Source organism: Periophthalmus magnuspinnatus, chromosome 23 (assembly GCF_009829125.3).
Source record: "Periophthalmus magnuspinnatus isolate fPerMag1 chromosome 23, fPerMag1.2.pri, whole genome shotgun sequence".
Classification (NCBI taxonomy): Eukaryota; Metazoa; Chordata; class Actinopteri; order Gobiiformes; family Gobiidae; genus Periophthalmus; species Periophthalmus magnuspinnatus.
Window position 1 is genome coordinate 8,999,595 of NC_047148.1, and position 144,179 is coordinate 9,143,773.

The 144,179-nt window shown below is 38.9% G+C and overlaps 4 protein-coding genes across 8 annotated transcripts; 1 reads left to right on the forward strand and 3 right to left on the reverse strand.

Moving 5' to 3' along the window:
* Positions 1 to 28,613: 28,613 nt before the first annotated feature.
* LOC117391495 (zinc finger protein 70-like) lies at positions 28,614 to 32,473 on the reverse strand. 3 transcript variants are annotated; one of them, XM_055231459.1, is made up of 5 exons: positions 32,369 to 32,473; positions 31,804 to 32,288; positions 31,491 to 31,732; positions 31,355 to 31,413; positions 28,614 to 30,244 (listed from the first exon to the last, which is right to left on the reverse strand). In XM_055231459.1, exons 1-5 carry the CDS (start codon positions 32,452 to 32,454, stop codon positions 29,047 to 29,049), a joined length of 2,070 nt encoding a protein of 689 aa, XP_055087434.1. In that variant the 5' UTR covers positions 32,455 to 32,473; the 3' UTR covers positions 28,614 to 29,046. The 3 variants fall into 3 exon arrangements, with proteins under 3 accessions (XP_055087434.1, XP_055087433.1, XP_055087435.1); XM_055231458.1 differs by having other exon boundaries at positions 28,614 to 30,286; XM_055231460.1 differs by having other exon boundaries at positions 28,910 to 30,286; positions 31,804 to 32,283.
* A 599-nt stretch (positions 32,474 to 33,072) lies between these two features.
* Positions 33,073 to 33,641, reverse strand: lyrm5a (LYR motif containing 5a). Of its 2 annotated transcripts, XM_033989356.2 has the most exons (3): positions 33,567 to 33,641; positions 33,390 to 33,458; positions 33,073 to 33,322 (listed from the first exon to the last, which is right to left on the reverse strand). In XM_033989356.2, the coding sequence occupies exons 2-3, from the start codon at positions 33,432 to 33,434 to the stop codon at positions 33,110 to 33,112; spliced, it is 258 nt and encodes an 85-aa protein (XP_033845247.1). In that variant the 5' UTR covers positions 33,435 to 33,458; positions 33,567 to 33,641; the 3' UTR covers positions 33,073 to 33,109. The 2 variants fall into 2 exon arrangements, with proteins under 2 accessions (XP_033845247.1, XP_055087436.1); XM_055231461.1 differs by lacking the exon at positions 33,567 to 33,641 and having other exon boundaries at positions 33,390 to 33,464.
* A 139-nt stretch (positions 33,642 to 33,780) lies between these two features.
* Positions 33,781 to 39,049, forward strand: dnai7 (dynein axonemal intermediate chain 7). The gene is made up of 16 exons (XM_033989316.2): positions 33,781 to 33,816; positions 34,147 to 34,234; positions 34,365 to 34,453; positions 34,524 to 34,628; positions 34,696 to 34,833; positions 35,148 to 35,282; positions 35,373 to 35,476; positions 35,560 to 35,718; positions 35,902 to 36,043; positions 36,121 to 36,217; positions 36,613 to 36,788; positions 37,060 to 37,243; positions 37,333 to 37,547; positions 37,984 to 38,142; positions 38,339 to 38,452; positions 38,774 to 39,049. The coding sequence occupies exons 1-16, from the start codon at positions 33,781 to 33,783 to the stop codon at positions 39,047 to 39,049; spliced, it is 2,217 nt and encodes a 738-aa protein (XP_033845207.1).
* A 248-nt stretch (positions 39,050 to 39,297) lies between these two features.
* On the reverse strand, positions 39,298 to 68,333 carry lrmp (lymphoid-restricted membrane protein). 2 transcript variants are annotated; one of them, XM_033989317.2, is made up of 39 exons: positions 68,236 to 68,333; positions 66,545 to 67,269; positions 65,848 to 65,955; positions 64,843 to 65,023; positions 63,986 to 64,044; positions 63,293 to 63,368; positions 63,000 to 63,158; positions 62,751 to 62,868; positions 60,873 to 60,923; positions 60,697 to 60,774; positions 60,512 to 60,568; positions 60,019 to 60,078; positions 59,647 to 59,711; positions 59,437 to 59,539; positions 59,221 to 59,355; positions 59,050 to 59,151; positions 57,434 to 57,585; positions 55,876 to 55,987; positions 53,776 to 54,076; positions 51,283 to 51,335; positions 50,387 to 50,480; positions 49,803 to 49,941; positions 49,000 to 49,081; positions 47,532 to 47,572; positions 47,030 to 47,100; positions 46,728 to 46,834; positions 45,979 to 46,057; positions 45,567 to 45,621; positions 45,461 to 45,488; positions 44,865 to 45,005; positions 44,408 to 44,542; positions 43,958 to 44,105; positions 43,858 to 43,877; positions 43,740 to 43,787; positions 43,351 to 43,409; positions 43,092 to 43,187; positions 42,401 to 42,526; positions 39,999 to 40,150; positions 39,298 to 39,922 (listed from the first exon to the last, which is right to left on the reverse strand). In XM_033989317.2, exons 2-39 carry the CDS (start codon positions 67,212 to 67,214, stop codon positions 39,780 to 39,782), a joined length of 4,404 nt encoding a protein of 1,467 aa, XP_033845208.1. In that variant the 5' UTR covers positions 67,215 to 67,269; positions 68,236 to 68,333; the 3' UTR covers positions 39,298 to 39,779. The 2 variants fall into 2 exon arrangements, with proteins under 2 accessions (XP_033845208.1, XP_055087432.1); XM_055231457.1 differs by lacking the exons at positions 42,401 to 42,526; positions 43,092 to 43,187 and having other exon boundaries at positions 45,567 to 45,618.
* Between the last annotated feature and the right edge of the window lie 75,846 nt (positions 68,334 to 144,179).

A 144,179-nucleotide genomic window follows, 5' to 3' on the forward strand; every position in this document is an offset into this window, starting at 1 on the left:
AAATGAAACCCTGGAGTGAAAGTCACAACCTATAAGACTTATCAAACTTATCCATTTTCATTGTTAACAGACAAAGGTGCAAACATATTGATGTGAAATACCACTTCATAAGAGATATTTTTAATACTGGAAGAGTATTATTGGTATATTGTCCTACAGATCTAATGATTGCCGATATCTTAACAAAACCAGCCACAAAGCAGAAGCTAAAAGGTTTTGCACAGAAAATATTTGGTACTTAAAGAAATGAAATGGCATTAATTATGTGAAAATGTTATGATATTGTTCAGATATTGTAATTTTGTTTTACCCAATGAGTTAACAACGAGTGGGGGTGTTAAGTATTGTTCATAAAAGCAGCACTCTTACTCTGTGTAAAAGAGGCGTTTTATTTTGTAGACAGGAATGTCTGTTATGCGCACGCTCTCTTCTCTCCCTATGGCGCTCACATTGTGCGGCCGCTGTTGCGCCATGCAAATGTTGTATTAAATAAATATGTATTAAATAATAAATACTCAACCGGGTAAAGAATAATTTTTCCCAGTCATGAAGAGATACTTCTGTCCAAAACACCTTAACAAATATATTAGGGTTACATTCGTTTTATATCTAAAATCAAACCAACTTTACATTATATTACGCTGCATCATACTCATCCATTTCACTCAAACTGGCCCTGACACTAGCTCACTATTTGATTAAATTTACTGTCTAACTAACTAACTAACTAACTAACTAACTAACTAACTAACTAACGTCTAATCACCAGAAAGGTGACAGCTACTTCTCTCCATGGAGATGTCATTGCTTTGCCTGGAATGTTCCACAGTATAGCCTTAAACTTGTATGTTTTGTATTTATTCTGTTACAGATTTTTTTTTATTATTATTATTGCTGGATAATCTCTTTTAAACATGCATTATTACTGTGAGCAGGCTCACCTCTTCATAGATCTGAGATGTAACTTGGCCTGGTGCCATTAGCTGCTCGTCTCCATGGAGAGTCAGGTTTATTGCTATAGTGTGGAAGTCTGACCCATCTGTCTGCATGTAGGATTTCTGAAAATGAACAGAACCAGTGACAAAGAACCGATGCACTGGGCTGATATTCTTAATTCATTCAAGACAAAATACCAATAGTAATTGACAGATATTGCCAGATATAGCCGATATTGTGGAAATAATTTCTCAGTATTTTGTCAGTGAAAAATGTGTGTAAGTTATTTGGGATTCACTGTACACTGTTTGCAGCGTGTGGAGAAGAGCGACCTCCTGAGGACTCACGGAGAAGTGCTTCTCAAAGGTAGATACTGAACAGAGAAGCTTTGGTTGTCCTTGTCCATGATGTTTTGACCTATAGCACATACAAATAACATGACATAGGATGGAGCCACTCTGCTTTATTCACTCTCTGTGACAGACATATAGACACACGTTAATATGTCTTCACATTGACTCCCCTCTGCAGTCTCCAACATGCGAATGAGAGTTGAACAGCTAAATTATTTTGAATTTAAATGTGTGGTAGTGGAATAAATATTGTTAGAAACAAATGCACCAGTTACTATTTTACATACATAAAAAAATAAACTTAAATCAACCATACCTGTGACAGACATATAGGCACACGTTACATAATTTAGAATTAGCATTTCAAAATACATTAATTGTATGTGAAAATATTGTCTAATTAACATGTGTTCTTGTATTGCTGCTAACATTAAATTATTCTCATAAAATATATTATTTTCCACAGCAACAGAACTTACCCTCTGCAGTCTCCAACATGCGACTGAGAGGGGAAGGGAAGTTATCAAAATAAAATCCAAGGGAGCAATGCGCACTTCCGGTTTTTCAAAATAAAACGTCAAAATGATAAAATTCACATATAAAATCAAAAGAAACATAATACATAAATAAAAAATAATAATAAGTGCATTTTAACTCTGTTACACATACATAAAACAAATAAATACAAAAAAATATCATTCTCATCCTCCGCGGGTGGTCTCATCCCCTCTTTTTTCCACGGTCGTGACCTCTGCCAGAGGCCTGGGAGCTTGAGGGTTCTGCACAATCCAGTACATAACTGCAGGACGTAAGATGCTGCAGGCAAAGCATACATGGAGCGGCATAAACAAGTGGCAGACATAGTGTACAGAAACATCTGTGCAGAGTACGGACTGGAAACCCCATAAATCAAGGTGGAAAACACCTCCAAAGCTAGTGGAGAATGATTGAGCCAAGATCTTATGGGACTTCCAGATACAGACTGACAGAATGGTGATGGCGAAGCAACCGGACATTGTGGTGGAGGATAAACAACAGAGCAAAGCCGTTGTGGTGGACATCGCAGAACCAAGTGATGGGAACATGAAGAAAAAGGAACATGAGAAACTAGAGAAATACCAGGGGCTCAAAGAAGAGCTGGAGAAGGCCTGGAAGGTGAGGGCATCAGGCGTGGAGCACTCAGGGCAATGACCTCGAAACTGTAGGAGTGGCTACAACAGATCCCAGGAAAAACACCAGAAATCTCAGTCCACAAAAGTACAGTACATTACTAGGAACAGCAAAGATACTGCACAGAACCTTCAAGCTCCCAGGCCTCTGGTAGAGGTCCCGAGCATGGAAAAGAGGGGATGAGACCACCCGCGGAGGGTGAGGAGGACATTCTTTTTAATATATATATAATTGCATCTAATTATGAAAGCCTAATTTGACTAGCAGAGCTGAGCAGACTCTCCAATTTGCATCACAGCTTCACACCCCCAGGGAATGTTGATGACATCAGCTGCAAAGTACCAATATATGTGTGTGTGCGTGTGTGTGCAGGTGGTGTGTGGCTGTGCCCCTCTCCCTGCTCTGGGCCTTCTATCCTCAGGTTGGAGCTCTCAGTGGGAGCCTGTCAAAAATCCACCTCTTCTTAATGGACAAACTAATGGTCAAACTGAGCCAGGACGGGTCTGGTCTGCTCCTCCAAACACGTACAGAGGCTTAGGTTGTATTGAGCTCAGTCACACGGAGGAGCAGTGGCGTAATATTGTCCTGTTGGTCATTCGCCCTCATCATGAGCACCCATTAAGGAAATATGACTCTTGACATGGACAGTAATTAACATTTTACTTTTTAGTCATTGTTCAGTTAACTCTCTAATTTATCATTTTTGCAAAGATATAGCCAGTGTTCACCTAATGGACCACATCAACCTTTGTATGACATAAAACCTGTGTGATAATCTGAACATGTGCTTCCAGATGAAGAGGTATATGAGGGAGACCTGGAGGACAGTGGCTACACAGAAGTGGAACAAAAGCAAAGTGTGAGCCCTAAACTTTTGAAAAACTGGGGGGAAGACTGAGCCCCAGGAAAATATAATGTACCATACAGAACAAATCGGACCTGTGTAAAACTGATAAGAGTTTATTATAAATATTTAAATAAACATTAAATATTGCATGTGTAAATTTTTTATGTAAAAATTCTACACGAGTGTCCATGCCTATATATACCTAGTATACCTACCAAGAGTACCTAAAGTATCTAGAGTACCTGCCAGCATCTCTGGAGGAGAGCATGTCCATGCCCTGCTGCTTACACTGGTGACACACAGTCACCATGGAGACCAGGGAGTTGAGGATGTCCAGGCCCCTCCAAATAGCACTGCTCCTCTGGACACACTGGGTACAAGGATTCACTGAACCCTTCAAACAAGTGTTTGTGATATTAATAATATTCATACTCTGGATCATAACGCAAAAATATACACTGAATACACCAATACGTGTACAACCCAGACATCTAACAATGGCCTAGAATATAACCTACATTTAAGCCTACATTAAAACACAAATAAATGTCCATAAGTGTGATTTTCCAAAGTTTATAAAAAAGATGTTCTTTGGCAGTGTGAACATCTCCCATGTCTTCACAGAACTCACTCATCTTCTCCAAAGCCCTTGGCCTGCAGTCCCTGAGCACATCAGGAGAGCAAAAGCATGGCTTCAGTGTCCTACACAGGCCTACTTCAGTACTGTCGCTTCAGCAGAGTCTACTGGAGGGAGCTCTCACTGCTGAATGATAAGAGGCAGGCCTACGGTACAGTGTACAGTCATCAGAGGGTTTGGAGGACTTTCTGCAGCAACCCACAGAAGCAAGTTCTTTGTGAATTTTGTTCGATGGCAATGGCAATACATCTTTTTATGATTCTGAGTTAAACTGTGGCTGGTGCTATGGGATTGAGAAAGCAGGCTGTGAACGCTATCTGGATAAAACAACAACATGTATACCAGTCTCCGATCTTTTACTTATTACTTATTATAACCAATAGTATTCATATTCATGGTTTAAAACTAAGGCAACGTCTTCCGTTGTCATAGCAATTAAGCAAATCAAATAAAAAAATCTGGCAAAGGGACACCACCTGCTAGCTTCTACATCCCCAAATGCATGCCACGTAAAAAAAAACATAATTTATAAGGTAAGTTTAGTGATATACAGTGTAGCTTTCCAGTAGACAACCATGTAGCGGACTCCCTACCAGAAAAGTAAATTGTACTAAAAATATTTACATTCGTATAATTCTTAAAAAAAAAAAAAACAAATTCCAAAAGACAATTCCAAAAAAATTCCCTTTTATTGACAGATTTCCAGACACTCTTTCAGGGTCAGCTCCATCTTGTCCTTCATTTACTGGAGACATGTTTTTTCTCATCAGCTTCATCAAATCACAGGATCACAGCTGGCCCCTCCAAACCGGTCACCATGGAAAAACAGAAAGAGACAATTTTAAGACACTGAGTAAACATTCAGAAGCAAACTTTTATGGAATTATTATTATTATTTTCTTACGTTTTTTTTGTCGTCAGCTTCATCAGATCACAGGACCAAAGCTGACCCCTCCAAACCAGTCGCCATGGAAAAACAGAAAGACAATGTTAAGACACTGAGTAAACATTCAGAAGCAAACTTTTATGGAATTATTATTATTTTCTTACTTTTTTCATCAGCTTCATCAGATCACAGGATCACAGCTGACCCCTCCAAACCAGTCACCATGGAAAAACAGAAAGACAATGTTAAGACACTGAGTAAACATTCAGAAGCAACATCTATGGAATTATTAATATTATTTTCTTACTTTTTTTTCATCAGCTTCATCAGATCACAGGATCACAGCTGGCCCCTCCAAACCAGTCACCATGGAAAAACAGAAAGAGACAATGTTAAGACACTGAGTAAACATTCAGAAGCAAACTTTTATGGAATTATTATTTTCTTACTTTTTTCATCAGCTTCATCAGATCACAGGATCACAGCTGGCCCCTCCAAACCAGTCGCCATGGAAAAACAGAAAGACAATGTTAAGACACTGAGAAAACATTCAGAAGCAACATCTATGGAATTATTAATATTATTTTCTTACTTTTTTTCATCAGCTTCATCAGATCACAGGATCACAGCTGACCCCTCCAAACCAGTCACCATGGAAAAACAGAAAGAGACAATGTTAAGACACTGAGTAAACATTCAGAAGCAAACTTTTATGGAATTATTATTTTCTTACTTTTTTCATCAGCTTCATCAGATCACAGGACCACAGCTGGCCCCTCCAAATCGGTCACCATGGAAAAACAGAAAGAGACAATGTTAAGACACTGAGTAAACATTCAGAAGCAAACTTCTATGGAATTATTATTTTCTTACTTTTTTCATCAGCTTCATCAGATCACAGGATCACAGCTGGCCCCTCCAAACCAGTCACCATGGAAAAACAGAAAGAGAGAGACAGTGTTAAGACAGTAAACATTCAAAATCAGCTTGGAATTATTCATATTATTTTCTTACTTTTTTGTTGTCATCTTCATCAGATCACAGGATCAAGGCTGGCCCCTCCAAACCGGTCACCATGGAAAAACAGAAAGAGACCATGTTAAGACACTGAGAAAACATTCAGAAGCAACATCTATGGAATTATTAATATTATTTTCTTACTTTTTTCATCAGCTTCATCAGATCATAGGACCACAGCTGACCCCTCCAAATCGGTCACCATGGAAAAACAGAAAGAGAGAGACAGTGTTAAGACAGTAAACATTCAAAATCAGCTTCTATGGAATTATTATTATTATTTTCTTACGTTTTTTTGTCGTCAGCTTCATCAGATGACAGGATCACAGCTGGCCCCTCCAAACCGGTCACTATGGAAAAACAGAAAGAGACAATGTTAAGACACTGAGAAAACATTCAGCAGCAACATCTATGGAATTATTAATATTATTTTCTTACTTTTTTTCATCAGCTTCATCAGATCATAGGACGACAGCTGACCCCTCCAAATCGGTCACCATGGAAAAACAGAAAGAGAGAGACAGTGTTAAGACAGTAAACATTCAAAATCAGCTTCTATGGAATTATTATTATTATTTTCTTACGTTTTTTTTGTCGTCAGCTTCATCAGATCACAGGATCACAGCTGGTGCCTCCAAACCGGTCACCATGGAAAAACAGAAAGAGACAATATTAAGACACTGACTAAACATTCAGAAGCAACATCTATGGAATCATTATTATTATTTTCTTACTTTTTTGTTGTCATCTTCATCAGATCACAGGATCACCGCTGACTCCTCCAAATCGGTCACCATGGAAAAACAGAAAGAGACAATGTTAAGACACTGAGTACCGTAATCATTCATAAGTAACTTTTATGGAATTATTATTTTTTACCTCATGTTTATGATCAGGTCTTGTTCCTAATTTTCTGGAGACATGGTTCTTCTCGTCAGCTTCAGCAGATCACAGGACCACAACTGGCCCCTCCAAACCAGTCACCATTTAAAGACACAGAAAGAGAGACATACACGTGTTAAGACATACACATCCAAAAGCAGCTTCTGTTTCACTATGTGACCATCATGTAAATAATAAATAAATCAATAACAAGAGAAGCAGGGAGTGTCCCACTGACCGGTGAGTCAGTGAACAAACCCATATCTCCAGATACAATCATTCAGAACAATCAAAGTCACTATTTTTGAACAGTCTACAATCAGACTGTTTACAAAGGCTTAAAATTAACCATTAAAAAAACAAAAAAAAACACAGCAACAAAAAGAGGAGAAGCAGGGAGTGTCCCACTGACCGGTGAGTCAGTGAACAAACCCATATCTCCAGATACAATCATTTAAAACAATTAAATTCACTGTTTCTGAACAGTCTACAATCAGACTGTTTACAAAGGCTTAAAATTAACCATTAAAAAAACAAAAAAAAAACACAGCAACAAAAAGAGGAGAAGCAGGGAGTGTCCCACTGACCGGTGAGTCAGTGAACAAACCCATATCTCCAGATACAATCATTTAAAACAATTAAATTCACTGTTTCTGAACAGTCTACAATCAGACTGTTTACAAAGGCTTAAAATTAACCATTAAAAAAACAAAAGAAAAACAGCAACAAAAAGAGGAGAAGCAGGGAGTGTCCCACTGACCGGTGAGTCAGTGAACAAACCCATATCTCCAGATACAATCATTTAAAACAATTAAATTCACTATTTTTGAACAGTCTACAATCAGACTGTTTACAAAGGCTTAAAATTAACCATTAAAAAAACAAAAAAATACAGCAACAAAAAGACGAGAAGCAGGGAGTGTCCCACTGACCGGTGAGTCACTGAACAAACCCATATCTCCAGATACAATCATTTAAAACAATTAAATTCACTGTTTCTGAACAGTCTACAATCAGACTGTTTACAAAGGCTTAAAATTAACCATTAAAAAAACAAAAAAAACACAGCAACAAAAAGACGAGAAGCAGGGAGTGTCCCACTGACCGGTGAGTCAGTGAACAAACCCACATCTCCAGATTCAATCATTCATCGCAGTACAAGTCAGTATATGTACAATCTCCAAAGAGACGGTTTACAAAGGCTTACAGTAAAATGCCTATTGTATTTGAAATGGCACGTTACCATCAGACAGTGCAATTTGAACACAATGTAAACGGGGAGAAAATTAGTGAACAGAGTCACATCTCTATATATTATTATTATTCACTCAGTTATTATGCAAGATATTTGTCGAGAATATGGCCTCACTGCCTGTGTTTGAGCAGAATTAGCTTCAGTCCATCAGAAGGGGGCGCTGCATTAGCCGTGGTAGCTGTTGGTTAAAGGTCAGTATTGCACTGGGCTGGTGGGGTCTAAAGCAGGGTCAGAATACCCCAAAGCCAGTCACGCTCTGGACTCTTCAAAATAACTGCTGCATTGGTAATATAATTTAATGTAATCTGACTACTACTACTGCAGCATTTTTTTTGGTCTTTTTTGTGTCACACAAATACTAATTAGTCATAAGTAGTTGTACTACTAAGTACTATAAAACACACTGTCACCTCTAAACCTCCTATGCCCAGAAAAGCAAAGTAAATGCAAGGTGTATTATGCAGGACTTTCTGACAAACTTTAACACTAAAAATATTTTTGTGTATCAATTAGAACTCCCTGTTTCAGGGCAAAGTAACCTGAGGTCCAGTAACATAATACATGTATTATATTATTGTGTGGCCATGGGCTCCAGCCATATGGTTAAGATGACAATGACAAAACTTAACATTTTTTCATCAAGGTTTCTAAAGTTTTCATGAAATCCTATATAATAATCCTTGCATTTTTTTTACCACTTAAAAACTAACGTTTCACCTCCTATGCCCAGAAAGTACAAGGCTTACTATGCAGGAGTTTCAGTAAAACTGCAATACTAAGATTCAGTTCAGAATGGTTATTACACTAAACTCAATAATTAAAGGTGTCTGTTGTTTGATGAAATCCTACATAATATTCCTTAACTTCAATCTACTCCTTGTTTAAATCAATCAAGAAATCAATGGGATGGTGGGCGTGGGTGAAAGTGGTAAATGTCGCCGCATTAGGCCAAGCTCTAAGTCTCAGAGGCTGAGTTCAGTCCTCGTCCGACTCAGAGTCTTGGACCCTTGAAGCTAAACTAAAACCACTCTCACCTCTGACCCTCCTATGCCCAGAAAGTACAAGGCGTACTATGCAGGAATTTTGGAAAAACTGCAATACTCAGATTCAATTCAGAATAGTAATTACAGTAAACTCAAGAAGTAAAAGTTATGTTTTTATCATTAACGTTTGTTGTTTTATGAAATCCTGCATAGTATTCCTTAACTTCAATTTACTTTTTTTTTTTTTTTTTTTTTTTTTTTAAATCAATCAATCATAAAATCACTGAAAAATCAATCAAGAAATCAATGGGATGGTGGGCGTGGTTGAAGGTGGTAAATATCGCCCCAGTGGACCAATCTCTAAGTCTCAGAGGCTGAGTTCAGTCCTCGTTTGACTCAGAGTCTTGGACCCTTGAAGCTAAACTAAAACCACTCTCACCTCTGACCCTCCTATGCCCAGAAAGTACAAGGCGTACTATGCAGGAATTTCTGTAAAACTGTAATACTCAAATTCAATTCAGAATAGTAATTACAGTAAAGTCAATAAGTAAAAGTTATGTTTTTATCATTAATTTATGTTGTTTTATGAAATCCTGCATAATATTCCTTAACTTCAATCTACTCCTTTTTTTTTTTTTTTTTTAAATCAATCAATCAATAAATCAATCAATAAATAATTGGGTGGGGGGCGTGCTGAAGGTGATAAAGTGACGCCCCAGTGAACCAAGCTCTAAGTCTCGGAGGCTGAGTTCAGTCCTCGTCCGACTCAGAGTCTTGGAGGTGGTGGAAGAAGGCCCTGGACGTACCAGCAGAGGTGGAGGGGCCAGGATCAGGGGAGGAGCGGCGCGGCCTCTTGGAGGTGGGATCTTCATCCTCTTCATCCCTGTCGCGCTTGGGTCTGCTGAGGGGAATAAAGTCCAGAGCAGGACCCACAGGACGAGGAGGGCAAGAAGCAGGCCGAGAGCAGGATGCAGCACAGAGGAGAGCTCTGAGGGCCACAGAAGGTCTCGCCGCTCGCTGCTGAGGAGAGGAGTGGCCTGGGTCGGAGGAGGAGAGGCACGGCCGCTTGGAGCTGGGTTGGAGGTCTCCATCCTCTTCATCTCGCTCGCGCTTGCTGCTGGGGGTTGGGAGATGTCCAGAAGGCGGCAAAATGGGAAACTGGATGACATCCCGCAACTCTTCGGCCTCCTCCTCCTCGTCACTCCCTTCGGAGAAACTCATGGCCCGCCAGTCCACTTCATCAGCCGACCAAGCTCCTTCGCTCCAATTCTCTTCATCAGAAGACGAAGCGCCATCGCTCCAGTCCTCCTCATTCAACCAATCAGGCCTAAAACCCCATTCCCAAAACTCACCTCTGTCGTCTTCATCGAGAAGAACCACAGGGTCTGCAGGCTCTGCAACAGGTTTGACAATGTTAAACACCCTTTAAATTGTAGAAAGAGCAAATCAACTACCGTGAGCTCTATTACTACTACTATTATTTTTACTCACAGCTACTTAAATAACATATCGAAGTTGTTGTTGTACATAATTGTAGTTTTTGAAAATAACCTAACATTAAGCTACACTAAATTTTGCTTGGTTCATGTAGGCCTATTTGATGCCTACATTAATTAATAATTATGAATATAGTAATGAATGATTAAATGGACCCAAGCCCGTTTTTATAGGCTAATTAAGTGGTTCCCAAATGTGGTACCCCCGGGGTATGTGAAGTGTCGTAGGGGCTATGACATGTGGGGCCTGATCTCCTGAGGGTGCACAGTGGCTGTGGCCATGTCGCATTATGTCTGCATTTTATATCTGCGTTAATGTTTATATTGTTTGTCTATTTTTTGTCCTGTGTGAAAATGAGGCCCTGAGCACAGCAGGTGCACACGACTCTAGGCTGCTCTATGAAACTTATTACATCTAATATTGCACGTCTAAAATGTCCTTGCATATATTTCCACACATTTATCCTCTTCAAAACACTGTACTGTAATGGCCTTTATGTGTGCAGAGTCAACACAAGCGTGTGGCAGTACCAGACACGTGACTCTCAGGGGTTCACCACTACAGAAAGTGTGGAACCACTTGGAACCACTGGGCTAGTTTATAGTTTATAGGCTCACAGTCAGCTACATAGACATTTATACTCTTTAACTCATGTTTATGGTGTTAAACCATCTAAACCTCAAATGAAAGGCTCAAACTACAGCAATACAACAGCGTTGCTATAGAGATCAGAAGGCATTTTTTAAACTTTCCAATTTAGAAGGGCTGGCCAGGCGCCATCTTGTTTCACAAAATACCACTCAAGCCTTGATGAATTTAGACCAGAAAACAAACCACATTTCCCATAAATGTGATGTTAACTTTTGACTTTGCACTCATGCTGATATATTTAGACCAGTTTCACCAACTACACCATTATTCGAAATGAAACCCTGGAGTGAAAGTCACAACCAAAATGATCAAACTTATCCATTTTCATAAACCTGAAAACTCGGCCGTAGAATGTGGACAAAACTTTTCTTAAGTATGTGGGCTATATTATTCATATTTATCATCATTTATTACAACTGAATGAGATTTGATAGATTTTACCTTCAGCGACGGCGACGACGAGGTGGTGCAGGTTGTCGGGGAGCGGGCGGGGGATGTCGCGACCCATCGTGTTCACTGTTCAGTCTTTTCAAACTTCAAAAAAGTGATAAAAGAGAGTTACAAAGTGTTGTGATTATGTTTTAAAACCCGCCAGGGCTTAATGAGAGATGAATACCAATGTTACGTACAGCGGTCAACTCAGCGATCAAGTGAAAAGTGAGTAACTGACGCAGCGGGCTGATTATATAGTGCTCAGGACGTTCTGTTGCTATGGCACGACGCACAGACGCACCGTGCGTCAATATTTGTGTAACCTTTTGAGTTATATTATTTTATCTGTTAACTTTTATTTGGATAATTGGTATTTTTGTATTACTTTGTACTTATTTTATTAACATTTTATATTATGTTTTGATAAATTACATTTACTTTAATAATAATATTGGTTCCTATTATTGTTACGGTACAGCGCATTTACGCACTGATAAATGTAAAAAAGTGCAAACGCGCACAGAGCGCGCGGAGTTGAGTTGTTGAATAAAGAGAGGAGCTGTACACTGTCCTGCCTGTTGTCTATTTAAGCAAGGAAGAGAGCAAGAAAATACATTATACTAAATCTAACTGTAACCCACCATGCCCACTCCCTTAAGGGACTGTGAGAACAATATTGTTAAGTATTGTTCATAAAAGCAACGCTCTTACTCTGTGTAAAAGAGGCGTTTTATTTTGTAGACAGGATGTGATGTCTATTGCGCTCTCTCTTCTCCCCCTATGCCGCGCTGTTGCGCCATGCAAATATTGTATTAAAGAGTGTGTTTGGGGACATGAGCACTTCGAGCGCAACGTCGTCAAAACAGACGAGCTCATGCACTCATCGTTGCAGAAGCAATAGACGCTACGTCCTGTATGAATGTGATGTGTGAATGTTGGAGTCAGTCAAAGGAGCTGATGGTGCAAATTGGCAGCCTCACTTTCGTGGATTTATCTCAGGGCAGCCGTGGCTATGGAAGTGTCAAGTATGAAGTGCATGAATAATAAAATGTAAAACACTTTGGGTGATTTGAAAGATGCTATAAAAATCCAATGTTTTATAAAACTACACTAATATCAGGGTTCAAAATTAATGAGTCTGTGAAATAATGAAATTAGTTAACATATTCTGAGATCAACAAATTTAATGTCAACATATTTATGGCAACATGCTTGGTCCCTTTTAAAAGTATACAGTGCAAAGGCAGCATTTCCCTATACAAAAGTCACATGATAATAGATAGTAGATCTATGCAAAAAAGTCAGACCAAAGTTAAACCAACTTCCCCTAAACTAAAATAAATATAAATATAATATACTTGAGAAAATAGCTTGTAATAAACAGTGCATTAAAATGGCATTACAGTGATAAAAAAGTACATCTTTGTGTTAAATGTGGCTCCCTCTAGTGCTTGTTTAGTTGCATTTCTCTCATCTAAAAGAAGAAAAAGGCTAATATAGCTCAACAGTTTTTTTAAGCAGACCTATTCTGCAAAATGGACTTTTTAGAGCTTTTAGCCATGTTACAGTTGTTTGCCCTCACCATTTACCCCCTCAAAGTTGTATTTGAAGTGATTCATGCATGTTTGAGCAATCTTTAATGACTTATTTTCAAGACGCCATATTGTCGACCAGTCCCCGTTTTCCCCACCACTGGCATAAGCCACTGCTCTGTACTTACTTCATTCTCCAATTTTAAACTTTTATTTGGTGATATGCAGCAATGCTGCATTGTCATTTTGGTACCAAAATAAATAAATAAATGTGCTAGTGTGATCTGCAGCTGTCCATAGGAGGCGCCCACTCTTTGTTGTGATGAGGTTTACAGAGACGTCACCTCCTATTATTGGCCACCGCAGTTTTCTAAAGTGAATGTCAATGGACTTGCCTCTTTTACTAAGTCATTTTAGATTAATATCGTGATTTAAAATGTGCAAATGATAACATAATGATCCGAGGGTGTCATGGATTATAACTATAGAGCAGATACAAGCACATTAGGTTTGCTTTAAAGGAACTGGATGCAGCCTGTTTGTAAAAGGTACTACAATCACAACTAAACCTGGATTGCTGGTTAGAGGACACATACCATTCTCAGTATATACCGGAAGTTCTTTTAGGTTTAAATCGACTAGATTTCAGCATTGAAAGTGGCAACCCAAATGAGAGACTCAAGTGAGGCTTATTCTGATTTCTGATTGGACAATCATCATGAACCAAAACACCAAAATACAACATCATTTTGTAATTAAGAATAAATTAGCATTAGAATTGTTATCAGTAAAAGCTATATTTGATTTGAACATGACATTTAAAATGTAAATCGTACATACAGTTACTTTATCAGAAATGCTAAATGTAAACAATAGACACTTTTATGCAATAATACACGATCTGTGCTGAGGAATGACAAGATTTGGTTCCACATCCAGCAAAGATGTCAGGATTTCTCTCATGTTTCTACGGGACAAACCTTTCCACTGTAGAAGGGCAAATGGCATAGACGTATCCACTGTAAGACTGAAAACAAACAAAGATCAGGAGTTTAATCCACAGTCCACTGTGCCACATAGTTCTTACCCATTCTCTTTGTATCTGTTCAACAAGTCCCCACTCGATATTTTGATGGAGTTTATGTCTTCTGTCTTTAACAAATCACTGATGAAATACAATGGAAAGTTCCAGTTTTCCACTCCAGGGCACTAAGAACAGATGTAAACTTTAAATGCCAGCACAAAAGACTAAATTTACATTATAAAAAAGGTATAGTGTGACGATATAAAAGTTGAGAAGCCAAGTAAAAACATATTACTGTGTGAAACGTGTTACAGCATTCAGTACATGACATAGACTTATACAACAACACATGTCAACAACAATGACACAGGATGAGCAATAAGCACAGAGCCACAGGCAGCACAAAAGCAGCACAAAGAAAAGACATTATTCATTATAGAATGGCATGGTCTACTACTGTTTCTATTGATAATGCCATTTGATTTTAATCCAAGTGAAGTTACCTTATATCATCTGTCTATATAATTGTCCCTTGAAAATCTAATATCAAAAGTGTGGACTCGTAAATGGTCTTAACATGCATACGGCCAGGTTGTTTTACCAGGTTGGAGATGATTTCGTGAATGCACCGAGCGTCTTCAAACACAGACGACTCCACGTTTTCACTCCACTTCTTCCTGAGTCTGTCCAGTTTATGGCTGCTCACATGTTTGACATAAAGGCTCACTATCAGTTTGTAGCATTCATCTAGCGTACCCTGAACAGAGAGGTAGACAAGTAGACAACATTAGGTTCATCTAAGACCACAGGTGAGAAACACACAGGTCACGTCACTGAGCTTCAGGTACATTGTCCCTGCAGGGCAGTGATTCCTAACCAAGGGGTTGGGACCTCAAAGCTTCACAGGGGATAATCGCAACATTCTATAACATCTTTATTAGACATAAAACTATTCAATATTTGGTTGAAGACAGGTGTTGAAAACGCAGCTTTACTTCCACAGTATTATGTCTGAGCTTTCCTCCAAAATCCCTCCAGGGGATTTTGACAAGAAAACACAAAGAGTCTTCCTCATCACTGAAATATCAACAATGGAGAATAAACTGGGAAATTACATTGACTTATTTTGAATAGCACTTTTCATGGTTTCTAAAATTAGTCCTACAGGGCTGCATCTGAATTAAGCTACAGTACTTCAGAACCAAGCGCTGCTGTTGGGGGCTGTGCAAATCGGGAATCTAGATACTCAGAGAGGTTGCCAGAGGGGACAATTTCATCACTTTTCCAAAACCTGGAAAGCCCTGTTTTTCTGTAGTTTTTACCAATAGCTGTTAGCATTAGCCTGCAAAAAACACTAATCAGGAACAGTCCAGAGGGTCGACTAATCCATCAACCACATTTATGTGAGGTCAAAGCCTCGCTAAAAGTTACTGTTGAGTGTGTAAATCTTTAGGTGTTTTATTTTAGATCATAATTTGCCTGAAACAAGCATCTGAGCTAATGGCTAACAATTGACAGGTGAGGAGAAATATCAAGAAATAAACATTTGAGAAACTCTATTATGGAGAATGACTTTAACAATCATTTGTATGTGAGCCCTAGTCACGCATCCACTGACACGACTCAAAATGACATTTGCCACTATCCATCCCTGAATAAACCTTTATTTTCATTGCAAGACATACCCTTCACCTCATGTCACATTTTTACTTTGTCTGTGACATTCTGGCCATTGCTTGAGTTATAGCAGAAGATAATTAGCAGGATTACTAATAAACAAAGCTCCTGGTACATCCTCCTCAGACTCTAGACCGCTGCCTCGTCACAAACAGCAGGACTGTGGGCAACGTACATGGACAGTGGTTCATATGGGGTTGGATATTTCTTTATTTTACAACCTTCATAAGTTTACAAGCAAATGAGGTTTTGGAACTCTGTGTACCGCTGCTCCTGATGTGTATGAGTCGACCGTGAGATTGAACGCAGTGATAAACATTTTATACACTGCAGCTTGTAGCTACAATATGACATTGTTCCACTGCGGCCTCTTAAACACTGAATGTGATGAGAATATTTTGTCTGTCATGGAGAACTGAAATGTGACACACACATTCTCTAAATCATACAACAAGAAAGCTACAAGGACCTGGCTCTAAAGGAAGTAAATAGGGACTACAGAGAAACTAAAAAGTTGGAAATAGAAATGAGTAGTACCTGAGTACTACTCATTTCTATTTGTGTCTTTTCACCCTCTGTGATGTATTTAGTGTAGCTACTGTTAGCTACTAGCTAAATAAACCAACCTTGTGTTTCTTCAGACACAGCCACAGCTCTGGTCTGAACAGCCTCTCCAAGTCTGTCATTGGGGAATAGCATCTGATTCCTTTGCAATAGCATCTGATTCCTTTTGAAGTATTTTTTAAAACCATTCTGGGAAAAGCCGTGATAATCAATAGCTGAAACATAAAATCATGAATTGAATGAACCTTCTGTACCTTGGCAAACACCTCCACAGTGTTCAGTATAACTGTTTGGGTAAATGTTTCAGTTTCCGTGAGTAAAGCCTCCACCTCTTCAGAGATGTCCTGGACCTCCTGGGCACATCCTCTGAACTTGGTCTTTGTGAGGTACTCCCTGTGACAAAACATCATTTCAACGTTTAGTTTATTTGTTTTTACAACAGATTCAACTAAAGCTATTTTCCATCTGCAATCCCCGGGCAGGTTAACAAATACAATTAAAATACATCCAAATATCCATCCATAGTCAAAGCAGTCATTTTCCCACTCTTTTAAAAAAAAAAAAAAACATCACACTGACTCTACATTTAACATTTAAAATGACTCAAGTAGTACATCAGAAATGGCCATAGCCTTACAATACAATTCACCATCAGAGCATCAGAAGACAGTGAAATATTTATAAATGAAGTCATGTTGTTCTCACTTGAGTTCTTTGCAGATTTGCAGGGTCCTGAAAAACTGCAGCATTTGTTCTTCAGCCATTTTCTTCTTTTGCAGCATTTCTAACCACTTGAACCACTGCTATTTGTAACTGCAAAGAAAAGCACTCAAAGATAATGCTGCTACTATAAAAATACAAAAATAAAAATATAATATATATTATGGTGTGTCACTGAGACATTTTAAGCTTTGGACTCAGTTCTTTTTAGTGCTATTTTTAGGGGGGGGGAAATATCTAGGCCTTAGAACAAAATTGCAGCAGAGTAATAGATGCCACCAAGCCACAGGTAAGATCTTTGGAGAATGCTTGTTTTTTTATTATTTGTTTTATTGTTGTGTTTTTCATTTGCAAGACCCATAAATAATAAACTGTAGATAAGTTGAATTCAAACTGTGAAACACCAGGCAATGCAATAACATCTACATGGAGTCAAGCAGGTGGCAGACCACCCACCGGAAATGTTACACAGTGCACCTTTAAGTTCACTCTTCTAATCAGAATCACAATTATGTGAGCACAACTCAAATATATATTTGTATGAAGAAAAACAATGCGACGTGATTGAAGGCTTAGAAAGGTCATTTTTGCAGAATATTAGGTATTTAAATATAGAATAAGATTTACCTTTTTGTGAATGGGAGCAGCTGTTGCAGACAAAGATGAGACAGTTTCAGAGAGAGAGAGAGGAACTGAAAGCCTTAACTGCAGAGGGAGTGGCATCAATGCACTGGACACATCATAATACAGTCCACATATAGACTGGGTTATTATAAACCCATACAGTATACAGACAGACCATTACATATTTATACAAAAACAAACAAACAATAATGTTGATAGGTCTTAAAATGAGCAAAAAAGCTTGAGGTTCAAAACAACCTGGTTGTACCTGGATCACGTCCACATAGGTCCTGACAAACTGCTCTTCAGTGTTACAAAGCTGATGATCTGTCTCTAGATTTAAGATCTGACGCAACTGAGGGGAAACTTCTTCCTGAAACAAATCCAGCCTTAAAATGTACCTGTGCTACTCCTTTCACAAACAGGATCTGACGGCAGACGTACGGTACCTTTAGGAACTGCAGAAGTTTGTCTTGAGCCTGTTGGATCCAGTCCCTCAGCAGAACCAGGTCTATGTGCTGTATCAAGTCTGAGCTCTGGAGGTCCGGGTGCAGGAGCAGCTCCTGACTGAGACACGTCACAAACATGAAGGAGTCAATAACACAATAGACTAAAATAGCTTCTTTAACTCCCCTCTCAAACCATTCCTTTTAGGAAAGAAGCTGTTTTTGTTAGGAAAGACAATCCCTCCTTACACAGGAATGGGGGTGTTGTGGAAAAAAATGACAATTCTAGATCTAGAAATCCATTTGTGAAGCCCGGTGAGTTTTGAAAGACAGAAAAAAGTGTATTCTTTGTAACAGCCGATACAGACAGGACAGGGCCCTGGCCTTTTCCCGTCAGTCAAGTTTTTGTCAAGATGAATCTCACATGAACATCTTTTTTTAAGATGTGGAAATTACCGTGCTTTTTACTGTGCTAAACACCTTAAAGGTTTATTTGATTGTGTTTTATTAATAATCACGGGTCAGACTGTGATTAAACAGCACTTTCTGAATTGTGATGTGTCCATTTAAAGACCTGATGTTCTGCTGTTATTTTTACAACTCTTGTAATGCATTATGGTCTATATTGACTCGTCCAGTGACCATCGCTGGACACCAATGTTCCCTCTAATTTTTCATGAGTCTGAGCAAACACACAAACTCCCTGAGTGGTCCCATGGACCACTGTGAGCAACATCAGACGTGCGCACTGTGGTCATGCTGCATCGTTAAATGGTTTATTAAAAGAATCAAATTGCCACATTTATATTTCTGTTATAAGACTTTTAATTACCGGTAAGTGCTTTAGCCACTTATACAATGAAAATGACAAAAATCTTGTTCATGACCTGTGTAGTGTGTTAATCTATTGGAAGTATAAATATTTCATTTTAACTATGGCAAAACATTCCAACCAAACTTCCAACCAAAACCAAGCCAACTGTAAACTCCAATGTTGAAAACACACTTAACATTTTTATTATAAAGCTCTGACTTGTATTATGAGTATAAGCCATTGTGAGAAGCTTTTGCTGTGACTGAGTGAGATTGTCCTACTGTGTCTGGGACACAGTCCGGTAACTCTTTTTCAGTATATGACACGATCATTTGATTTTCACAACTCATAAACTAGTGACAGTTTTCAATGACCAATATACACTGAGAGGAATCTGTATCTGCACACCCAGCTGCTCTATTACTGTACATTTACATATCATAACAAAACACAATATATAATGTGTATTTGTATATACAATATATTGTATATTCAAAATAAGTGGTATATATTTACAAACCACACACTACAAACAGTGAACAAACACACACACTTCAAAATGTAAACAAACACACACTGGAAACTAATAATACACTGTACATGTGACAGTGTGACAGTCATTCTGTGACAGGGGTTGGTGGCTCGAGTCCCGCTCGGACCAACTTCTCTCATTGTGTCCTTAGGCAAGACACTTCGCCCAAGTGGTGTGTGCGTGATGATCGGTGGTGGTCGGGGGGCGCAGATTGGCATTAGCTAATACTAATGATTACACACAATACACAGTTGACCCACAATTAAGTCAATAGCAGAATAAACCACACTTACCGATCAGGAACAGCATCCAGTCCATCAAAACATAAGGTCCTCTGCTCCTGAGTCCATCATGAGGTCTTCACTTGGTTCCACGATGCCTCTAGTTTAACTTGTACAAACATCCACAGTGTCCTCGGTCGTGTACTTCCTTTCTTTTGTCCGTTTCGTCATGTTTAAAACGCAAAACTGCTGCAAAACAGTGCGTAAAATTACGCAATTACGCGTGCGTGATTTTACGCGTGCGTGATTTTACGCGTGCGTGATTTTACGCGTGCGTGATTTTACGCGTGCGTGATTTTACGCGTGCGTGATTTTACGCGTGCGTGATTTTACGCGTGCGTGATTTTACGCGCGGATCTTTGCCCGAGGGCGGGCCGTCGGAACGTTAAGGGGTTAAACGGCACTTAGAATCATTAGCGAGTCTTCACTCCACATCGGTCACATCGGCTAAAACACTGGGAACAGGACATGAGGACGCCTGTCAATGACGTTGATGAACTGCGCAAATACGTGTGTGAATCACATAATTGGCTGGAGCAGCTCGTCCCCGGTCACACTCACTGACTCATATTGAAAAATAGCGCAGAATGAATGAATGCAATTGCGCACGCGCGCAGCTTAGAGGGAACAGTGCCCCCGGGGTATGTGAAGTGTCGTAGGGGGTACAACATGTGGGGCCTGATCTCTTGAGGGTGCACAGTGGCTGTGGCCATGTTGCATTATGTCTGCATTTTATATCTGCATGAATGTTTATATTGTTTGTCTTTTTTTTGTCCTGTGTGAAAAAGAGGCCCTGAGCACAGCAGGTGCACACGACTCTAGGCTGCTCTATGAAACTTATTACATCTAATATTGCACGTCTAAAATGTCCTTGCATGTATTTCCACACATGTATCCCCTTCAAAACACTGTACTGTAATGGCCTTTATGTGTGCAGAGTCAATCTACTACTGTGTCTAGTGGCGGCCCTCACCTGCAGTGGGGATTTCCTGCCCACCCACCAACGGGGAAACTGGGAGAGGTTTAGTGGCATCTCCACCACGGAAGTCATATGTTTACTGTTCATATTTGGCTTCCTAATGTTTTTTTATATTGTTCTTGTTTTCTGGGAGCACACGATTTTTTCCAAAGCTGAAGACATGTATAATTTAAATATTGTTTCATTGAATGTGAATGGGTTAACTACCTCCAGAAAGAGAGGGAAGGTACTACTAAAACTGAAAAAAGAAAAAATACATTTTAAGGAGGAAATTTTGAAAGCCATACATTTGTTAAAAATGGCAAATCGCCAGGTAGTGATGGTTTTCCAGCCGAATGGTACAAGATATATAAGACTGAATTAGCAACAATTCTATGTAAATCCTTAAACTGGACTCTGAAAGAAAATAAAATGCCAGCTTCCTGGTCCGAAGCAATAAAATCTGTAATTCCTAAACCAGGCAAAAACAGGGAATGCTGTGCCAATTATAGACCCATTTCTGTACTGAATATTGATTACAAAATATACACATCAATAATTTCTAAAAGACTAAAAACATTCATATCAGACTTAATCGATGAAGACAAGACGGGGTTTATGAGTGGACGCCAGACACATGATAATATTAGGAAAACTCTACATATAATTGAAAGGGCACAGAGGGAAAAGAGAAGTACAGTTTTGTTAAGTATTGATGCCAAAAAAGCATTTGACTCCATGGATTGGGATTTTTTGTACCAAGTTTTGGGGAAAATGGGCTTTAATGAGAAATTTGTACAAATCATCAAAATATTATACATTAGCCAACTGCCAGAATAAAAATAAATGGCAATCTTACAGATAAAATTATTTTACAAAGATCAACTAGACAGGGATGTAGCCTCTCGCCCACGCTCTTCTCAATCTTTATCGAACCTCTAGCACAGGCGGCAAAATCGAGAAATTAAAGGAGTTAAGATAAATGGAGTAGATCATAAGATTGGACTTTTCGCGGATGATGTAATTGCATATCTGGAAGAACCAAATACATCTTTGCCTGAATTTATGAAGCTTTTGGAAACATTTGAATATTTATCTGGATATAAAATAAATATTTCAAAGACACAACTTTTAAAATTCAAGATATTAAAAAATCCTACAAATTTAACTGGAACATGGAGTACAAAAAGATATTGAAAGATAGAATACATTAACATTAGATCTCAGTTCCAGGATCGAAATTGTAAAAATGAATATCTTACTCAGGTTTCTGTTTTTATTCCATGCACTACCAGTAGAGGTCACCCAAATTCAATTAACAGCATGGGACAGAAACATATCAAGGTTTGTATGGGAGAGTAAGAGACCCAGGGTGATATATGGGACTCTCCAGCTTCCCAAAGAGAAAGGAGGGATGGCACTACCAAAGATGAAGGAATATTATCAAGCAGCACAACTGAAATACATTTATTGCTGGTGTAATCCATATTATAGTGGTAAAAGTGGAAAATAGAAATCGGAAACTTGAAAATGCCTATTCAACACCGTCTCGGAGATAAAGATGCGTATGAAAAAAATACAAGCCAGCTTGACCAGATAACCAAACACACATTTGAAGTTTGGTTTAAATAGCTCCGGACAAGTAAAATTCAAAACCATGCAAAAGAATTAAAATGGATAACATATGACGACAAATTCAAGCCAGCTAAATTTGATCAAAGTTTTAAAAATTGGACAATCAAAGGAATTACAGCTTGGTGTGTTTTGGAAAACAATGGGAAGCTGGAGAGTTTCCAAGGTTTGACACAAAAATATCAACTTACAAAATATGGCTTTTTTCGCCATCTACAGATGAGGGAATACTATAAGAAGGAAATACAGGTGGAACCCTCCATGGGAGAGAGCAACGTGATCCAAATAATGACTAAAGCTTACAGGGATAGCAATATTAGAATAATCTCAGTAATATATAAAGCCATGCTAAGTGAAGATAAGCATGCAACCCAAAAAGTAAAGTTAAAATGGGAAAAAGAGTTTAATATAGAAATTGGGGATGAAAATTGGCTAAACATGTGGAGAGCCCACCATACAACTACCAGCTCTCGGGCATGGAGGGAGTTTGCCTGGAAAAATTGGATTTGATTTTTTCTTACACCTCAGCTCAAAAGTAAACCATTACAGGTACCTCAGAAATGTTAGAGAATGCAGGGAAATTAATGTTGACCATTCACATATTTTGGAAATGCTCAACACTTTTGGAATTTTGGAAAAATGTGTGTACAGTGATAAGTGAAGTACTGGGATACACAATATTATGGAAACCAGAAATTCTGTACCTATGTAACTTTCGGGATGACAGTGTTATTGAATGTGATAAATGCCTTGTAAAAGTGATGTTCATAGCAGCCAAAAAATGTATGACGAGGAAATGGGGGAATACATAATATTCCTTAACTTCAATGTACGTCGTAACGGGTGGGGTTGGGAGGACCAAAGACGTGCAGGACTCGGGACAGGTTTACAGCGTTTTATTTACAGGTAGTGAAAGTTCAGTCTTAATAGTTCATGTAAGACACACGCAGGGAGCAGGGAGCAGGAGGCGAACCAGACGAGAGTGGTGCCGAGCAGGGACAGGAAACCAGGACCGAGACGAGGACAGGATTAGGATGAGACCAGAGCAAGCCAGGCAGAGATGTCCAGAGCGGGCACGAAGACAGCCAGGGCCGGAGCACGACGGGATCAGGAACAGGGCCAGGGAAGACCCAGCAGGGATAATCCAGAGAGCGGGAGACAGGGCCGGAGACGGGAAGCAAGCCGGAGGCCGAGACGGGACAGGAGGAAAGGCAGTGAGGAGGACTGTATCGGAGCTGGAGCGCAGAGGCAGGAGCAGGGACGAGTGAGAGCAGGAATCTGGAAGGTAGCAGAAATCCGGTAAGTAACGGGCAGACAGGCAACATAAATACAACGCTAGTGTGACGCCCACGAGGTGTGGTCACATAGTTTTTATTTAATGTAATTTTATAAATGAGTATTAGTGGTGTTTTTATTTTTGATAACTGAACAATTGTAATTCTGATTGCCACCACTTGATGGCAGCACGCGCAGCGTGACGGTTTGCGAGAGGTCAGGCTTCTGCTTCCTGTTAGCGGCAGTAGCAGCGAGCCAAGACAGCATGAAATTAATGTGTCCGTCTCAATTTGTTTATTCCAGGTTGGTACAGTTCCACCAAACACGAAAACTGACTCATATGAAGTCCTAATGATATAACTTTTGTTGTAAGATTTGCTAGTCTAAAGCTAGACGTTTACTATTTGATGCATTTTATTTAGATATATGATTAGCTCTTTATGCTAACTCCCGCGCTAGCGCTTAGCCTAGACCTTGCTGCTTCTCCGTTGGCTCCACATGCTGTAATATAAAATTGTTCTCTTCCACCACATTTGGATTGTTTATACGTTAATGCAATGTGCTTGTGTAAAAATAAAGTTAGCGGCAGTAGCAGCGAGCCAAGGCAGCACGAAATTAATGTGTCCGTCTCACTTTTATTCCAGCAACCAACTCTCCCCTACAAATAATATTTTAAACTAGTAGCGGTGGTTGTACCGGCCCAATACCTGCCACAGTTTCTTGGTGGCCCGTACGGGGAGAGTATTGGTCAACAATGATGAGCCCAGCAGTAACCAGAGGGATGAATCCAGATGGTGCCAGCTGCTGCTTACTGATGAAGATTCAACACTACTACACCTGTGGTGCTGAGTAAAGAGTACAGCTACAGTGTACAAGAAAAACGCCTGTCAAGGACAAAGACTGAATAAAGCCAACTTCAGTGTGGACCAGGTGAAAGGACAATGGAGACAGCTATGGTCAGAAGGTGAGAGGGAAGATTTGGTGTGGAGCATCAAGAGAAGCCTGCTCACCCTCTCAGCTAATGAACTGTTTCAGCTTGCCAAGTCACTGGGGACCATGCCTGGAGTGGACGAGTCACATCTTAGGTCAGGGGACGAGGAGAGTTGTTTCCAGTATCAGTGATGTTATGTGCAGTAAAGCTTTAATAGAATCTGAGGACCAGGAGATGTCACATCTACTACAGCTGCAGACGGTCTGGCACCGAGTGTCTTCTCCCCGCTCCTCTTATCCACGGCAGGTGGTGATGATTACCCTCATGGGACACAGGTGCGCGCGGGAGGAGCTGAGAGTTCCGCCCCGCTCCAGGTTCAGGCAGATGAGGGAGGGGGGAGAGCACACAGGGAGGCAGAACAGGAGCGGAGATACATGCCTCATGACAATGTACTCCTTTTTTAAATCAATCAATCAAGAAATCAATGGGATGGTGGGCGTGGTTGAAGGTGGTAAAGTCGCCGCATTAAGCCAAGTTCTAAGTCTCAGAGGCTGAGTTCAGTCCTCGTCCGACTCAGAGTCTTGGAGGTGGTGGTAGAAGCCCCCGGACATCCCAGCAGAGGTGGAGGGGCCAGGGTCAGGGGAGGAGTGGCGCGGCCTTTTGGAGGTGGGGTCTTCATCCTCTTCATCCCTGTCGCGCTTGGGTCTGCTGAGGGGAATAAAGTCCAAAGCAGGACCCACAGGAGGAGGAGGGCGAGAAGCAGGCCGAGAGCAGGATGCAGCACAGAAGAGAGCTCTGAGGCCAACAGAAGGCCTCGCTGCTGAGGAGAGGAGTGGCCTGGGTCAGAGGAGGAGAGGCACGGCCGCTTGGAGCTGGGTTGGAGGTCTTCATCCTCTTCATCTCGCTCGCGCTTGCAGCTGCTGGGGGTTGGGAGACGTCCAGAAGGTGGAAAAATCGGAAACCGGATGACATCCCACAACTGTTCGGCCTCCTCCTCTTCACTCTCTTCGGAGAAACTCACGTCTATGCCCAGCCAGTCCACTTCATCAGCCGATCAAGCGCCTTCGCTTCAATTTTCTTCATCAGAAGACGAAGCGCCATCGCTCCAGTCCTCTTCATCCGACCAATCAGGCCTAAAACCCCATTCCCAAAACTCACCTCTGTCGTCTTCATCGGGAAGAACCACAGGGTCTGCAACAGGTTTGACAATGTTAAACACCCTTTAAATTGTAGAAAGAGCAAATCAACTACCGTGAGCTCTATTACTACTACTACTACTTTTACTCACAGCTACTTAAATAACATATCGAAGTTGTTGTTTTTGAAAATAACCTAACATTAAGCTACACTAAATTTTGCTTGGTTCATGTAGGCCTATTTGATGCCTACATTAATTAATAATTGGCTGTGGCCATGTCGCATTATGTCTGCATTTTATATCTGCGTTAATGTTTATATTGTTTGTCTATTTTTTGTCCTGTGTGAAAATGAGGCCCTGAGCACAGCAGGTGCACACGACTCTAGGCTGCTCTATGAAACTTATTACATCTAATATTGCACGTCTAAAATGTCCTTGCATGTATTTCCACACATTTATCCCCTTCAAAACACTGTACTGTAATGGCCTTTATGTGTGCAGAGTCAACACAAGCGTGTGGCAGTACCAGACACGTGACTCTCAGGGGTTCACCACTACAGAAAGTGTGGAACCACTTGGAACCACTGGGCTAGTTTATAGTTTATAGGCTCACAGTCAGCTACATAGACATTTATACTCTTTAACTCATGTTTATGGTGTTAAACCATCTAAACCTCAAATGAAAGGCTCAAACTACAGCAATACAACAGCGTTGCTATAGAGATCAGAACGTACTTTCAGGGCATTTTTTAAACTTTCCAATTTAGAAGGGCTGGTCTGGTGCCATCTTTTTTCACAAAATACCACTCAAGCCTTGATGAATTTAGACCAGAAAACAAACCACATTTCCCATAAATGTGATGTTAAATATTGATTTTGCACTCGTGCTGATATATTTAGACCGGTTTCACCAACTACACCATTATTCGAAATGAAACCCTGGAGTGAAAGTCACAACCAAAATGATCAAACTTATCCATTTTCATTGTTAACAAACAAAGGTGCAAACATATTGATGTGAAATACCACTTCATAAGAGATATTTTTAATACTGGAAGAGTATTATTGGTATATTGTCCTACAGATCTAATGATTGCCGATATCTTAACAAAACCAGCCACAAAGCAGAAGCTAAAAGGTTTTGCACAGAAAATATTTGGTACTTAAAGAAATGAAATGGCATTAATTATGTGAAAATTTTATGATATTGTTCAGATATTGTAATTTTGTTTTACCCAATGAGTTAACAACGAGTGGGGGTGTTAAGTATTGTTCATAAAAGCAGCACTCTTACTCTGTGTAAAAGAGGCGTTTTATTTTGTAGACAGGAATGTCTGTTATGCGCACGCTCTCTTCTCTCCCTATGGCGCTCACATTGTGCGGCCGCTGTTGCGCCATGCAAATGTTGTATTAAATAAATATGTATTAAATAATAAATACTCAACCGGGTAAAGAATAATTTTTCCCAGTCATGAAGAGATACTTCTGTCCAAAACACCTTAACAAATATATTAGGGTTACATTCATTTTATATCTAAAATCAAACCAACTTTACATTATATTACGCTGCATCATACTCATCCATTTCACTCAAACTGGACCTGACACTAGCTCACTATTTGATTAAATGACTAACTAACTAACTAACTAACTAACTAACTAACGTCTAATCACCAGAAAGGTGACAGCTACTTGTCTCCATGGAGATGTCATTGCTTTGCCTGGAATGTTCCACAGTATAGCCTTAAACTGGTATGTTTTGTATTTATTCTGTTACAGATTTTTTTTTTTATTATTATTGCTGGATAATCTCTTTTAAACATGCATTATTACTGTGAGCAGGCTCACCTCTTCATAGATCTGAGGTGTAACTTGGCCTGGTGCCATCAGTTGCTCGTCTCCATGGAGAGCCAGGTTTATAGTGTGGAAGTATGACCCATCTGTCTGCATGTAGGATTTCTGAAAATGAACAGAACCAGTGACAAAGAACCGATGTACTGGGCTGATATTCTTAATTCATTCAGACAAAAATACCAATAGTAATTGACAGATATTGCCAAATATAGCCGATTTTGTGGAAATAATTTCTCAGTATTTTCAGTGAAAAATGTGTGTAAGTTATTTGGGATTCACTGTACACTGTTTGCAGCGTGTGGAGAAGAGCGACCTCCTGAGGACTCACGGAGAAGTGCAGGTGATGGAGAGTCAAATGGCAACTGTGCTTCTCAAAGGTAGATACTGAACAGAGAAGCTTTGGTTGTCCTTGTCCATGATTTTTATATGTGTGTGTATACATGTATATATACATACATGTTACATATATGTATATATAACAGATTAAATGATGATTTGATTCCACTTGTCATTACGTTTTATCGGGCTCAAGTATTTTAATTGAGTCGCGCCCTCTTGTGGTGACAGTGATAAGTGCCCCTGGCATCGCGAGCACGTTGCCAGTTGATGAGAGTCGGGCACGAGGTGGGTCACTGACTTTAGTACGACGGAGTGTAAGGGTCAGTTAAATAAAATTAATTTTGCGGGTGCTACGAGAATAAAGTCGTAGCATTTCTACATTAAACAGGTAATTTATTCATTTAAACTTTGCCCTTATTTGTATTTATTCAGTGTGTTTATGTTGCACTTTTTCACCGAATCAAGTTCCTAGTTTGTGAACTGTTCAGACTATGGCAATAAAAGTATTCTGATTCTGATTAACGAGAATAAATTCGAAGCCTGAAAAAGTCATTTTACGAGAATATAGTCATAATTTAGTCGGAGGTACCATACAGATTTGTATATATATATATATATATATATATATATATATAAAATCTTGATTTTTTTTTTTTGTGTAGAATCTACCATAAAAAAGACAGTACGATTTTCTTGTAATCTTGTCGTGTTTTTTTATTTTTATTTGTGAATACAATGTTCTTCCATATAAACTAAATAAAACTGAAGTAAATTTGACCAATATCAATGTTCCCATTCAAAGTGAATGCAGAAGAGCCAAAATGCCAAAGAATGGTGCTTGGACGAGTTCAAAGCTTACACATACAAACCTACAATAAATGCCAGAATTTGTATTGTTGGCCTTTTAAAAAGGTCACAAACAGTTGAAACATATTGTCTCACAGTTGTAAAGTTTAACATAAAAATATATTGTACCATCACTAGATTTAAGTTATAATGCATTTATTTTATTTTTAGGAGCGTTTTAGTTAATTGTATTTTATTTTAGTTTTCTATTGTATTTCTTTTGAAAGTTAGCTACAAGTCTGTAGTGAAAAGAACTTTCCCCCTGGGGATGAATAAAACAAATTTGGATTCTGATTACTTTTACTTCATGCTTTCAAGCCAAGGCATCAACAGCAGCCTGGTGGCTTTTCATGTGGGTTTTTAAACAGTGTGCTTGTGTATAGGCCTTATCACACAGTGTGCACTTGTATGGCTTGTGCCCAGTGTGAGTCCTCATGTGCATCTCCAAGTGCGCTTTACGTGATGTTTTGCATCCACACACTGTACAGGTAAAAGGTTTGATGCCAAGATGAGAGTTCATGTGGTTTCTAAGATGATTGCGTAATCTAAACTTCACACCACATAGTTTACAGGTGTAAGGCTTTTCTCCAGTATGAATCCTCATGTGTTCCTGTAACTCTCCTTTTAATAACTTGCCACAAACAGGACATTTAATGATGTGTGATTCATCATGTATTTTCTGGTGCGAGATTAACAAGGAGTTTGTATAAAATGTTTTGCTGCAAATGTCACACAAGAAGTTTCTTTCTCTGTCTAAATGAATTATCTCATGCTTATTCAGAAAATATTTACTATAAAAGAATTTTCCACAATGTGTACAACTGTGCTTCTTCTCACCAGAGTGAATTAGTTTGTGCCGGTGCAAGTTTGAATAATTTGAGAAACATTTACCACATACATCACAAGAATATGGCTTCCCGTCTGTGTGTATCTTCTTGTGAATGTAAAGCTGTGTTTTAATTCTAAAAATCTGAGGGCAGTAGTCACATTTGTAACTAGGCTTTTCTTTTTGATGTACATTAATTTTTTTCCACATGTTGCCATCAGCTGCGGCGGTTTCACCTAACTCACAGGTAATTTTATGTTTTTGAAAAACAATGAAGGTCAAAAAATATCGTCCACATTTGTCACATTGATGAAGTTTCTGGTGAGTGTCCAGATGACTCTTGAGCTCCTCTGATGACTCCAGTTCTTGTCCACATACTCCACAGATGCTTTTTGGATTATCCAGATGACATAGAGCATGTTTGGTAAGGATTTTGATGGATTGGAATGTAAGCCCACACACTTTACATGAATCTAGGCTCAGCTGTGTAACTCTTTTCTTTCTGATCTTTTTAATCTTTGAAGAAGTGCTGTGTTCTTCATTTTGTTCGTTTTGTGCTGGATTCCAGTCATCATCATCATCTTCACCCTCTTCACTCTGAGCTGCAGATGCAATGAAGGACAGGCCATCTTGCTCATCTGACAATTTACTGGGACCCTGCGTTTCTGACTGTTCTTGAAGACCGCTGTGGGAAAAGGGAGGGGCTGCCGTCATACGGTCTTGGACGCTTAAAACAACAATAATAATTATAACAATATTATTATCATAACAATAATATGAGAATAAAGTCATAGTCAATATAAAAATGCAATTTAACCAAGATTTAAGGACTGACATTAATGTTCCAAATCAAACCAAGCTCAGAAGAGCAATTCACTTTTGTAACCACAACCAGGATGTAAAACAATGACGCTTGGATGAGTTAAAAGCTTACACATTAGTGTAATTATACATTAGCTTACAAGCCTACTATAGACAGCAAACTTCATACTGATGGCTATTAAAAGGTCACAACTGTTGAACCATTTCGCCCATGAAGTGATCCCATGTGTTGCTGGGAAATGATTTCTGTAAAATAGAGGCTAAAGTTACTACACTTCACAAGCCCCTAACTGGGAGCCATGCCAAAATAGGCACATATAAATTGTGATTGTGTGCAAAGTGCCAATGTTTAGAACAGTAGAGAAACTACTGGAGTATGGGAGAAGATCACACAGAGATTCTTTCACCTAAAGCAGCTGTGGCTTGAGCACAATGAACCTTGGATAGAGAGAGCCAAGCTCTGTAGGCTTTTTCCAAAGCTCTCTCCGGTAACTCGATGAGGAAAGTGCAGCCTTCATGATTCTAAGATGTGGAACAGCTAAACTGCAATAACCTGGCTGCACATACACGTCAGGTGTTCATTTAAAGGCCAGAATTATAAAGTTTGACATCCATTCATGTATACATGTATAAATATATACACAGACATTATACATATACACATATATATAGGTGTATTGTGTGTTATATATATATATATATATATATACACACACACACACATTATTCCCATACATACACTTTACTTGTGACTTTGTCCCAAAAGTTTACACATTGTCATAATGTCAAAAATGTCTTACTTCAATGACTTTATTCTCATACCAACTGCATACTGCAGAGGCGATAGCTTTGTTTAACAACATTGTTTTTGGCTAACAGTGTCACTATGATGTCAAGTCTATGTCTTGGAATAGCGGAAAATTTCCCTTTTGACAAGCGTAAAGTCACATGTATTTCTCTGTGCAACTCTTACCTTGTACTGGGCTTGTGACCATGTGATGATGTTGCTGTGTCACAAGTGTCTTCAAGCTCCTTCAAAAAGTAAATAATTATTAGCCACAATGCTTAATTAAGTTACAACGCTTAATTAAAGAATTCAATTATGTTACCTTTGGCTGTATGTAAAAGGCAAGGTGTTTCTGTGCATTTCTGAAGGCTCTGTAGAGCTCACTCTGTGTCACCCTACTTACTGGATGAGAAACTGATGTTTTGTTTCTTTCAAGCAAAACAGCCTCAAGGGGTTCGTCTTCTCCAAGCTCAGGAAAGGTGGACCTCAGATGGTTGAAGAAATCAGGCTCGCTCAAGTTTTGTTGACACAATATTGTTTGAACTGGACCTTTAAGCATGAAAGCTTACACAAACGGCAGCTATTATTACTAAATATGTATAAAGTCTGCTAAATTAAATTTCTAAATATCTTACCATTGTTTGATAAAGCTGTATCAGGGCACTTCTCCATCAAACCAATTCTAAGTTTAATCAAATGCTTTTTTTTCAAAGATCGCTGCCCTTTGCTTTGGTCGGGTTTAATTTGTGTTTCTTCTTTCTTCTCACTGGCGGGGCTCTGCAACAGTTCATGACCAACTTTAATCAAACGCTGTTTCTTTCCAGTTGAAGAGCGCTGTGTTATTTTCTGGTTGGGTTTCCATTCTTTTTCTTCTTTTTTCTCACGGTCAGAGTCTGTCTCATCGTCGTTTGATCTGTATCGCTTCGGAAGCCGTCTTTTTCTTTTGACCTTTGTTTTTTGCACATCATCTATTGTTTCATCGCAGATATACTTCTCTACTCTTGCCAGGCAGGACACAGAGGGGTCACTGGCCAGATCTACAAAAGCACAATCGCTTTCTTCGTAGTCCAGCAATGTTTCTTCAAGATAGGGCTCACTGATAATACCATGCCCCCCTGTACTGCAAAAACACACAATTATGTTACCAGCACCTTTTAAAATAGGAAAAATGTATTATATGCCTTAATTTAATTTTCAAACCTTTTTCTTGATGCCCCATTGTCCTCGTCTTCTGTGATCTTCTGCACGTGCCTCACTTCAACTTCGCCTGAAGATGCACAGGACATGTCTAAGGTTCCATCATTCAAATCTGGTAGAACAAAGTTAAACATCTAAGTAAGGAGCCTGCACCCACCACTACCATTAATAATAACTAACGTTTCTTCGTACCCATCCGGCTCAGATATACTCGAGGTTGCAGGATCGCGTCCAGTTGCCCCTTCTTATCACTCAACTCCCGCTTCAACAACAAAACTTCATTTTCGTATCCAGCTACTGTAGTCTCCACCACCGCTAACACTTCCCGTACGGCTATGGTCATTTTCTCAGTGATTAGCCCCCTCAATATTTCGACTTTTGAAATTTCGCTCTCAGATGAGCCAACTACATAAACTCCAACAGCCTCCATCTCTCAACAAATGCACGAGGAGGAGGACTTCCGGTTTCGAAAAGTGTGCACCCGTAAATCTAGTCCGGGTGTTTAAACAATGGATGGTTTAAAACGTAAGATTATTTCGAAGATCACTTTTAATCACTTTTTCTCTATCTCCAACATCAAGACATAATTTTATTTTAAAATATTAACAACAAGAAAAAAAAAACAACAACAACAAAATTTACTAGATGTAATTTTCTACACAATACAATCACCATGCAAAACCACGCAATATGAAAATCGAAAAGACACTAAACGTATTGGCAACTAGATGACTTTAAATCATCTTATTTTTCTGGGTCATAGTATCTTTTCTTCAGTGTCCTGTACTTCCTCAAGTAATACATCGCCTCCAGTTCTTTGATAACAAAATCCCCCTTTGCCACCAGTTTCTTGATTTTCTCTGGGTCCGTCACATCTTTATTTTTCATGAAAGATGCCTTTAGTCGCTCTCGAAAATAAGTTGATCCCTGTGGATACTCTCGACCAAGATAAAGAAGCTATGGGCACAATAACGCAAAGTAAGAATACATTCAGAATGATGGAACACGTGATTGTTATACTTACATTTCTGTACAGTCTAACAACCTCTCTTCTTAAAGGATTTGCCATATTATAAGGGGAGGAATTGGACGTCTGCATAAAGGGAATGAAGAAACCCATGAGGTCTAGTAAAAACATATGTAACGGAAGCTCTCGGTCACTGAGCGGTAAGTGCGTTAACCGCTAAATAGAGGAACTTACCGATTAGTTCACACCATGTATTGCAAACATTAAAGTCTTGTGTTTTTCAGTTATCCGGCGCATTTAAATAAGTTGCCCTTCCTTCGTTTCTCCTGTGATGGAGGACAGAAACATAATCGTATGTCGACTTCCTGTCGCAAATGTAAACAAACTCGTACAGAACTAACACGCATGCGTAGTTGTTATGGTTACAGGACGCTGAAAATTCACAAAAATGGTGAGTTTTGTTAGACTACAAGCAGGTATTAAGGTATCAAAGCAATATAATACAGTCCATTAATAATGGCTTAGTAGAACAAATATATGGTTGTTCCTTTTGCTATACACTTTGTGATTAGTTTGGAAATGTAGGTCTTTGTCTTGTTCTTACTATTCTTGAATGTTTTGTAATGCATGCCATCCTGTAACTTTCCATCTGCTTTTCCCTACAAATATATATAGCCTCCCAAGACAGTAAAGGTATGACATAGAAAGTATTTATCTATGTATCTATCTATTTATTTATTCAAATTCATAAAGTACCGTAAATAAAGGAATAGCATTTGCTACACACTAAACATATTTAATTTTATTTTACCAGGCATCTAAAAAGGGCAAGGTTAAACTTACCAAGGCTGACAAGGCAAGGTTACAAAAAGAGGAAGAGGACAGGAGGTTAAAAGAAGAAGGTAAATAAATTGACAGATACTAATAATTCAAATTCTGATGTACATTAGCAATGAGATAATAAAAAAAATATGGTTAAGGCCTGGTATAAGCAAATGCTGTTACGGTAACACATTGTTTTATGTTTTGTAGAGGAAGCCAGATTACAAGCAGAAAGAGATGAACAGGAAAGACTGGAAAGAGAAAAAAAGGATAAAGTTCTGCCAGAACTTGAGTTGAAGGTACTTCACTTGTCAATTTTTACTTGGTTCTACTTACCTCATACAAAAAAGTAAAAATATTTTCTAAAAGGATTTTGCGAGAAGAGAAAATGAGCTGGATGAACTGCGTCACCTGCTGGAAGACAACCACAATTCAGTGGTTACTTGGAAAAATGAGGAGGCAGAAAAAGCCAAGGTAAACACTGAGATTAGAATTTCATCAAAAGCTTTTTGGTAACTATAGCTGGTGCACTGTGTTTCAGTGGGAGAGCTACATGTGTTGTGATGGTACTCCGGACCCCTCTGTTCAACAGGAAATCAACACATATATGAGTCTATGGAAAGAGGACCCTGAAGTCAATGTGACAAAAGTACTGAAGCAGTGTATTGGGGCTTTACGGGTACTGCATGTCATTTCTTACTTTGGAACATGCTTCAATCACACCACTATTAACCAATCAGCATCATATGATGTTGGGTGTACTGGCTTTATATAAATACCACTTTTTATACAATTCAAGTGGTATCAATATAAAGTGGGGAAAAGGACAGGGACCTAAATGGTTGTGCGTGACAACCAAAAGAGGGACAGGTGGTCACCCCTAGTTTAAATTGTTCATCATTATTACAAAAATGATGTAATAATTGTTCATTTCATCATTATTACAACTGTTATTATTACTGTATGCTACATGTAAATATTTGTCCCCAGCAGCTGATAGAGAAACTTGAAGATCTACTAAAAGAAACCTCCAATTTGTTGGACATTCAGAAGTACCAGGAAGCCATTGCAAATTTACAAGAGCTTATTCACCTTAAACATAATCTTGCCACTGAAGAGATTCTTAAGGTCCTGTCACACTTCTGAATTATGTCTCATTTATAACACCTTTATAAACTATGTAAAAATGTATATAGATTTGTCTTTTATATTCTCCAGGAAGCCACTGCAAATATTGATACTCAGACCGGCAACATGCAGACTGTAGTCAAAGATGAGCATGTAACTCTCTGTCTCTGGGCCAACCTAAAAAAGAATCCAAGGTTAAATAAATGAAACTCAATACTAAAATTTTTGCAGATATTATGACATTATCTGTTTTATGTACGATGAATGTTTAATCCAGGTTTAAAGGCCTGAACTTTGAGGAGGTCGGTCTTGGTTTTGAGATTCCCAAACAGCTTGCAGTCAGTAACATTGCAGTAAGGATTCTCCATACGCGATACGACCACCTCTCCCTTCTGGCTCGCATGACTCACACTAGAATGCACACACCAAGCTCCAGGTATATATCTTACAAAGTACTCAATACATGATCACAATCTAGATCAATACACAATTAGAACCTAAAATAAATATTTGAACATCTTGGCACAAGTATTAGAAACATTTGGAAACAGTTATGATTTCAAGCTAAAAGTAAATATCTCACACTAGATAAGCAAACTTTTTATTCTTTCTACCTTAGGTCTCTTGCAGGTGGTGAAAATTTTTTAACAGAGCAAGGGGAGATTAATGCAACAAGGGAGGAGGTGAAGACGCACGACTCTGAACAACAAATATCTGTGGAAGAGGAGGATCAATCTGGCTCTAAATCTGCTGATGGAAAGGTACAATATTGATAATTTAGTAATGGTTCTAAACATGATATTGTGGTTTAGTATTTTTCTGTTTTGGTGTCTTGCAGAGTGTCAGTCAAACTAGTCTCCACTCTGCAAGAATCAGTGTCCACTCAGCAGAGAGCGGACAGAGCCAAATAAAAACAAAGATTGAGGGTTTGAATGGTGAGACCACAAGCCAGTACATTGAACACTTACAAAAAATCTTACAAAAAATCTCATAATATTTAAAATAATGCTGTCTTTTTAGACTCTCCAAACCTAAAATGCCTACTTTTTCTGACTCAACGTTTAAAATTGTGTGGAAGAAATTTTATTGTAAATCAATGCATGTCTATAAATAGAAAAAACAAACAAACAAAAAACTAAAAGAATGTAGTGAATAAAAAAATACATCTCAAATCTTAGAGACTTAAGTAGAAAAATTTAAAAATAGAACAGCTAATCTGAACAAGTAATATTTGTATAACTTATTAACCATTTCACAGTTTTGTTCTGTGTTTTAAGGAATGTTAGGCCCTCCATACTGCTTCATTGATCTCTATACATTTTTATTGTAGGTTCTGTGGACGGGGACTTGTCCTCATCTCTCTCACACCTCAATACATCCGAGACGTGTTTCAGAGTTCAAGTTGTGGACATGATGCAGTATTCTCCCCTGGGCGGAGTCTTCTACTATAATGTGTTTCACTTGCCCCCTCAGGCACACCACGTCAATGGCTGGACCATCAGACAAGTCAGTTTTCAATTAGCTCTTTAGTAACAGAACTGAAGAAAAAAATACAGAAAAGGAGCTACAATTCTGATTATGTCTGAAGTTGACAGTCCCAAGCATGGTGAAAAGAAAATTAGCCAAAATATTCTTAATTCATGGGTTTCAGCTGCCTGTCATATGCAACATTTTAGGGACATTCAAATGATATATTACGTTTTAAATTGTTAATCACTATAGCAACGGTCCTAATTTATCATTCTGAAACCCATACAAGCCTATGCACTTTTCCTAGATATTGGACACAGGTTTAGAAGTGTTCCCCTATCCACAAAAGGGGCTCCAGATGAATGAATCACTCATCAGCAAATTAGATGATGTTGAAAGCATTGGCAGCCCTCCTGTTGGTGTGTCTGTTACCATACCTGACAATGTTATGTTCTTGGAAAATCCCCAAGTAGCTCGATGGGATGCTACAGGTAAAACCAATGGCATTTTTGTATATTTTGCTCAAATTATATTTACCAACCTTTTCATATTATAATATTGTTTTTGTTACTTACTCAAGGAAAGCAGTGGAGAATGGATGGTGTCACTGAGGTCATGTACAGTGAAGAAGAATCCAAAATCTCCTTCAAAATGGACTCTTTCCAGCCGTTTGTTTTGATACAGGACACATATGCCAACTTCCCCTTCCAGAGCTGGGAACTGAAGCCCCTGGGACAAGACTCAGCACTTTACACAATTAAAGGAGCCCTCATTAACGTCAGCATCACTGTTCAGGTTAGACATTAGATAGTGCTGGGTTTCAGAATGAATCATATCATTCTATTGACTAATATTATTTAATTAATATAAATGAGGGTCAGCTAAAATTAATATTGTTAAAATGTAGATTTCTGTTGTTATACAGTAGTTTCTTGGATCTAGTCACTAACAGAAATCATCAGGATTCAACATTAGTGAATTTACCTTGTGGATATTTTATGGTAAAGTACAGTGCAGTTGACAGAAAATACTGGCTTCTGCCCCCCATCTGGAATTATGACATCATCATCACATTCCAAGATCTGAAAACCACCAATTGAACATGTTTAGCATAGTCTACAATATATCTGAACAAAAAATGACATTAGCCTACAAAAAAGTCAGGCTAGCAGGACCAGTGGGGCAGTTATATTTATGTATTATATTTGATGCATCTTTTTTTCCTTCACAGGGTCATCAGTGCATGCTGCAGACACAAGAGCAGAAATGTCTGTCTCATTTCACGGGGAAGTGGATGAACAGCACAGCTCTGCAAAGAGCCATGCAGGATAGTGGGATTAATATCTTTGTAAATGAGTTTACAGAGAAATATGTGACAACATATGGCAAGGTCAGTGTATAATAGTGAGCAAATTAGAAGTGTTTTTTTGATGGAGTCACACATGACTTTGGCTGTGCGAAGCAGCCAGATTATCCATACTTTCAGATATGATCTGTTCCAATACTAAGAACTTCTAGTTTTAGTCTTCAGACACAATATGATGGTGTTCTAAGGTAATTTCTCCTCTGGTGTTGTACTGCTGTAGGATCCACTGACTGAACATTCAGCTTATGAGCAGATGGCCCTCTTCTCCTCAGCTTGTGCCTTCACCTGGAGCAGGTGGAATGCCCAGTGTGGCCCTGAGCACCTTGTCATGCAGGTATCCTCTTCCTCATCATGGTGCAATCTTGTTCTAAGTTTCTCCTCTTTATTCCTGCTTTTTTCAACCTGGTGAATGTTTGCTTCAACACGTTTCCTCACTCTCACATCTTGTTTAAACCTCTTCGGATGTGGCATGTGACACTTTAATTAGGGAATAAAATAGAAATAGACAATGGAACTTGCCATTTAAATGGTTGCAAACTGAAATAAGAATTTACAAAAGGAAAGTAAAGGAGACAGTTCATCCAATAAAAACTGAGGTGACAATTTCACCTTGTTTTGGAACTTATTTGGATTTTTGTTCCGTTTCCCTTTTGAGGTCTGTGAGCACTTTGCCACTGGACCGGTGCCTAAAGACCGCTGGTGCTTGTACCTGTTGGGGGCGCAGAGGAGTCAGATGCTGGGTATCTCTGAGAGCAGTGAAGCCTTCAGTCCAGACCACTGTCTCGGGACAGAGTTCCACTCCACTTTCATCCACATGCTGCAGGACCACATGAGCGCAGAGGGCATCGCTCGAACCAGAACCTCAGACAATCTGTTTGTGGACACTGTCCAGAGCTTACTGTGTGCTACCAGACCTTTGCTCTATGCATGAGCTACAAATGCAAGGAATCATCTTTATATTCTGGTTTGTAGAGTTGGCTACTTTATTTGTGCAAAGGTCACTCATCAGTTCACTGCTTTAGAACATATAAAAGAGCATGAATTTAAAACAGTGATGGACCACAGCAAAAATCCTGCAAAAATAATAAAAAACAAACCCTTTGGTGTTGAACCTGGACATAATTTAACAAAAATAAACATTTACATACCCCACTCAAAACTAACGTGTATATTTAAAAACACATTTCAAACAATGTTTTATTACCAGTGATTAAAGATTATAAATGATAAAATATGCTCTGCATTTAACAAGAAAATAAAAAGGACTCCTTCCTGCATCTTTACAAATGTTTCCTGATTGTCAAGTGCATGAATTGTGTTGGCACACTTATGCCACTGTTCATGATGCCTATCAGTGGAAACAATGTGTACATTCAGTCCTGTCTGGATTGGTCCAATCAGTCTATTTACAGATTGCACTGTGATGATACAAAAACATGATAAAATTGTGTTCACTTCACACAGCTTCATTTAAAAACAAATGCACACTCTGACTAATAAGTTAGCAAACGTGATGCATAAAATCCTCCAGTGGATTGACCGACCCCTGAGGACTGCTGTAGTTTTCAGGCACCAGTAAAAGTTCAAGTCTCTATGGAGTTGAGTCTCTGTGCTTAGAGTCTGTATATAGTCCGTATAGAGAGTGGAGGGCAGTGGTGAGCTCACACAGGGGGCTGGCCGTTGTGCCGTAGACCGGTGTAGGGCCAGAGCAGCTGCTGGATGGTCATCCAGGAGTCCCCCGTTCCGACCGGAGCAGCGTCTACAGCAGGCTGCATAACCAGACTAGCCAACAGGGCCAGAAGACCTGAATACAGACGTTTACAAGAATAAAAACACCATTTTAAATCTACTAAATTCTGTCAGATGAGTGAAGTACTTACCTGCCAACAGCACGAACATTGCCAACCAGAGCCACACGGTGCGGCTGCCCCGGGCCACGGCTGCTGCAGAAGCTCTGGAGGAGCCCAGGCCCCGGGGCAGAGCATGGGTCACTCCTGGGTCAGAGGAAGTCGGGCTGGAGGAAGGGCTTGGACTAGAGGAGACAAAAATCATATAGTCGTTGGTAACACTTTAAAATACGGTCCGGGACTTACGGTGGTAGTTAGTAGATACTTGACTGGTAGTTACGGTGGTACTTACAGTGGTAGTTTGTGGTACTTACAGTGGTACTTATAGTGGTACCAGAAGTGATACTTAGACTAATAACTACTGGTACTAGTACTGGTACTTACTGCAAAATCATATGAAGTGAATGGTATTAAAGAATATGGTGTTATTAGGCATATGAATCTTTGATTTCATTATACGTTCATAGAAAATACACAAGACAAAACACTGTGAAAACACAAACACTTTATTATGACAAATTTCACATTAATACGACAATCAGATTTAAAAGAAATTTCCAATAATGACAATAACAAATAAATGACACGTTTTAAATGAACATGACAGTGATACATACTGTAAAATATCAATACTTTAACTGCTATTTTAAAGCGAGACATTATGGTACTTGCACTATTAATTACTGGTACTTACTGTAGTTTATACTGGTAATTACTAGTACTTTCCGTGGTACTTACTGCTGTATGTACTGGTAATTACCATAATAGTTACTATGGTAATTACCAGTACATACAGCAGTAAGTACCACGGAAAGTACTAGTAATACTATTTATACTGGTAATTACTAGTACTTTCCGTGGTACTTACTGCTGTATGTACTGGTAATTACCATAATAGTTACTATGGTAATTACCAGAACATACAGCAGTAAGTACCACGGAAAGTACTAGTAATTACCAGTATAAACTACAGTAAGTACCAGTAATTAATAGTGCAAGTACCATAATGTCTCGCTTTAAAATAGCAGTTAAAGTATTGATATTTTACAGTATGTATCACTGTCATGTTCATTTAAAACGTGTCATTTATTTGTTATTGTCATTATTGGAAATTTCTTTTAAATCTGATTGTCGTATTAATGTGAAATTTGTCATAATAAAGTGTTTGTGTTTTCACAGTGTTTTGTCTTGTGTATTTTCTATGAACGTATAATGAAATCAAAGATTCATATGCCTAATAACACCATATTCTTTAATACCATTCACTTCATATGATTTTGCAGTAAGTACCAGTACTAGTACCAGTAGTTATTAGTCTAAGTATCACTTCTGGTACCACTATAAGTACCACTGTAAGTACCACTGTAAGTACCACTATAAGTACCGCTGTAAGTACCACAAACTACCACTGTAAGTACCACTGTAAGTACCACTGTAAGTACCACTGTAGGTACCACTGTAAGTACCACAAACTACCACTGTAAGTACCACCGTAACTACCAGTCAAGTATCTACTAACTACCACCGTAAGTACTGGTAAGTCCCGGACCGTATTTTAAAGTGTTACCTAGTCACTTTATCAATATTTGAGGCAGAAGTGAGTTTACGGAAAGTCAAGGCCAACAGATAAAAGATTATAGATGCTGCAAAAATGGCCCTATTTGAGCCACATTATTACTTTTGATCATTTATCTAAAGTAACCGTGTCACAGTAAGGCCATTTGTGATAACTCATGCTGAAAGTTTATTGGCTGGAGCATTCATTAGAGTAATTTGTGAAGAAGCACATTTCAGCAGAACAATGCAAAAGTGTGATGAAAAACCTCCCTGCACTTACAGCATGACAAAGAGCTCATCCTGAGTCCTGAGCCATATGGAGGGAGGGAGAGAAGAGACCAGGTTTAGAAAAAAGACACAAGTACAGTGAGGCAGAGATCATAATGAGGGCTTTGTACAAAATTTGAACATGGAGACTATGGACAGCTTGGTTAGTTTGTTGTGCAACAATCATGTTGGATTCATGCTTTCAAGACAACAGTCCTCTGGAGTAGATATACACCATTGAGATATATCACTTTCACAATGGCCTGTATCATACCAGAGCCAAGAGGAAGTGACAAAAAGCCATGTAATCAGAGCTTCACCATTTAGGAGGTTTCAACGCTGCACAACATTCACTGAAACAAGGGCAATGCCAAATAAACGGAATGAGCCTTAAGAAATAAATAAAATCACAAGCCTCCAATGCTCTTAAGTGTAACCTATGAATTTCTGAACAAAACATTGTAATCTACAAAATGAGCATCTTCACGTTGTCATCAACTCTGAAACCTCATGATCTAAATGGTGAATTCCCATTGCAGCGCTGCGTTAGTGTTAGAGAGCTGTGCTGGTGATCAGACTGGAGCTGGTTTACTGTATGTGCTTAAACTGACGTCTTGTTAGGCAGAAGGAGAGAAGTGAGTTTGTTTCCCAGTTCACTGAGACTGGACCTCCTCCTCTTGGTCTGTGCCTCCTCCTTGGGCTCGCCGTTTAATTGGCTGTCCGTGCTGTAGCCGCTCCTGTGCGTGTCAGGCATCCACAAACAATGGTCAGATACTGCATGCACACAGCCACAGTCCATGCATGTGTAGGCAAACCAAACACAACCAAATCATTGATTTTACCTGTTATAGAGAAAGGTGGGATTTTCGGAAAAATCCCTGACAAAATATTTTTCAAAATTAACCAATTTACCATAATCAAAATATGCTGCATTATTACTAAAACCAACTGCAAGAAACATAGCTTTTTAGTTGCAGACCATTCATTCCTCAAGCAAGTGAAATCTACATGCATTATAAATGTGATAGGCATTTGAACTGAAGCTATGAGGCTATAGGCCTATAGGCCTTTGGTTGCTAAAAAAGCAAATAATATGTAACATGTTATGCCTTCTTTTAATTGACTAGACGAAAGAAAATCTAATATTACAATGAAAAACTTGTTAATTCACTGCAATAAAATATGCTCACATAATTAGCCTTAATAATCAAATACAATTACAATCTTTCAATGCATGTAGGTCTATTATGTATGTACCAGTATAAAGATATTCTCCCCAATGGCTTTACTCAAAAGTCTTACCCCTTCATCATGTCACAGGGGTCCTCAGAGTCAACCCATGGTGCCGAGCTAACAAAGCGCTTTAGAGGAGGGCGTGCCATGTTCCTCCCTGCACTCCTGAAAACCACCAGCATCAACAACGCCAAAAACACAGCAACCAATCTCAGAACAACATAATGTAGCTTCAGTCATTTGTGGTTGACCATCTCATCCTTCGCATACCAACGAAACATGAATAGTTCCTTGCATATGCACACACAGACTGTAAATGGGCACCTACCAGGGGGATCGCCGAGTCAGTCTCTCATTGTCCACCTCTGACATGTCCTGGGGTTTTCTCTGAAAGACAAAAACAGTTGACAATAACGTCAGGCTTTTCTGCCCACAGGTAGTTATGCGAAGTAATTTATTGCCAATTAACTTTTAAAAAGTTTTAAATACACTGTATAATATGAATTATAAACCCTCTGTTACCAATAATCAATTTTAGGAATACATGAAGAATTGAAGCAAAAAAATAATTAAAAATACAGTTTGAACACAATGTTTATCTTTCATATGATCAGACAAATTTATTTAGGCATCATTTTAAGATTATATTTTACAAATTTTTTAATTCACAAACGTAGGCATTATGCTCGTAAATGATCTGTAAAAATAGAAGACTACCATATTAATTGGGTGGATCGGTGGAAGGCTGACGCGCCGACCTTGTGCCTGTAAATAGTAAAATATTAACCATCAACACTGCTATTGTAAAGAAAAGAAATGAAGACAAGATTCTCACCTTCTTGCCCTGGAAATCATCTGTAACAAACACATTTTTAGAGTTAGACAAAAAAATACAAATTACAGATCATTTAGATATGTCAAACAAAATGGTGCACCTTTTTTGGTCTGTGATCCAAAGGACCTCTCGTTCTGCATCAGAGTCTCCCTCAGCTCCAGCAGTTCAGCATGTTCCTTTGTGTACATGCGCCGCAGGTTTTCTACATGCTGAATCATCACCTCCACTGCTTTACCAATACGGTTCTCCTGACAGGGACAAGAGCACAGGTTAAGTTTACAGTAATAGGATATTTAGGTATTTTAATGACAATTGATCTTTTGAAAAAATAAATAAATCAAAATGTTCCTTGGAAAATGCCTAGCTTTGTTTGAAATTGGGGTTTTGTGACTATTACCAATGTTGATACTGTGGAATAATAGGCTCAATACTTGAAAATGGCTGTTTAATGTCTAAAAACAGAGCATGCTTTCGTATAATTGTTGTATCAAAATAAAATAATAGTACTTTTCTTTTTCTTAAAAAAATTTTGTCCTTGAACCATGCTGACCTGGTGGATTGCTCCAAGCATCTCCGAGCGGCTTGACACTCGGGTCATGGACTGGATGAGGATCTCCAGGTTTTTCTGAAGCCTCAAGATGATCTCCATGGACTGGTTATCATCCTCACACAGAGGAATCAAGGCCTGCAACAAACCATAGAGAATATCTTATTGCAGCATACACAATTCTAACACTTTTACTATTCTATGCTCCGGAAATATGTTGGATTCTTAAGGGCCAGTGAAAGTGGACAAGCTAACACTAAAATTCACACATGAAAAACAAATTTCAAATTCAAGGTTAAGGATCCGCCCTTTCTGCATGAAGTCTGGGTGGGTATCCATGGGTGCTGCTGTGAGGCAAGAGTCCCACTCAGCCAGCATGTGCCTATGCAAATTTTTTTTTTTGCCCTGTAATTCTTAGATTGTTTTTATTGGTCTAACTTGCCCCTCTTCACCCTCTCACCTGTAGTAGGCCCTGGCAGCTGGACACCTCTCGTCGCACGTTTTCTTCGGCCAGGTCTCGAGAGCGCTCCTCCAGACGCAATCTCTTCTCCAGGGTGAACATGTCGCACTTGAAGCCCAATGCCAGACGCTGGAACTCAGCCTGAAGAAAGCAAGAGGGACCAGCACTGACTTAACAGAAAACAACACAATTTTTTGCTTTCATTTTATATGAACTTCGAAGTCACTGAAGTGTCATATTTGAAATCGAACCTGACTGTATAACTAAAAAAACAAAACAAAAACATTTGCCTCCTCAGATTTCATGTAACAAGATTTTGTCATTGTACCATTACATGTTGTAACAAAAACTATGTACCGGGAGATGCCAAATGTGTCTATATTTTTGGCAGATCAACATTAGATAAAATATGCTACTTGACACGGTCTCAAAAGCTTTATGTGGATGAAATATTGTCTGTTTTTTTGCTAGAAAAAGTAATATTTCACTTTTGACAGCCATGGGGTTTTAAAAGGTTTATAATTAAAGGCTAGAGCAAAACATAATGCATAGTCCATTAATGGAAAAATGGAAATGGATGTCACTTGCTTACATACCTCAACTTCCTTGTCAGTTGGAGTCATGCTAGAAGGCAAGTAATAAGATTATTATACAAGCCTTTGTGACCATAGAGGTTTCAAAATGTCTATATATGAGCCTTACCCATTCTTGTCCTCTTTGTAGGAGTCGTTTACATCCGAATGTTGGTATACCTCTGCTGAAAAATAAAATTACAATTAGGAGTTGTATTGTTTGTTACATAATTTAAAATGTAATTAGAATGGTGCACATTAAATAAGATAATTTTGTGGGAATGCTTTCTAACATGGGGAAGCATTGCCATAGACAATAACTTTAGCTCATATTTTGCCATATAAAAAAGGTACACATTTCCAAAAAGAAGTTCAAATACCAAAACACAGACAGTATACTTAAGTTACATTTCAGTTAAGTACATTAAAGTTGCTTCACTAACCAAAAATGCATGTGTGGAATTTGTCCGATTTAATATTTATACCTTTTAAAATACATTCAATCTGATCCTGTCCTATGTAAATATATGAAGCAAACGTACTGTCATTGTCGCTGGTGGTCTGACCCCGGTCCTCTTTAGTACCGGGCTGGTCCACGGTCTCGATCCCTCGTGACAACTCCTGCAAAGTTTGCACAAAAAACAGAGACATTTCTTTGTCATTTTCAAATTGTAACTCTGCTTTATCCACATTTTGAAAGTTCTCCTCTTCCATTTTATATAATTTCCTCTCCCTCTTCTTCAGTCTAAAATAGTCCCGATGTTGAAGGTAAAATGATATGAGTCAGAGCGGCTCAGAGGTTTAGCTTTTTGAATGATAACATCCTAAAGTGAAGCTAAAATGAGACTCTCCTCCTCCTTCGCCCTGTGTCAACATAAGGACGCACGCTCATGTTGCGGCTTGGCTGGAAAGACCACATTTTTGTTGTAATGATCAAGTTATCAACAGCAGATTATAAGCATGTTTATTTAAAATCACTTAATCTAGAGGAAAATGCGTTAAGCGGGAAACAGGTCAGTGAATACCGCTTTTCCCTCAATAGTAAGCATTTTTTACTGGACCATACAAATAACTTACAAGGAAACAATTACTTAAAATACACAACCTGTCCATGATTTGAGGCTACCATTATGAGCTGCTTTATCTTAAATTTGACATAGTAGGTCAGACTGAGGCGTGGAGGTGTAGAGAAGCACACAGACAAAATTCAAAATATATTCAAATAAGAAATGAATACAATAATCTCCCCTTCTGCCCTAAGCTCTGAACATAAATGAGCTGTGGGTCTTACCAGTTCTTTTTTGCCTTGAAGTTGTTCTTTTTTTGGAGAAACAGTGTTAGCCATGGCACCTGTGCTGCCTCTGGACTGATGAGAGCTGCTAGGGTGACGCTCGCTTGCTGGAACAAAACAGTATGTAGAAGGCATTTTAGTTCAAGGAAACGGCAACAGAAAGAGCAAAAAACAGACAAGCAGTACTGGGTCGTATAGGAGGCCTTATTTTCCCCATTACTGCCATTATGACAGTACAAAGTGAATAGCGGTGTATATTAGACAAATGGTAATAATGTTCTGTTGGCTGTGTGAAGTCCTACCTGGTACAGATGCTGTTGCAGTGGAAGCCTCAGTCTCCTCCTCCTCCACCAGCACAGGGAGCAAACTGGAGCTGAAACACAAACATTTATCTAATTTATGAACTGAATAATTACAACTGGGATGAGCGATATGCCAAAAAATAAAAAATGAAATAATAATATCTATCTCTCAATCTCTCTATCATTTATTTTCTTTTTTTTTTTTAAGCCTGGATCATCATAGAGCCAACTGCAGTCATCTTCTTCTTTTGAAAGTTCACACTTCTCTGATTTACTGAGTGACAGGTGGATTTAACCAGAGCATGAATGGATTACCACAGGATAAAATGACAATTCAAATTTTATTGCCATATTGTCCAGCCCAAGATTGCAAAACAAATATTTCCTTTTATAAATTGAACTGGATGACATGAATTGAATACTGTTACTACTACTCACTATCTTGTTCTACTTCGGCCTCAATTTAAGAATACACATAAGAGTTTGGTGCACGATCACTCACCTGTCTTCTGCTGTTCGGTCTGCTTTGTCCTGGCCCAGACTCTACAGATTAAGAGAGGAAAAGCATTAGACAGTCAGTAAAGCATATTTGTATTAAAGATATTTACCTGCCCCATGGCTTGTTCGATCTGAGAGAGAACACTGTACTGAATCTTATATAATGTGGAGCCTGGAGGAGAGTTTTAGTGGTGCTGCTCATAGACACATTAACACAGAGTGAAGCTGTGGAGGCGGCAGCAGCTCAACAGTCACAATGAGGCGAGGTGAGCACTCGGGACCAACGCAACGGGATGTTGTGTAATACAAGAGCATCATATCAGTTTGTGCATTTTGGACAGGCTCTAGTCCAAGTTTAGGTCCAGCTAGTCCAGATTACATTTTTTTTGGTTTGATTTGGTTTGACGTTGTCTAACAGGGACTTTGACCAAGGGTGTGTTTATTGCATTTTATTCTAACTGTGACCAACAATAATAAGCTGGGGGCTTTTAAATAAAGAGGTCCAAAGTCAATCCTTTGTATTTATTGCTTCTGAAATCTGTTTCCTCCAAAGCACATGCTTTTATACAATTTTGTGTTTAAATGGCTTTGAGTAAAAGTCTGTCTTGTCAATATGTATGAAATTAAATTTAAGATGGTTTTAAGTTTTTATGATTTTAATAAAGAAAAATGACGAGGGGAAAAACAAATCCCGATTGCCCTTTTCCTCCATCATATCGCTCAGACCTAAGCTAATAAGCTAACAATGTAAAAGGTGCTACTTGGTATAAAACATAATTACAGAATTATAAAGAAATGAGGGATGTTGAAGGATATTTACATGCTGTCTGACTTGAGAAGGAAAGCCTCCTCCTCCTTGTGTGGTGTATGTAAATGATGTACAGCACATGTAAAGAAACATCTGAGACAGACTGCACTTTGGTTTTTCACAAGTCACAAATGAAACAAAATACTAACACCAAGAGCCATTTCCTGTGTAGCTCACACTCTTAACATTTATATGAAACAACATTTTGGGTTCTAATAATTATTACTTCATTGTCTAAAACTATTAATTCAAATTCTACTTAAGCATATGTATTACATAAAGATTTTGTCAAGCCTTTACTTAATATTTGCAATAATGCTTACATGGTATACATAGTACAGCATAGTAACATAAGATTGCCACAGTTGTAAAACAAAAACCCCAAAACCAAACACTACTGTATTTCTATAGAAGAGGCTGCAATAGAGCACCCTCTAAAAACATTATTCCATAGTAAATGAAAGCATAAAATTACCATGATGCTCAATTAAAATTAGGCAATGTGACTTCAAGCATTTAAATCCACAACCTGCAACCAGTATTCTGAATCTATGTAGTTGAGCAGAAACCGCGAATGAGAATGTGACAAAGTGAAAAAAGAGGAAGGGCAGCTGCAGAAACAGGGGAAGCTGAGCCCATGTGAACAAAGCCGTTTAACACCGACCTTACGACTCATTTCTGACGCCTGCTCGCCGCTCTGCTCGATGGTTTCTCCTTTTTGATCCTCGTCTGGTGCTGAAGTCGAGCTGGGTGCAAGCCAAGGGTCAGTAGGTCAAATTTTACCCATCCATAGAAAAAAATAAATTACATGATACACTATTTTTGTAATTATATTCTTGTAATCTGGTCAGAAAATATAATGAGGAACACTTGACTGGTTGGCCATCAATGCAAAGTATGGCAGCAGAGAAATTAACCCCGACACTCCTCCCACAACAAGGAAAACATCCATTTGACTTGCAAATTTACACAAGTCCAAGGGAAATGACAACTCTGCATTGTATCTGAGGTCCCTATATTACAGAGTAATGCATTATCCAACAGGCTTACAGGTATGGGACAGAATAAAGATGCTGTGATTATTAGACAAGAGCATTAGGTAGAAATGCAACAATCTATAATTTTACAATACAATGTGCTGTGAAATTTAGCTGGCAACAAAACCAGTAAGAATACTAAAATGTTGTGATACTGACTTGTGCATGGTGAACTATTGGTAGTTAAATTCAGCCACGCTTGTCCACACAAATTATATTTTCAGAGTGTTTCAAATTAAACTACACATTTCAGGGGGCACACATCATGAATGTTATTACTGATTGTATTAGCAACAGCAAAAATAAATTGGACTTTGTTGGCCTCTAGTGGTTAAAATGAAACACTTGTGTTGAGCTGTATGACTGGCAAATGTTCCTCATTTTCTTGCAATACTTTGTTAAATTATGATCTAGTCTTTATGAGCTGTACCTGAGCTTATGATTCACTGTGTTGTCATTTGGGGCCTCTGTCTCTGTGAATGTGTGAGGGCTCAGACCAGACGATGGTTCTGTGTCTGTAGAGTTGTTTTGAGGTAAATCACAGACATGGGCTTCACTCTCCTCTGCACCTGAAGGTCAAAATGTGAACACATAAACAGTTTACTGCCATCTAGAAACATTTTGAAATAACATGCTCAAATTAAATTTATCATATTTAATATATAATTGGTACAACAGCTTTATATATAAAACTATCACTTTGGAATGTGTGAATCTATCCTTAAATCATTTTGTGAAGTTTTCTTGTTTTGGTGGCTGAGTAGCAATAGTGAGCTCATTACACAGGGACCTCCAATATCACCAAGGACCAAAACAAATGAACACTCCAAATAAACAGATTAAGTTTTTTTTTTTCCTAACAAATGTGCAAAGATTTGACTTTTCACTATTTTCCTTTCTAATAATGAGCACAACAGTGACTCTGAGAATGACTCATTGTTTGCTGAGGTAAAACACTTTGAAACAGAATAGATACAACTAAAACAGTGGTCTTGAGAAAGGCATTGGTCTTACTGTAGTTGTTCAAGTGGGCGGAACCAGGGTCCGCCTCGGGGTGTCCAGCACTAACAGCCTGTGAGTGGGCGCTCGGTGGCAACGCACCCTCTTCCTAAACACATATACAGCATTCATATTAAGACAAGGTGAAAAGATCAATTGCTCACATGCTAAAGATGTACTGGCTGTGTGATAATCACGGAGCTGTGTGTTTTTACAGTCCATCTTGTTTAACCAGCTTTCAGATCTAGTAATCATCTCTAGGCACATTTGTAAACAGTTTTGCTACTGATACATTTAAAAAGATGTTCATCCGTCCAGAATTTTTTAGTCCAGCACAGCTCAAAATGACTCAAGGACAAAACGTAATCAGAACTAAAGACTAGTTAACCACCATCTGCCACCACCAAACGAATCCACTATTTCGATAAACTTAAAATGGGCGGTCTTAAAGCACTGCACATGAATCGTCTGGTCTTACCCCTTAGCGTGATTAATTATACACCTTTATTGAGTATAAAGAAACATGAGAAATCTGTCCAGTGCTGAGTCTGCTGACTAACCAGAATTATAATCCGCAGAGACATATTTAGTAAGCAAATGACCAGGTGGAGTAAGGTAAAGGAGAATGAGATGCTAAGGCATGAGAAATGAACTGTTAAAGCCTATATGAAGCTGATGCATTCAAGGACATTCTCATTTATTGACGCACAAAACACCTGGTGCAAAGAACAGTTATTTAGTTAACTTAGTTTACCATGCATTTTGGCTTTTGTAATTGCCTTCCTTGTCAGGATACATACATATTATACCCAAGAACTACATACAGTTTGATCTTAGTTTCTCAGTGCGATTTTGAAGGTGTGTTGTTAACAATCATAAATGGCCAATATAACATAATGAGTCGGGTTTACCTGCACAGACTTATGGTTCACGACTAGTTGAGGTTCAGTGCAGGCTTCAGAATCTGAAACAAATACCAATGGTCACGATTAACATCAGTGAAAAAAGGGTTCAGAGTTATGGCATCCCTGCAGGGACATGCTGGAATTAAAAAGGAACATTATTCACTATATAATTTGGTTTCCGTGTGTATCAAACCTTATGCAATTATCAAAATTTACTGACAATTGGAATTCTTACATAATTATGAATACTGAAACAATCTATTTTATAATGCTACTGCATCAGAAATATGCTACATATGTCATTTTTAAAGAAAATCGCATGCACAACCATCAGAAATGTATTCAACCCATGCCCCCTTGTTTTGTGAGGTTTCAGTTTCCCATAGGTCCCGTCTCTTTCCATAAATGGTGAAAATGAGAATTATACAATGTTTTCAGTGGGAGGTGGGGCTGCATGCATGGCTGAGATGGCGTTAATGACCACAGCTCTCTGTTTGTGGATGTGATTTATGTCTTTTTTGTCTTTTTTGCCTGAGCTCTTCACAGACTTGGAGGAGCAGGGATTAGAGCCTCCGAGCCCCAGAGCAGACTGACATCTGGCCTTAGAAGGACCTCGAGAAGAAGAGGATTTCACACAACGTTCACAAATCCACTACACCACCTCCTTAATAGGCTCTGGAGCTCAAGACCAAGTGTGCTCTCCCTGTAACATATTTTTGGAATACGATTTCGCGTGAGATAAAAAAAAAAAAATGCAAAAAGGGGTACCAATTAATGCAGAAAATTTAAAAAGTAAAATAAAACTAGATTCACACTACAAAGCACAGTTTCTGATCTGCTAATAATAGTAAGGATACAGTGTTCAGACCAGGATTCAAACCCAAATATCTTTTAGTCAAGGGGTGATTGAACCCTTATTGTAATTGTAGACAATTTTAGACATACAGGCCAAAAATGCTAATAAAATGCACTGACAAAAACATTTAAGCAATTAAAGCCCTATAGGTTTTTACTTTTGAGTCCATGTCTAAGCACTGTGTTTTCACAAATGTGCACAAAAACATTGCCTTAGCTGTGGTCAGTTTCCAGTTTCATAAAACATTTTGTTTGTGTCTGCTCTATAGTTAGAATCTATGACACCTGTGGATTATTATGCTATACTCTGCACGTTTTAAATCCCAACATTCATCTAAAACAGCTTAATAAAATAAAAAAGTCATCTGACTCCCACGTTGTCAGCACCTCCGATGGATAGCTGCAGATCACACTAGAGGGTATGACAATTTTTTTCCCCCAGTTGTACCAAAATGACTATGCGACACTGCTGAATCCTACGCGTATCACCGATTTAGAAAATAAAATTGGAGAACGAAGTAAGTACAGAGCAGTGGGCGCATGCCGGTGGCGGGAGTTGATCGACAAAATGGCTCAAACATGCGTGAATCCCGCCAAATATAACTGGTGAGTAAATGGTGAGGGGAAGCAACTATAACATGATTTTGATTAATAGGTCTGCTTTAAAACCTGCCTCAAGGAGATGCATAACAGTGCATCTTTGTGTGTCCTGTGAATATGTGCTGTATGTGTGTGATATGAGCTGCAGTCGTCAGTGGCCTGTGACATGGATTACAGAGGGATGAGCTCATCACTGAATGACAAAAAAAACACCTGTAATCTGCTTTTAACACAGAATTGTGTGCAGTGGTACTATTCTCACAGCACATACAGGGAAGACAATGTACAATGGTGTCAGTTAGCTGCAGAAATAAATGCATCTGAATATAGCTTGGCACTTTCAATTAACAAAACATGTTTATAAATAAAAATTTGACAGATAAATTTCAACGCTCTCCTATTCAGTCAATTGTACAAATCTCATCAAATACCATGTTATATTTTATAACAATAAAACAGATAAAAGCAGAGTAATGTAGCTGGTAGAGGTGGGCAATATATAAATAAAAAGAATAGAAAATAAATATTTTTAATGCTATGCAAAGTTGGAATACTGAGTAGATATGTGTGAAAATCACACAATTGTGCAATACAAATGTTTAAACAACAGTGTACTGTAAAGTAATATTTCTGTACTTACAAGTTAACAGATCATTGAGACTTCTTGAACCTCAACACATGCATTAACAGGCATGTTGTAGCACATTTTTGATAGATTTTGCTTAACTATCATGTGACTACATCATCATACACTACTGTAGTGTACATATAAAATAAAGACTTAAAGACCTATTTTCCTGGATGGTCATTCTTACCATGGCACCAGGCTGGTGAGCTCATTTTCAGGCAGTATAAGCCAAGGCTTACAGTCCATTGATCTATGAGAGATCCAGGGCTAAAACGGTACAAGTGCCTGTCAAGCATCTTCAACATTTAGCTCATTTAGCCATATTTGGTGGAGTGAGTCTTGAGCATCACCAAATCAAATGGGATACAGTGGTTTTGTCCAATTATAGATAATAGTTAAAGTTTTTCCTTTCTTACCATGATTGGCCTCCACGGATTCCTGTCTACTCTGTGTTTCCATATACACATTGATGTACAGGGTGGATTTCTCCTTCTCCTTCACATCTCCAGCTGCATCCAGTGTCCACTTGTCTCCTTCCTCGTTCCCTTCCTTGTTCCCTTCCTCGTCTCCTTTCTCTCTCCTCTCGTCTGCCGTCTCCTCACTCTGGGGACCCTCTGGGGGCCCCACATCCACACTGCAGTAGTTGTTGGTTACCTCCTCATTATTCAAGTAATCTTGAATGGCAAACTCTTCATCCCAATCCAATTCCTGTCCGGGCTGAAGAAAACACAAACTTAGCACAAAAACAAAATTGCACCAATGTGTTAGAATAGTACAGCAATATACAGCCTTCATAGAGTTCTGCAAAAGGGTCTGGCTAGGCTAACATGGCGTGAATTTAGAATTGGATCTTGATTTGACATTTTAATTAGATTTGACATTTTGAATGAATAATACATTTTTATTTCTCCTTTACATCGTTTTAGGTAGGTTTTAAGTAAAAAAAAAAACAAAAACATATTTTTTTCTCACATTAAATGGAATATGACGTTCCATTGGTCACTTCCTCCCCTTGTCAAAATATACTCAAATCAATTATTTTCAAAATCTCTTGTTAAAATTTGGTCAGTGTAATAAGATTTAAATTCATCCACATATACGATACAAATAATATGTACTATGCAGCACTAATTATCTTCAACTACAAGCTTTCAGGCCACATATTAGCAAGTAATTTCCACCACTAGGACAAATTAACTGTATGCCGGCTTCATTATTATGTTTAACTCACATCTAAACAAGATAAAAATGGTTAAAAACCACCCACATTCACAGATAAAGAGTGATAGCGCCCTGTGTACGTGAGAGAATAAACACTAATGTAAATCTAGCAGTCTTAAGTGTATCTGATGATGGTAAAGTGCAGTGTGTGGGCGAATATTTATCACATTTTGTGGATTAAACTTTGTATACACTCTCAATTCACGAGGACCTGCATTATGGGGATAAAATCAGGTCCCCATAACAAAAATTCTTTAAACCATGTTGTTGAGCTAATACTAAAAGACATGGTTTAAAATAGGTTAGGGTTAAGGTTAGGTATAAGTAAGTACCGGTAAGTCAGCCAATGTAATGTCCCCAAAAAGCATGGAAACCCAAAGATGTGTGTGGTCCAGCGGTCGCAGCAATGCGTGTGTGTGCATGTGTATGTTGTGCAGTGGCAGGAGCAGTGTATGTGCGTGTAGTGCAGAGGTAGGAGTAATGTGTGTTTGCGTGTGTGTGTAGTGGTAGGAGCAGAATGTGTGGGCGTGTGGCGCTGGGCTCGTTGTGTGAAGGAGCACCACTTGAGCCGCCAACTCTCTGCTCCATCTGCCTCACTGCACTCATGCCACTCACAAAGCAACTATTTTACATATAATTTTGTAACATAAAATACATTCAAAAGTGCAATTTATAATAATGCAAGTCCAATGATTATAGTTATGGTAACTGCAAATAAGAAACAAATGAGATTACAAATACATCTAAAATGTAATTAGTGTGTCAGTCCGTGTGTAAAAGCATCATCAAATTAAATTGAAGGTGGTTCTGGTATGTTAAAACCACATCACTGCATTTACATATAGAGGTGAAAAGAAGTCCTCGAAATAATTACAAGTGACTGCCGTGCACAAATGGCTGTTTTTTTGGAAAATAAATATTTTACAAAAACTTCACTGGAGGAGTTGAAAGCTTTGAAGGACAGGGAACCTTTTTGTCCTTACGCAGATTACAAATATGACACTGTATTTGAAACATTTGGTTGTTTGTGCATCTTTCTTAATAAGAATAATTAATATTAAAAGGTAAGTACAGTGGTTTGCTTAAGATAAGATTTTGCAATTGGTAAGTCTGTGGTGATTTTGTACCACACTACATCAACTCTACCACTATAACCAAATTTAGAGTGGCAGTGGCAGTGTCACAACAGACAACAGTTGAGATATTAGTCATTATGCACTTTGGAGTTGACTAAACTATATTTCAAACAACCGATGCAGACATAAGTCAATAATATCCAATTGATGGGCACTTACCTCGTCCTCGGGCACGGGGGTCTGGCATGAAGCTTCTCTGCTATCTCGGGGGGTTCGCAGCTGCTCTAGCTCGTCGCACAGCTGCCTCTTCTGGTTCTCCTGCTCCTGCACCCTGCACCACGGACAACACAAAAATATTCAATAACTCACCCAACTCCAAAAAGGGATGTGAGGTATTTTTAACCATCTACAAAAGGTGGAAGGACTAAGAAGGAGAGGACATTGGACATGCAATACCCAATCCGCAGGCCCATGCAGTGTCCCATTCTGTTGCCCAGGATGACCAATAACAGCTTGTCCAGTGGCCTTTTACAACTTTAAAATCACTTTCTTAAATCCAAGATACACAAGAAAAATGGCTACAGAACCAGGTCCATCTCTTCACCATAGTACACTTCTTCCAGGCCACAAAATGTCTCTAATTGTTTTTTGCACATACAGAAAGTCGTGCTACACTTTTAACAAGCCTTCTTGCCTTTTCTTTCTGCTAAATACTGCTTCACCCTGGCAACAGAGGTTCACTAAGCCCTCACCAGACTGATTCATTCTCCTGTTATAATATATCGAGCAGAATTTTATACTCAGAACCAAAGGGGCATGGGCAGCTCCAAACCAGGGCAAACCTTCAGACTTTACCCAGGATTGGCCCAAAGCCCACACTGTGAGGCGGGATCTCCAAAGGTCATGAGGTTAGAGAGGGACTTAAGGGAGACTGCATAAAAGTGACCAATTAAGGTAAAACTATATACATCAGAGTTCAGAGAGACATTTGTTACTAAAAATATTACTGGTACTTTTTAGTCTTTAGTGCTGTTTCAGGTTTTTTTTTTTTCTTCAAATCACTTGCCTCCTTCATTTAATCTGCTTTTAAATGTGGCTTGGTTTTAGCCCTTGGCACGATGAAAAAAACAAAAAAACAAAACTGAACAGCAATTTTGAATTTTCTTTTTCATTCGATTTTTTTTTAATTAGATTTTATTTTGTCTTTTCAAAAACAAATAAAAATTACTTTCAACATCCACAACATGTTTCTGTGGTTACTGAGGGCACTTTCTGATGCTAGTGCTAATTTCAGTCAAATTAGAATTAAAAAAAAAAAAGCAAGCAAATAACAAGGGGCACATGACAAGAAAACAAATCACTTTTCATTGACCAACACCTTTACAAAACAAAACAACCCAGTATGTTATGTTATCAAATTTATCAAACAAAAGGCACATTTTTCATAATTTCACAATTGTCTCAGCCCCTCCTGTCTTGTATACGTACAAATGTCCTATTATTTCACAAACAGCATTCTTCAACATGTCAGTTCCTTCGTGCTGAAACTCCTTTTACTTCAGTGTCTTCTAGCTAAAACACAATCCAAACTATCTAAACATGAACTTCTGACTCCACCCACTATTTCATTCACCCAATGACAGCCTCATGCCTCCTTAGAACGTCCAAATTACGCAAAATGTCTCAGAATAGCAAAACGAATGCACCTCCTTCACTCCAGGTGCTATACATAAACACACAAGCATCTGACAGCCCACACGTTTTCTCAAACACTCACCTGACGGAAAGGTGAAGTATCTCCGTACGGGACCTCCTCATGTTACTGGCCATTTTGATCAGCTCCTTCTCCAGTGAGTCCGTGTACTGGGCCAGCTGGTCCAGGCTGTGGGCCCAGTCTGCCCTCCTGGTGTCCAGCTCGGCCCGGAAAGCCTGCCAAAAAGAGGCTGAAAAGGTCAAAATTTCAATAGGCCCCCCAACATTCAGAGAGTCATCAAAGGCGTCAAAATGATGCAACTTCCATCATTGCAAAAAGTGAAAAGGAATGCTACTGCTGCATTTGCTGTTTAGAGCCAAACGTGTGTAATGAATGCACACAGTAGCAACAATGAGGAGCGAGGGGAAGCAAAAGAGAGAGAGATAGAGAATCAAAGTGCCGGAGGAGGAGGGGAGTACAACACACGGACTACAGCACAGCGAGGATGGGGCCTGGTGGACAGTTATGTAAGTGCGAGATCTCCACAGAAAAATGAAAATGTGGGTGGGAAGATACAGAGAAAAAGCAAATAGGCAGCAGTAGAGTTATGCAGAGGGAGAGAAGGCAACAGGTGTGAGTCGCTGTGGGAGACGGGTTACATAAAGCTGGATTCAGGGTTTCCACTTTTGTTTTTGAAGGACGTGTCATTGATTTTTTTTTTTTCTTTACAAAACAACACACTGCCATACTTCTACAATTCAGATTTACAGATTTAAATCTTTATTCTGAAAACAATTGTATGTTAGTTTTGCATAATTCCCCCGTTCTTATCTAAGCATATGAGAACTAAGTATTTCCCTGACTATTTTCCTCGAGAACTGACTACGGTATATTGCGGACAAGTCGCTCTGGAGTACAATAAGTTGCACCAGCCAAAAAATCCATAATAATGAGGGAAAAAAACATGTATAAGTCACACAGGACTATAAGTTGCATTTTTTGTGGAAATTTATTTTACAAAATCCGGCCAAGAACAGACATTTTATCTTTAAAGGCGAGTTATAATAATAAAATAGAGACTAGGCTGAATAGCACCACAGTGCACTAACGTAACACATTTATATTTATTCAGTTACATGAAGCATGACAGCGACTGAATACGTGTGGCATGTTGACGTAAGTTATTAACAGTTAATCAGATAACTAAAGCATAAAAAACAAGCTAACAAGTTTATTCTTGATTTCACTCCAAATCACTAAATCCAGTGAATTCTTCTTCCTCTGAACAACTCCACCAACTCTGGAGGAAGTTCTGCTTTCTGCTTCCTCTACTGTGTGGCTGTCATCAGACTTAGCAGAATACAATTTTCTTTCAGGGGGCATGGACAAAAGTTCAGTCTTTCTCAGATGCCTTTTAAATTACTGTAATGTTGAAATTTTCAATGGTACAGGAGTAGTAGATACTGGTACACAAGCCTAGAGAGCCCTTGCACAGTTTTCAGTGCAGATGTGAAATTATATATGACTTATATTACACAAGTCGCACCCCCGGTCAAACTATGAAAAAAAGTGCGGCTTATAGTCCGGAAAAAAACGTACATGAAACTGTCTGTATGGTGCTTAAGAATCAACTTGTATAATAAAATGGTATTTATTTGTAGGTTATAAAAATGCAGTACGTGTATGAATGTGTGTCTGACCTGAAGTGAATCATCTGTGTTGAATCCAAGTTTTGTGTGGACATCCAGCAACCTTTGCACTGTGCACAGCACTGAGTCTGTTTCTTCTCTTAAATTACGTTTCTATAAAATGTCAAAAGAGTCAACAATAGAACATGATTTGAACAGAAATGACCAACATGAGACACTGACCAGTTTGTTGAGTGTGTTCTTGAACTCCTGGGACATGTGCTCTGGACTGGGCCCCTGCATCATCAGAAGCACCTCTTTGTCCAGAGTCTCATCAAGGGCAGTGGTGGGGCTCAGAGTGTCTGGCCCTGCCACAGGCTGCAGCAAAACAACCAGTTACAACATGTACTTATATACTATACTGTGAATTCAATGAGAGCAGACTGGAGGAGTACAGACCAGGCAGGTACAATCCAGAGGGGACTGAGCCAAAGCCAGCTCAGACTGTAAAGATCCAGCGATGCTCTGGTTTAACCTGTAGGCCACAGACAAGGAAAGGCCTCTGAAAAACAACAAATAGTAGACATGTTGAAAAAGCACCATCTATAAACACATCACACCATATTTTACTGAAGTGAGCACTAGGGCACATGTGACCCCCTCACGTACCCGACCAGGTCTGGATGCAACATCTGCATTTGGTTTTCTAGTTTGCTCTTGTCTGCTCTTAACAGCTGAATGGACAGAAGTAACAATAAAAATAAATATCATGTTTAAATTGTAAAAAATTATCAAACACAATTCAACAGTCCAGAGTCATTCACTTCCTGTCCCGAGTCACACTTAAGTACTATGATAACCTAACAGTGCATCACTTTGTGTTAAACAGGCACATGGCTGTATTTAAAAGTCTGTGTGACTCAGAGCTGTACTTGCAGATCCTGCAGGTTACCAGGTGACAAGCTTCCCACACAATTGCCTCATCATTCAAACACATGACCAGTGCCTAAAATGCTTTGTGAAATTTAGAAAAAAAAACACCTCTGTGATGGACGAGTACTCTTCTATTGTAGCCTTCAGCTCATTTATTTGTCGCATTTTCTGTAAAATACAAACAAACATCATTTACATTAACTAATCATTTCCATTTTGGCAAAGTACAAAGCTGAAATCGAAGAGAATGTTCTGTAGCCTACTCACTGCTCCCACAATAACTACTGGTGCTGTCAAATAGAACATGCATGACTAAAACTCAAAAACACGTCGTTTTATACTAAAATAACCATTGTAACAAACCAAAATAAGCTAAAAATGAACACTTATCTATGAATATTCACTTAATACATCCATGTCCCTCAAGATTTTTTTGAAATACAAAATTACACTGAATTCTTCTGAGTAATACCAGGATAAAGTGACATTTCAACACCGCTCCAAATTTCCAATAGCAATGCGCAAATATGAACCCATGACTGAGGCTGGCAGAAACAGAGCAATAAGAATGGAGTAAACATTAATCAAAACTGTCCCTGACCTCTTGCAGCTCTGTATCCTTTTCAATCAAGATTCCGTCAATAGAATGAATCTGCATCTGCAAAACATGTAAAGACACAGTTTCAAATTTTCTTATTTAAAAAGGAAGGAACTAAATCAGGTGAGGTGTGGGCAAAACAGAAATAGAATATTATAACAAAATGGCAGAGAGTTTGTCTGAGGCACCTGAAGGTCAGTGTTCATGTCACACAGCTCTGAGATCCGCTTTTGAAGCTCGTCCGTCTCCATGGTGACCTTAAAGTTCTGCAGAGACAGCATCAGTTTAGGCTTGTCACCAGGTTAATGTTTGAGCTGCACAAGAGAGTGTTACTGCAACTTATGAGATCTGAAGTGAGTCCTACCTCCTCCTGTAGGGAAGCGATCTTAGCAATGAGACTCTGGTTCTCTCTTTCCTATAACAAAACACACAGAAATTAGAAGTAACATTTGAAAGTAAGTCTGTATTATTATTATTATTATTATTCATACTGATCATGCTTAAAAAAGGTACAATATCCAACTTTTAAGATAAGATATGCCTTTATTAGTCCCACAGTGGGGAAATTCCAGTATTGCACCACATAGTTCAAGAACAGCAGGAAAATGGTACATGCAATAAAACAAGATAATAGATAATAGCTTAAATAATTTAAAAATAGACATAAAAATAAACTAAAATAGACTATTATGTACAATAAGAGTGACAGTGCAGCATATGAACAGAATAAATCTCAGTAAAGTGACTTCAGTAGATTTACATGGTTTTCTGGGCAATAGTTGGGGTTCACCAACATAGACAGTTCTCCTGAAATGTTATGGTATTAAAGTTATGTAAAATGTATTTATTTAATTACAGGGAATTAAATCATTTAATTATTTTTTAATAAAAAATATCTTCAGCGATATGACCTGTAATTTGGCTTTGTGCTGTCTCCTGCTTGTCTCTGTGGAGATACAGTGGGGCAAAAAAGTATTTAGACAGTCACTAATTGTGCAAGTTCTCCCAATTAAAAAGATGAGATGCCTGTAATTTTCATCATAGGTTCACCTCAACTATGAGAGACAGAATGGGGGGAAAGAATCCAGAAAATCACATTCACAGAAAATCACAGAATTTATTTGCAAATTATGGTGGAAAATAAGTATTTGGTCAATAACAATAACAAAAATTCATCTCAGTACTTTGTTATATACCCTTTGTTGGCAATGACAGAGGTCAAATGTTTTCTGTAAGTCTCTACAAGGTTTTCACACACTGGTGCTGGCTGTTTGGCCCATCCCTCCATGCAGATCTCCACTAGAGCAGTGAAGTTTTGGGGCTGTCGCTGGGCAACACGGACTTTCAACTTCCTCCAAAGATTTTCTATGGGATTGAGATCTGGAGACTGGCTAGGCCACTCCAAGACCTTGAAATCACTGTCATGCAGACCCAGCCATGTTTCATCTTCAATGCCCTTGCGGATGGAAGGAGGATTTTTGCTCACCGTTCTTGTGATCATTTTGACCCCACAGGGTCAGATCTTGTGTGGAGCCCCAGATCAAGGGAGATCATCACTGGTCTTGTATGTCTTTCATTTTCTAATAATTGCTCCCACAGTTGATTTCTTCACACCAAACTGTTTACCTAATGCAGATTCAGTCTTCCCAGCCTACGGTTTTGTTTCTGGTGTCCTGTGACAGCTCTTTGGTCTTGGCCATAGTGGAGTTTGGAGTCTGACTGTTTGAACTCGTTATCAGTATAAAAGACACCCCCGCCTCCCCTCCTCCCCCCTCATAGTTGTAGTGTTCCTGTGATGAAAATTACAGGCCTCTCTCATCTTTTTAAGTGGGAGAACTTGCACAATTGGTGGCTGACTAAATACTGTTTTGCCCCACTGTAGATAAATGTAATGCCATACTGTAAAACATTCCAGGCAAAACAATAATATTAGTTGTGAACTCTATTATCCTCATATTTCAAATTATTTTTTCACTGCACAACAACAACAACAACACACAACAGCAGCTAATTCTGATATTGGAATGTAATAGCAGAGGGGTTTTCACGTAGATGCCCAAAATCTTTGGCTGTAATACAAGAACGGTTGCAAAATAATCAGTGTTTATAATCTTAATTTCAGTACGGAAGCTTTAGATTAACTTTCATTTAAGGCTCAGGTTTACATAATGAGTATTTAATTTATCTAATGTCCCATACACGCACTGCAGATTATCAAAAGATTACCTCTCTCTGGACCCACCATGCGTTTGCTGTGAGCAGAGGCACGAGCCCGACCCTCCTCTGTGTTACTGAGTGTAGCCTTCATCTCCTCCACTTCATCCTTCAACATCTTCTCTTTCTGAGCCAACTGCTGATTTCTACACAAAGAAAGATGAAGTTTAATAAATACAATCATGAAATGACAGCAAAAGCAAAGTCTCTGTCACCCAAAGATGCTTTAGATGAGAAATCTTGAAAATTGCAAGTATTATGTATTTTAACTTCTTACGTCTTTGCCTGGTTCCGCAGTTCTTCATTTTCTTCAACTAATTTTTGATTTGCGTCCTCCATACTCTCCACCACCTGCTTCAGCTTTTTCACCTCGTCTTGCAGTTTTTGGTTATTCATTTGGAGATCGGTTACGCAGTACACAAGCTCTGATGTCTCACTAGAAAAGCCGATAGATATAAAGAGGAATACAATACAACCATTAGTGCCTCTAGCCCACAAGTGGGTGAGAAAAACATTGCCTTTTGTTACTCTATAAGCAGAATGTGTGCTGATTTGTTCTAAATGACTTACAATTCCACCCTAGAAACCTCTCCTCCAAAGGCCTCCAAGCTCCCAGAGGTCATATTGAGCAGCATGGATCTTCTCGCTAAAGTGAAAATACAGAAAACCATAAAAATGATATAAGATGAGCAGACTATAAAACATAAGCATGAAATGCTTAACACTAGATATAAATTAAAAAAATAGGAAGAATTGTTCTAAAAAGGTAACCATCACCACTTTGACAGATGCTAAACAATTCTAACAAAAAACAAAAGAAATTGAGCTGGCAATTATTGAACACATCTAGATCAATGGTTCTTAAGCTGTTCACATCAAATACTACCTAAGAGAAGATTTGGCTTTCCGATTACCACCAGATCTCAGAAATGAGCCATTCTAAAATTGAACTACATTGCTACATCATTACTACAGTAGTTCTAACCTAGATATTACCTAAAGGAGGACCAAAATATGGATACAATGGAATACAGTATTATAGTAAATATTATAGCAATAATATCTATTATTATATTATATACATTTCTGACCACCAGTAGGAGCTTAACTGATAATGAGATATTTGGTAAACATACCACAGTTTGAAAACACGAATGATTCATAATGATATAGAGCAGTAGTGTTTTTCTATACACTGCTTGTACTGACTTCAGGGTATAGACTGTAAAGACTAGTAGAGTCATTATACAGAAGACAAATCACCTGATATGCCATCCCTCATTTTAACAGAGTCTTGTGTCACCTCCTCTGCAGTCTCCTCCCTGTGCAAAGAGAAAAATAAAGTATACTTACTAATTATAGAATACTATAATTTATATAACGTTTTCTAGCATATACAGGAGACATCGTGAGCTCTACAGGGTTATGTAATCAGTGGACAGTCATTAAGTCATCAACATTTAAAATATAAAAATGTATGAAAAAAGTTTGAATGGTACATTCTGAATTATTTTTATACACTCTAAAAATATGTATAATTGTTCAAACTTTCAACAGTTTGATTATAAAACATACTGCTGAGAAAAATACCAAATATTTCCATATAAACTTGCTCAACAGTGAGTCAAAAAGAGAACAGCTGCTTTTAGGTTGAAGTATAAAACTGATGTTTAAGAGGGAATTTTAAATGCCAAATATATACAGGTTCAGAAAGTACAGATGCCAAATGTTTTAAACATAAGCATGCACAATATATCACAAGTTAATCAAAATATTCAATAGTAGAATGAAATCCATTCAAAACCAGTTGTACCCATTTGATAGTTTACTGTACACTGTATGTTCTGATATTGATGGGATTCTTGTATTAGTTTATCAGTTCATATTTCAGTCTTCTCTCAAATGTTAATGCTCCTGAGGTTGGCTTACATTGTGCACTCTAAACAGAATACTTCTTTTTAAACAAAAGTTTATCACAGAAAAATAAAAAATATATATTTTTCTAAAATCATGCAGCCCCAAAGCAAATATTTCTATGCAGTATTGCTCTTTATTTATGTTTAACATGCCTAAAATGTGAACCAAAACACATAAGCTTAAGTCTGAACTGTTGTGTTTACCCGTTGTTGCGGCAGTCGTCGATCCACTCCCTCATGACAGCGTGGTATGTGTCCAGGTCGATGGACACGTCTTTGTGCTCGGGGTCCAACATGTTACACAACTCCTCCAGACCACTGTCCTCTGAGGAGCGGCTCGTTGTGTGCCGCAAGTAGTCCACGATATGGGACACGTAAACTTTACCTGAGATTACAACCTCATTATATGAAATAATGTATATACATAATACAATACAATACAATATGACTCTTACATAATATACATATACAATAGGAGTCTTTTTCTTAATCTAAACCATGAACAATAGGCATGATTCTGTAGCAATGAAGGCCAAAAGAACTGTATTTATTGTTATGTTTCCCACAAATTTATATCGAGACTGTAGTGGCACAAGCAATCTTTTTACAATATGCGACTATAAATTTGTTATACTGATAAAACAAACGGAAAAACACTGTTTACAGATTAAACATAGTTACTTTTATTATACTATGAGGGGCCACCATAGTCTCCTGAATTAATGGACTAATTCAGGAGACACTATATTGATAAATAGGTTGGTATAGTAATTGACAGGCCTACTTTCACAGAAAGTATTAAAAAACCTACATTCCTCTTTACACTGCAAACAATAACTGTAACATACCTAAGAAAATCCATGCAATTAGTCGCCGGAAATTTGTTTCTCTAAAAAGTAGCGATGAAGACAAAAAAAAACCCAAAACTATTCCAGAGTTGCTGAAAACGTCTTATTTGAAATTCTCTCACATCTTCTTCTGAATGAACAAACTCTCAAACTGCTCTTTATGCCACCGATGCCACAGGCGGGAAAACACAAACACACGCCGGTCACACTAGAATGTGACTGCTTCAATAGACAGAGCTTCACTAGATTCAAAGAAACTACATATACAGTTACCGTCAATTAGCATCTTGCTATATTAAGCAGCAGGACCACATGTGACCCAAACATGGATAATTGTACATTATATAAGTGCTGTGTATACCTCTCCGTTGAGTGTCGCAGGCATGGAAGATGGTATCAAGCAGGTTCTCTTCACAAATGAGGCTAATTTCTGCCATAGCCCCTCTTTTTCCATCTGTTGTGGACATTCCTAAAATCACATCAAACAATAAGAGTTGTGTAAGAAAAAACAACACATTATACAGAGGCCTGGAGGCACAGCAAGTCACTATGGACCATCAGACAGATCGGAAGCATCAACAACATCTCAAGGCTATAGCTTTTATGACTTGGTCACGATGTATGTTGTTTACAGATTTTCCTTTTCATTCATATATAGTGGGCTTAGGGTCAGGGTAAGGACGGTTACAAAAAAAGTGGAACAAGAGACACTGTGAGAGAAGAGGAGGCAGTTGAAAAATGTGGGAAATTTTATAGGAACCGCACAAACTTAATTTTGATTTCTTTCAGACCTACATTTTTATTATAAACAATATGTCATAACTGTAACCCTAACTATATATCTATACCAAGAGGGAATGATCCCAAAAACTGCAGAATAGAGTATCTAAATAAAATAAAATAAATAAATTCAACATACTCACTCACAGTACTCATCTCTAAAAGCAAACAGCTACAGAATTAATGAAACAACATGTCCTTAAAGAGCTGCATAAAAATAACCCATGCCCTCCTAAACTAGAACCTCACTTTTCAGTACTAACCTTTAAAATCCTTACCTGTATCTCCCATAGACAACCTCTTCACCACCAGTGCTGGATAGGGCATCTCACACTCCATAGTATTTGTTGCATCGGCTGAGCTAAAGTTCAAGTTATATGACGTGGTTGTATGAAACGGTGTGAAGGTGCATGACATGGGTGGGCTCCTGTTTGGTCTCTCACTGTCTGGCTGCACGGACTGTGGCCCTCGTGTAAACGTGAAGTATGGAGAATCAGTTGTGTTGCTTGTGGGCGTCGAACAATACCTTTGCCACATTTTAACATTCTTCAAATCACTTCCATCTGCTGCTTTCCTCTCTCCAAGCGTGCTAGTTATAGTATAGGTCACATTGGATGGCGTAGGTTTGTAATTGGGAGTAGCCGGAGTAGCCATTGGAGTAGAAGAGCCCATGCTGGTTCTCTTGGAGGCTGCAGAGCTGGGCATTCCCATAGCTTTGTCCTTCTCCCTGTCTATACGTTCCCTGTACAGTGCCCCCTTCTTGAGCAAAGCCTCCAGGTTGGTCCTGAGGCCACACTGGGGGCTGTCGTAGCTGCTGGAGGAGAATTTGGGGATCTGAAAGGGTGAGTTGGGTTCCCGTTCGCCACGCCACTGGATGGTTTGAAGCTTCTTACAGATACTGTCCACGGGATTGTGGCGCCTGGTGGGCTGGGGCGTACAGTACTCCATGGTGCAGAAGGAAGAGGTCAAATGATGGGTTCCTCACAACAGGAGAGGGCAAATTCTAGAGAAAAAAGAGGGACAAAATATATTTTCTGAACCCAATTACAAATACAAATACATTAGAAATTATGTAGAATGCTAAACATGTTTGCACTTTCAGTTTAAGGTGCACTGCTTAACTTTTCTGGTGGAGATGTTTGCTTGAACATTCATGCCTTAAATGTTTAAAACCTATTATCTCCTTGGAGACAAGTAGGCGATCACCAAGTTAGAGGTCAGACCTGTGGAGTGTCAGCCCACTCACAGTGAGAATGCATGTTTTTTTCAAGGCATGTAAAAACACCTATAATTGAAGAAATGTAAGACAGATACATTTCATGCTTTACTGTAGAAGATTCAAAAGCAATACCATCTCTATGGACACAAGCAGGTGCTGGACCCCGTTGAGAAACGTGACATACTGCATCCTTGTTAGAGGATTAATGTTCATTCTTAAAATTTGACTCTTAATCACAAACTTTTTAAATAGTTCTGATCTTGAAATTAGATGCTGCCAGAATTACCTTGAAAGACTGCTGTAGAATCCAAGTAATAGAAAACACATCAGATATCACAACAGATGTTGATTATGAATAACTTCAAACCAGCTCCAAACACACCATATGAACACCCAAGATCCACAGGTGTGCCCACTGGACGGTTAAAATTGACCTCACAAACTACAGCTGTAAATAATATTAAAACAAATTCAAATACTGATTATATTGTTTTGCGTATGAAAAATACGAATAACAAAGCAAGTTTTACTCAACCAAAAAAAAAAAAAAAAAAAAAAAAAAAAAAAAAAAAAAAAAAAAAAAAAGTACCTGCGCCAGAACATAGCACGTTGACGACAGAAACCAATTCATAAATACAACATATTAATATGGTTGGCAATCATTTATCTAATATGCTTTCTTTGCTCTTAAGTTCTCCACTACTGGCACTTGCACACGCATGCTATGTAATATTTAGGATCAGATGTTACCTCGAAAAGCGGTGTGCGAAAAGTCTGCGGCCAAATGTTTGTGGAAACCGAGCACGCGCACAGGTAGCATGCGGCAGAGTGACTGAACAGTTAAACCCACGCGCGGCGCTCACGAGTCTACAATGACAGACCTGTACTCCCGCCTAGTGGCAAATACAGGCCATAGCAGCTCCAGAAAGATCATTTTGCCTGTATCTACAGATGTAATAACTCCAGTTCAGTTAGTGATTAGTGAGCATACTGGGAGTCACAAGCCTAATGAGGCCTTTTATTATGGATGGGAAATTAAAAAATATGGCAGACCCCATCATACCAAGTTTAGCAATAAAACAATAATTTATTGGAATTTAAAATTTTAATTATATTTTGTTCATCAGCACATTCGAAAAATAAGTTTGCATACGTGTGTGTGTGTGTGTGTGTGTGTGTGTGTATATATATATAAAACAAACACTACATCTTCATTTGATGTATTCAGCCTTACTTACCCTCAACAGCTGCTTGTCCTCAAACATCTTCATGATTTCTTGTATCCCACGTTCAAAACTCTCCACTGTATTGTCGCATATACACTGTGGTGGCCGTCCTATGTGTCTTCATGTTGGCATAGCAGCACCAAAAAACCTCGGACTAGTTCAATAATTTCCTTCTATAATAAACTGGACCAAGTCTTTCAGTGTCTTCAAGGTAGGATTAAGGCATCTGAGATATCTCCTTTTGAAAATGATTGGTTATAAAATCCACTGTGGCAGCCAGTGTCCTCTCCTGTAGCTATGCTTACCTAAGTGCATGGCAGGATCCTTCTTAAGTCTGAGGGCTTTGCTTGTTTAACCCTTGGTGTGGCCAACGGCTCAACAGAGATTAAGATGGACATGTGCAGAGCCATGGATGCTTTCACTTCTGACTTTGGACTGAACATCACAAAACTGACATTTTGTTTACAATGACAAAATTGCAAAATTGCCCTCAAAGTAATTTATACTGTACTTTACAAAAGCTTGTTTACTGTCCAGTAACTTTGGTCTTCATATCCTAACATATTGCTCAGTTCTTTGTTACTTGGCCCAATACCCATTCTGTAAATGTTATATTTACTGTTACTGTTAGTTATCTGTTATATATATCTCATCACTATAGCCAACATCAAACTGAAAAATGAACTTTGCTACATATATTGCATTTTCCACATGTGCCAGAATGGTGTGTACCAAAATATTTTATAATCTTAGGTGTTGCACCTTTGTGTACACAATTTCATCAAACTGTCTTTTGTACTATCTGAGTCAAAAGGCCAGATACATGCAATGAGAGGATTGCACAGACATGCACAGACTGCCCCATTCATATTTATAGCTGCTTAATCCAGAGTCGTGAGAGAGTCGAGGGATTATGGCACTGTCCAGGTACAAAGACACACCTCAATTTCCCTCTCACAGATTACTATACTATGTCATTTTGAGTGGAGACCTGTAGGCCAGAGTGCAAAGAGACATTATGCATTGTATAGGATTACATTTAAATAGTAAAAAACAAATGTGTGGGAACACTTCAAGCACCTGTAGCACAAAACCTATGTTCAATCATTTGCACCACAGTAAAACAATCAAGCCTTTATTGTCTCTGGACAAGACAAAGGCAAGTGTAGTTTAGGACAATTAGAAAAAAAGTCCAAATGAAGCAGTCCTATGAGGATGTGAACTGGTGTTGCTGCTTCAATGAACCAATACATCCCTGAGCCAGGAACTATGAATCTGCACTTTTACCCTTGAATGTTATTTTATGATGGTTATTTGCTTATTTGCAATTATTTATCTTTTGATTTGTTGTATTGTGATTTCTTTTTCTGTAAAGCTCTTTGAATTACCTTGAGTAGGAATTGTGCTGTACAACTAAACGTGCCTTGCCGTTGCTCTCACAGCATTTCAGTGTTGAGATATGCCAATGTCTTGTCTTCTCCTTATATTCACAAAATAAGCAACATCTTTACAAGCCTGACGTCTACTGGCCAACTGAATATTACACCATTTCACTTGGACAGAGGAGAAACTTCCCACTATCCACCATTAAACAGGATTATGAATATAAATGATTATCAAAGTATAAGAAAGCAAAAAGATGTCGTCTCTAGAACACACCATCCTTCGCGGTTGTGTGAATCTGCCCTTGAAAAGAGTGCTCAGTTGTGATACCTAAACATCTAGCCTAGATATTTTTTTGAACAGTAAAATTCCCACAGTTTTACTTAGGACCCAAAAACAGCAGACAGTTGGTACGTACTTCAACTGTTTATTGTCCAGGATAGTAATCAGATAAGGCTTGGGGGTCCAAAAAGTATTCGACAAGCAGACGGGCGAGCAGGCAGGAACGCAGACAGGAACACAGACAGGAACGCAGACAGGAACGCAGACAGGAACGCAGACAGGAGCGCAGACAGAAGAGCAGACAGGAACGCAGACAGGAACGCAGACAGGAACGCAGACAGGAGCGCAGACGGGCGAGCAGACAGGAACGCAGACAGGAACGCAGACAGAAGAGCAGACAGGAACGCAGACAGGCAAGCAGGCAGTTTTCAATAATAATGACAGAGGAACCTGGACATAGAACAAAGCCATAGCAGTATAAAACCTCTGAAGAAAAAAATTTTAAAAGTGAACTTGTCTTGTGGCACCAAACACACCTGGGGCAGTGTCAACGACGAACTGGCGAGGAATGGATGAAAAACCAGACTTCTTATACTGCAGGTAATGACGGAAATTGGATCTAGGTGTGCCAGCTGCCAGATCAGGTAAGCCGACGCCCAGGTGGGAAGAGAGACAAACAACACAGAAGGGAGGGAGAGACAACAGGGAAAACAGTAGAAGGGAGGATCCTGACAAAAATAACTTGTAATTGAATACATTTTAGTTTCAATGTACTTTTAATGCCATACTGCAGAACATTCCTGGCAAAGCAATAAAATCTTCATTGAGAGAAGAATAGGATGCGACTCGACCTGGCCATCTTCTGCATAAAGGACTCACAGTTGTCTTCACAATTACTAAAGGCTCTCTCGGATACACAGGTGGGTGGATTCACACACATTCACACATGTTTCTCCTCCAGATGTTTTCATTAACTCCACAACATCTGTACAGCCATCTGCGCTTTTCACACCTCTGTCACCCTGGTTTTTGTGTTTGGAAGTTCATTTGTTGTGCGCAAACATCCAAAAAAAGAACAACTTGGAAAAGCAGTAATTACAAGAGGTGTCAAAGGAATGTATAGATTAACATATTGCTCAGTGCTTTGTTAAGTAAATACCCATTCTGTAAATAGTCATAATTATCTCATCACTGTAGCCAACATTAAAAGAGCAACGTAAAAGTGTAGATGTTTCTTATGTGGAGGAATACTTTAGGCAAGGCAAGTTTATTTGTATTGCACAATTCGTACACAAAGTAAATCAAAGTGCTTTACAGTATAAGAAAGACATTGAAATGCCAACACAAACAAGTCAAAAGATGAATAATCACAGATAATTAATTAACATTAAAAGAGAAGAGTGCAGAATTAAAACATTTCAGTCATACGCACAGCTAAATAGAACCGTTTTGAGCCTGGATTTAAACATTGTCAAAGTAGAGGCCTGTCTCACCAAGACTGTTCCAGATTTTAGCTGCAGAAAACTGAAACACTGATTCTCCATGTTTCGTCCTGACTCGGGCACCAGCAGGAGGCCTGACCCTGAAGTCCTCAGGTTACATGGTTCAGATGGCACTAACTAGACAAATACTTTCATATAAATACATATGATGTGATTCTGAAAGTACATCAAAATTGGCAGAGTAATGTTGCTTCAAATAATATTACCATAGTAGAAGTATAAAGTAAAAATCAAACAAAATATAATAGGAGTAAAAAGTATTTGAGGAAACTTTTACTCAAGTAAGAGTAATTGTAAGAGTAGTGACCCCTTTTTATAAACTGTAAGGAAACAAAACCTGAAATAATGCCAAGAATCTAATATTAGATGATAAAAAGGAGAAAAACTAAAACAAATCTGAAGGACGGTGCAAGAAAAATAAATGCTCATCATTATTATCAACGTAAACTGTAATTGTGAAGGAAGAGATGGCAGACCAGCTACAAGATTTGTCCAGTTGACAGATTTAACTTCGTTGTTTGCTGCGGAAGACCAGGTAGACAGTTGAAAGAAGTTTATCTGATCAGATGAATGAAGTTACAGACAGCAGGCACATGCATTGTGTTTCAAAAGCATTTTTCCAGTACGCATAGCTCGAGAAAGGTACTATCTATAGAAGGCAGGTCCTATAAGGACTAAACTCATTTTACAAAGCTGTTTACTGTTAGTTGTTTACAGTGAGGTAGAATGCGTCACTAAAAAGATGCTTGCAGTCACCGTAAAGATGTATTACAAGGCCTCTCGTCAACCTGAAAATGAAGAGCCGTATCATGTAACCGAAGAAGGAAGTTCCAGTGTAGACGTCTTAAAATAAGCTTGTGTCGCTTTCTTGATGAGAAACAAGTTCACCTCAATGTTTAAGACACACAGTATTCAACACAAGGTTTAAGAGTAAAGTAATAAAGCAAAAATCATACTTTCATAAAGCTTTATCATAAAAGACAGTAGGAAGAGTAAACTCAACAACAACTTAAACTCAACAACAACTTAAACTCAACAAACAACTTTTTACTCGAGTACTGTCACAGCATTACTCAAGTAGGAGTAAAAGTAGGCAGTTTAAAAATGCCCAAGTACAATTTTGAAGAAAACGTACCCACCTCTGAGTAATACTACCCTTTCTACTTCTAAATGCATTTTAGTCATTTGAGTCCCTTCTTATGATTTCTTTTCATCATTATGTAGCTAATTTCCACCTCTGTGTTACATAACCCAGAGTGATGTGGCTAGCAATTACTTCTGCTCACACAAACCCCAGTGGTTCATGTTTATTATTCACCTGTAGCGTGCATTTTCTAGCCTGTTAATACATAATAAGCCCAATGTCTTATTAGGCAAAGAGCTTTGGTGAGATAGGAGATATCTAAAGCACTGCAGGTTGAAGCAGCAGATTCATATAATGTTTTTTGCTCAGGGCCTAATTGGTCTCGTGTTATTGTGCCTGCGTAATGAGCCTATTATCAAGAGGCATATGGGGATAGGCCTTATCACTTTTGAATGTGTATTTAGTGACTAGAAGATTATCCTGCAAACTAAAGCCAAAACAATGGTATTCCCCTTATTTTAGTTAATTGATTTGCTTAAACATATGATAACAAACTTTGGGCCTTAGGCGAGTTCAGCTCATTTGTTTACATTTCTGATAGCAGATATGGGAAACTGTACTATAGGCTTGTTAAATATTTACACATTTCAGATTTGACAATAAATGTGTTACTGTAGAAACATGGGGACATTCGCTATAACAAAAGATGAAATAATAGTTCACGTGTTTTATTTCTTTTTGGGTGCAATTTGTAATGTTTCTGATGGAGCATTTGCCACCTGTCTCCATGGGGATGTGTTTGTTGGAAAGTTCCACAGTATGGCCAAATTAAAGGTCCCATCAGTGGAACACACCTACGGTAAGAGTGCACGTTTTTAAATGCTTTCTTGAGCCATAAAACAAATATAATTAAATAAATGCAGGACATACTTTTGATGCTTTATTGTGAAACATTCAAAGCAAAACATTAACAACTCCATGGGGTCAAGTATGTGGTGGACCTAAAGCGAAAAGTGAAGACCATCCTCCAAAAGGTTAACTTCACACAAAAGTATGGCACCATTTGAACTTTTAGTATCCTCCAAAAGCAACTCTGTGCAGCCTATACACACAGCAAGTCTTGGGGTAATGTAATTTGCATGTCTCGTCATCATATTCTGTCTCTACAACTATTATATTTGTAGTTATATTTCATGAAAACACTGACCACTTGTTTATGTGCGATACCATCTCTTTCCTTTAGCTGCTTTAGAGACTGAGCCGATGAGGAAGAGCGTCTAATGGTTGCAGTGTGGGGACTTCGAGATAGGGGCAAGACAAACTTCTTTCCTTGCTCTCTCATTAACTTGTAATTGCACAAACCCAATTATTGCCTCAGCCTTTTGTGATCTTCAAAGGCAAGATGCTGCAAAATGACGCCTCCAACAAGTAGGAAGGAGATTTGGGGGCTGGGGCTTAATGAACAATAAAATCGACAAAACGCTCGGAAAAACTGCTGTACGCTCCGTTTAAATCTGTTGACATTTCATTTGGAGGCGCGCAACACAAGACAACATTGTGCAACAAACAAATGAATGGTCCGAGGCGCCAGATGAAAGATGGGTTTACTAAGTCGCCCCGCTGTTCCTCTTTCAAGTTAATTAGAAATCGCATCCTTTTGTTTCCGATTCGCGGGCGTTTATTTACTCGCTCACTTCGACCATTAGAACAAATTTGCAACATGAGACACGAGTAATTGGATTTGTCTCCGTGCCTGTCACAGATTCGGGAACATTTAGTTGTGATTTTTATTATTCCTTTATGCTCTTGTGTTGCTGGAGTTTGGGAGATTTGCTGGTGGATATTTGATTTCATTTCTGGGTTTGTGTTTTGCGCACAATTAGTAGGGAAGTGAAGTTTACGGCTAAGTTTGTGGCCTCTAAGGAGGACGAAATTATTTTGCAACCTGTTAATAACCTCTCTCTCCACCATATGGCCGCACCAACAGTGACTGGAGCTTCGTAGTTTAGAAGAGCCCAAAAGACCTGTCAGCATGGAAGCTACGCAATAAGCAAAAACAAATGTGCAATGAATGTACCACAACTGCAATATGTACTTCAAACGTTATGTGACAGATTGTACCTTCAAGAAACGGTGCATATAAGTACAAATGCTTGATTCTGTTAGCAAATAAGACCATGCAAGAATTACCAACAACTGACTAAAACTTGGGCAACTTTCACAATTCTTAATCCAAAATATAATATGCTCCCCATCTAATTCAGAGGTATTCAGTTGTTTGTGTCATAAAGACTGACTGAGGGACCAAAGATACAGTTCAACAGAGTTTATTTGCAGATACAGGAATGTAACTGAAGGTAGACAGAGCGGACAGTTGGGAGCGGTGTCGTATGAAGTAGTCTTGGGTCGCAGGGTCAGAGGCTGAAGTGTTTGTACTGGTCGAGGTGAGCTGGATCTGAGGCTGAGGTGTTCGTACCAGTCGTGGAAAGCTGGGTCGGAGACGGAGGTGCACAGCGGTTTCAGGGAGCGGGATCACGGTGGCTACGCGAGCAAATAAATCAGAGCATGACATGAAGAAAAAACAGAAGATGACAAGATGATCTAGCCCTGAGTGTCGAATCCTCAGTCCTTTTATCCTCACAGGTGCAGCTTGATTGATAATGGTTTGCAAGTGTCTGTGGGAGGAGCCAGAATCTCCACCCTGCTCCACACAAAAAAACCCTAACCCTGACAATCTGACACCAAGCACTACCTCCATCTAACCATTTTTTCCACTACCACGCCACGCCAGCCGAGAGACAGCATGTCCTGGGAGCAGCACCTCTACTCTGAGCTCATTTCATGTGACTGAGCTCCTTACCTTATCTCTTAGGCACTATCTACAATTTTTCACCCTGGTATAGACCAACTGCAGCATCCCTCATAGGTTTTTGTGGTGTGAAATGGGGTTGGGGGAGCGACAAATTTTGACTCATTCTTGCCAATCTACATGTAGCACTTCAGCTTGCTAGTCAGTATGTCACCCATTAACAGGTATCTTACCGAAGACATTTCCTGCTCATGTCATAATGTTTTGGCTCATCGGTTTTGTCTGTTAAATATAAACTCAAGGGATTTACATTTGTGCCTCATTACCTCGGATCTGTGCAGTTAACCCTCTCTCTTGAAAGCCCGTGTGTGGAGTGGTCCAGACAGGGGAGCCTGGATGGTTTTTGGCTCTTTGCGCTGATGGCTCATTTTGGCAGTGGTTCCTCCTTGTGCACAGAGGCACAGCTGGTGAGCGGTGCATGCACATTCACAGTATACCCATAACTCATAAATGCCAGAGTCTTTCAGGGCGGTGTAATCTAGGCCACAGCTGAAGTGACCACAACAGACTCCTTGTTGTTTTAGAGAACATAGTTGTGTTTAACCATCTTTGGCATATTGTAAACTAAAATTGTTATCTTTTTGACCCATTTTACTTTGCAGTGATTTGTATATTTACCTTGCTTTACATCAATAAACCATTCCCCCACTTGCACACCAGTGGCAGTATTATTTGCACTGTATTGGCACTCAAAAGCAGTTTAAAGCTTCTGTTCGCATGTATATTTGATATTTTTCTACCAGTACCCCATCCTCTCACCTGCTCTTTGTTCAGACTTACCTGTGTTTTCTGGTCTTCTTCATACAAAAACTTGCCACACCATCAGACTGCAGCATAGTGGTGTTATGTGAGAGTATAACAAGGGTGGACCGGCTTTAAGAAAGAGCTAGAAATAATAACAACGGCATATTTCATTCAAAAAAGTGAATAATGTTGAGAACATTTATGTGCCACTAGTGTCTGTTGCGCACTCACAAATATTTGCATTAAGGAAGCACTGACCCATTCAAAACCAATGATGTCCGTGCTACCAACTGGGATCCTCAACAAGACGAAATGTTATAAATCTATCAACGCTTTCTCTTCTTCATAACCCCCGTCTCTCTGTCTCTTAAACAAATCCATTCGATCCCAAGTCGGTGCAGATGATGTTTTAATTGTCACATCAGGTTTAAACCAGGGGGACAGAGGAGTCACAGTTGGTGTAATTTAGGATTATAGAAAGAGGGTAAACAAGAGAGAGACAGAAAGAACGAGCAGAAAGAAAAGGAGAAATGGATGTGTAGAGAAAACGAGGAGGAGGGAGGAAATGAGAGAAAAATGAAGAGACAGAGAAAGGTAAGAGAGTAAGAGAGAAGGGAAACGATGAAATGGAAAGGGGGAGGTAGAAAATAAAGAGGGAGAGGGAGGTTTAGACAAAAATGGAAAACAGAGAAAATGAGGAGAGCGAGAAATAAAAAGAAAAGGAGTGAGGGGGGTTGAGAAGAAAAGGGTGAGAGAAATGGAGAGACACAGAGAGAGAGAGAGGGACAGAAAGAAGGCAGAGGGGTGGGGGGAAGAGAAAGAAAAGAAGAGACAGAGGTAGGTAAGAAGATGGAGATAGGGGTGGATAGAGAGAGAAGTCGTGGCAGCCGTTCAGCATGGTAGAGTGGTATTTGGCTCTGAGCTGCAGCTCTCGCCCCGCCGGGCCATGATATGATTTGACAAGCGCGCCGCTGTCATCTTGAGTTTGTCCAATTTGAAATTCTAATTAATGAACTCGACGCCACTTTGGGTTTTTGCCGCTTGTGTTGTTGTTATCTTCATCCTTGTCTTAGGCCACTTTGTTTTCTGTTTGTCTTCTCTGTAACTGTAATAAAGCTGTAATAAATATGTAATTGGAAAAACCCATATATTTTTCAATTAAAATAATGTTCATGCTAAAAAACGTATGCACTGTAAACAAAACAAAACAAAACCAAAGCTCAAATCTATTAAGTACAGCCAACTTATTAAACCATATAATACACATTTATTAAATTAAACTGAAATTATGTGACAACTCTGTTCAAAAGTATGAATATCTATGGGTCACAGGGCTTATATTTGACATGTTTTGGGAGCAAAATGTGTCTGATTACAGTCTTTAATCTACATGCTAGTGAAATACATAAGGCAATATTTTAAAACTTAAAAATATAAAGTAGCGCTCAGGTGATGGTACCAGTAGGAATAGACTGTATTTTGAAAAATAACGTTGTGGTCTCTGAGGTAGAAGCCTATTATAGTTTTGTCTTGTTTTGTCAAGTCCATTTTTTTTTTTTTTTTTTTTACAACAGGAAGAAGTTACACTCCACTAAATCTGAAATTTCCAAGCACCACTGACCCATGTTAAGGCCACACACAAGTCCCCAACATGTGTGAATTATATGTTTTGGTTGTAAAATGTTGAAAAAGATAAACAGTGCAAACCTGGTTCCCTATAGAGCCTTTTTTTCTTTTTTTTTTTTACAACTGTGGTAGTGACACTTGCATTTTTTATGGGAAGTTAAACAAAATATTCATACTTATTATTATTGCAAACCATTTTAAAAGTTTTTCTATGAATACAAGGCACTTACATTTTTTAATCCTGTTTTTTTTCTTTTTCCTGCAGATAAAGTTTACCTAAAATAAACACTAACTAAAACTTCACCTGCTCTACCTAGTCATACTTGTACTCACCAGCAGGGGGTGCAAGCAGCCTACAAACCTGTCCCTCTCCTCCACGGCGTGTGAGCCTTCAGCGCTGAGCCTGAGGAGGGACTGGGACCGCGTGGAGTGAGTTTTGGAGCGCGGCCAATCCCCACCAACAAACCACTGCAGAACTAATCTATTTCCACGGGACGTCCTATAATCCAGCCATCATTTAATCACAGAATCATGGCTACATCCACCACTGTTACTCTATCACCCCTTCCCCTCCAAAAGCTTTAATAAAAATGTATTTGGTAAATATGAGCTTGTGATTAAAGGCAGATTAGTGCAAAAGGACAGAGCAGATGATAATTTTGTTAACACTGGTGTCAACATTTTGCCCCTCTTTGATATTATGGCTTATGCAGTTTTAGGGGAATTTTGCAGCTTATTTCAAATGATGGATAGATGGATGCATGGAGATCACGTACTCTTGCATATGCACAGATAAGTGTCACTCAAAAGCCTGTGAAAAGCGGGTTTATTTCTTGTTCTAATGAGAAATCCCTGGGCTGACACATGTTCTATTTTGTGCAGTATGAAACAGAAGATTTTGTTGCATTGTTGATGTTTTTTTTTTTAGAAGAGAAAATTGAGTGTAGTGGGTTCAAGAGTAAAAAAATCTCACCTTGGTAAAAATCTGAATTGTTTGTGAGTAAAGATGTTGAAAGTATTGTTAGTGAAAATGTGTTTTGTTTAGTTTTTTTTAAATATCACAGCTCTTTTTGTTCCCTATTGTGTTTTGTATGAATACAACTTTGACAAAGGGAATTTGTATCTTCATTTACAAACATGGGCAAGTTCATATTTCTACTGTGACTTTTCAAACTGAAAGCCTAAAAGGGTTGTCATCCTTAATGTTAAAGAGATTAATGTTAAAAAACAGTATCATTATTTTATATATTTCCATTTTTCAAACCCAGTTAACTTTTGTAATTATATATCTACTAGTTGGCTATCTTAAAACAATAATGTAACTATTTTCTATAAATTTGAAGCATTGTTTTTTGATATTTAAAGATTTTTCTCCCATCCATTGCCACTTATATAAAGCTGGTCAAATTACTTTCTTTGAGTTACAGTAATAATCATAATACAAAAAATATATATAATTTAAATGCAGTTTCTTTCCTCTTTAATTTAAAACAAACTTTCTAAGTTTAATCATCCCATTCTTCAGCTTCAAATCCATTTCAAAATCCTACATTGTTTTGTTTGTTAAATACATCAGTCGAACAGATTTCTATATTAGACGTATGATTCACAACATTAAATACATTACCGCCTGTGCCAATGTGCCTGCCAAACGCTCTGTTCCCGATCACTATAGACACATATCTCTTATGTTACAATGCAAACTTAAACCCTATATTTAAATTCCCATAAGCACATTTTCAATAGAGCCTCTCTCTTTGCATTGCCAGCCCCTGCGCGTTGTTGTTCCCAGGTGGGCACATTTCGTCTTGGATTGCAGGACACATCCTTATTATTATTCAGTGCGTATTTGAATGTGTGCGTGCTTCAAAAGGAGACATTGATGGTGACTAATGTTCGGCATTGGCCCGTGTTGTTGCCTGCAGGTGGGACTGACTCACACATAGAGACCACCTTGTGCCAACTGGCCAATGAACAACTGTCTGTCGCCGTGCGCTTGAGCGGAGCAGTCGTGCACAGCTCCACAGCTCCACAGCGGCTGGAAGATGTTCACTCTCTACACTGGTTTGTATGGAAGAAATGGTCGACAGAAATAGGACCACAAAAAGTTATTAATAATTACAGTGGTTTAATGATTCCAATGTGCATAGGATAGGTTAGACATCACATTTATAACGTTATTATATTCAAGGTTTTGTTAGTAATCTTACCTAGTTTTATCTAGTTTGACCTTTTCTGAAGCTTGTAATTGGACAACATATGACAACTTTTACAGAGCGACCACTTTAAACAAGGGACAAAGCTCATCTAATTCGAACAATAGGTAGGCTTATAATATGATGAATACATTCGAATATCAACACCTTTACTGTGTGAAATACATGTTAAAAATGATAGAAAAATGCGCTACTTGTCCTTTAATTTTGGATGGAATTTTGTGTATGAAAGTGTTACTTCAATTTCACCTTTTTCCTCACAAACCGACACTTGACTGATGAATGATGAATGATGAATATTTCCCACAGCTACTAACCTTCCAAATCAAGTCATTAGAAAAACACGAAAACCTATCACATGCACTTTAAACACGAATGTGATTCCAAAAGGGCTAGACCCTTAAATAAATAAAAAAATAACCAAACGTTTCTCCGGAGTTTTGCTAAACCAAGAGGCCTGTGTTATGAGGATGTGAAAGTCATATCACAAGACGGTCACACAATAAAAATGTTACAAAAACAGCAAAGAAACAAGCATCACTGTATTGTCCTGGTCCTGCATCTCCGGACACAATCATTTGGTCTCATCACTCTCAATTTGACATGTCCTGCCTCTGTCAGGTGTCAGCTCATGTTACTGTTGGGGCATACACCTTTAAAAACACGCACAACACACGTACCGCTTCCTCTTAAATACAACATTCTGAGGATTTTCCATTCAACAGATATAATATTTTGCTTTAAATTGGTAATTGTTATAGCAACAGTTGTAATTTCTTTCATGATTCTGAAACCCATGAATAAGAGGACGCTGAATCTATCTTTTTTTCATCCCCCAAATACACAAACTCTAGTGGCAGTTGGTAAAGCATTGTCTCCTGGATCTATAACACAGAGAGGGAGTCTGTGTGAGTGTCTTTGACTAATCAGACATGATCATTACTGCAGTACAAACATGTGCGCCTGCGTCTGCCTGAGTCCATCATGGTTTGAGGAGCGGAGGATGTGACAGGCGTGGAGGGGGTCTGTGTGCTGTAATCATGAGGGGTGGTATCAAAGATGTATGGACCCTCCAAGTGCGCATAAAACACTTTAAACACTGTAATTGCCGTTTACTCTCAGCTGTTCTCCTGCTCCCGTGGGACCCCCAAGCTGGATAGGGACCACACGTTCATTCACACAAATGTCTACGCAGAACAATGTAGTAGATTCGTTTGGGATTTGAAATGTGTCTATAAAGTGGATTCAGAGACATTACATAAATATTTCATTGTGGCCTGCAGCTGCACTCAAGGTCATAAGGTAAATCTGTCTGTCCTCCCTTTCCTTTCATGTGAAGAAACACAATGTTACAGTTTTGGATAATTCATATCACACATATATTATCATCTTTTGTCATCTTTTTTCAAACTCAAAGTCCAGGTCCACTCAAAGTTAAAATTTTCAAGCTACAGTTTACATCTCTTTGAGTAATACGATAAAAAAAAAAAGCTTAAAATAGCTACGTAATTGTGCACATGCAATATTGTCTTGTCTTGTCTTGATTTTGTATAGAGTCAATGGTAGGACCGGTAAGACAATAGTGCCCTTAACTGCATGTAGGTCATTCTCTTGCCCCCCAGAAAGAAACTATCTGATCTAATCTAAAAATAATGATCCTAATACTTGTCTGTGTCTTGTCTAGACTCTGCCACCACAGCTAACACTGTGTGTGTGTTTGGGGGAGTGGAGGTGAGCTTCCTGGTGTATAAATTAAGCGCACATAACTTCTCTAGCAGGTCACTGAAACAACAGCCGCCTGCCAACTCCCACTGAGGGCCTTCAACGGGCATAAACGACCCATTGTGAGGCCGGGATAGTGCATGGATGTGTGTGCTAGTATTTTCCTCCATGCGAGTCAAACGTCATATTCCAGCTATTACTACTGTGTTACTGGGTATTGAGAACAAGCTAGACTATAGGTTTTTAAATGTGATTAACTGATCGCTGGGCTATATTCCCCGTAGAGGAATAAAATGGTGCAAAAACAAGGCTTCACAAAGGGCCCATTGACAAAGTAGTGTGAGTGGATGTATGTGTGTAAGTTTAGGAGGAGGGGTAGAGTTTTGGACCCTCTGAACTCCCCTCAGCTGTGACCCACTGAGTCGACAATAGCCTGTGTATGTAAAGACAACACTGGCAGAATTAGAAGAGGATGAAGCAGTGTTCTGATTGGCTGAAAGACAGTTCAGCATCCCGATTGGCTGGAGCATTTTGTGATTACATGTTTATAAGAAAGACTTTAAATGAAAAACACAAAACGTCATGGAGAGGCACTGCCAGGCGAATGTGCACAAGTTACATAGACTTGGCTTTAGAGAGGCACTGAAAAGCTTTGGAGATATTTATAGAACAATATGAGGTTGCACAAGTTAGGCACCCATGTAACATACTACATATGTATACTGCTTTTATTATGTTGAAATTACATTTAACAAGGCATGCACAAGGAAATCTCTGAATGTAATCTGCACAAATCAAAGTTAGATGTAATCACAGTACAATATGTTGAAGATAATCAACCAAGACTGTATTTGTATTTTCTGTGTAAAGTCAATATAATTCTTTCACCAGTTGAAAAAGCTGAATCTCTTCAATGCCATCTGTTATCCACAGCAGCAGAAGCTATTCCACCTCAGCCTCTCCATCTCCTCTTCTTCACCAGTGTCAATTGTCTCCAGTGGAGTTAACTGGCCAGTCTCCAATACTTTACCTTTAGGACATGGATAAGTCTGGAAGTCTCTGATTTACCTAAGTTCAGACGGGTGTGATTAACCAACCATTACCCATCTGTATCAAAACAAACATGGCTGCTTAAAACATAAAAAGAAATGGAAAAAAATAACTTAAAACATCACAGATTTCTGTCAGATCTTTGAGTGAAGCGCTTATGTGCCAAGGTGAGCAAAGTTTTTGTTCAAAATAATAAATGACCAATGAGCTACTCAGTTTAACCAAAACTGAACAGAAATAAACAAAACTGACTGCACGGCTCTGTCTGAGTTTGGTGTGGAAGTAGTGACCAGACTGAAAGATCTTATATGAGAACCATTCTGCCCCTCAATATGTCTCAAAGCACTCATAGAACAAGACTAACGTTTCATATTGTTTAGTCTATTGTTAAATCCATTACAATTGGCGCCTACTTTTTCGTAGTAAAACTTTCACATAAAATGAATTTCAATCAATTTTATGTCTTGAAATGGTAACAAAACCACTAATATATTGTTTGAATTGTACAATGGCACAAAGTGCATATTTTGGCTGTGAGATGTGGGGTACTGCCACATGCAGACAGCCTCACGGGGGGATTATTTGGGAAAATTCGAGGGGCATTTGAAGAGGAGTGTAGTCGCGGCATGGAAGCATCAATCTGTCAACAAAACCCTACTTTATGGGTCAAAAGGCTTTCAACATGGCACCCAAAGGAGACAGAAAGACAACAAGCTGCAACAAGGGGGTCCACGTTTACCAATGAGTGAGGGAGAGCAGATGAAAAAGAGAAAATTGTTACTATTACCTTGGCACCAGAAAAAAGAAGTACAAAACATAAAAAAGGAAAATCTGTATGAGAACGAATAATCACGATGGTTATTTTTTGCCGGATACTGCTCCCTTGCATTATCAAAATTGATCGTGTCTATAATTTCACAGGGGGCAGAGAAAGAGCTGGCTCGGGCCCATTGTCAAAGCTCACATATCAAACACTGTGATATTGTAGCAGTTAAGTGGCAATTTTGTTTGGAGCAAGCAGCTTTTTTTTTCATAAAGAATAAAGAAATGCAGGTCTAACAGGAGAATGGTGGTGTGAACTTTTGCTCATGTGGAATATGCAAATGATAAGACATATATAGAATGTTGTTACAGTGTGTGTCCTACAAGAAGTATAAGATTATATTCACTAGCTAAAGTCCATAAATTCCTGCACAGTGTAACTTCTGGGGTAGACCATTTGCTTGTTTCCATGGAAACGTTTTTGTTTTGTCTGGAATGTTCCACAGTGGTAATTAGACATGTTTTTATAACTAAAAAAAAAAAATAATAATAATAAAATCATCATAAAAATAAAACAAAATAACATCAAAATTAGAAAATGTGCTAATGTACTTGCTATGAGTGGGTTGCCTCTCTCCAGATCTAACATGTAAATGTAACAAAAGTATGATAAAATAAATAAAACAAAACCAAAACATTCATCTTTAAAGAGACTATTGCACATTTTGTTTATGAAAGAATGGCAGAATGAACCTTTACCAAGCAGTTATCCAAATATAATGAATGAATACCTGTATCTGTCAAGCCAAAAACTTTTTCAGACAAAAAATGTTACCAGGGAGTCAGAGGGCTGCTTTGCTTCAAAAGTAATTTATTAACACCTTTATTGGGATTGTGTGAGTAGTACAGAAGGCACAATGTAAAATGAAACAGAATTATTGGCACTATTTCCTCTCAAGGAAGAGCCAGATCACTCCAGGATTATGAACAGGGTAATATTTGCATGGGGTGATTGCTATAAAGATATAAACAAACCAAAGTGAATTAGAATCATGCAGGTGCAGTGGCTGGACATTCTCAGGCTTGTACAGTCCACTGCAGCGCCCTGTGAGGTGCAGCAGGAAGTAGCTCTCAGACACTTCCTGTTGGTACCATGAACAATAGTTATTGTGGTTGTGATACGAACTGACCTCACCTCCACTTCAATAAATCTGCACCTTTAAATGGAGCAGCGATAATAGACTTACGAACCAGCGGCGCCAGTATCACAGAGGGGAAAGTTTTGAGATAAGCGTGCTAAAACACGGTGACTAAACTATTAAATATAGACAGGTTCACATAGAGGGTTGTTGTTGGTGCTTCAAATTTAGCAGCGGACTTCCAGTTGTCGCAGACACAAAGACATTGTTCTGAATGGGTCACATATCAGCAAAGTGCTCACAAGTGCTTACTCCAGCAGCTCGACATTCCTCCTGTAACAAGTGGAATTTTTACAATGCTATAGCTCCTTCAGAAAATGCCATTCACAGAGTACTTTCAAAGTTTTAATGGGTAAGAGTTTTCTGTTGGTTTGCAAAACAAGATTTTACAAGGTTAGCTGTTGCAGACAAAATGATGCATTGTGTTTACGTTCCATAATTTGATGATCCAAAGTCAAAAACTGAACCTTTTAATTTATTGTCAGGAATTGTCCACACATTTGCCACATCTCAGAGGTTAAAGGTCGTTCAACTGATGACAACAACAACAACAATCTTGTCTGGGTGAGTGAATAAGGCCAGTCGTTTTTTCCCACTATTGTGATAAAAAAATTACATTTGTATTGACAGAAGAGACGGTGTTTCATTTGTGTGTAATAATGATAACTTATTTGAACATCATACTTTTTAAATTATGATATAGAACCCAACATATTCATAAGTTTCAGTAGGGGCCGTTGCCATAGCAGTTAAGCAATTTACAGTGGGGTGGGATGATAGTAGCTCAGTTGGTAGAGTGTTCACCCTCTGATCCGAAGGCTGGTGGCCGAATCCCGCTCTCGATATAAGCATCATTGGCTGAGCGCTGAGAAGTGAGTGTCTGCGTACACTGTGAATGTGTGTGTGAATGGGTGACTGGTTCCTTGATGTTAAGTGCTTTGAGTGCCTCGAAGGTGGAAAAGTGCTGTATAAAAATGTGACCTTTTACCAAAGTGTTATATCTTTCAATTAAGAAAAAGTCCTCAAAAGCCCTTCAAATCAGAAACCTGTAAATGTAAAACAAGTTGCCTAATACGTTAATGTTTAATGGAGAAGGTAGGAAGCACACAGGACTACAACTGTTATCACGTAAAACAGATTAAAAAAAAAAAAAAATCATCACAATTCAAGCAAAAGAAGCATGTGCAGTGATCATTAATCAGCTGACGCCAGAGCCCCAGCGTCCTCAGACATAATGGAATACAACCTGCCTCCCTTACCTTCTGTTAGCTCCGTCCTCCAGGGTCTAACACAGACGTCCAACAAACCTGAAGGATTTTTACACTATCTCTCGGCCCTCTGTCCCATCTGTACGGCGCAGCTGCTGTCAGGATGCTTTCAGGGATTAAAAAACCCTCCTCGAACAATCTGCCACCCCCACCACCTCCAAATACACAGCTACTTCACCTACACCTCCTACAAAGCCCCCCCCCACACGGGACATTTCTTTATATCTGTGCCAACAATCACAGATTTTATGGCTTACACTGAACTTTGAAGTGTGCTTGGGTTTACAGCGATCCATAGGGGGTATAATATTGTTTCAGAATAACACTAAAATCACAGTATTCTAAATGTAACTATTGAATTTGGAAAGTCAATATATTTCAACTTATATAAGCAAGGTTATCAAAAAGGAAGTAAGTAAAGGTAGTGCCAAGTATTAATTCAGAAGCATTGTCTAACCTGAAGGCTGAAAGATCAATCTCTGCTTGGAGTAATGCCTACTGTCATTGTGTCCACAGGCAAGACACTTCCATTCATCTTTTGCATATGAGATGTGAGTGATTGTTGCTGGTCGGAGTACTACGGAGTACTACGTGGGACTTTGAGAGGCCTGACAGACTTGTAAAGGCCTTTCCTGACCAGCCAATCCCTTCTACATTCTGACTGAATATGGAAGGGTCTGAAACTAGACAATAGAAGATGAAAATTCTCAGTTCTAACTTGAGACGGTCTAACCACAGTTGCTAATTTGTATCCGTGTATCTCAAATGTAGAAGACATCTCCTCTCAAAAATTCTCGAAACATTCAGAACAAAATATAACTTATTTTACCTGAGATAGATAAGAGTTTGGTGCTTCGACTGTTGATTCTGCAAAAATCCTTTATGCTGTTCTTTTTTAAGCAGCCATGTTTGTTTTTGACACACACGGACCATACGTCTATCTGACTGTCAAGTGGGGGGACAAGATACAGCTCCAGATCTACTTGTCTTTTCAATAAAGCATGTGGTTCTGGATGGCCAGGTAAGTAAAAGGTATACTGTTATAGGAAGGGCACCCTGTTCATCGATAAATTTACTCTGCATTTGAACCATACTTCAAGGACCACAGTGCAGCACCTTGGAACATGTACCCAGAGCCAGGGTCCTGCAGGAGTTCATACATACTGTATTTACTGAAGTGTTTTAAAGCTAGCACCATCTGACAGTGAGGTGAAAGTACCAACCAATTGCCACTGTACTTTTCTATAGGAAAGTGCACTACAAACTAGACAGGACAGTTTGTTTCTAAAAGCGTGTGAGTTCTTGCGAGCGTGCGCTGGCTGCTTGCTGTAGGGGAGTGAGTTTTATCCCTCTGTCAGATGAAGTGTGTCAGATTTGGACTCCTTTTGTTCGCGGCCGCCTCGCCCTGTCGTCACATCTGTCCCCCCTCTCTCGTGCGTTTGCTTGCCATCACTGTCGGCTTTACTTCTTAGTCACCAGCGCTTGTCGAGAGGCGCCCTTTTTTCACCACAGTTTTGAAGTCGCAAATCCATAAGCAGACAGATGTAAGCCGGAGACCAAATACAGACATATATTAGGCATTTCTGAAGCAGCTTTGACGAGACATAAATGCTATCATATCCTTTCTCCCAAATCCCCCAGAGCTGCCTCATTCTCCTGATGGACTATTAGGATACACAGTTCTGCAGTTCTTCCTATGCGTGAGTCTTAAGTTTGGATTGGTGATGTCTCCTCTCTGGGCTGATAAGAGGCTTGCGATATGGGAATAGAGAAGGTATTGTGGTCCAAAGCTCTTGTGTGGGTTGGTCTGATCACAAAGGACATGATTTAAAAAAATAAATAAATGGGGGTGACTGAGTGATCTTGCTTTAGATATAAATATCCACTATTATAAGTGTAAAAAGTATACGCTTGTGTTACCTCTGTGTTATATCTCTGTGGGACACATTTTGACCACTCAAAGTATAAAGGAGTAATCCAAAAAATGGCCAAACACTAGAAATCTAAAGTGATATTGGTACAGGTTCATAATAGGCCGTATGCATAACCCAATTTCAACCAACCTAAAGCTCCTAAGGCATTCATTACTATGTGCTGTCCCTTTACAAATAAATGAAATACGAACCATATTTAATCATAAGGGAACAGTTTGCACAGTACATATGTTGACCCACTGACTAAACGGTTACCGGAGCAATTCCACATTACATACGTTGTGTTAGGAAATGATTTAGAACAACTTTGACTGTTCAAAAAAAAGTATACATAGGCTGTTAGTTTTTACATGAGCTGTTTTGAGATTGAGGTCATGATTGAAACGCAATTACTCTCTTATCTCTTACTCAAAATGCCAAAGCTTTATTGTTTTGTACGTGGTTAGCTTTAGTGCTCATTTAAACATTTCGGTTCTCAGATCGCTCCCTTCAAATATGTGACCAAACCCACATCATATTTGTCCTGTCACTTCAAATGAAAGCCAGTGGAAATGTGAAATTCCTATTACTGTAATTGACTGTGAGAATAAAACTGAATGTCGCAATAACAGCAGATTATGAGTCCATTATGATATGTATGATAATGTTTGGCCAGATGCTGCTGCTATGTTGCTCCTGCAAATGAACCTAATCCAGACTGGACATCTGACAATGGGCCGCTCATAATACGCCATGACTTTGACCATTTGTCTAAATGATAATTAAAAATAAAAAGAGCATAAAATCAAGGCTATGGGGGGATTATCAAATGAGTGCAATAATCCAACACTATTATGTTCTTAACCGGGATTAATGTTTAAACTCATTGAGCTCATACCTGGACAAGTCATCCATATCACTGTAAAATAAAAATGTAAAATAATTGCCACTCTCTTTTCTCATTCGTTCTCTTGCATTCTTTTTCTCTCACACATTCTCTCCCTTTCTCTTTCTCTCTCACATTCTCACTCTCTGTCTCTCTCTCTCTTTCTGTTTCTCTCTCCTGCGATATTGTGTGGAACCGGAAACATTGCCTTGACCCCAGCTTCCTTCATTGAGCCTTGTTTATGTTCCAACGACTTCCTGCATTTCTCTGTCACTCCTCAGCTCTGGAGTAGGCCCATCGTGGACCCCTCTATCATATATAGATGGATATATTAGTCTACCAGTCTGTGTGTATATTGTTTTTGTGAAAATAGGGAGTCGATAAGCAACAGAGAAGACAGGATTTCAATGAGAGCAGGGTACTGGAGGTGCAGTTTCAGCTCCTGGACACTAGAGGGTGGATAAGTCTGTATGAAGCAGGAGGTAAAACTATACAGCAGGCAGGATTTTAATTTCAAAGTATTGGAAGTAAAATAATAATTAGTTTTAGTTTTGTTTATTAATACTAGTCTGTTTACTGTGTGTCATACAGTATCCACTATTGCTAACAATGAAAGGGAAGAATTGCAGTTTTTTATTAAAGTTTTGCTATTTCTTCTTATACATCTGCATATATTTCTATAATTTTCAATAAAACATTTTAAAAATACAACTGACTCTGTTGCCAATGACTTCATAAAAATATTTAAACTTCCCTTCACTGTTTTGAATGCTTCAAGTCTGTAATCCTGCAAATGATGTAACGCACACGCTACAACAAAAACAAATGAATACATATAGCTTAAACACAAGCCATCAGGTCAATTGCTCTTGTATCATATTTTCTGCAGCTCTCAGTAACTACAAAACCGAGTAAATGAAAACGTTATTGAGAACATTCAAGTGTTTTTATGACAGAGCCTGCTCTTCTTGACATCTCCTCTTTATGTAAATATCTCACTAACTTTGCTCACAACACTGTCAACAATGATATTATGCTGGCATTAAGTGAAGGACATCGCTGTCAGTGCACCAAGTTGAAGCTGAAGTGTTGAAAGTCAGATGTGGATCAGCCACTTAAACCCTGAGCATACTCTCTTTTCACCATTGAAAAGTGGTTTGATTCAATGGCCGTTCGCTTTGTTTTAAGCAATCCACATTAGCTAAAGAGAATATTTAAACCTGCAGGTGAAATGTTAGAGTGATTTAACCCAACGCCTGCTTGTTTTATCCCTGAACTCTGTGGCCTCACATCAAATTATTTCCCAGCAAAAGGCTCAGTTAATGGCAACGCTTTGATCGCACTTCCCATTTAGTACATTGAACCGGTGTGATCATTCAGTCGTCCAGGTAGGATCCATGGAAAAAGGAAAATGGACCAAAAGTTGTTTCCCTACTCATCCAAGTAGCTTCTTCACTTCTGACCAGTAAGTCTGTAAATCACTGCCTTATTACTCCTTACTGTTGACAACTAGGGTGTGTTAGTTTCAGTGTAGTTAGCTCCTCTCTTCATGTAGATATTTAAGGCAGTCATTTACCAGAACACTAAAAGGAGGATTGTATATATTGTGAATGTTTGAGTTTGATGGTAGAACTGTGCAGGAGACTAACTCAAAACCCTCTTGCTGTAGGTGACAGTGCTTGTCTTCTCAGCCACCATGTTGCCAGAATTGGAAGTTCCCCGATCACGATTCAATGTTTTTATCACCATATCACCCAGCCTTACCCTACACCCACCAGAGATTAAGCAGGTCAGAATATGAACGAGCTCTGCATGTGCGTGCTACCTAGCTCCTAAACGCCGAGGCAGAATCCGAAGTGACATGTCGCTTATTGCTCTTGACATTTGTGCATGGTCCAGGAGCATATGTGCAATAAAAGCCACACCTTAGGGAGCTGTGTGAACAAATGTGTGTGTATGTCTGTGTGGTTGCGCGTCAATGATGAGCTAACCCAACGAAGGAGGCCAATGAATAATAAAACTGACCTATGCGCTCATTCTATTAAGACATTTCCTTGTTTGACCGCTGCTACCTCTTCGAAACACAATCTTACTCATGAGCAGAATCCCTTTGTCTTTACTGTAGTTACTGAACTGTGAAAGTTGCTTGGACAGGGATGAAGCGTATATTATAGTTTTGACAGGCTCTGAAGCGTGTCCACGCGCCCCTTATGTGTGTCTGTTATTTGCCCGTGAGCCCTCCTCTCCTCGATGCGGGCGTTCCGTGGCATTTACAAGGTACAGTGGGCAGCAAAATGCACATTAAGAGATAAGTATAAGCAAACGTGGATAAAGGGGAGGATGGCGTGAGGCAGTGGTGATTCATTTTGTCTCAACTGGAACAAATGCGTGGTTTAAAATACAAAGGTTGGCCTAAACTGTGCTAGGGTCATATCATACCAAAATAGCTCATACTCATGTATTTGTTTTTACATTGCAGTTAATTCATATGTTGTCTATATATCATAATTTTCCCTTTTGGCATTTAAAGGAGCTCTGCATAACTTCTCTGGTGGGAGCGTCTGCTACATTCTTGTATCGATGGACATATTTTTGATTTGCCTGGAATGTTACACAGTCACTGAACCTATCTATTTCCATGGAGGCAGCAGTTGCCACTATATATATATATATATATATATATATATATATATATATATATATATATATATATATATATATATATATATATATATATATATATATATATATATATATATATATATATATATATATATATATATATATATATATATATATATATATATATATATATATATATATATATATATATATATATATGTATATAATATAATGGGTTTTTTTAATTTTTGGTGGAATTACTTCCCAAAAAACATGTGATTTGTAAGATTCAAATGATATAGTAATAGTACATAATATAAAGCCCTGCTATGTTTATTCATATAAACAAAGCTAATAATACATACAGTCTTATTATTTATGTTAGACCACGTAAATAAATGAAAAAAAGAAAAAAAGGGAAAAAAAGAGGGCCAGGGGGTGGAGCTAACACTTAAAGCTGCATTCATCTCCCAGGTAGGACTTTAACACTACTAAATGATAATTATATGAGTGATTTTTCAATCATTCAAACTGAATGCAGCTAATTCATTTTTATTGCAGTAATCATTGTTGGAGTGAATCAGACTAAGTGCTTGTTGCTATTTTTCTTATCAGTTGGGTTAGCTAGTTAGCTAGTTAGCTAGTTCAGGCTAAAATCTCAGATATGAAGACACTGCTATAAACATAGTAGTCTTTGTTATAGACAAATTGATGTGCGGTGATGTGACTAAATGCAACACATTAATACCACTGGTGACACACTGCAGCTGCAGGGCAACATTTGGCTGTTTGGGAGTAAAATTAGCCCAAAAATACAGACTGCTAAGCACACATGTAGCCACAAAACCAAAACAAGGGTTTAATATTTGCCCTATAAAACAGAATACACAATTCTGCCATCTTAACAATTTGACCTTTATTTCAATGCATTAATGAGAAAAAGGGGCTTGGATACAATGTCATCATTCTTTTGTGTTTCAGGTTTACCCTCATAGAGGGAGAAGAGACAGAGGTGCAGAGAGCTGTGCGATGGAGCAGTGAAACAATTCTAATGTTGTGTTTGTGTCCCACCATTGTAACCATCATCATCGTCTTCATCATTATCATCATTGGGAGTCTTCATCCAGGCCTCAGTCCCACCTGTAGTGAGGTTTGGTGAGTCCATGTCAGTTTTTACATGTTATTTGTTCATAATTAAAAATCTGTTATTGAGTGGTTTAGCAACTATAAATCATATAATGGTTCGATTGAGTGAATGATTTAGCTTTGGGATAATGCTTTAAAACTGTTTTTTGTATTCATAAATGTATAACATGTCAAGGCTGCAGCAGTACTTTCATCAAAGTTATTTGTGTTGTGAGGTTAGCCTAAGTGCGTGTATAAATGATTGCATATACCCCAGCTTTTGTTACTTGTTTGACAATATTGTTAGAGTTTACAGGTCTGTAGGAACTAGCTGAAGTAATTTGTCTTTTGTTGTACGAGCCTGTCCTTTGTATAAAAAGCTTTGCAATAAAATAGCACACACTTACACAAAAGCTTTAATGAGCTCTGAAACAATGGCTAAGTAGTTGTAAACTTTTCACACAAATTACACCAACATTTTTCAATTACTGAGTTAATACTGGCAGCCTGAATGTATGTTAAGTACTTGGCAGAGGAGTATAGCTTTGAATGCAGAGATTTGCTTTGAGGTCAACTTGTATACCTGTTATTTAGTATTCAGCCCGGCTGGTGTATACGAGCTCAAGTGTAGAAAAATGTAAATTTTCTATTGAAATATCCCTATTATGCAGGAAAGAATCCAACAATAAAGCTTAATCTTTTTTTCTATTAGCCTTGGGTCTTTAAAAAGTGAATGGGAGAAATGTCTCCCTCAGAGTGCGACAATGGCGTGTCACATCATGTGACCTTGTGATGAGCCAGTGGCCTTTGTTCATGGAGCAGTTTTCTTCTGTCTCACATGTGTTGGCACACTACTAGTCTCCGCCTCATCTGTGACCAACATGAATGATGTGTGGACCCTTAAGTGATACAAAAAAACAGAGTTTACTCACATTTTGTAGGTGCAACATGCTTCACTGCAATTGCGTTCTAATACAAAAATAAACAATAAGTAAAGAAACAAAACAGACTGTTGTGTTTCTATACTTGGTTCTCAGTTGACTCTGTTGTTGGTTCTCAGTGTCAGTTGGAGTTGATTGTGTGGCTTGTTACATGGATGATTATAACATTATGACTATCACTAATATTGAGCTGCTCCACAGAGACAATGCACAGCACTGTTCAGGTGACAGTTGTGAAAATGTGACAGTGTGCAATGAGAAGTGAGTTTCCCAGAAGCCAAAGTGCAACAATGTTGTTCAGTAACATGGCACAGACAGACACCTGTCAGTCTATGAGTAAATGGTTTTGATGAGGTCCTTTCACTTTCACAGATGTGTCCACATCTTGCTATGACTATAGTCCGCCTCAGTACTTTTTTCCAGTCACATACCCTGATCTCTTCCGATTCCTCTGTGCCAAAGCAATGTATAGCAGAAAGCCAATGTGAATATTGCTATCTCCATTATACAGTCCCCAATACTTTTATTTATGACTTTGCGAATTTAGTCGGAATAATAGGCAATTTGTAGTTTTTCTGACCATCTTGCAAGTGAATGCATTCAAATTGTATAATGTTATAAATAAATTAAAAGTAAAAATAAATAAAGTTATCAAGTTAATATCATGTGTTAATATCATTAATATTACAGGTATTTTAGCATCTTTTAACAATTTCTTGGGTAAAAACTAAACACATCTTACATCTTTACTGGTTTATAGATGGCTGACCAGGCCCTCTTATACTTTATTTATTTGTGCCTACAAAACTTCAAACCCACTTAAAAATGGATGTCCAAACCTACTTTTCTCTTGCACATTGTCTTCGAGGCCTAAGTCGTACCCCTCTGAATCTGCCACCTAATTATTTATTATCTTTTGTCTGCACCTCTGCACATTTTGGATGAGGCGGGAGCACAGTGCCAAGATGTGTATGAATTATTAGACTAATGGGCTTAAGTGGCTTGTCCCCACAGTGCCCTCCCCCCCCACCCCCTCTAACATATTCAAATACACAAAGAAAAGATTCAAATAAAGCCAAAATACACCCCCCTCCTTTACTATTGTCTCACTCTTTGAGGTTGAGATTAAAATTCATCAGACTTTGCCTTTTCCGCTCCTCTCTCTCTTCATCTAACACTGTTTTGTAAGCACTAAGTGATCCATTGTTATTAAATTGAGAAATGTGTGCTATGCTTTTATTCTTGGTGAAGGCTTTTAGAGGGTGAGCTTAGAAAATGTGTCTTTAAAAGATTGAAAATTATCTTTAGGGGAGAATGGAGATGTTATGAATAGGGAAGAATAACAGGATGACGGAGGGTCACAGTGGGACAGTCTCCATCAACTCACAATGAACTTGTTCTCAGGCATTTCTTGTATTATTCTATAATCTTTTTTCTTGGCAATTTATCTTTTAAAAGAAACTGTAAGACAGAAATTATGAGGAAAAAGAACATGTTTTGAACTCCTGAGAGTATAGAAAACTGACATTACCTATAGAACTCATTCATTGATTATAAAGTTTCATACAATAAGGCAACATATGCATTTTCTAAAAGTTTCTGAACCCATTTCTAAACCCAACTAACTCAAGCAACCTAACACCTAACATGGAAAGACATCATTTAGTGCTTTGTTGCTTTGTCTTAGTAAAGTCTGACGCTATATTGTGCATTATCTAGGGTAATAAGACTGGAGGTCCATTATTGTGTCATTGCCCAAAATCGATAAAAGTTTACAGCTTCTAAATCTTGCTAACTTTGTAAAGAATAAACATAATGAACAGGTGATTACACAAAATGTTATCTTTAAAATGATACAGGCAAGTTGACAGGAGAAGACAGAGAGGTCAGTTGTCCCAGGCCTCAAATTACCTCGTTCTTGTATTTGAGACCATGATGGCATGAAATGAGGCAGTTTCAAGTTGCACCAAAAGGGTAAGAATCATCTTCACATTTTATACAGTATATCAATGCTATACAATATAATACACATCAGGGCATGTGTTTAAGAGGTTAATTTTAGTCTACCCTGTACCCATTAGAGCATTGCATTGGCCTAGTTTACCTGATTTCTTTGTGTCTGTCTTCACATAAACGTCTTTGCTTGACTGTCTGTTCGAGCAACCAAATACCCACAGTGTCTAACATCAACTTCAATCAGTGGGTCAAGCAGCTCCCAAAAAAACAGGTAAAATCACAAGAAGAACCTACAAAAGCAAGCACACCCCTGGAGGCCTTCTTAATGAACCAACGTCCAAGTCGGACACATAACGCCCATTTCCCAACTTTTTTATTTTTATGTTCCTTTGTGCATCAAACTCTTCAAAAATGCATAACAAGACTCTTTCATGGATCAAAAGCAAGCGACGGTGCGCATTGTGCCAACACGGGGTAAAAAAAATACATGGTGCGAGGGAGAAATACCTTATTATTGTTATCAAAGTGAAGCCAGCTCCTCTCCTACTGCTCTTGTGGGACCTCGGAGTGCTCGAGGACCCAGGGGGAATCTAAACATGACCCGTATTCAAACACTCTTCTCCGCACGTTGATTCGTTTGTAAAATTAGTCCATTCTCTCTGACCCCGTCTTTTCATCCTCCGCAGCGGTGCATATTTTAAGTCCCTATTCCTGTGCTTGTTTTGCTAATTGGTGGCTATACTTTGCCCAACACTGATATCCTTTGATCAGTGCAGATGATTACGTTTACCTCATTAATTGGCACAATGTTGATTTTTCAACCCCCCTCAAAATTTTTAAGCGTTCAAGCATTTTATTTTGTGTTAATAATCATATATGAAACTAAACAAAGAGTAAACCACTATTTTAGACAAGCAAACTTTATACTTGGGCTGGACAGAAAAGTTGGAAGTGGATGAGATTCCTTTAGGGCAGAGCATTGGTTCTAAAACAAGAGGTTTTTCAGATGACTTGGGATACTATAAAAAGGTTGCCGGCCTTTACAATTAATCTAAATTGGGTTTGGGGGTCGCGTCTTTGTATTATAGTGTTGCACTGAAAAAGAACCACTGTGGTAGTAAATAACAAAAGAAGTCTGCAGTCTGAGAATGTGTTGTAGTACAGTGGTAATTGTGGTAGTAGCAGCAGTTTGTATAATTACATTTAATGCTAAAAGAGGAAGTAGTTTAAACTGATTCAAACTTTTCCTATGGCTCTCACAAGCTCACATTTGTCAGGCGTATGTGCACAGCTTTTTCAGACAGAAAAGTGAAGCTTTCACATATCCAACCCTCTCTCATAGTAACATAATAACACATAGGGCTGTGGTTTGGATTTGCTTCATAATTAGATGCACAAAATTATGCTTTTATAATATACTCTATGAGGAACTTACTTTATTTACTCTTCTACAGAAAAAAGGTGCCCCTGCTTTAACAGTACAAAAATAAAAATCCACAATCCATAGCCTACTACTACTTCCCACCTGGTAGAACAGCTTTACTGTCAGACCACACATTGTATAGGTCTCCAGTGCTAGTGCATCCACTTGTACTATAAACATACAGTCAGTGTTATCCCTTTGTGTACATAGTGTTTGAACATACATGAAATACACACTGCGCCCCAGTAAACAGACTTTATTTACACTTCCACTCTGCAATAGTTGTCATTACTCTAGTCTGTCTGTATTGCTCGCCTTTTCATCAGCGGCTCCTTAAAAGATTTTCTGTCGGACAATAGGCTGTTGTCTGCGTTGTTGTCTTCATTGTGAGAGGACCCAGACTCAGATTGTGTTGCATATAAAGACGTGGATGTGTGTTTTCCTTTCTCTTTCCTCTCTGTTCAGATTACACGACTCTTTCTACAGGCGCGGCTCCATTGTGTTGTCACTGTGAGCCCTGTGCCCTCCTATTATCATATAGATAAGTGAATGTTTGTGTAGCGCCGCGACAGGGAAGTGCTCCTCTAATGTACTCTATTGTGTATGTTGCTTAAATTGGCCCCTGTCGCCTCTGTCTCCCACACTCTGCTCTTTATCACAGGAGGAGACACAATGGATCAAAAAAGTGAGTTTTTTCAGCGCAAGGAACACATTTTTATGTTTTTGAGTAAACACTTTTTGCCATATACTATACAATTGCGACAGTGTTTTTTGTTAAGGAGTACTTTGTGTTTTTCTACAAGCAGTACCTGTTCCTAGCTAGTCATTCAGAACTCTAGTGTTTGTTCCCAGCCTGGATAAAACGGAGAGGGTTGTATGCAAGACAACTTTTTTTTTTTTATTGCTTTTGCCTCTCTTGGATTGGCTGCTAGTTGCTACAAAACTATATCATTTTGGGCATTTCATTTACACAACAGTGGACAGCAACAGGTCTTTAACTGTACACAACATTAACCTGTATGAACAAAAACACACTGTTGACATGTCTCAAGTAAAAAACCCATTAACGTGAGATCCATCTTAACTTAAATTTGAATGAATAAAATAAGTAAACAAGCACTTATGTAAGTTGGAGTGGATCTCTATAATTGAAAAACATATTTACCAGAATTTAGCAAACTCTTTTTCACCCAAACTTGTGAGTCATGTGACCCGTGGCAAGGAGAAAATATAGCTGTGTGTCTGAATTGCTCTGTTAATGTGTGAACTACAGAGTCTGCTAAATAGTGCAGGGCTATGTAGTCAGTGAGGGGTTAGGGTGGACATTTGGACTTAGCTATACTAGTTATATATAGTGCCCAAAATGCTAATTCACTTAACAGTCACGACTATGTGCCTATATTGTTTCTTTTGTTCATTACTGAAAAGACTAAAATAGTGAAATGGATGTTCAAATATAATAATATGTCTCATATGGCTTTGTTTTATAGTTATTTACAGTAATTGTGTGCACAGATGGCATTGAAGAGTAAAAACTTCCAGATCAGTTAAGTGTTTTGTTTACATGCCCACAACATATTAAAATAGATTGCCTAAGTTTCTGTGAAGAATAAACAAATCACTAAAGTGTACACAGCTTGTCTGCAGACGTTGACATGTTGTTGTCTGTCTGTTGTCTGTTGTTGAGAGACAGAATAATAGCACAGTTAGGGGCTGTTTAACTCAACCATATGTTCAGCAGTTTTTTTCCCTTTTTTTCTGATAGTATGTGAATTTAAGCTTCTTTCGATCATCCAGAACATTGTAACAATTGACAGGTGAATTTTGCCTCACCTGAAGGGACATAATTGTAAGTCAACATTTTATTATTACCAGAAGGGAGGCAGTGGCTTAATGGTAGAGCTTTGGACCACAAACTCGATGGTTGCCGTTTTGATACCATCTTTGACTAGTGTATATTGTGCTTTTTTTCTTTTTTTTAATTGGTAACTTTTTAAAATAAGGCTTCTTAGTAAACTATTTATGAGGTGTTAATAAGCACACGTCATTTGTTTATAAGCACTTAACTAACATTTGTATATGGCTTAATACTGTTAATATGCCATTAACAACAACACTAGTGTGTGCTAACAATGCTTTAGAATTCATAAGAGCATTAATAAGCTGCATAATACTATCAGATAAAGAAGCAATCTAGCTTTTTTTATTAAAAGAAAACACAACATTTTGTTATAAAAAGAAGACAATGCATTTTCTAAACATAATACTTATTATACTATTATCAACAACCAAGCGGTTTATGGATTCTGCTTAGAATTTGCTTGTAAGATAATAAAATAAATGACAAGTTACTTTACAGTGCTTTTATTACTCTTTTATAAAGTGGTTTTGCAGTACCCTAATGTAAAGTGTGGACTACTTTTGTTACTACAAATACTTACAGTATGTATGTTACTTTTGATTTTAAACAAAGTTAGGCCTCAAACAAATAAGCCTGTTAAAATGTCACAGTGTACTTTTGTAACAGCATATATCAAATGTAGGCGAGGGACTAATTAAAATCACGGAGCATCAACAGAAATGGATATGTCTCTGTAGTGCTCTCTAAAAGTTGTATTTGACTTTTAAGAAAGACCAAATGAAAAGGCTATAAAAAAAAAAAACCCTGTTGAATACCATGAACTGCATTTTGTATATAATATGATGACTCATTAGACCAAAATGTTGCACAAGCTATTTAATGATAGACAATAAATAGGGACCTCCTCTAATCCAGGAATCTCCTCTAATCTGGGGATCTCCTCTAGTCTTGGGATCTTTTCTAGGTCTGGGTCTGGGTCTGAAGAGCAGGGGGCTCAGCAGGAGCAGAATGAGTGAGCTCAGCACCCTGGACTTGGGCCTCAGTACCTGGAGCAGAATGTGAGTCTTAAAGCTCTGGGTCACACAGGAGTTCTGACACGACCCGAGGAGAACAGTCTCTGTGAGCAGTTCTGCAGATCTCTTCCACAATGAGGTCAGCCATGGTCTCCAGCAGGCTGCGGCAGATGCCCCCTCAGTTCTTCCTGGGGAAACGTGGTGAATTCTCTCCATAATCTTCAACACCATTTGGTCCCAAATACAGTCTGAAAAGTTAGCTCTCTGGAGCATGCTCCCCAGATTTTCAGTTGCACTCTCTAGCACATGTTGGGGCAGTCCAGTGACTGGGATGCTACCAGTATCACATCCCTGGGTAGGGGCAGGCAATGTCAAAATCACGTTGGATGCCTCTAGTTGGACTCTTCTAGTTGGATGCCTCTAGTTGGGCACCTTTGCATTTGAGGTCAAACAAAAAATACACCATGGACACGTGTCCAGGGTGTCACTGTCTGCGAGTGCCTTTGGATGTTTTGTTTCCTGGTCTCTTTGTGAACAATGACAGCAATGAGGCTGTCCTCCATTCTTTTTGTTGTGGTTTTGTGGCTTTCTCTTCCTTCTTCTTCCAAATAATAATGCAGCTTTGTCACTGGAACGTAGTCTCTGATTGACATGTCATGTCAAATGGAAAAGGTTCACCTTTTTCAACTCTGATGCGTTGGATGAGTGAACAGAGTGGAGCAAATACTCAAGATGCACCAATGCTTAAAAACATGCCGCAGAAACGCAGGACGGCCTAGATGCATATTCACCATAGACTTTGATTGTAAACTCGATGCCCCTGATGCTGCGCTCTGAATGCAGCATTGGACTTGCTGAACATGGATGGACCACTTACCCCGCTCCAGCACTGCCTTCGTCATGTGGTCATTCGTGACCGGACAGCAGGCCCACCTCCTGCTGCCTCACGAGCTCCAGGACCATAGCAACCTGAGGTACACCAAAAAACAAAACACAATTTAGTATTCACTGGTTTGCTATTCCCTAGTAAAAATACAAAAAAAGATTGTGATAGTGTGCACTACTTTGGGCCAACCCAGACCACATGTTTGTGGAGGTCGGGTAAACTGTGTACCCACATGAAACACAGGCACAAGTAGAATATGCAAATTACACCCAAAGATTCTGGTCTTGGAATCAAACCCAAGACCTTTTTTGCAACGAGATAAAAAAAACAAACAAAAAGAAACAAACAAAAAAACACTTGAACACTGTACCACCTTTGAGAAAGAAGTTTCACCCACCTACCTATGTGTGATATTGGTGTGCAAGTGAATGAATTGTGAAGGTTGTCTGAGGGAGTAGTCCCAAAAATATGGATATGTGTGAGTATAATGCTGTATAATATGTTCCTGTCTGTTAACATGTGCCAGACTGATCCAGGACTTCCTTCCTACTCTGAGCCGTCTTCTACTTTCAACATCCTCCTCTTTCTTATGGAAAAGAGCCAATTAGACTTGTGTCTGTTTGTTTTACACAAAATGGCTTTTAATTAGCGCGATCAAAAAGGCTTGGTTCTTCAGGCCCCTGGATTCACTTTGTAGTTCCCGTTCCCGATCGCGCGGTGGTTTGATGCCACCTGATAGGAGCCAGAACAATCAGAGCACTTGTAATGAATGCATGCTCACTCTGTCCTCTAACTGTGTGTCTTTTGTTGCATTGTTATCGCACCAGTCTGAGCCTAATTCAGTCTTTCTTCTCCTCTGTCTCCTCTGTCTCTGATCTTTGGGCTTTTAATGATGGTCAGTGTGGGCACAGCTGGACACTGCTGTTTGTGCTCGTACTGTGACAAAATACGATTTGGAATTTGAGACACACAAGAATCAAACCATTGTAGCCAGAGCATATCAGATTATTATTATGATGGCAGCTATTAGAAATAATCAGATGAAACACTATTGCATTTGAAGTTCTTAAAGCATTGGCTACGTTAGACTGTTAGTGTTCCAACTTTACATACAGACCCTCTTTCTTATCACTGTTCCTGTATTTTAATAGTCCTTCATCTCTGTAGGCAGTTTATAGACGAACGAGCAACTAATTCTACAGTTTTAGCAATAGTGATGTCAATTCTTAACTTAGGCATAAAGGGTACAATTGGTCTTGACTGAGACATAAGTACTACACCACATGTCTCCAAATAACAATAAAGAAAAAAATTAAAATAAATAAATTGAAAAATATATAATTAAAATTATTCTCTAAAGGAGCACTTCACACTAATCTCATAACGAAATTGGGACAAAATCAAGAAGTAACCTCAACTACTATTATAAAACCAGAACTAGACCAAGACCATGCCAGGTCTATATCAGGACTAAACTGGACTCAAACCAAGTCTTAATAATAAACAGGTAATGGGATACTTTCAAATCTTACATATATGTATTTCTTTGTCAGCTGCTGACCGGTGCAGACAGAAATACATATATGTGGCAGTGGCTGCTGGGAGAGGTCATGTGACCTCAGTGTGGCTCTCATTCACTCGTGTTTGTGTCTGAGGAGCTAAAGCTGGCTGGACTGACAGCTGTCGTCCGGCTGCACTCGCTCAAATTTGTAACGTCATATTCTGTGACACTCATACATTTTCATATGCAGGCCATTGATTTCTCTCTGTGCAGTGCACATGGCAAATAGAATCACACAAGACAAATTTGCATCATATTTTATTATATTACTGTACTGACCACAAACCATCTGTCTTAATTGTTTGTCTATCCATACTTACTTCTCTCTGGTAATCTAACTTCTTTTTGCCCATTGAATAACTTTGGAAAACAGAGCTGAAAGATCAGTCTGAATGGGACTGTACCTGTATTCGGTCCAATGTGTCCCTATCATCCAGAAATCCAAACCAACAAATGATTCACTCTGAATTTATTCACAGGTCCTACCTTTTTCCTGAGAGACTAGATATAAAACTTAAACATAACACACATTGTGATTTCTGCTTATACAAAAACCATTGGCACAATGTTCAGAGGTTAATCACTTCTGGTAAAATATTGTTAATGCTAAAAGAGAAATACCTCACACACAGAGGCTATGGTTTTTGAATGACACATCAAATCTGAAACTATCAATGCTGACAAGTTTTAGCTGATCTTACAGCTGCTAAAAAGATGATAGAATGCCGTTGGAAAGTAAGACAACCTCTAAGTGTTGGGCAGTCACTCTCTTCAAGAAATCACACAGCTAAAGCTCTCAACAGCTTGGATCCATGGTGCAAAAAATGTGAATATTTTTGTTGGTCTAAACTATTATATGGAATCTGCCATCTGACTGAAACATTACCTCAACAAGTGTACTATAAACAAATTATTTTAACATACATAGCTATATGTATCACACATCCAATGTTATGACATTACATAATTATATGTATGTATAGCTATTTCTGTGAATCTCTATGATGAAGGAAAAGGTTTTTTTTGTCAGAGGGGGTTCTTTTTTCATTATTATTATGTACAGTATTTATTTTTTATGCATTAGTATAATTTAGTATGATTAACCATTATGATCATTGAGCAATCGAGTACTACTACCCTTTGGGACTGTCAGTGACTCAGTGACATACTGGGGATGCGAGAGAGGGGGCGGTGGGGGGAGAAGGGGGGGAAAAATGTACAATATATCAGTGATGCTAAAAATGTATGCTGCACAACAATAAAATACTTTATAATACTCTCTCTCTGTCTCACTCTCTCTCTCTCTTTCTCTCTCTCTCTCTCACACCCCCCCCCCCCCCACACACACACACACCCACAGACAAAATAAAAATTATCTAACGCAACATATACATTTGGTCTAACTTTTATCTTCAAAAAGTCATACATATTTTGATGTTGTGATCCTGTTGTCATCACTTCATCTCATCACTTCTCATCACAATGACAAACTTAAAAATCTTCACCAAAATGTATTTCATTGTGTGTCCCTGTACCCAGCAGTAGCACTTACCATGAAGCTGATTTTCCCCCAAACTCTCCTCCCTCCAGCTCTCAGTCTGTCTCTCTTACTGTACATGTCAGAACATTAGAGCCCCATGCTTTCCCTTAATTTCCATATAATTAGATTGTGTGTGAAAGGCTACTTCCAGAGCATTGATTAAGTGTCAGAGGAGAGAAGAGGAGAGCAGACACGCACAGGGGACAGGAGGGTCAAAGCACTACACTGACCTGTGTCACACAAGCACACACCATAAGAAGCTGCTGTCTGTCTCTCTAAAATGAATGGGTAGTATTAATAATGGCCAAAGTAGTGTACAGTATGACTTTGGCCTTGTTCTTTGATTAAATTTTCTCTTTTTGTTTAGTTTTGACAGAACGAGAGCACACAGTGGTGTTTTCTGCTCTGGCTCCTATTGTCTGTGTTTTAATTTATGTTTTGCAGAAGCAGAGTCTGACTCGTGGTGTTACGAGCGTGCCCTATATAAGGACAAACAGCCTGGATACACTCAAATGTACTTGTGTTGTGCAAATTATTTCTGCTCTTGGACTGTGACATCTTCATTTGTAATAACTCATATGATAAAGCTTTTACTGCATGGGGAGTTGGGAAAAATCAGAATGGAAAGTGCATACTCAAATCCAAAATTTCATCTTTATGTTTTATGGTAACATAGGTTTTTCGTTGTTTGAACCAGAAGCTTAATCAAAATCAATCAAGGTCTAACCAACATAAATCTTATTTTTAATTAGAAAAAAAAGTAATGCAATTATCAGAAGAGTAGACTTTGTCATTAAATGTACAAAACTTTTCAAATGATGCAAAATTCAAATTAACCTCACTGTAAAATGCAACCAATTTAAGGTTGTAATTCGTGATTTTACTATTCATAGGTTTAGCGAAATGAGAACCATTGCCATATCAATTAACAATTCTTATGAATCGTTAAAAGTCCTCAAATTGCATTGTAATGAGCTTTTTCAACTCAAGCCTAAAGCAAATACTTTTGCTCATATTAAATCAATCAGCTTATGAACTAACATTTGGTGTCTACTAGTACTAGTGTGTGTTCTATTGCTATGGTGGTTTCCACCCGTTTTTGTCCTGAGTACCACCTAACTCGGGCAAACAAATCAGTTTACTAGTCATAGTGTCAATTAGACTAATGACACTAAAATCCATCCAGACACTCTCATGGATGTAACATTTACTACACTAAACTTTTTTCTTTTTCAAATGATTCTTTTTTAATCTGAAAATCCTAATCGTACCCCCTGGTGAGTGCTTGCTAGTTGGGAAAATTGTTTAAATTCTTACACTACAGAATATCGCACACTGAGCAGTCGTGACCTCCCTCTGCCCCTCTGCCTGCTGCGTGTACCAGGTCCTTGGTGCACAGATAGGATTGAACATGGCACAGTCAGAAGAGCTGAATCAAACCCCAGCTGACTCCAGATAACAATCGTCCCTGTGCTCACAACTGTACGGCTCTGCTCTCGGTGCTAAGTGCTAATTAGCAGAACAAAGCATCTGTTGTTCTTTAAACACACGACAGTTAAATATTTCATCTATCATCTGCCTCCTCAGATCCTCATCCCTCTGAAGGAAAGGAGGAGAGATGACAGCACTGAACACACTCCAACCAGAGGAATACATGTGCTCATACAAAAGGCTGTGGCGTCTACTGAAGCGAGTACATTCACATATTGTTACTTCAGATTTATAACCTTAAATGACAATTGCTGAACAAAGAGTAGTCCAAAATCAAACAGCTAAAAATAAATAAATCTACATATTTCTGGTTTAGAATCTATTGAACAAGTGCAAGGAAGATAAACATCCTCAAAATGCCTCCTGCAAAGTCTCTACAGACACTTTACTGAGACCCAGGAACCGTATTTTACTACTTTATAAAAAAAAAAAAAAAAATACAGATTTAAAGGGACAAAAAAAAATAATATGTGCCTGACTTTTGCATTCATTCAGTTACTGGTGTTTTAATGCTAATAATAAATTTTTCGGACTATAAGTCACACTTTTTTCATAGTTTGGCCGGAGATGCGACTTATACTCAGATGCAAAATGTATAATTTCACATCTTTGTTATTGTCACACAGACAACCGTGTGAGGGCAGTCTACACTTTTGTACCAGTATCTACTACTCCTCTACCATTGAAAATATAAAATTTCAACATTAATAATAATAATAATTTAAAAGACATCTGAGAAACACTGAACAAAAATGTCCCCTAAAAGAAAATCGTATTCTGCTCAGTCTGATGACAACCACGCACAAGAGGAAGCGGAGTTGTTCAGAAGCGACTCTGAGGATGAAGAATTTAATGGATTTAGTGATTTAGAGTGAGATCAAGAGTTTAGAATACTAAAAACACTATTGTGGAACATTATAGGCAAAGCAATAACATTTCCATGGAAACAAGCAGAAAAGATACACAACACACCCTCAAAGCCCCAGCATGATATTGGGACCTACTAGCTTTACCACAAAATTGCAGCAACTGTCTATGAGGTGAAATAACTATGAAATCTAGATATCATTAGTCCTACAGCCAAAATGTAAACACAAACTTTACCACTGTTCCTTGTTGAATCAAACCGTCCTACACAGATTTATCTATCAGTCTTTGTAGGTCATCCCCTTTGAGCAGTGAAGAAACTCTAGACACAAGGCCTTGAACACATCCAAACGGAGACCCACACAGAGGGGAAGAGCTGTAATGTGCCCTGACAGTAGCATCAGAGTAACGCTCCACATTCAAGTGAACAGGACCTTTACTATAACCACCGCTCCCTCGACGAGAAACGACCCGGCGGCTAAGTGCTTATTAGCCTGCCCGCGCTGACACCTCCAAACACACACAGATCACCACCTGCTCACAAAGGGAAGGTTAAGAGAGTCCAATGACGGGAGATAGGAAAAAGACATACTATCTATCTGCCTTCTTCCATTTGTAGCTGTAAGGAGGCGGAGTGTGGCAGCCGAATGCTCTTGTCTTGTTAAACGTCTGGCAGATGACAGAAAAATTAGAGACATTTCGCTCCCGACAGGTTGTTGTGTGTGCGTCTCTTTTCTTCTTCCCCCTCCCTTTTTTTCTGCTTCGAATGTTTTTTGTCAGTTTGTTTTCAGTCAAGCTGTCTTCTTCCCTCGGCAAAGCACAATGCAAGTGCACGTACGGAGACACATGTAAGGACAGCGATCTGATTTTGTATTCTCAGATTGGTAGCTCTGGGAGAACAGAGAGAGGAAGAAAAGATGTCTTCCCCTACACTAATTATGGAGACAGCCTTTGATTGCCTGTTTGGAAACACTTTTCAAAAAGCTGTAATGACGATGATTAGGAGGCGCAGACAGGAGCACATGGCGGGGGCAGAGGAGTCCAAGCGTCTCGCCCACCTCCTCTGTTGTGTTTACCTGTATGATTTCACCAGGCATATCACTCTTCATGGCTGTCTTTTTCTCTTGTGTGTGATAATGGTGACACAAAAGTTCCCCTCGCGTCCAACCGCTGGCATTTAACACTAGACACGATCAAAGTGGCATTTTTGGGGTTATGTTGTTTAAGCCATTGTGCACGGTCATATTTTTAGGTCATTAGGTCAACTTTAGGTCGATTTTGTGAGAGAAATGGCTTATCACATTTACTGCAAGTGGCCTCGTTAAGGTCCAGAGTTTAGAGTTGTTCACATTTTTCATTTTATCCACTTTGTTTTTGTTCCTCATTTTTAAGAAAGTGAAGTCGCCCAGATAGAAACCATAAAAGATAGATTTTGACACATGCTTAAAAGATTTTCCTTGCTCAATAAAAGGGTGTTTTCTTAAGTACATAACACATTTTAAAAGGAAGCGATTGTAATGTTGTGAAACTATTGAAAGCGTGCATCTTCAACTAGTGATGGGCAATACAGGGGATTTCTGTTTTGAATCGGTACCAAGTAATATTATAGCTATAACACTGATACTGATACCAATTAAAAAGCATATGTGCAGATAGACAAAAAATATGCGTTTACAAAATTGAGCTTAAAAAGAAGAAAAAACAAAACAACTAACTATTGATATCTTTGCATGAGAATCAATACTTTTCAAGGCTTCAGTCAGTATCAGTATATCAATATTTGATGTTGATTTGGCCATCACTATCTTCAATGTCATTGTCATACTTTATTGATACTCCTAAAGTAAATTGTGCTATATAAGCTGAAAACACATTCTCAGTCTTTTGTCCATTGTGCACTTGTACACAAAGCATAACTTCCTACACTTTTAATTAAAGTGGAATAAAGTCCTTGGACATTGTTGGTGTGATCTCTGTAGCCTTTTGAAACTACATCCACAGTCACAGTAGTGCTTTAGTTCTGTGCATTCAAAGCTCCGACAGTCTGCGTGACTGGCTTTTCTCTTCCCTCTCTGATTATGGCTATGATCCACCTTTTGTTCTTTGCAAATTAAAGATGGGCTCAAAGAAAATTGCAAATATTTCAAATATTTCTGTCCTAAAGACTTCAATATCTGCTTCATTGTGTGTGATACACTTGAGATTCTGTTCTTCTGTTGGGTAAAGACAGGGACATCATAGCACATAGGGTTAAAGAGGCCAGGGGCACATTCGCTGTTTTGGCCATGCTGAGATATGCACAAAGTCCATTATTCCACCAGAGACAAGGTTGGTCAGTTATACACTTGCACATTTTTTATGTATCATTTTATTGTATACCTTATACCTCTTTTAAAACTACTTTAACTATTACTCTGTCCTCAAAAAAGTCTTTTATATTTTGAACATTGCTTGCTACTCTTTGCTGAATTTTGAGTTTCTGTTTTGCTCAAGGAGTAACTCAGATATGTAGATTTTTTTCTTTTAGCACTTAAAAAGTTCTTTACATTTTAACAAGTATGACAGTCACATAATATGCACATATAAGCACAGGCCCGCACTACAAACTACACTGCATTTTCTGAAAGTGTGTAAGTGCCGAGGGGCAAAAAAAAAAAAAAAAGAAAAGAATTGAGACTGTCCGCACTTCAGTTGATTCGTGTACTGAATGTGGTAAAGTAAACGTCCAAGCTGCGGTGTTGAACTGAACTACAGTTCAATTAATCAGAAACACAGCCTAGCCCTGTGTTCATTTGCTGAATTGGCCATAAACAAATACAAACAGAGCTTGACATTTTTACAGTGTTGTTACCTGGACTGTCCATGTATTTGTTTAAAATATTAAGAGTTTAACTGATTCCTTCCCATTGTATCCAGTTAATAAAGCATGAGTGTGGATCAAAGCATTGTAAAGAATTGTGAGACTCTGTGCGGTTCATGTGAATGCGCATCTGAAGTGCCCAATTGTGTAAGTGCGAGTATTGGGACAGGGCCGTAGTATACCATGTTCATAGGCGTGGTAGAAGCCAGGAATTTTAAAACACCGCTCCCAGAAATCTAGGAGGTCTTTTCCATGATCTGGAAATGAACTGAAAACTGCTTGAGACTTTTTGCAGACATGTTTAATGTGTTTTTTTCCAGCCCAGTTTGTCATCAATACATACATCTAGAAAGCATATTTATGATGTTCATGATTTATGTATATTGTAATTGGATCACAATTATATTTTTATTTCCAGCAAATGGCAAAAAGCTAGAATGTTTTATATTTAATGATAAGATATTTACTTTGCACCATTTTCAATAATTTAAAAGGCCACAGTTTAACCCCAAAATAAAACAAAATCCATGCTACACTGTAATGGTCTATTCACATGTATAATCTGTAATTCCATAGTATCAGAATATGTTGTACCTGGGATTATCCTGATCTATGAGGACGCCAACAGTGTCCACCTCCCCTGCACCACGTCCCTTTAATGTGGGCAGTAATCCTCTTGTGGTATTAATCAGCTTTGTACCAACACTGGGAAACAGCCAGCGCTCCTGTTCCCCTCATGACAGCTTTTGTTCAAAATATGGATCTCATCCTCTATGATTGCTCTGAGTAGACTGTGTGTCCTCCCTGTGTTACTGGATTTACCCTTTAAAGGCATGCGTGTTAGTTTGGAGGTTTTATGAATTCTAATAACGATGATATAATAAAGAAATGCACAGGTCCAAATGGCTAAGTTATACATTTGCCTGTAAACTACACCTCATTATAATCTTGTTGAAAATCTAGTGCCAGGCCCAGTTCTACACCCCTGGTTTTTTTCTTGAGTCTGGGTAGGTTTAAATACAGTTTCCTCTAGTTTATACATTTTGAGAGCAAGAAACACCAAATCAAGTTTTGTTTTTTGTTTTTTCCTACATGCAGATTGAAGTACTAATAGGCTAACTGTACAGCTGGTATAATCATATAATTTAGTTCCTACTTTCTTGTTGATGGTTTAACTGATCTGGGACGAAGTTTCCACCTGTAGAGCAATAAAATTAACCTTGAATTTTGACTAAAGGGGAAGCAGTTTCTCTTACTAATGGAAGGGCTGGTATCTGAATGAATGAAGTTATGTTAAGTGAAAATATGGCGAAAATGGCATTCATCTTTTCTCGATCTCACAAACAAAAGACCATCACAGAACTGCTATGAAACAAAACCATCAAAGGAACATAAAGATAGAATTGCAGTTACTTGTGTCACTTTTATCTATATAAAAGTAGTTTTAGTCAAAATGAATAGCTATTTTTGTCTATGGGTTCTGTTTAGCTGTGCAAATGACTGAAAGGTTTTTATATTTGTGCTCTTCTCTTTTGATTTGAATTTGATGCCGATTATTTATATTTTGATTTGTTTGTATTGTGATTACATTGTCGTTCTTATTCCGTAAAGCACTTTGAATTACTTTGTGTACGAATTGTGCTATACAAATTAACTTGTCTTGCCTTACCTGTCACTGAAAAATCCATAGTCAGTGGGTGAAGTAAGTTGAGCTGGTGGAGTGTTAAATGGAGCAGAGGTGAAACAGGCTCATTGACACTGTGCATCCTCCTTGTGTTTCTCAAGGAAAAGCTCTCATCAAAGTCAATTAACATGTGGAGTGAAGAAGGCTACCGATGTGTTACAGAAAGTCGTCTTGACTCTTCACCTCGACAGAATCCTCCATTCATCTTTCATCTGGCTCCTTAAAACCTTGTTGGCTTGTGTTAATTACTAATTGGCCTTTGAGTAAAGAATAAATGTGGATATGCTATCAATGTCCTGATACTTGTTATTCAGTCAAGGGTGACCCAGAGGACTGTCGGCAAGCTATTAAAACAAAAGTTCAAACCATTACTTTAAAGAAGAAAACACTTTCAGTATTCAAAGCAAAGTGACATTTGATAATTTTTCTAACACAAATAATGATGCATACAAAGAAGCAGTGTGACTGTTTTACCGCAGTTAGATATAGGTTCTCCATGTTATTTTTTTAGGACCAACCTGATAATAAAACATGAATCACATTTGGAGATATCATTTTTTCCTCATATATAACCCTTAGTGCTATATTCAATTTTACTTTTAATACAGCATCCATTTCATAAAGTATTGTGATAAATTAATTTGAACAGATACATGTGTCAAACTAAAGCCTGTTCTGATCCTGTTCTTCTGTCATAAGAGTGTCTTTATGTTCAGTTGTGGCATTTCTCAGAATTGAAATAATGTTCATTCATGTTTTTCCTTGGACAAAAACACTTCTTTGTCTGTCTTCAGAAAAAAAGTTACACGTTCTTATCATTTTAGCACAGCGCAGTAAGCCGTGTAGTCTGGCAATAGGATTTTAACTGTTGCAATTTGTGTGTCAGAGGCCTGGATGGAGACAAGGATGGGATTCATGGATGTATAGTAGAAGAAGTTAGTTGATCTGAGAGAATAGAGGAAAGTTTATATATCTTTACATATAGAAACACTTAAACAGTAGCACTGGCTCAAGATATTTGTGCGACTTCTCCAGCAGCATTGGACAGCGCAAACTTCCCAATTTCTTTCATTTCCCCGCTATTCTTTGTGTTTTTGCATTATATTTCCTTATGTTGGGAGTGTCCCTTACACTTTTAGCATACTGGGCTGATTTGCACTCCCCTGTCTTTAGTCTGGACATTAAGAACATAAACACCACAAATAAATACATACAAATGCCCAAACTTCTTACTGGCTTTTCCCTTCAGCTATGTCTAAGCTATGTCTTTGTCCCAAAAAAGAACTAATTCTGCAGCATGCACTAAATAAAAAAAAAAGTAAAAAAAAAAAAAAAAGAAAAGAAAAAAAGGGAAGTAGATCCATAGCAGTAGTTGTTTTGATGTGGCGTCCATTTATTGATCAATATGGTACAAAATAACACCATGAATATCCATCTTCTGACGCGTATCCAGAGTTGGCTCGCAAGGGCAGCGACTCCCAGACTTCCCTCATCCTGGGCCCTTCCTCCAACTTTGCTTGTATCTTGTCCTTTCAGTCATTACCCAAAGCTGATGACCATAGGTGAGGGTAGGGACGTAGATTGACGGGTAAATCGAGAGCTTTTCCTTTCGGCTCAGCTTCTATTTTACCAGAACAGTCTGATACATTGGTGATTGGTGCAGCATCTGAAGTGATGCAGTTGCTGCACCAATCTACCTGTCAATCTCAAGCTCTATCCTTCCCTCACTCATGGAGGGAGATGCTTGAACTCCTCCACTTGAGGCAAGGACTCTCCACCTACCCGGGGAGGGCAAGCGACCTTTTTCCGGTTGAGAACCATGAAGAGCTGATTTTCATCCTAGCTGCTTCACATTTGGCTGTAAACTGCCCCCAGTGCGTGTTGCAGGTCCTGGTTTGATGAAGCCATCAGGACAACATCACCCCTCCGGCCCCTGACCGCACCCAGAAATTGTGTCCATAAAAACAATAAACAACCAGTGACTAAGGGCAGCTCTGGCAAAGTCTAACGTGCACTGCAACAGGTCTGACTTATTGCCTTAGAAAAAGGTCCTGGACCCTAGACTCCAAGAGCACCCCCAGACAAAGCATACATGGACTGGTTGAGCAAACACCCATGAACTCTCGGGCACCCAATAGAGTATACAGCTGGTCCAGTCTTCCGTGACCAGGATGAAAACCACACTGCACCTCCTGACTCCATGATTTCTGGTGAGACCATGAATATTGTTTTTAATTAGTCTCAGAGATGGTTGCAGTAATGATTTAACTTATTTACATGCCATTTTATTTTTATTTTTTTATTTACTTAATATGAATAAATGCATCTTTGGATGTTCTTGAATGTGCTGTATTGATGTGCCATTCGACAGGAAGCAAATGGGATCCTGTCTCTTGATGCTTTAAACAATCCACAAACAAGCAATTCTATTAAGCTGAGTCTAAACATTAAGCCTTGATCTATAAAGTTACCATTCTTTCATCCACATAAAGTGACATGTGAGTGACGCAAACAGGGCAGATGAATCAGCCTTTCTGAGCCTGACAACGCACCCTCCTCCTACAAGCATCCCAGGATACTCGAGGGGGGAGCTGTCCCAAACAGGAAGTGGAGCTGATCAAACGCACCAATCAGATTGCGGTGTGGTCAGACTAAACATCATCGGCCCACAGGAAGGAAGTAGCTATTCCTGAATTAGGGCATGCAGGCTGAGTGAGTGAGTTTATATATCCCACACCAAAATATTTAACTGGGGACAACTGCCACCCGCTGTCACTGCTCTGATGGGACGGATTGGGGAGGGCTGGAGTCAAGGACATGCTTGCTCACAGAAGAGTGGACATCTTTGTCTCAAACCTCCATAAGTTAAAGCTAAGGTTCAAGAGACATTGCACTATGATAGCAGTCAGAGGACATTGCTATAAAGTTTAGTGTCTGTGTACACTGGTGTCTGAATGTGTGTGTCTGAATGGGTGAGTGATTCCTTGATGTGAAGCGCTTTGAGTGCCTTAAAAGTGGAAAAGCGCTATATAAAAATGGGACCATTTACCAAACTAGTGTCATTACTAGAAACTATTACTATTTTATGTTCAAAATAGCATTCTATTGTATAAAAAGTGTTTTTGCTATCATTGTAGTATCGAAATCAGTATTGAGTCTGAACCCTTTCCTTATGATTATTAAACACTAGCCACAATACAGCATCTGTTTTGCCTGCATTACGACAATGTGTGCATTCATATGGTTCATATTGTTGTATTTCCAATTTATGACATATTTTGACATTTTATTGTGCCATCATTCAACTGCATTCAACTACAGCTACATATGAATGTGAATCTTTGTTAGAATGTAAATAAATTTGGTCTTATCTTAATTGTCTCATACACTTGATACTCATTGAATAAAAACTGCCAGTATTAATACATTTATCATGCAGGGTCGACAAAAGCATCAGTGGAAGGAGATGTGTGTAGTGGTCAAACAGCAGTCATCGGGACCACCTCAGTGAACAATGCCTCTTTCATTTCACTGGAGCGTTAGACTGGCCTGTGTGTCTGGAGCAGCCACACAGGAAACGCGCACTTCCACACCACGCACACACACACACACACACACAGACATGTACACACACACAGCTTCAGCTAAACAGAGCATTAATTGGAGCACACTTGGGGGGGATCCATTCAGGTTTCAGTTTTCACATGCAGGACATAAGTGCGTGTGTTTTAGTGGGTGAAGTTTGTCAGGTAATTTGGTCTGCAGCCTCAGACACTCAGGAATGTGCCACTGGTCTCTTGGACTGAGGGGGGGGGGAGTAAAGAGGGAACAATTGGAAGGGACTTTGTGGTTTTACTATGCATTATTAAAATCTGGTAAAGCATACAAAGTCAAATATTGCTGGAAAAAATATATACAAACAACAGAACATGTCAAATTCCACATATATATTCATGGGTTTCAGCTTTCTGTTTTGACACATTTTGAGAACTTTTCCCTTTTAAAATATTTGTTTAGTTTGATCACTAGGGCAACAGGGTTTTAAAGGTCATGGTTATAGTTTAGTGTTACCATATAACTTCACAATCTGTACTTTATATTCTGAAATGTTTGCACTCAAAGTTATATTGTAAATGACATTGTTTTCTGTTGCGATATTTCCATACAGTTACACAGGCTCATATGAGAACATGGTTTATGTAGCTATGAACAGGGATATGATTTCTCTACATGCAAGTGGATACAATTTACAGACACCCAATACCGTATGACTAAATCCAAGCATCCATAAAAGCAAATACACAGTAAGCGCATAGTTTTAGTTCATTGTAGTTTCAAAATGATCCATCATTGCTGAGAAACAGAGAATGCAATACTCCCATTGTACCCTATAAAAAGTTATGTGCCACCTACTGCGCCACTGGACTGTTTCAAACTATTACCCTGTATTTTAGCCCTTGGGAATAAATTATGGTTTATTGTATCACTGTTACTAAGAAACTGAAGTTGTTGGAGCCATTTGGAACGGGCAGAACAGTTGAAAACAAAAGACAGCTGAGGTCTCGGAGCTCAAATTATCTCTATCGCGCCTGCCATGAAATCTTCTCAGGGTAACACCAGAGTTGGCAGCACTTCCTCCAGCAGATGGGAAAATGGGAAAGTACTGTATTAATGCCTATAACATACTGAGCTGTGAAGAACATAACCAAGTCTGAAGAGCAAGGGGACTCGTGCATTGCTACCTGAAATCATCCAATGACGTGCACTTAATTTTTATATTGTCTAGCCCCAACTCTTTTGAGATGTGGTTCGGCAGTGATTTAAAAAAAAATTCAAACTAGATACATATATTTATTTTAGTTCTTGTAATTAATAGATTTTCTTCATTTTTTGGTAAGCATTAAACAAATCCCGTGAACACAATAAAAGTCTGGGTCCATGGTCCATGTGTAATTCTACTGCACATTATTCTAAAACATCAATGTGTTGTTGTACGTTGCACCAAAACCATATGTTTAACCACCATCATGTTTTGTTATATTGTATTATAAGAAGAGCAGGAATTTATTAAAGGTGCATTATGTCCTGTGCTCATCTCTGTAGTGATGCCTGGAATGTCTCACAGTGATATTAAATCTATCTCCATGGCAGATGATCCCACCATGCTAACACACAGGTCAGATCTGTGTAGAGTCCATTCACAGTATAAGAATGCATGTTTTTCAAGTTATTTACAACACCTGCAATTAAAAAAAATGCAAGATGGATAAGCAGGTGATGGACCCTTACCCAGAAAAGTTACATGTTGCACCTTTTAATTTAGGAAGCATGTAATTCCAGCCCGTGTGAAACCTGTCCTTGCATCAGTAGTGACTATAGTTGTACCAGCTGCATCTGTCCTGATCCTCTTCTTGATTGCATTGAGCCCTGAATGAGCAGATGTTTCATCACTATTATGGCATTAGCACGGCTCAATAGACAGATGTGTGTGTCTCTGGGACGATTGTTGTCCTGATAGGGGACGGTGTGATTACCTCCTCTGATTAGACCAGTGGGCTGTAAGCCTCCTCTCTGCTCCCTGTCTGACAATGAGCGCTATTAGTTACTAAAACAAACTGAGCTATAAAATGGGTAATAATAAGCTGCATTTGTCAAGGTCTAAAGCAAGTGAGACATAGATTTAAGTATTGCCTTTCATCCTAATTTAAAAGGTTCTGACCTTTTTGGCAATTTACAAATATTCTCTTAGTCTTATCATCAGAAAGATTGATTTGATTTGTTTCACTTATGCATGTCTTATTAAAACACAGAGCTCTCTACCAACCTGTTGTTCTTCTTGTTACGTAACTTATTCTGATCATTTCAATGCTCAATTTTCCCAACATAAACAAATAACCTAACATAACCCTGAAGCTACTATCTTTAATCTAATTCAAACTACTCTGCACGTCACTTCCTCATGAGTCTTTGCCCCCCTCTCTTGCCTCACATACTGGATGTTCTTTCTATATTATATTAAGTTTGACAAAAATAGACACAAATAAAAGCCTGTTTTTGTCCTTACTTACTCTATCATGACCTGGATGAGGGCCTCCTCCTGCTTGTCTCCATGGAAATGTGGAGAATGCTGGTGGTTTGGTTTTCACTTTGTATTTCCATGAAATCATGCAAGTAGCATTCCATCTTTAGAAAGTTGTGCAGTGTCGCTTTAAAATGCTGAATCATGCCTATGACCTTTCTAATACACATATGTATGTGTTTTTAAAGCCTGTAATACAATAATAATAATAATAATAATAATAATAATAATAATAATAATAATAATAATAATAATAATAATAATAATAATAATAAATGTGTTTTTAAAGCCTGTAATGTTTTCCATTCAGTCTTTAGAGTTCCCTTATATGCGGGAAATGGGCTTCTAAAGTGACAGTTCACACAGGTGGAAGCCACTCACATGAATCCTGACATGAGGCTCATAGTTTATAACTCGATCTTGGCGGCTCATCCCAAATGTCATGTTTATCTGATCCGTATTAAAGCCCCTTTGACAATGGAGCAGATGGGACGGCCTTTTGTCCTGGTGGTGGACAGAGAGGACACTCACAGATATGTCTCTAGATGTGTGTGCGTGTGCGTGTGTGCGTGTCAGCGGGCCATGTGACTGTCAGGGGTGAGGTGGTGATTGTGTGTAGCGGAGCAGAGTGATTGTGCTCTGCAGGGAAGCCAGCCTGCTCTCACCACGCCAGACGGACAGCAGCACACGATAACAAACAAACATGTAAAATACAGACCTTTGAGGAGTTTTAAATATCTGACACTGGTTTGGGCCAAGGTCAAAGGAAGTTATTTATTTATTAGCTTGAACCTTGGAGAGAATTTTCTATTACAGACCACCCAGGATAATGTGTAGTATATTACTGTTTACTTTATTAATGCCACTTTATAATAAGTACAACTTAATTACCCTTAATAAAGCATGAACAAAGACTTAATTCATAATTGACATATAGTTAATTAAGAAGAATTCAGGCTTAGTAATTGCTTAAGTTAGGGTTATGTGGTAGGGTAGTAGTAACCGAGCCTGAATCACTCTTAATTAACTATGTGTTCATTATGAAGTCTTTGTTAAGTTAGGTGTTAACAATGCACTCCATACATTGTACTGATCCCTAACTCTCCCATATCTAACCTACTGTGTTGAAATATGGGGTGATAATTATAATTAACTCCTATACAAACACTCTTTCATTTTCAAAGAAGGACAGTGTGTATCATACATAAGGCTGCTTATTTTGAACACGCAAATTTTCTGTTTCTTCAATCAAAGATATTAAAAATGTATGATCTTGTTAAATTCTACACTGCACAGATTGCTTTTAAAGCCTTTAACAACTTGTTACCACTTAATATTCAGCAATTATTCATACAAAGAGAGCATTCATACAGTCTGCGAGAATATGGGAACTTTACTGTTCCAATGGTGAACATACTTGAATAAACTTTTTTGTGTCTGTGTGTGGGGTTAAGTTGTGGAACACGACTTGGAACCTGGAACACAAGCAATGTCAAAGTAATTACAGCTTTAACTCAGTCTATGAACACAATGTCTGGTCACAGTATAGAGAGAGTGAAGTTTAAATAATCATGATTATTCAAGTTTAACTGCATTCATATTGTACAGTAGACTGTACATTTCTTAACCTTATGGTATTTTCAGAGTACCATTGTTGGTATTTGGGCATATACAAATGTAAATAATAATAATGTGTGTGTGGTTTTACACATATACATTATGTGTAAAACAAGTAAGTATATTGCACATATATTGTATTGTATTGCTGAGGTATTGACTGTGAACAAGGAAGCAGTTTTTCTTAATTTTTTCTTAAATGTCTTTTCTGACACAGGAGTGGGTTAAAATAAGTCCCATTCCATTTTGAGCATCAATCTTTTCATTTCAGTCAATCTTGTACAGATTCCATTCTGTTTGTTTTGTTGACATAGTTTGAAATAAAGATTATATATAAATGTATAGTTTATTTAGCGTATCATCCATGGATTTCAGAATGATAAAAAATAGGACTGTTGCTATAGCAGCAACAATTTTAAACACAATATTTTGAAAAGTCCTCAAAATGCCACATATAACAGGAAGCTGAAACCAATGACTAGGTTATAAATCTTTAATCATTCCAAATTAGAGTTGAATCTGCTGTATAAAAATAAAGTTATTTAGCTTGAAGAAGCTGTTTAGAAGCTCATGTTGAAGTGCAGATTGGTCTATCCAGTCTCACTATGGAGATACAAACAAATTTCCAAATTAAAGTTTATGTTTTCACAGTTTCATAGTGTTGCTGTCTTTTTTTGAACTTTTATTTCACATTTGTGGCAGTCCATCTGCATTAGTGCACTGATTGACAAGATCTTTGGGAAAGTAACCAGATCAATCAAATGATGACAGCATGTACTTGTTTTGATGATCTACTTTTAAGCTAAGTTTTACACAAATACTGAGTATCTATCTGGAATCCAATTTTGAATTCTACATTAGGCTGGAGCTAATGTAAACTTGACATAGGAAATGGCATTTTGTAACACTGAAGTGCAACAAATACCAAACATATTGTCTGAATAGTGTTTTTGTCTTTTTTTTTATTTTTTTATTTTTTTGGTATATTGTATTAAATGAATTAAAAATAATAAGCCACTTTGCACTGTTGTTCTGATGCTGCTATTGTACATATTTTCTCCCTTTAAGTATTTCATTTGATTTTTTTAAGCATATCTTTTTAACTTTGTGCATGCCCTTATTTGTATTTGTATTTGTATTTGTATTTATTCAGTGTGTTTATGTTGCACTTTTTCACCGTATCAAGTTCCTAGTTTGTGAACTGTGTTCACAGACTATGGCAATAAAAGTCTTCTGATTCTGATTCTGATTCTGATTCTGAAAAAGCTAAAATTTTCAGTATTGCAGTGGTTGAAAACATTTGTGCCTCACAGCAAGGAGGTCCTTGGTTAGATTCTTGAAGGTATTCACTGGATTTGTATAGTGCCTTTCAAGACACCTAAACTGCTTTACAGTGCATTATTCATTCACTTGGGGGTAAGCTGCTACTGTAGCCACAGCTGCCCTGGGGCAGACTGACAGAAGAAAGGCTGCCAATTGGCGCCATCAACCCCTCTGACCACCACCAACATTTACGCCCATACCACATTAGGCAATGTAGGTGAAGTGCCTTGCCACGATGACAGTTTTTTCTAGTGGCACCTCACTGTGGCGCCTGGTATTCCCAGTGGTCTCTCATCCAAGCGCTGACCAGGCCCTGCCTTGCTTGTCAGCATATAGGTAGTGTGTGCTGTAACTCTTTTAGTGACACACATACATGTGTATGTATGTATGTTGACCGTGGTGGCTCCTGTTGTGTACTTTCTCCTTTAGACCTCCTCATGACTGTCAGAGACATTTGACATGTGTGTTACTACATACATATGTTGGACTCACTGTAAAGTGTCATTTGTCCCCCCGCATGTCTCCCTCTGCCATCCCCGGTGTTATGCCTAAGTGCCCATTGTTCGCCCACAGATCCAGCTCAGAGCAGTCACCAGTCCATCGCTGTGGCCCACTCGGCATGCACCTGGCGTCCCCTCACACAGCCATTATTAATTGCTAATACATATTTATGTGGCACAAATTTGCCATTTGTTTACGCATAAAATTATCAATGGAGCAGGGTGTTAAGCCAGAGAAAACGATGACCTTTTTAGAGCGTAGCAAATAGGGCTGAATGCATGTGTAGCTTTTGTTAATGTGTTATTGCTGTTGTTTAGTACAGAGGGCATGGGCGAAGGTGAGGAATGTTCTCAGAAGATACATAACAAGATGCAGTTTGCGGGACGGTCCAACTGCACTTGGTGTGTTGGATATTAAAAGGCCAGGTTTTCCTCTGTCGATAGGAATGCCTACAGACAATTGCTATGGACATATGAACACACTTTTTGTTCTAGAGGCTCCACCCTCTGACAAATAGGAAGTTGTTCATAGCACTTAATTTATGTAATGTTTAATTTATCTATTGTGGCAAACTTCAGTCGTCGGCAGAAAGAAAGAGCATTTTCCACAAATGTGAAATGAACAAGTTTACAACTATACTACTGCATTTCCAATGAGTTATAAACAATGTCGTAGGCCATACTCCCCTATACATGAATAGTACTGAAGCTGACATGAGGTGAGGACCACACGGGGTTCTCTGCTCAGATGAAGGACTACTTTAAAATGGACTAAAAACTCCATTAAGCATTGAGACAAAAACACCATCGTCTGGGAATGCAGGGTCAGGTACTCACTGTCAACAATAGCCTTTGATATCACTACAGATTTATTTGAATACAAGCAGAACAATACATGAATAACATGCATAACCAATGTCATCACCAAAAATTTTAGACAAGGACAAGTTTTAATGAGAAACACAAAAGACAAATTTATTCAGAATAAAACTTGTAATAAAGCATTTTTCCCATCTGGCATACGACGACTAGTGTATTGTTTTGGTGTTAGAGCATGTCACCGTTTCAGCAAAAAGTGAAAATGTCCTTGTATTGCGCAGCTCTTTGATTTCATTGTGTTTAAAACAGTTATTGGCCCATCCTTCATTTTCTGCTGTGAACAAACGTGCAGTAACTTGGATACTGAAATTATTTGGTGAGTAAAATACTAAATAAACATAGTATATTGCTTATATTGTATGTATTATGTGAGATATTGTGAGATTTTATACTTGAGAATTGTACCACCATGCTGCCGATAGACAACTCCAGTCTTTGATATATAGTATTCGCTGTAGAAGTGTTTTCACAGTGTTGTTCAGAGTGTGAAGTTGAGACAAATGTGTATTCTCTCTCTTTCCACATCATGAAAAGATGTTTGGCAGAGGTGTGCATTTTATTCTTTAGAGCAAAAATGCGTAGTTTATGTATCAAGTATGTATTCTTGCCGCTGTGTTTCATATTCTACTCTTAAGATATACCATTCTGCATATATACCAATGTTTTTGTATTTGAACAGGTCTCAGAAGATCTCTGCTTTCATGTGGCCTTCAGGAGGTCAACGGAGTCTGTATCCATGACTACATCAGCAGCCAATCGAAGCTCGAAGGGACTGGTGTAGTTTTCATATACATACTGTCCACCCCTAGGATAGACTGCATGAGGATCAGTGCAACATGTGATTCATATACATGCGCCGAGGGGTTTATTTGGTCCAATCCTATGTTATAGTCTCTATACACTGACTGGTTGAAAAACTTTAATTGAATCAAAGCGTTTAAAAAATGTCATGTTAAATTCACCTCACTCAGCTGCTTCTTTGCAATAGTCGGCTTGGCAAGACACTTCATTCACCTGTGTGCTAAGGGGGGGCTCAAAATTGTAGCCATGTTTTCAACCGCCTACAATTAGTAGCTGGAGTAATTGCAATAAGATTTTTTTTTTCCATTCTTAAAAACAAAACCTTTGCACAGTTAACGGAATTCAATGTTGTTTTTTTTTCAATGAAACCAATACATGGACAATTGCGGGATCACACAGACAAAAGCTGGAGTAAATGTTAAAAGTGAAGAATTATAATTCATGAATTAAGTGATTAATAATTATTTTTGGTTGAAATGTTGAACTGAATGAACTGGGGAATAAGAGCTGAAATGTGGTGACAAAGAGCATATGGACAGTGGGGACAGAGGGATTGTTTGTTTGTATAAACCGGGGCGATGGACAGCTGAGACAAAGGAGGCATATGGCGCCTCCACTCTCGCAGCAAAAAAATCGCCTTGTGGATATAGTACCCTATTGTAATTCTAAATCTAAAAAAATAATCAAGAATAGCCAAATATCATCCTTTTTTTAAGTTTAAATGAGCAATTCTCTCATAAGATACAACAATGTAAATGAGGTTTCGACAGTGGTCATCTGCACACTAGGGAAGCTATTTTCAATTTTATGGTACTGGCTTGAGATGCTAGGATTTTTACCACTAAAGCCTATAATACAATGCCTTTGATATTATATAAAACTACATGAAGGGGTCTAGAAAGTTCACTATTATAGTTGAAAGCGACAAAGACTAGAAAGCTTGGAAACACATTGAGGTGAGTTGGGTCAGTTCAGTTTGGACATATGACTCCTGCCATAGAGACTGAGCACTGAGGGACACAATAAAAGAGGCGACCCACACGCCATCTGGACACTGCTGGAGAGAGAGTGAGGGATGTGTGTGCAAAGAGAACAGGGGCAAATGTACCCTAGAAACAATGCCAGGGCAGCTGAGAGCATCGACTGACCATCCAGTCTGTTGGGACATGCAGAGAGGACATTTTGTTGCATACTGTAATGTGTAAAAGTCTATTGAGGTGTGAAAAAATGTTAAGTGATTATGGTTATGTCCTATATTTGACCAATTTGAATTTTTGGACAAAGCATATTTCTTTTTTTGTGGATCCATATCACTGTTTTACTTCATGACAGGGGAGACATGTACACTTTTATGCCTCAGTGGAAAGATAATTTAGGTCTTTTTCTTGTTTGACAGGTTTGGTTACAGTATTTTGACAATTGCAAAATTATTATATCATTTTTTCCTGTACACTATGGGAGCCACTTTTAAACTTGAACATTTATGTTCCAAAAAAGCACAAATAAATGTAAGGCTGAACATGACAGAAGTAAACACCCATCGGTAAACAGATACCGTCTCTCCATCAACCAGAGCATCCATCCAGAAAGAGCGGCTCTTCAATCTGATTCACATGGAGATAGTGGCGTTATGCTTCACAGGACCTTATATTGTCCGACATATGGCTCTTGCTCCTCTACTCCGTCCAAGAAACAGGGCCAAACATGGCAGCCCCAAAATGGATCCTAGTTTCCGTCCAGTCCTGTTGTCTTTAATGTGTGCTCAGTGAAACTGGGGTGAACTCAGCTATAACAGGGTCAGTGGCATTAGGTCACTTTGTTGGTGTCTGTGTGACTTCTAGGTTATTTATATAGATTGACAGAGAATTGTCACAGCTGTTTGAATATGAATAATATACAACTTTGGGTTTATTTGCTTTTTTATAGAAAAAACCCAAAAAACTTCTACATGTCACTACACAACAAAACAGTAGTTTGTAATTTACATTGTAATACAATGAATTAGAGCCATAAGCTCAATATTGCAGTTGCGGTCACTTGAGAGCCTGGCCCCCACCTGTATGCTGTGTGACGCAGACTGGGTGGGTGAGTGTTTACAGGCCTGTGGGTGCTCATGAGCTGATGACATAAACAGATAACTCTCTGATGGAGGCTGTGAGCTCTTTTGTTTGAGTTTTCCAGACAAACAAGTGTCCTGATCTCACACGAGGATATGAGGACACACACAAGTGCACACACGTACACACACACACACTCACACACTCACACACACACCAGCCCATGTTGATCACTGCATACCCCCAGTAACTGGTAACAAAGAGTCAGTTTATGCATCTAACCGCAAGTAAATGTGAGTAAGACGTTGGATCTTGTTTGCTCCTTATTTGCAAGGATTTGCAAAGTTAAAGCAACGCCATAATATCAACAACCTGATTTTGGTTTGTCTAAAATGTAAACACTCGTTAACAAGTGTATATGACCAGTGCCGAATATGTGAATCAGTTCACTATTTGAGCACTTTAACAAACTATTCTAATTGTTTCAGACATTTACCAGACCATTTTTTGGTCTGGATACTGTTCAATTACGCATATTATCAAAATTGTCTTTTTTTTTTTTTCGTCAGGACTGAAGAGACCGTTTGGGTGAGAGATGAAACATCTTTACTCCAAAACATTTGTCTAGCTGACAGAATTAAATGCCATGTTTAAATACAATTGTTGATTATCCAGCAATGCTTTTCCATCATCTCTGAGGAAGAACTGCCCTTACAAAGTGTGCCTCTGCCTTAACCTTAACACTGCAAATGCAAGGTGATAATACGGTATATACATGTACATTCGACACAACCAAATATTCTTCATTTGAAGCACGTGCATATCTGCTTCATACTGGTGAATGCTTGTCATCACAGTCACAGTTCATGTTGTTTGACTGTCCATTTACAGCTCTGAAGACAAACACACTCTCTCATGTATTGCTCAAGGACACTCCTGTAGTGTCATGACAGACTCTGTATCAAAGCAGAAACATCTGATACCTTTGACAATATGGCTGGAGTAAAGCCATTGTTACTGTGGCAAGCTGCTCCCATACGGTCTGCCTGCACACAAACACACACATTCGTACACCCCCGCACAAACACGCACACACACAGGTTTGTATTGGAGCGGTAGGAGAACATCATCTGTCACCCAGAGCCCGGGCCGAGGGGCGACAGATTGTCCTCGCAGTGCACCTTCAGGTCTCACTGCCCCAGACTCACACATACACAAGCACGCAGGCACACATTTACAAACGGACACACATACACACTCTATATATTATGTTATCTGTTGCACTTTTTATCTGGCCTTTTGAACTTTGGCCTGTACTTTACAGTAATATGACTTTAAAAAGTTATGTGTTTGTGTAAATAATAAGCAAAGGCTATTGTCAAAAAATGCAAAATTGTGTAGCAGATATGGAAGTGCGTGTTTGTGGACATACAACATGCTCATGTAAATATAATTCACTGGCATTTTTCACAAAATCTATTTGGTATAACATGCTAACCTTGCACGGCAAGATGGATTCTCGCGATATTTGTGAGGTCACAAACTCATCAGAATCTATCTTGGATTCTCGCTGTAACCAATCACAGAGCAGTGTTGAGGTTTGTGCTGGAGCCAAAACAAACAAGTGAACCAAAACAAACATGACGACACTGGCAGAAGTACTATTTTTTGCATCGATATGGACTATGGCTTGTGAAAATCATGCAGAAGGTTAGTACTGGGTTTAGTTTAGTGTCTGGGTTTTTCTCTCAACCGGATGTAACAAAAGTTGGACTTTTCGGCTTGTTCCGCTATGGTGATGCTTTGACCAATCAGATTCAAATAATCATTATGCTGTTTCCAGATTGATAATGTGTTGCACTCATTCAGAGTGCTACTGACATGAGCCAGGTTAATAACATGACATAAGCCTTTGGAAATCTAGTTTTTACATTCCTGTGCCACAGTTTTGCGCTTCAGAGAATAGCATTTGAAAAGCAAAAATTACAGCAAAAGATGATAGGCATTATGCAAGAAATACTTCCTTACTGTTTACACTTCCATGTAATAACACAATCTCTACATCTGAAAGCATAATCTAAAGCGGTTCTCCTACTGTGTACTTTGTAAATGCTTTTCAATTAGCTCCAGTGGAAACACAATGTATACTTGATGTTATGGGCTTTGTTCAGTGCAGAGAAAATGGAATTAGACAGCGAGGAGTGAAAGTGTTTGACACAGACACAGGCTAAACCCACTGTTATGGCACAAGATTAAGCACGTGTGTACACATCAAATAGGGAAAACACTACTTGAGGCGCACAACAAAGACCCGCACATCAATGGTTCTGCGTGGCTATATGATATGGCATAGTGCAGAGATCAAAACAGCCAGCGTGACGTAGCTAACCGACACAAAACAGCCACATCAATTAAACATCAGAGCGTACATGCTATAGGCCCAACTATCAGCCTCTTTTTACTATCAAAGTGCAGCTCGCTAAACGCCAGCCCTTTAAAGATCATCATCCATAAACATTACCTGTTACCTTTGTTCCCGCTCACAGAGATTCAGACAATTGAGCCTTCCTCTGTTTGACTGCTCCTCTTTCTCACAAGCTGATTTAGGTTAGGTAAGTAGTGATTATGGTTAATGTAGAAACTGTCTTTCTTAAGGAACTGGGTTAAGCCTGAAAATCACTGAAGTGCATCTTGTCCTGCTCAGGGCCAAGTGCTTAAAACATCTTGGTGTGACTGTATGTTGTTATAATGTTGTGGGCGGTGATAAAAGATGTACTCAGTTTGATCAATTTGATTTGATTTCGTTTGATTTTGTTCCACTGCAGGGTTGTAGACTTTCTTCGTTAAGACTATCATATGAAATTCTATTTCAGAAATAATAACTTTGATATTTCTTATACTTTTCACAAGCTACACAAACTTCTCAGTGCTCAATGTTTATTATTAATTTACTCACCACCTTCCATGGTAGCCATGAACAGAGGTGAACAGATGTGACTGCACCAACGTCATCTCTAACCACTACCAGTCAGTCACATACTCCATATACACAGGTAGTTAACTTTATATATGTACATTGTATATTTAGCTTAATTTAATATTAAATTTACTGAATACTAAAATTCAGAAATAAGGTCAGCAGGAGACTGTTAAACTAAGGTAATAAAAAAGTTATGGTACAATAACTTTTGTTTTTATTACAAAAGTTATGGTACAAAGATTTGTAAACAGTGTATATATATTCTACTGTAATTATCAGTTTCATCATTAAATCTGTACTACAACTAACTAACTTTGTCAATAATAAACCTGATATGAATACTGTAACTTAAGGCACACTTTGTCACTCCATGAAAATGATTATTATTGTTTTACTTGACATGTTTTACTGGCATTAAACTTGTCCGTAGCCAAGATACAGGTCAGATCTATGGTGAGGTCATCCTGCTCACAATAAGAGTGTATGTGTTTCAAGGTATTGTTTAGAGCTATCAAACATCCAGGCAGTGAAAAATGCCATATTGTGGAACATTCCCTGCAAAGCACTAGTCTCTCCATGGAGACAAGGTGGTGGTGGACCCTTCACTCAAAAAGTTAGCACCTTAGCACCATATTGTGCTGCACGCATAGATCTCAGTGGATTCCTTTTCTATTTGCACACATGAAATAAACAGCAGCAGACAGACATGGAAGCAGCTCCCGGGCAGGTAGCATTATTCTAACAGCCCCCCTCTCTCTCCCTGCGTGCCTGGGTTATGGCCAATTAGGCCTATTAGCAACAACAAAACACAGGGAAGCACAACAAAACGCGGTCAGCAGGCAGGCAGGTAGTTAACGGTGGGAGGAATTGTTATGTCTCCCATCGACAGGAACAAAGAAAGGGTTCTCCAGAGTGCAGCCCAAAGAATTCATACCTCCCGGAGATCCCTATTCTACAATTAAACTCTTTACTGCAATTTCCCATTTGAGCTCTGTCTCCTGAGAGCACCACAATGCACTGCAGTAAGTTTTACACCTGCAAACCGCCCTGTTATGTAATTAACCAACTTTGAGACAATTGCTTGGAGGAGTGGGAAGTACCTACTAAAAAGCATTTAGTCTGAGTCTGTGGTTGAGCCATACTGAATTCATTAGTGAGCAGTGCAGCATAATTGGATTTCATTCAACTGTTAGTGATTGGATCTTTTGATGATATATAAGTGTAGAGTTTATACCTTATACAGTGAGGGGTCTAGGTTTAATTACATCTGCTTATTGAATGAACTACATTACTAATAAATATATATATATATATATATATATATATATATATATATATATATATATATATATATATATATATATATATATATATATATATATATATATATATATATATATATATATATATATATATATATATATATATATATATATATATATATATATATATATATATAAGAAATAAACTGAGAATATTTTGTACTACTATTGTACCTTGTGCAATTCTTACTGCGAGTCGGCTTGGCTCTCCACAGATTTGACATGTAACCCAGCCTAGTAGCTTTGCCTGCTGTCTGCATCTGTACGGGGACAAGCAAGCGTCCCAAGAAAAAGGATTACATAGTACACCTTTAATTGTTAATTGTCTGAGAGCAATAATAAAAAAAAGAGAATCAGGAATGAAGTCCTGAAAATGTCAAGATAATATCAGATTCACATGAGCATTTCATTGTTCCTTATATTGTCAAGAAAAAGTCCTGCATGTCCTGGTATTTTCAGACAGAACACAAGTGTAGGCTGTGAGTAGGCAGGCCAGGCAGCATCATTAAAAGTCACTTCTATTCAGCCAAGTGTAAGTAAAAACATCCTTCAGCATATGGTTTGATATGTTTTGCCTTATTCCACAAATACCTTCCACATTCCCCTCCAGAACAATTAGAGCAATCCTCCATTGCTCAAAGGATTATACCTCAAACAATACAGCCCTTCTGTTGTCTCCTCTCTCATTTCTTGCTTCCTTCTTCTTCTGTCTTTATTATCGTCAGTCTCTTAAGTCCTCCATACTCCTCACTGTAGATTAAACGCTCCATGCTCTGTGTAAAATCCATTAACTCAACATGCCGATGCACGGACGCATTGTGTGCACGTCATGTCAGGGAGAATAGAGATGCAATCAAATGGAGAGAAGACGAAGGGTTTGGGGGAGGCTGTGGTGAGTAGGCAGGGAGCTAAACTCAAAGTGACATCCCATATTTGACTTTTCACTTCCCATTTGGGTGACACGTTCAGGATAAGTGGAGGAAAGATTACTGCTCTCATTCTGTTAGACAAAGGCGCATGTGCCACTGCATGTTTTGTTTCAGGACGCTCAATTAAATAGAGTCGTCTGGTGATGTCTTTGCAGAAGTTTTAATGCCGGAACAAGCACTGGTTTGAATTTAAAGTGTTGAGATGATTTTGGGTGCGACGTTAGAGCAAAATGAATGAAGTCATGGAGAAAAGACTCGTCCAAAATACTGTGTTAAAAGTGAAAAAAGTGAAAAAGTCTACTTAAATAAAAGTAAAATCCTGTACTTTAAGAGTAAAAAGTAAAAGTATTTTGCACAAGTTAAACTGTGAAAGAATAAATGTCGTGATATTGATGAAAAATTATGCATAATTTGTTCAATAGTTGCAATACGAATCAATTTCTTAATTTTGCTTATGCATTTTGTGTATTTATTTTTGTTTGCGCAAAGTCAAAGTTTGAACTCAAAACATTATTCAGGATGTTACTACGGACATGGTAAAAAAAACTTCTCAAATCATAAGAAAAGGTCTTTTTCAGTCCAGTTCAAAAATTTTGTGGAGTAGAAAGTACAGATATCCCCTCTCAAATTTAGTAAAAGAAAAGTAAAAGTAAAAAGTATCCACAATTAATTCCATTCCATTTATTGTGTCTGCTTTATTAATTGCTGTCTCCGCAGCTTGGGGCCAAGCCGTGGAGACAGCAGTTTGAGCAGGGAGGCCCAGACTTCCTTCTCGACACACACACTTCCTCCAGCTCTTCCAGGAGGATCCACAATGTTTCCAGGCCAGTCGAGAGAAATAGTCCCTCCAGCGTGTCCTGGGTCTTTCTCGGGGTCTCCTTCCAGTAGGATGTGCCCGGAACACCTCTCCAGGGAGGCGTCCAGGAGGCATCCGGAATAGAAGCCACCTCATCTGGCTCCTCTCAATGTGGAGGAGCAGCGGCTCTACTCCGACCTCCCACCGTGTGACTGAGCTCCTCACCCTCTAAGGGAGTGCCCAGCCACACTGCGGAAGAAACTTATTTTGACCACTTTATTCTGCAATCTTGTCCTTTTGGTCATTACCCAAAGCTCATGGCCATAGGTGAGGGTAGGAATGTAGATTGACCAGTAAATCAAGAGCTTTTTCTGGTCAAGAACCATGGCCTCAGATTTAGAAGAGCTGATTCGCATCCCAGCCACCCCTGCAAACTACTTTAGTGATTGCAGGCCTTGTTTTGATAAAGCCATCAGGACAACATCATCTGCAAACAGCAGAAATGCAATCCTGTGGTCCTCAAACCAGCCCCCTCCAGCCCCTAACTGTGCCTAGAAATTCTGTTCATAAAAACAATGAACTGAACCGGTGCAAAGGCAGCCCTGGCGGAGTCCAACATGCACCGGAAACAGGTCTGACTTACTGCTGGCAATGCAAACCCAGGATCCAATCAGGGAGGCTGTTCTTCTCCATCACCTGTTTCCAGGTGTAACTGGCGTTGCCCTTCTGGGCGTTGAAGTTCCTCATTAGAACAATGGAGTCCCCAGTCGTTGCACTGTCGAGTGTCCCTCCCAGGAACTTGAAGAAGGCCAGGTACTTTGCACTGCTGTTTGGCCCATAGACCAACATAACAGCAACAGACCTGTCCCCGACCCAAAGGCGCAGGGAAGCAACCCTCTTATTCACTGGGGTGGACTCCAATAGGTGAGAGCTGAGCTGTGGGACTATAAGCAAGCCCATACCAGCTCACTGTCTCCCCCCATGGGCAGTGGCTGAAAGGTGGAGGGTCCAACCCCTCTTGAGGAGTTGGGTACCAAATCCCAAGTTGTGCATGTAGATGTGCCCAACTATACCTCTCAACCCCCCCAGTGAGGTGATTTTTCTCGTCGCCACAGGCAGACGCTGTGTTTGTGGACTGGTTTGTCGAGACAGTGTCATGTCCCACCCCTAACTATACATCATTGTATTCCAGTGTGTCTACCTATCTGTCCTATTTGTGTCATCTATGGAGCTTCTCAAGTATACTGGTAGTTGGCAATTAAACCAATCTTTATAACCAAACATGGGAATCTTCTGTAGTGTGTATGTATCTAAGGGACCGTCTCCAACCTTTTTGTGTGTGTTTATGTATGTGTGCGTGCATGTGTGCAGTGTGTGTGCAGTGTGGCCCCGGGGTTGCATGGGCAGCTTGGTGACGCTGCAGATGGGACAACATATGACATGTGACTGTCTGAGGAAGAGTATGTGTGTGCGTGCGTGTGTGTGCATGTGTGTGTGTGTGAGTCCATCTGGGCCCCCCTTCGATTGGCCGGGGCTCCCTCTGCTTTCCACGGCCCCACTGGGGAGAGGCGGGACAGCAAACTCCACCTTTACACAGCACTGTACCTACAAGTCTGCACATATAGGTCATGTACTTTGAGCAAGAGCAAATCAGATACAGGCATATTGTGGCTGTGTATAAATACAAAAAAAACACCCAAAAGCCAATCAATTTGTGAACGTGTATAAAATTCATATGCTTTTTATGTTTTCTTGCACAATTATACCTTGAAAAATGTGCAGTGTACTCTCAGAGGGCTCGCCTCCCCCTGTAACTCGGTCTGGCATCTCCTGTCTCCATGAAGATACGGATAATGCCATACTGTGGAACATTTCAATCTCAATGAAGACAAGCAGGTGGCAGACCCTCCACCAGAGAAGTTACGTTGTGCACCTGGAACCTATATGCTGACATGGGAATGAAGAAAATCAAACCTTGCTGCAATGTAGGTACGCAAAACACTGTAATACTAATACTGTGCTGCCAACTGTTGTGTCCATGGGCAACACACTAGGTCTGTGTATCAGTATTAGTCCAGTGTCCGTGTACTACAAAGATTACATGTCAATATAAGTGTTTCAATAGCAAGCTTGTTTGCCAGGGTCCACAACTACCTTCTCTGTACAGTGTGTCTCCCATAGATAATTAGAGGCATGTCTTTGAGTCCAGTTCAGATGTGATTACATGTTGTGCATACTGTAGCAGTGTTTGAAGTTTAATTGGGTTATTTTTGTGTGGGGTCCAAAAAATTTCCTTTTAGCTGGCACTGTCTACACGCAGCTCGGCCAGAAGCATGGGTTTAAGCAGCACAAAGGCCCTACCCTGCATGTACGTCGGACGCTGCGTGCCTCAGACTGTCCATTGTTTCCTTGTGAGGTTTGTCATTTTGTCTCGGTCAGGAGATCCAGGTCCATGGCTATTTCGCACGCTTGGCCAGAAACGTGCGGCGATGAGGGGAAAGGCTCCGGGATTTGGACAGACAGAGCGATGGAGGAATGGTGTGTGTAGTCGGGATGAGAGGAGGGATGCAGGGAGCGGGGCGGGCGGTTTGTTCCTGTTCCATGAGCGGGACAGAGGCCAGGGCAGGACGGAAAGGAGAGGGGGAGAGAGAAAGCGAGAGAGAATAGGACTTAAGAGAGAGAGGCTTGGGGAGATATAGAGGAGAGGAGGGAGAGAGAGGTGAGGGGAAAGAGAGAGGAAGGGACAAAGAAAGGATAGGGAGAAGAGAAGAGGGGGAGAAGGAGTAGGAGGCGAGAGCGCATTAGTGCATTAGGGAAAATTTGCGCACATCAAGACACATAAGGGCACATTATTCATTTAATTTAGTTTACCAACTCTTCTTGAATTCTTGAACAGGTCAATTTTGTAAACATGGACATGAAGAGAACACATTTTTACTATAAATTACCAATGCAGTTAGCCTGTTTTAATACATTTTTATAAATACTGCATTTTTCAAGTGTTGTTGTGTTGAATATCATTTGATTTTGTTTTTATTTTTTGATTTTACTTTAATTTTAGAGATATTTTAGGACAGATTACTTTAGCTTAGGCAGTTAAGTTTAATGTTTTAGTTTGGACCATTCCAGAAAATTGTTCTCACCTTCACACATTTTATATGAATACTGCAGACACCAATGCTCAAGATATAGTAATATTTATAGACAATAAGCTAAAACAAATCTAGAGAACCACAAAGTTATATCGTTGTCACTGGAGAATGGGTAGCTTGTCAGGAGCAGTAAGTTCTGCATCCTAACCTTATAAACTTGGCCTTTTATGTGTAGGTTTTAGGCTGGGTGAAGACTGATCATTTATCCAGCGAGTTCAGAGATCAATTCTTGTCAAGTTGAATTTAAGCTGATACCAGGAATCTACAGTTGTATTCCCAGCTCACACTTTTCTCTAATAAGCCCTGCCCTTTCACCTTGTCCTCTCATTTGTCACCATTTTGTCACATTGCCTTTTCACATGCTCTTTTTGTGCCCCCCTCTTTCCCCTCCCATCCCACAGCCCAACGCACAGCCGTGTAATTTCACCACTTATAATTTTTTTCCACCAAAAAAACGCTGCCACCCCTGTCCTGCCCCGTGCCGCCCAGACCTCCTCTTTCTGTCACTATCAGGTGTTGGCCTACTTGATATTCATGGCTCAGATTATTTGGAAAGAGTGCGATGGGTGTACGGTTATGGTAGGGGGGTGTACATGAAGCTGCATTAGCATATCAAAGACATGCTAGGCTTTTCTGTCCTAATGGTAATTACACTGCCCACAATTGGCGCTCACTGCTCGGATCACAACAAGGGGAGGAAAAAAATAAAAAAATGGAAAAATGGCAGGAGGGGTATTAAAGAGAAGCGGTGGGGGTTACAATTGGCTAGGGCTTTCAGGTTATGTTAATACAGCTCATCTATTTAATTAGGGCTTGGCGTGGGGCTTTGTTTACTGTTGACGTGGTCCTCATTTTGCACACAGGAGAGAAGGGAGAGCGGACAAATTGTTATGAGGATTTGGTGTTGTCCGGAGGGTGGTGGGATAGTTCAAGTGAGGTGTAACTGTTCCTCTTACAGCTGTAATGGGCCACAGTTCCCAGTTATGCATGGACCCCTGACTTTAGGTGATTCACTGTGTGCATAGAGTAACAGAATCGTTAACCTTGGGCAGGACAAGACGTCACCTCCATACAGTTACTTGTATTTATTTTCTATGCACTCTGCCAGTCCATTTCTTATAAACTTTTCTGCTCTATTATTGCACAGTATGGCATTCAAGTTATTCATTTCCATGGAGACAAGTAGGGATTTTCACCAGGCCAAATTACAGGTCAGATCCAGGGAGAGATGACCCCACTTATATTAAGAATACACGTTTCTTAATTGTATTTCTTTTGGATTTTTATTGGAACATTCAAGGATTAAATTTAACATCTCTATGGAAACAAGGAGGTGGTTGATCCTCTGCCAAAAAAGTTACATAGTGCAACTTTACATCTCTCTTCCATAAAACGTGTATCTATATCTAAAGGACATATGCTATTAGATTATTAGTTTAAGTGATAATCGTGATTATTCAAGTCACAGTATAAACCTAAGAACTAAAAATAAAAATAATAGTGACTATTTTAGAAGCAAAATGTAATTCATTCATATCATAATTTTATTTTTATTTTCCAGAAGCGGATCACATACTAGACACGTGTTGATCTATTAAACATCCATCCTTCTGATTATCTGGGGTCAGGTTGCGGGGGCAGCAGTCTAAGCAGGGATTCCCAGACTTTCCTCACCCCAGACACATCCCCCAGCTCCTCCGGTGGGACCCCAAGGCATTCCCAGGCCAGCCAAGAGACAGCGTGTCCTGTGTCTTCCCCGGGGCCTCTATCCAGTGGGACATGCCCCAGAACACCTCCCTAGGGAGACGTCCAGGAGACATCTATTAAACAATATGAATGAAAATGAATTAAGGATTTTGCCAATAATTGTGAATAATTTGAAAATGGAAAACCTAGATTTTTCTTTTATTTTTTATTTTGGAACATTCCTACTAAGATCTTTGTAATGATATGGTACCTTTCTTTCTACAGGTTTCTACTCTCCTCTTGTCGAATTGAGGCCACCTCCTGTGATGTTCCAAACTCCTCAACCTGATCAAACCCTGGGAACGCGCCCATAACCCCATTGACTTGTGTTCTGATCACTTAATGACAGCAGCCTTTGACCAAACTAAAGCACTAAACAGATTACTGTAAATCACCGACCTATGGCCCATAACTAGGACCTCATGCAGTAGACTATAAACAAACCTGTGGAACAACAGCAGACTCACTGCAGCGACTACAAAGAATTCACCGAACTCAAATTGATTTCTGAAATTGGTTAAGACATTTGGACCCCTAAAAGCCTCCTGTTCCATCAAAGCGTTGTGCATTCCTCTCTAGGCAGAAGTCATAAGGTACAGAGATTCAGGCTTGTTTGAGGTAAATTGACCAACAAATGACTTCTCTGCTCAGGTCTATGCCATATACACAGACTGTAATGGGACAACAAAATGCCTATTCAATATAAGCTTTGAAAACTTGACTAAACTAAGCACCAAAAGACGCCACATTGCAGTTCTTTGTGTTCACTGAGGCCTTTGCATCACTCAAACAACCACCAGACATAATCTCATTGTAATGGATTCTTCATCATTCTTATGAACTTTTACTGGGCATTTCCGTTCTTTTACTGCAATTTCCGTGAATATTGTCTATACAAATATCAAAATTTAATCGTGCTTACAAATAATATTCCATTCCATTGAAAAATCAGTTGATTAATTAAGAGATACAGAAAAGGTGTAATAAAAGATAAATTCTAAAACCTTGGAATAAAGCCAGTTAGGCTGTCTTCAGTGGGTTTTACAACATGAATCACAAAACATTATTAATACATAATCCAGGTAACTTTTGTCAGTACAAAAAAATAATAATAATATTTCAAATCATCATTTTGTTCAAACAATCATGATTTTTTTCTCCCATAATGGAGCAGCCCTAGACTGCATGTCAATATGTTCTGCCTCATGGCTAGGTGCACAATGAAATCTGGTGTAAAGTGCATACAGTAGAAACATGTGATGCCTAGACAGTGACCTAGGGGACAGAGAACAGCGTCTTTGTTTGTTGGTCACATAAAATGACATGTTACATACACTAATCTGGCCCTTAACAGACTTTTTTTTAGTCCTCTATTGTTCCACTTTCACTTGGGTCATATTTTGCAGTTGTATTTAAAGGCTTTTCAATTTAATGCAAAAAGATTAAACACCACTGTAAGCCAGTCCATCAGTCATGCAGTCTGTGCTGGTAGTTTTTATTTGCTTGGAAAGTCCGTTTGTATCTTTAGTCTTTTGTCATGAAACTAGTGTCTGAGTCTTGGTTAGTTGTATGTTCAAATACAAGATTATCTGTCATTTTTTTCTCAACTTATGAATACATCAAACTGATTACTCTGATTCTTTGTTACCTTTAGAGTGATTAGAGCATTTAAATGGCAGGCCTATTAAACAGTAGCAGAAATAAATAGTTAGAACATAAAAAAAACCCCAAAAAACTCCCCCTTTAAAAAAAGCAAACGAACAAACAAATGGAGTATATTATCTTTAATGTGGAGCTATTTATGGGGCTGATATGTAAAAGGAAGTGTTAAAACGTTGTTGTGCATTTAATTTCATCTTCACCAAACACGATTGCCACTGGTCAGGATGCTGAAGCCAAGAAATATTGAAAAAGTCCAAATTTTAAGTAAAGCAAAGGACAAACAAGACATTTTGCCCTCCTAACCGAGGCACTTATTATGTGGCCATATTTATCTGAAACAGGACAAAGCATAGTTATTTCTGAAAAGGGGTCATGACAACTCATAACAGAGAATGCCCTGTCAAACCAGCTCCCTTTGCTCCTTGTGTTTGTGACGTTGTCTTGGTCCATGTTTGGTTCAAAGACATGATCGCAGGGACTGATATTTTGCATGCAATTTGCCTATGCATATGAGTATTTCTGCCCGAGTGGTCACGACTCTGTCAACTCTTTGTAATGAGAATGTTTTTGAGGCCTTTGAATACTTGTGTGTGTATCTGTAGCCACTTTTAAAGAGGAGCTGCTGATAGTATTGTAATAGAAGCCATTTTGCTGTGCTCTCAAGGGAAAGCGAACAGGAAAATGAGAGGAAAATGGAGGAGAAATGAGTATTTGAGTTCTTGCAAGTATTCATATCCGCTATCTATACAGCACTATTCATATAGTTGTTAGATACATGTCAGTCAAGGGCTTGATGGTCCAATATCACACACCAACTTGATAAAATGAGGGAAGAAAAAATGCCTTTTTCACTACTTTATCTTCTGCTGTACACTTTATTAGACACAAGGCCAGTCTTACTATTAGATCAATATCAAAATCCAAAAGCCAAAAATGTGAAATTCGCATTGACATTTCAGAAGGTCCTATTCAGGGACAGTTAAGACACTTTCTCACTTCAAAGAGCCCTTACAGACAGAGATGAAGAGCCATATCCTCTGTTTCCAATCGCATACGTTCGCTGAATGATAGGATATGTTCTTTTTCTCCTTTTTGCCCACGATTTACTCCAAAAACCCTTGTTGTTATCATCTTCAAGGACCTCCAGGAGAGCGTCTTTGAAGAGCACTTGTCTCCCATTTGGGGGTGGATGGTGGGCGCCCAAGTTAGCTGCAGACGCCTCACAACAGGACTGCTTGATGTATGTGTATGTGTTTCTTTTCTCATGTGAAGATCTTTGACGAGAGCAGATAGAGACGTGTTGCAGATAAACACAGAGGCAATTGTACGCGAGGGAGATGGTTTATGTGCTTTTGTAAAATACTGAGAGGATGTTGTTGTGGCAGAGTGGTAAAGAAACAACCTGCAGTGGTCTTATTTCCTCACCTGCAATACATGTTTATGGCTCAAATATGGCTCCCACAACAGGTCCTGTCTAGGGTCCTGTGTCTTACATGAGAATTGATCTCAATAGATTTGGTATATATTGATATTTATATGTTCATGTTCATTACATGCTAATTGTCATCCTGGCATTGAAACATGTGGAATAGTTTGTACTCTTTGATCAGGCTGCATTAGTCCAACAGTTAGATGTATTTTATAAAGATAACGATACACTGAACAACTGCCTTCACACCATTTTCATGCCGGTTTACTCTTTTTTTTAATTTTTTTTTTTTATAATAAAACCAAAGCCATTTCTGTGCTCTCATGTCAGTGAGAGCCGGAAAAAGAGGATTGTGCTGGAGGAGAGAAAAGAGAGAGGAGTAAGCGGGAACAGCCCACATGCTTCACACTGTTTTTAATAAGAGTGGAGAGCGACCCGAGGCCTCCACCACGTCCACGCAACGGCTGTGCAATGTCTGCTCAGCGTCTGTGCCGCCCAGCACTGCCCCGCACAGGCCCTGGGCCAAGAGTCAGGCCCTGCTGCTCTGTCTGTCAGCTCTGGGCTGCAGTGCTGTGACCTTTGACCCATAATCACAGCATTTATCCAGGTGTATCATGTGAGCAGCAAAGGGACCTCACTTGTGGCCGTGCTGAAACCAGGGTGTTTGAACAGACAGGATTTGAGGCAAGGCAATGTAACTTTTTGTAAATGCTAAAGCAAAGCAGAGACTCCACGGGAACCCATAAATTATCTTTATTTGTCAAGTTATTACAGACTAAAATAATAATTTAAAAAAAAGGTTTGAATAAAGAGAACTAAGAAACGTTATATTGCAACATCTCACCGCATCTTCACTTCCCTGCTGTCTTTTATTATGAAAACCTTGTTTACTTAGGCCATATGTATCTGACTGGACTCATTCAAATACACTGCTGCACATCTGAACCACCAAGTGTCAGTGTGTGTCATATACAGTAACATGATGTGCTGATATATGTTTAGATAATCAGAGGGTGTGGGGAGGAAGCAGTCCTCAAAGTCTGAAATGTGCAGAAGACATGAATATTCAAGCAAAAGTACATCTACATTTGAAACTTTACATGCCTTGATGATGAACAACACATGAAAATAGTATACACTGATCCAATGGAGAACTAAAGTTTGTTAGATGGTTGTTTTTTTCTCACCTTGTAGCTTACAGTAATACATCGGAGTGAAGTGCATACATTGTAGAACACAAGTATTTACCTTGGATCACATTGTACAACAGCTCTCAAAGGGGCCACTGTTCTACTTTCAAACTCATGAGCTGTGTTTTCAAAATCAATTTTACAGATAAAAAAATACACATGGTTTTCTGCCTCTATGCGTTGGCATCTGAATTGGAACCACAAACGTCTTATATAGGAGTTTGCCCTGAGCTATACAAACACTGCACCTCTCTTTAAATTGGACTGGACATAGAGGGTGTATTATGGATTTTAATCTGCAGGGAGGCTTTAATAACGGAAAAAAATGGGGAAAAAAAAGGGTAAACTAAAACAATTGAGTTCATAGCTGAAATGCATTACATGGATTCAAAACTTGAGCCCAAAGTCTCATAAATTGTTGATAGAAAGAAGGTGTGGGGTCATAACGACAGGTGACTATAGGCCTATAGAGAAATATTTGTCCTCTGCATTTGACCCACCTATAAATGCAGCACCCTGTCAGGATCAGTGTGCAAACGCAGGTGACTGTGGGCAACCTTGACACATGTTTTAGATCTAGTTTAAGTGTGGCCAAAGCACCCTTTATCAATGCCAGATCTTGTTTAATCTTGGTATCTAAGCAGAGTCGTGGTTGGTTATTTGGATTGGAGACCGCTGGGAATAGTATTACCGTGTCTTTAGACAAGAAACCCACATGGCCTAGTATGAATGTGGTGGCGAGTGAGCGATTGATGGTCAGAGGGGTGATTGGGAACCTCGCTTGTGTCAGTGTACCTCAGGGGAGTTACTAGTTTACCTCTACCAATAATGGAGTGAATGTAAAGCACTTTGGTTGCGATGAAAGCCACTATATAAATACAATGCAGTAGTCTTATAAAGGAGATAGTAGAAAACATAAGTTACCACGAGGAAAACCGGGAATAATAACCTGGAAACTCCAAGAGAAGAGAAGAACTGTTTGTCATGGTTTCCTTCCTTGTTATTTGTGTAGGCTAATTCTAAGGTATATATCACAAGACCACTTCAGTTTTTACGGTAACTGACATCTACTGTAAATAAGACCATAACATGTCTCTAAATCAATTTTTCAGCACAAACATTCCTCTTGTGCAGGAGTTCTGGAGTCATTGGTCCACATCGTGCGGTTCTATGGCGCATATGCTACAGTGTGTCTCCATGCTATTGATTGGAGAGGAGAGGTCTGTGCTGAATGGGCCCTATTGACTTGACTGTGAATCCAGCTCAGAGCGTCACATGACAGTGATCTGACTAAACCAGGGTCCGGCAGTAGGAGGCGTCCTCAGCTCAGCCCTGACCTCCCTCTCCCCCTCTCTCCCTCCCTCCCTCTCTGTCTTCCTCCCCCTTGTTGGTCGCTCCTTTTCATCACTTCTCTTCCTCTGAGCCTGACAGTGTATCAAGTGCATCATACTCTGACACCTCACTTTGCCCTCGAGATACACACATCGCACACATCACGCACACACATTCGCACACACATTTGCGCACACACTTAGACACTTGCTCGGGCACGCACAGCACCACCTCGTAAGCGAGATAAGGAACCGGCAACACCAAAGGGTCCGGCTTCTGTCACCCCGCTACCTCGCCTTGAACACATGGCCTCGGGTGAGAGAACGCACCGAGGAGTGGGAACAAGAGTAGGAGGGGAGACCAAGACGAGGGAGCTTATAGGAGCAGAAAAAAAACACAAATGTGATAAAGACTTGGAGGAGATGAAAGGAGGAAGAGGGACAGATGGGGCCAAAGAGAGAAGAGAGAGAAGAAGTTAAAGACATAAAGCTGCCAGCACAGAGTTTGGTGTTTGGTGCATGTTGTTGCTTGGCTCTGCACCAATGCTACATGAGGCAGATGCAGGAACCGGGAGTGCTGGGTAATTATGGCGGAGCACCTCCCTCAGAGCACATGTGCTTTCTGCTTGTTAATCTTCACAAAAACTCAACACGGACAAGGCTGCGTCATAACATCTCACCCCGCTCTGAAACAACCCAAATGAACAACAGGACATGTATATATGGGAAATTTGTTTACATTTGAAACAAAGAAACTTCTGATTTACCTCTCTCAGGCTGCGGCGCATTCACTGTCACTTATCTTGTGTCTCCTGTGTTTTGTTTCAACAGGTGTTTTGGAGGATCGCCGCTGCAAACTCATGATAAGCCTCTACACTATCTCAGCTACATCAGACACAGACTGTAATTAAAACGTATACAATGTTTTTTGACTATATTGTTACTCAGAACAACTTCATTTTCACCCAACATTTAAAATTGTGTACCTTGAGTCTTTTTGTATCCCCTTTGTTACTACTTAATAAACTGAGTTAATTTTACAAGAGTGTTACAAGTTTTAGATAAGATTTAGTAAACTAATTTATATTGTTGAGTTGTTTAGTCAGCCAAAATTAGCAGAACAAAGAGCTAGTCTCTATTCATTCTTTTGATTTTTTTTGTCTTTCTTTATTGTTCAAACATGAAAGGAATCCCATACACAGTCAGTCCTTGAAAAAAGTTAATTTATTACGTCCAGAGTTTTGCCCGGGTGGCCTTCTTCAGGCAAAGTTTTTATTGTTCAACAAAATTATCAGTGCTTTCATTCGACAAAAATATCTTTTTTTGTTGTATGTAATTTCAGTCATAGTTTTTTTCATTATAGTTTATTTTATTTTATTTAGGTTTAGCCAGCAGACATCTATGAAGTCAATGGCAAGTTATATTAGTCAAAATGAACAGGGTTAACAATGGCAACTCAATGTAAAAAAAGTACAGTACTCTCTTTTACTCAGAATAGTCAAATAGTTCCTTCCTCCACAATGTAATATTTCAGGTTAAGGTAACATTTTTGAGCCAACAAAAGAAACTCCACTGCTCTTACAAAATCCAGATTTTCTCTGTACTATAAAAATAGATTTAAACTCATGCTTTACCTCTCTTCAAGCATGTTCACTGTCACTTCTTATCATGCAGACTTCACCGTGTTTCATTTCAACAGGTGTTTCCACAGATTCGGCAGTCTGCTCCTGCAAACTCGTGATAAGCATAAGCACGCCACTGTAGTCTGTGATAGAATCTGCATATACCTGAAATGATATGCAGCGGCCAAGTGACAGAAGTGTGCCCTCACCACCCTCCACACATATAACTTATCTCCATCTCCTCTGAACACTTTGAACACGACTCCCACTCATCGGTCAAGCTGCCCTCCATGCTCCCATCTCTATATATTTAGGGTTTAAATACACTTGCCGGTGCATTTGCAAGATTAAAACGCACCAATGTCAGACCTAATGTTGGACCATAAAAAGTGATTTAGTATAAGAATTACATGCTACAACTTGTATGTATTGGAGTGGTAATCCGGGCCACATGACGGGACATTAGTGCAACATTATGGAGCTCCGAGCTCTTTGGAAGATGGGAGGAATGTGATTTTTCTTGGTCAGGGTGGCTGCAAACACGTGATGTAACTTCAGTGTGCATCACATGCCCTGCTTACTGTATGCCGCACAAAGACTGTATACTGAGCAACAAAAAGTTCAAACCTGAACTAAAAAAAAGCGAAAAAAAACAAACACATTCACCAGCAAAAATGTTAAGATCGTATGTGTGTGTGTGTGTGTGTGTATATATATAATAATGCATAAAGCAAAGGATAAAGCATGAATGTGGGATAGGGACAAGGCTAGCCCAATACTTCCATGTGTCAGTTTTAATTTAGATTAGAGAAGACAGCCTTTTTTTCTCCAGGCTTAAAATGGTGTAGTAATAATATTTTAAAGTGGGGCCATAGCCCAACCTGGCTAACACCTGAATGATATGAATAGCACATTGAATTCAGTTTGAGAATGCATTTTACTGTACAAGGTTAGCCATAGCCAGGACTATCTAGTTTGTGCCTATTTTAGTGAACAGTTTTTTGGATAAAACTATTAGGTAGCGGCCCAATTTCACCCAATAATGCAGCAAATGTGGTCCATGCTTTTAACAGTACTGCCTCTTCTCACTCGTGGTACATCCTTCTGTTGTAGCCTGACCTCTCTAAGCACCATGTAATCTTTACTACTGGACCAAACCCAAGTTGTTATACAGAGGTCACCATTGGCTCTCTCCCTTGTTGTACTTCCAAACAAATCAGTGCAGTGTGGCTTAATAATGTAATCACTGTTTTAAGCTGCAAAGACAAGTTGATCCAAGCCGCTACAAATATGGCAACTTTTTTTTTTTTTTCATTACATGACGCCCCCTGGAAGTGTTGTTGTTGTTATGAGTGCACTAATTCCAAAATAGGTCAACCCAGAGAAGCTGCTCTGTAGTTTGAGGAGAAAAAAAAACAAGAGTGCAAAGCGTGAACATAAGGAGTATTATAGTCGATAACAGATTTTCATTTGGACTTTTTTGGGATCCAGACAAATTCATTATTAAAGGCAATTGTTTGTACATAGTATAAGCTAACACATCAATATCCAAGATACAGCAGATATAGATACAATTCTGTTCATATTGCTTCCTATACATTACCATTAAAAATGATGAAAAACAGTATAACTGAGCCTTGACTATCACTGAAGTTTGCTGGCTGCATAGAAAACTTTAGGTAAGATTTTGGAATGGATTTGACTTCTCAAGGGGAAG

Bases quoted from the DNA above. Each gene is read 5' to 3' on its own strand.
- dnai7 (XM_033989316.2), top strand. From the start codon at position 33,781: ATGGTGAGTTTTGTTAGACTACAAGCAGGTATTAAG. The intron at 34,454-34,523 runs GTACTTCACTTG...ATTTTCTAAAAG, and splicing joins TGCCAGAACTTGAGTTGAAG to GATTTTGCGAGAAGAGAAAA. The intron at 35,719-35,901 runs GTATATATCTTA...TTTCTACCTTAG, and splicing joins ATGCACACACCAAGCTCCAG to GTCTCTTGCAGGTGGTGAAA.
- lyrm5a (XM_055231461.1), bottom strand. From the start codon at position 33,464: ATGCAGACGTCCAATTCCTCCCCTTATAATATGGCAAATCCTTTAAGA. The intron at 33,323-33,389 runs GTAAGTATAACA...TTGTGCCCATAG, and splicing joins TTGTTAGACTGTACAGAAAT to CTTCTTTATCTTGGTCGAGA.
- lrmp (XM_033989317.2), bottom strand. From the start codon at position 67,214: ATGGAGTACTGTACGCCCCAGCCCACCAGGCGCCACAATCCCGTGGAC. The intron at 50,481-51,282 runs GTAAACCCGACT...ATATGTGTTTAG, and splicing joins TGAACCATAAGTCTGTGCAG to GAAGAGGGTGCGTTGCCACC. The intron at 46,058-46,727 runs GTAAGACCCACA...CAAACTTTGCAG, and splicing joins TTCAAGGCAAAAAAGAACTG to GAGTTGTCACGAGGGATCGA.
- LOC117391495 (XM_055231458.1), bottom strand. From the start codon at position 32,454: ATGTCCTGTGCATCTTCAGGCGAAGTTGAAGTGAGGCACGTGCAGAAG. The intron at 32,289-32,368 runs GTTTGAAAATTA...GTGTTTTTGCAG, and splicing joins AATGGGGCATCAAGAAAAAG to TACAGGGGGGCATGGTATTA. The intron at 31,414-31,490 runs GTAACATAATTG...TACTTTTTGAAG, and splicing joins CCTTTTACATACAGCCAAAG to GAGCTTGAAGACACTTGTGA.